The 144,179-nt window shown below is 33.9% G+C and overlaps 20 protein-coding genes across 20 annotated transcripts in view; 8 read left to right on the top strand and 12 right to left on the bottom strand.

Moving 5' to 3' along the window:
* TRIADDRAFT_54221 (uncharacterized protein) overlaps nt 1-4,113 on the bottom strand; it is a gene marked incomplete at both ends in the record, with an annotated part of 7,822 nt that extends 3,709 nt beyond the window's left edge. Inside the window, 3 exons of the mRNA XM_002110298.1 lie at nt 363-440; nt 2,592-2,630; nt 4,060-4,113. Coding sequence (XP_002110334.1) covers nt 363-440; nt 2,592-2,630; nt 4,060-4,113 — 171 coding nt within the window. The remainder of the gene's footprint in view (nt 1-362; nt 441-2,591; nt 2,631-4,059) is intronic.
* A 5,920-nt stretch (nt 4,114-10,033) lies between these two features.
* Nucleotides 10,034-13,159, bottom strand: TRIADDRAFT_54220 (uncharacterized protein; the record flags this gene model as incomplete). The annotated part of the gene is made up of 3 exons (XM_002110297.1): nt 10,034-10,128; nt 10,740-11,020; nt 12,915-13,159. The coding sequence occupies 3 exons, from the start codon at nt 13,157-13,159 to the stop codon at nt 10,034-10,036; spliced, it is 621 nt and encodes a 206-aa protein (XP_002110333.1).
* Nucleotides 13,160-22,744: 9,585 nt separating this feature from the next.
* On the bottom strand, nt 22,745-28,718 carry TRIADDRAFT_63243 (uncharacterized protein; the record flags this gene model as incomplete). Its single annotated transcript, XM_002110296.1, has 28 exons — nt 22,745-22,858; nt 22,947-23,124; nt 23,245-23,288; nt 23,373-23,483; nt 23,611-23,688; nt 23,835-23,885; nt 23,967-24,030; nt 24,163-24,344; nt 24,456-24,516; nt 24,612-24,766; nt 24,839-24,949; nt 25,058-25,165; nt 25,234-25,305; nt 25,432-25,485; nt 25,521-25,627; nt 25,749-25,821; nt 25,898-26,044; nt 26,138-26,200; nt 26,290-26,386; nt 26,864-26,991; nt 27,112-27,225; nt 27,343-27,482; nt 27,548-27,623; nt 27,720-27,750; nt 27,838-28,051; nt 28,126-28,231; nt 28,318-28,381; nt 28,486-28,718. 28 exons carry the CDS (start codon nt 28,716-28,718, stop codon nt 22,745-22,747), a joined length of 2,976 nt encoding a protein of 991 aa, XP_002110332.1.
* A 9,796-nt stretch (nt 28,719-38,514) lies between these two features.
* TRIADDRAFT_54217 (uncharacterized protein) lies at nt 38,515-39,915 on the top strand (the record flags this gene model as incomplete). Its single annotated transcript, XM_002110827.1, has 1 exon — nt 38,515-39,915. One exon carries the CDS (start codon nt 38,515-38,517, stop codon nt 39,913-39,915), a length of 1,401 nt encoding a protein of 466 aa, XP_002110863.1.
* Nucleotides 39,916-48,290: 8,375 nt separating this feature from the next.
* Nucleotides 48,291-49,409, top strand: TRIADDRAFT_23261 (uncharacterized protein; the record flags this gene model as incomplete). Its single annotated transcript, XM_002110826.1, has 1 exon — nt 48,291-49,409. One exon carries the CDS (start codon nt 48,291-48,293, stop codon nt 49,407-49,409), a length of 1,119 nt encoding a protein of 372 aa, XP_002110862.1.
* A 4,122-nt stretch (nt 49,410-53,531) lies between these two features.
* On the bottom strand, nt 53,532-54,992 carry TRIADDRAFT_54215 (uncharacterized protein; the record flags this gene model as incomplete). The annotated part of the gene is made up of 1 exon (XM_002110295.1): nt 53,532-54,992. The coding sequence occupies one exon, from the start codon at nt 54,990-54,992 to the stop codon at nt 53,532-53,534; it is 1,461 nt and encodes a 486-aa protein (XP_002110331.1).
* Nucleotides 54,993-56,416: 1,424 nt separating this feature from the next.
* Nucleotides 56,417-57,916, bottom strand: TRIADDRAFT_22450 (uncharacterized protein; the record flags this gene model as incomplete). The annotated part of the gene is made up of 1 exon (XM_002110294.1): nt 56,417-57,916. The coding sequence occupies one exon, from the start codon at nt 57,914-57,916 to the stop codon at nt 56,417-56,419; it is 1,500 nt and encodes a 499-aa protein (XP_002110330.1).
* Nucleotides 57,917-61,443: 3,527 nt separating this feature from the next.
* On the top strand, nt 61,444-65,010 carry TRIADDRAFT_37330 (uncharacterized protein). Its single transcript, XM_002110825.1, has 16 exons — nt 61,444-61,519; nt 61,690-61,813; nt 61,900-61,963; nt 62,040-62,094; nt 62,195-62,272; nt 62,375-62,478; nt 62,547-62,580; nt 62,679-62,745; nt 62,822-62,932; nt 63,007-63,290; nt 63,368-63,449; nt 63,546-63,657; nt 63,749-63,862; nt 63,949-64,126; nt 64,200-64,296; nt 64,412-65,010. Exons 1-16 carry the CDS (start codon nt 61,459-61,461, stop codon nt 64,530-64,532), a joined length of 1,686 nt encoding a protein of 561 aa, XP_002110861.1. The 5' UTR covers nt 61,444-61,458; the 3' UTR covers nt 64,533-65,010.
* A 773-nt stretch (nt 65,011-65,783) lies between these two features.
* TRIADDRAFT_37327 (uncharacterized protein) lies at nt 65,784-69,628 on the bottom strand (the record flags this gene model as incomplete). Its single annotated transcript, XM_002110293.1, has 8 exons — nt 69,530-69,628; nt 68,179-68,250; nt 67,406-67,563; nt 67,051-67,204; nt 66,695-66,806; nt 66,249-66,342; nt 65,951-65,989; nt 65,784-65,861 (listed from the first exon to the last, which is right to left on the bottom strand). The coding sequence occupies exons 1-8, from the start codon at nt 69,564-69,566 to the stop codon at nt 65,784-65,786; spliced, it is 744 nt and encodes a 247-aa protein (XP_002110329.1). The 5' UTR covers nt 69,567-69,628.
* Nucleotides 69,629-71,795: 2,167 nt separating this feature from the next.
* On the top strand, nt 71,796-75,811 carry TRIADDRAFT_54211 (uncharacterized protein; the record flags this gene model as incomplete). Its single annotated transcript, XM_002110824.1, has 14 exons — nt 71,796-71,849; nt 73,470-73,535; nt 73,812-73,913; nt 74,121-74,183; nt 74,288-74,332; nt 74,419-74,519; nt 74,574-74,681; nt 74,752-74,806; nt 74,883-74,963; nt 75,053-75,112; nt 75,183-75,300; nt 75,394-75,459; nt 75,541-75,644; nt 75,779-75,811. The coding sequence occupies 14 exons, from the start codon at nt 71,796-71,798 to the stop codon at nt 75,809-75,811; spliced, it is 1,056 nt and encodes a 351-aa protein (XP_002110860.1).
* Nucleotides 75,812-76,618: 807 nt separating this feature from the next.
* On the bottom strand, nt 76,619-77,263 carry TRIADDRAFT_16229 (uncharacterized protein; the record flags this gene model as incomplete). Its single annotated transcript, XM_002110292.1, has 1 exon — nt 76,619-77,263. A coding segment is annotated over one exon (645 nt), but the record flags the coding sequence as incomplete, so codon positions are not given.
* Nucleotides 77,264-79,717: 2,454 nt separating this feature from the next.
* Nucleotides 79,718-85,508, top strand: TRIADDRAFT_54209 (uncharacterized protein; the record flags this gene model as incomplete). The annotated part of the gene is made up of 7 exons (XM_002110823.1): nt 79,718-79,775; nt 80,123-80,377; nt 81,345-81,488; nt 81,586-84,667; nt 84,793-84,878; nt 84,964-85,133; nt 85,479-85,508. The coding sequence occupies 7 exons, from the start codon at nt 79,718-79,720 to the stop codon at nt 85,506-85,508; spliced, it is 3,825 nt and encodes a 1,274-aa protein (XP_002110859.1).
* A 3,409-nt stretch (nt 85,509-88,917) lies between these two features.
* On the bottom strand, nt 88,918-94,334 carry TRIADDRAFT_23201 (uncharacterized protein; the record flags this gene model as incomplete). Its single annotated transcript, XM_002110291.1, has 19 exons — nt 88,918-89,019; nt 89,124-89,254; nt 89,333-89,431; nt 89,515-89,710; nt 89,778-89,913; nt 90,083-90,282; nt 90,368-90,748; nt 90,831-90,952; nt 91,031-91,145; nt 91,239-91,331; nt 91,490-91,942; nt 92,060-92,299; nt 92,387-92,443; nt 92,541-92,780; nt 92,899-93,084; nt 93,219-93,437; nt 93,532-93,775; nt 93,899-93,962; nt 94,118-94,334. Coding segments are annotated over 19 exons (3,495 nt in total), but the record flags the coding sequence as incomplete, so codon positions are not given.
* Nucleotides 94,335-104,056: 9,722 nt separating this feature from the next.
* On the top strand, nt 104,057-105,490 carry TRIADDRAFT_54207 (uncharacterized protein; the record flags this gene model as incomplete). The annotated part of the gene is made up of 2 exons (XM_002110822.1): nt 104,057-104,833; nt 105,254-105,490. The coding sequence occupies 2 exons, from the start codon at nt 104,057-104,059 to the stop codon at nt 105,488-105,490; spliced, it is 1,014 nt and encodes a 337-aa protein (XP_002110858.1).
* A 2,846-nt stretch (nt 105,491-108,336) lies between these two features.
* On the bottom strand, nt 108,337-109,281 carry TRIADDRAFT_22495 (uncharacterized protein; the record flags this gene model as incomplete). Its single annotated transcript, XM_002110290.1, has 1 exon — nt 108,337-109,281. One exon carries the CDS (start codon nt 109,279-109,281, stop codon nt 108,337-108,339), a length of 945 nt encoding a protein of 314 aa, XP_002110326.1.
* A 2,107-nt stretch (nt 109,282-111,388) lies between these two features.
* On the top strand, nt 111,389-112,935 carry TRIADDRAFT_54205 (uncharacterized protein; the record flags this gene model as incomplete). The annotated part of the gene is made up of 7 exons (XM_002110821.1): nt 111,389-111,511; nt 111,596-111,661; nt 111,898-112,120; nt 112,226-112,308; nt 112,433-112,483; nt 112,551-112,637; nt 112,726-112,935. 7 exons carry the CDS (start codon nt 111,389-111,391, stop codon nt 112,933-112,935), a joined length of 843 nt encoding a protein of 280 aa, XP_002110857.1.
* Nucleotides 112,936-114,090: 1,155 nt separating this feature from the next.
* TRIADDRAFT_37324 (uncharacterized protein) lies at nt 114,091-117,386 on the bottom strand (the record flags this gene model as incomplete). The annotated part of the gene is made up of 15 exons (XM_002110289.1): nt 114,091-114,234; nt 114,332-114,416; nt 114,507-114,574; nt 114,682-114,755; nt 114,844-114,958; nt 115,027-115,143; nt 115,241-115,298; nt 115,378-115,424; nt 115,501-115,569; nt 115,737-115,826; nt 115,917-115,943; nt 116,053-116,117; nt 116,280-116,316; nt 116,493-116,562; nt 117,304-117,386. 15 exons carry the CDS (start codon nt 117,384-117,386, stop codon nt 114,091-114,093), a joined length of 1,149 nt encoding a protein of 382 aa, XP_002110325.1.
* A 5,199-nt stretch (nt 117,387-122,585) lies between these two features.
* On the top strand, nt 122,586-124,637 carry TRIADDRAFT_35611 (expressed hypothetical protein). Its single transcript, XM_002110820.1, has 4 exons — nt 122,586-122,660; nt 123,879-123,970; nt 124,272-124,376; nt 124,493-124,637. Exons 1-4 carry the CDS (start codon nt 122,658-122,660, stop codon nt 124,578-124,580), a joined length of 288 nt encoding a protein of 95 aa, XP_002110856.1. The 5' UTR covers nt 122,586-122,657; the 3' UTR covers nt 124,581-124,637.
* A 1,295-nt stretch (nt 124,638-125,932) lies between these two features.
* On the bottom strand, nt 125,933-128,803 carry TRIADDRAFT_54202 (uncharacterized protein; the record flags this gene model as incomplete). Its single annotated transcript, XM_002110288.1, has 6 exons — nt 125,933-125,992; nt 126,701-126,790; nt 127,232-127,300; nt 127,646-127,647; nt 127,741-127,815; nt 128,296-128,803. 6 exons carry the CDS (start codon nt 128,801-128,803, stop codon nt 125,933-125,935), a joined length of 804 nt encoding a protein of 267 aa, XP_002110324.1.
* A 2,026-nt stretch (nt 128,804-130,829) lies between these two features.
* On the bottom strand, nt 130,830-133,806 carry TRIADDRAFT_54201 (uncharacterized protein; the record flags this gene model as incomplete). The annotated part of the gene is made up of 5 exons (XM_002110287.1): nt 130,830-130,937; nt 131,578-131,667; nt 132,202-132,270; nt 132,616-132,785; nt 133,266-133,806. The coding sequence occupies 5 exons, from the start codon at nt 133,804-133,806 to the stop codon at nt 130,830-130,832; spliced, it is 978 nt and encodes a 325-aa protein (XP_002110323.1).
* Nucleotides 133,807-144,179: the final 10,373 nt, after the last annotated feature.

Genomic DNA, 144,179 nt, shown 5'->3' with positions numbered 1-144,179 from the left:
CAGTGTATAATATAGATTAATGATAAGTTGTGGGTCTGTCATAAAAGGCTAAAGTAAGAATAAAATTTCGACGTCACGATCTATTGCATTGCACGTAAATAAGGCGAGGAAAAATAAAATGTATACCAACAAAATAATTCAATCATCGTGAAAAGACATGACGAGTAGGTATAGAAATAATATAGTTTAGTCCATGAGTGAACGTGACTTTAACTTAGTATTCTTAAATTAGTTATTGTGGCTTTCAAGAGTGCTGAATCAGATTCTTTTTCTTTATCTTCCGTATTAATAATTCTATTTAATTATTTTCATGAAATATCCATAAATAGTAAACATGATATAAATTTTATTCGTTGTATTACCCTGTCTTCTGTATCCACCAAATGCCCTTCTAAACTGTCAACTCTAGCTAAGAGGCTTACGTTTTCTTGCAATAATGCCTATTGGGGAAGAGATCATAATTAATCCATTTATATTAATTATCCAAAAGAATTCAATTATCGATTAACGCTATTTTCCTACGTTCCATGATAATGACATTGGAATACTTTATTTTACAGTTTATGAGTATCAATGCACTTCAATAATACTCGTCTTCCCGATGTGAAAATAATAAATTTTCGGATATTATTTAAAAACAGCAGCAATCATTTATGGCCACATTATACCAATCTATCGATTGCAGCTGAAGAGATTTAGTTATGTTCTGTGTATAGATTTTAGGATGAACTTTTTAGCTAATCAAGGTCGCTCTATTTGCCTGTATTTCAGCGGCACCTTAATTTCTCTATTAGTATAATTAATGCAATTTTACTGTACACCTCGATTAATTAATATTTATTTTATAAACCAAAAGGGAATTTCCTACAACTACTGTAGCGTAAAGGTATATTCTGGATTGCTATATCCTATTCATTTTCATTGATTCTATTTTACAGTCAAGTCAGCTTTAAAAATAAAATCTTGTGTAGATTTAAGAAGCTTTAGAATTAGCGTTCGATTCGTAGATAGATGGCCAATGACTAAGAGATGGAGTGTCCAGTAGATGGAATTTTATCGATATTGAAAAGATCATAGGTAGGGTAGGTACTAAATAGACTTGAGAAAAAATTACTCAAGTCGTTTGTCAAGGCTAATAGTGGGCTACTACGGTAGGCAAGCTAGCACATGGCATTGAATTATTTAATTGCGTTAATAAATGATGATAGATAAAATTAAGGACATTATACGATTAGGAACGATTCGTCTAAGTTGATTAAAGAAGATTCTGAGATCTGTGTAAGATTTTATGAGTAGACTAAGGACAAATAGGACCTAAAACGATGATAGAAGAGGATTCTGAAATAGCTAAGATTTAGCGAGTAGATGAATGATAGGTAGAGATAGGATAGGAACGATTTTATAATAGTCGATCGATGAGAATTCTAGAGTCTAGAGAGATTTATACGAGTAGATTACCGCTATCAAGGTAAAGAGAAAGTAGAAGGAAAAATTAGGATGAAATAGCTGTCATAAATCAATCGAGAATAGTGCTAATTGTAAGCAGAGCGAAATGATTTAGGATTCGACTGATTAATTCTCTGCCATCATTGGAATATCAACTTTGGAATATAAACCAAGTATAAACTATTTGATATCTGTAATTGCTTAGCATGAGCATGATAAAATAAATGAAATACAGGGCCGTGAGAGCTATCGAATTATCCTTCCTGATTTTAGATTTTATGCGGTATAGCATGCATTTGTAGATGTAGACTGGAAAGAAAGCAACGGTGTAGCTGACATAAAATAGAGCGAAAAAACTCTCCTAGACAACAAAATGAGCCGTGTGATTGCTATGTTAATAAGTTCCGATGACTCCACTATGGCTGGAGGAAGAAGCTGAGATGGAATTAAACAGCCATTTCCAATACAATGTATCTAGTATGGAAATAGGCTGAGAAATTGCCGTAAGCAATAACTGATTAGTACGTTAACAAGTTTCTCTTATTCAACTACGGATGTAGGAAGAAAGTGGCGATTATTAAATGGATATTTCCAATGCCGACTCGACAAGAAAGTATCGATCTATACCCGACATGAAGTAGGTCGAAAATCGTCGTTAGTAGCCCAGTAATACCTATCCTAACAAGGCTATACGACTCCATTATGACTAGAGATAGAAATTGCGATGAGATTAATCAGCCATTTTTACTACCAGTCCATACTTAAGTGAAAAGTGTCGATGTATCTAACATAAACGAGGCTAAAAAATTGCCGTAGGCAATGACATATTACTACGTTAACTAGTTTCTTATTCAGTTATGGCTGTAAGAAGAGACTGGGGATTATTAATTTAAACAGACATTTCCAATGCCAGGTCAACAAGAAAGTATCAATCGATATCCGACATTCGTAAAGTAAGCCGAAAGATTGTCTTAAGCAACAAAGCAAAGGCTACGCTAACGAGATTATATTATTTCATTATGGCTGGAGAAAGAAACTGTTATGAGATTAAACAGCCATTCTTACTACTAGTACACGCTCAAAAAGAAAATATCCATGTAGCTGACATGATCTAGGCAGTATTAGGAGAATGTTGTAGTACTTACTTGGCCGATCCTTGCTGCTAATTCTAAATCTTTTTCTTTCTAAAAGGTGTAAAAGATGAAAGATGATTAATATCGATAGCTTAAGTCGATTTCAAGAAGGGGATAGTTTATTTTACTCATTCGAGAATGATAATTGGTATATAATATATCAACTATTCAAATCTTCTACAGCATAGCATCCTGCCTGCTTAATGATCGTTGTGCTTGTACAAACGATGATAGCAATTAGAGTAGTCATTAGCCATCAATAAGATCGCAAAGTCTTCAAGCTATTTGCCCATTCCCTCAGCCATGATAGACACACATTATGTATGGCTAATTTTCAAGTTTTGGGCCGCCATTGATCTTATTAAATAGCTATTGCATAATCCAACCGCTGCTAATCACAAGCTATGGATGGCACCCTGGTTAGTAGCCGTCCTCATGCAATATTATAATCAATCTCACGCTAGAAACGGCAATCAAAACCAGGATTTGCCGTCAAGTGTTTGAAATTATTTATCTATTCCATTGATGTTATACAAAGTCCAACACCAATTCGAGCCGATGTTTTATCAATTTATGAAATGGAATCAATCCAGGGTTCAAATGCCAATCATCAATGGCTTCTTGATTTATCATCGGCGGTAGTATCATGGGAGTTGGGATTAAAAAAGACTTGCAATTTGCTATCCAATAATCAACAAGTCCTATTTATCCTTATCCTACAGTATCGATCGTGATAGATATTCTCTATCGGAAGATGAAGATCACAGTTTATTTTACTTAATCCGAAAGAAATTAAACACTGAATGAATTAACTGTTGGAAAGTATCACTGCTAGCATGTTGAGAATCAATCTAGATTAGGCAAGTTATCCACTACAGTATTACGGCAATATGGGAGAAAAAAAACTAGAATTGATCAACAAATGAATCATCTTGTATTGCAAAGTAGTAGAGTAGTTCATCGAACGTGATGCTTGTAAGATATTTTGTCGTTCATCTTTGTTGATTCTACCATTAGTTTATTTTGTGCATCGGGTAGTCTACATTACTGTTCGTCAAAAGGTATGGAAAACTGAGGAAATTGACTACTGCCATCATCGATGGCATCATGATCAAGTTATCGATACTATCATCAAGGCAATAACGATAAAATGGTTTCAATAAGCCGTATAGTGGCCAACGAGGAATGTCCATAACTGATCTATTTCATCAATCATCGACTAAAAATGTGGACCCAATTTATCCGATAAGAGAGTAAGTAGTAAGAGAATAGGCTAGGCAACTACCGACTCTGGTTTTAACTCCATTTTCACTAAAACAGATAATCTTTCATTGCATTTATACGTCATCGCGTATAAATCTCTTTACATATATGATGATGAAGAAAATGTTACAGCTACTATGATAGAATTGCAACCAAAACTACTGGATTGGATCAATCTATAAGGAAAAACAACAGAAAGAAAGAGAATTCGACTTACCTCTACGATCAACATGGTAAGTGTTTCGACATCTTCAGCGTAAACTTTAGTCATTTGATTGGAATGCTGGGCAAATAAAGCTAAGGAAAAGCAAGAGAGAGAGAGAGAGAGGAAGATTATCCCAAGTCATGAAGAAAGATTGTCATGGATAGCCGAGCATAACTAACGCTATCCCAAATGATTGTAGCTTTTTAAATCAAATGTGGAGAATTATCATTCAAGGCTTGTTCCTACTATCCTTTCTATCAAAGAAATGATGGATAGACTATTGTTCTATCCATAAATAAAGTAGGGAAGAGGTTGCCATGTCTGTTTCAATTAAACTATTCTGTGGCCGTTAAAAATTCTTTTTATATGCTAATGGAAATCAATATAGGATAGACAAAGCCTAAGGCATGACAATAGCTAAGCATAAGGAGAATCAATAATGGTTATAAATATTTTACATAAGTTCTTGTGCATATAGCTTGCTGACGAGTGGGAAATGGCCCATGGATTGGTGGTAAAGTAAGCGATATTGTGGTCATTGAAGAGGGTTAGCGATGGAAGAAATTGTCTACAACAGAGAGGAGATTGGTGAGAAATTCCCGCTAGTGTTATGGCGACGATGGAAGCGTTTTTCCCCCTCTGGGTCGTGAATGGTTGTTTACAAGTGAAATGGATTCCATTTCAATAGGACTCGGAGAGTAAAGAATAGAAGTAGTAAAGCCCACTCTCCTTTACTATATTGTTTTTAAAATTAGTTCTTGATAACAAGATATGGACAAGCTAAACAGTGGCAAGCATGTCCTCTCAAGCGTTCATACTGATGGAGTCTTTGAGCGATTGGGAGAGGAAGAAATTGTAAGCGCAACTTAACCTAAACCAACCTCATCATGGAGGTTAGTGGTATTTTAGGACATTGATCCATGCCATCGACTATAATTTATCGACGTTTATCTTTCCGATTCCTGCTGTGGTTGTAATTGGATCTATAAACATGCCAATATTAGCAAGCAATGGTCGTCAATCAGGAATCCAATCGCTCGCTAGAGCTATGCAACAAACAGTGAAAAGGATTTATCTCAAGCGTTTATTATAACGGCATGTCCGAACGAATACGAGAAAGTAAGAAATTCTACGGGTTTGTTAACCGAAACTAACCCCATCATGGAGGTTAGTAATTTTAATTGGCATGGATCCATGTCATCAGCGATATTGATCCACGTTTATCTTTCTCAGTTGATTCATGCTGTGGTTGTCATTGGATCTATATAAACATGTCAATATTGCCTAGCCATGGTCGTCAATCAGCGATCCAATGGCTAAAGCCATGAAAGCAGCCTACGTCCTGTAGCAAGGTATAACCTTGGACAATTAGACCTGGCTAGCGCTTTACTCCAAAATGAATCGAGAATGTTGATAGGCTAGTAGATTATCTTTTCACGCTTTTACCATACTCTAAATTAAGTAGTGCTATGAGAATCTTGTCACCAAAGCAATCGAGTAACTCTTTTGAACGCTAGAAGCATATGGCGAATAGCCGACATTTTCATGGAAGCTCCAATCCATATACAGTACTAATTTAACTCGGCTACAGGTACATCGCTGGGACCTTGCTAATAAAGCAAACTAACAAGTGTCTTTCGCCCAAGCCCTTGCTATACTCTAAGAATGGTATTCGAATGAAAGCAATCAAGTAAACTCTCCCAGAAGCTAGAAGTGTAAACTATAACTAATATTTTCACGGAAGCTCCAACTCGCGTACTACTTCAACTTGCTTACTACATATCGCCAGAGTAATGGAGACCGTACTAATGCAAAGTAAAAGCGTCTTTCATGCAGCCAAAGCAATCAAGCAAACACTCTTAGAAGCTGGAGGCAAGCAGCTCAAACATTCGATATTTTCATGAAAGTTCCAAAGCCGTATACGATTTTACCTTGGCTTGTAGTAGATTGCCAAAGTAATGGAGACCTTGCTGGAGTAAATGAATGTTACTATTTCAAACCCTTTCTAGCTCTAGTAATCTAGGCAATGATATGCTGTTACGCGTATAAACAATCAAAATATCCTTACAAGTTCTAGAAAAGCCCTGCATCAAGCGAGCTAGTTGGAAGCAGTTTAAAAACTTTCTTAGATGAGTATGCTCCGAGCAAATAGTAAATCAAACCAAATAACGATTTACCGATAATTCGTCGATACTTTTTCCTAAGTACCTTACGCATCGTCATCTACCCCTAGATGAGTATTTCACTGAATGCTCAAGGAATTGTTTAGTTTTCTACATGCATGCTCTTAGTATGCTCTAAATCAAGTTATTAGCATGCTACTAGAATATCCTAGACTTTTTAATAAGCCCTCATTAAACGGTACGTATGCTTCCCATCCGGCTATTAGTAAGCTACTAAAAATAGCCAGGACTTTCTGATCAACACAAAGTAAGCTACTAAAATAACTGAGATTTCTGATAAACTCTAAAAATATTGTAAATCAAACTGGTTAGCGATACGCTGGTAAACTAGAAATTTTTCCTTACAGCCGTTCAATTACTACTAAATATTTATGATATACTTTAATTAATGCACAAACGGATGACTTATTGGTGTTCTCATAGACAAGATTTCCAATTTAAATAGTTAATTAAAAGACAAGCGGAAGTAAACGATAGGAGACAACATTGATGTGGATAGAAAGAATAAATCAACAGCTTGTTAAAGTACTCCACAATAGATTCCCTGTAAGCTTTATCCTTAGATTGGCTTATCGACTTTTCGTTCTAGAAATGGGAAGTACGGTAGAAATTGTCGACGATATTGTTGTATTTGCTTCTGTTATAAAACCTTTTAGATAGAGGGAACCGAGTTCCTGTTATGATATAATTGCTAGTCGAACGACTGGCGAGTTTTAGACTATAATTTCATAACTTGTAGATTTACCTCACATTGCAATGTTATTAATCGAATAAATGTTTTAGGCCGTAGTTTTACAACTTGTACATTTACTTTACATTGCCAATGCATGAGACTTTAAAGGTGCTAGTCGAATGAGAGGTTTAGGCCGCAGTTTTACAACTTATAGATTTGCTTTTAAACTGGAATATTGACACCAACCCGCAAATATTTATATACTGTCTTGATCCGAAGAACATTTCCTTTACAAGAGACTGTTTCATAACTAGATGCAAAACTATATGATAATTTAGATTGTAGTCTTTGAAACAATAGACTTATCTCTAAATCGCAAGCTCGCATCAACCTACAAATATTGATATCTGCTACATAACTCGATTTCATAAAGCTTTTCTATGACTAGTTGAAAAACGGTACNGGAAGTTTAGAACCTACTTTTATAACTAATAGATTTACTGATAAATTGCAATACCAACGCCAATATTTATATTCCACATCGACTGAAACATATTTCCAATGCATGAGGTTTTTATATGATTAGTCGAGCAGTAAGCTGTAAGGTATTTTAGGTAGCCATTTATGGATTTGCTTTAAAATTGGAATACCGACAGCCAATATTTATATTCTGTTTAGACTGAAACATATTTCCAATGCATGAGACTTTTATATGATTAGTTGAGCAGTAAACTAGAAGGTATTTTCGGTAGCCATTTACAGATTTGCTTTTAAATTGGAATACCGGCAGCTAATATTTATATTCTGTTTAGACTGGAACATATTTCGACCGCGAAAGACTTTTACCTTGCTAGTCGCATAACTATACTTTAGTTTAGATTGTAATCTTATAACATATAGACGTGTCCTTAAATTGCAATACGACATCAAGCTAAAACTGTTTATAGAATATATACATCTGCAAAAAATTTTAATTGTATATAACTTTTCTATTGCTAGTCAAACAACGAATTTAGGCCGTAATTTCATAATCTATAGGCATGCCTTTAAATTGCAATATCAACCTATACAACTTCTAAATTTACACACTGTATAGACTGGAATATATTTCGATTGCAGGAGACTATAATATTGCTAGTTGAATAACTAGCTTAGCCTATATTTGTATAACTTACACAGTTGCCTTCAAATAATGGAATAGGCGAATAACTAGTTTGGTTTCGCATTTTTACAACTTGATAGATATGCTTTCAAATTGAAATATTAATCTATCAATGTTGATGAGAATATCTATGGAACGTATTTTGATTATCAGATATTTAACTACCGCATTGGCCAAATGCCTACTTCAGGAAGCAGTTTACAACTTTTAGATTTGCATTGGAATACACATACCAACCTATCAATATTATAAATATCCGACACGTGTTTTCATTGCAGGAGATACCTATATTACACATTGCATAACTGATTTGGGTTATAGTTTCACAACGTTGACCTAGATTTAGCTTTAACATGCAGGGGTAAAAAAGATTACTAGCATTGTGTGGAACTATCTATGAATCAGTTTTTAATAAAGTAGTAATAAAGTAATCTACTAGTAATGCCTTTCTATCCAAGTCCAAGTTAAATAACTACTGTAGTCTTGATTAAAATTTTACAAGACTGCTCTAAATTTAGCCTAGTTGATCAAGTCAGCAATATCCATATGTAGCTATCAAATTGAAAAATCCTCGCTCTGATTTTTTAATACTAAATTAGTCTAATTAATTGAAAACACTCTACCGCACTATAATAGGAATCATGCCTTAAATTATTCCTTCGAATAGCTTCTGCTAAGTCTACGAATAAATGGAGTGCGATAGGAAATGGCATTTTCCCTTAAAAGTGGAACGTGAATAGAGGAGTTTATATAATAAAATGGTCGTTCGGACAATAAAATCATCTTCATAACTCAATATATCGAATGTTCAATAGTCGTATCTAATTTAATAGCTATAGCTAGAGGATCAATTTACGATAGAATCTACTGTTCCACAGTCTAGTTAGTTTTATAATCAGGATGAAGGGTGAGATTGTTTTTGAATGTATCAAATTGCTACGCTTGAATTCGATCCATCAATCTATACGTGAAATTGATTGTTATGGTGGAGTTGATATTAAAAGCAAACACAGCACGAGATTAATCTAGCACCAATAAGACTAGGTATTACATTCATTATCGAGTCATCCATTAAAGATTTAACGTTGATTTCCGATATTTTGATATAGTTAGCTCGAAAATCGAATTAATCTAGCGTAAGACAAGAGTATTTTGGGACGGGCAGTATTGCTTACAGTAAATCAATAAATTCTAGCGTACATTAGTTTCCGGATATTTTGGCATGGTAGCCCTAGAATTGTATCAATCAATCTAGTTTAGTATAAAATTGCCTGGACGCAGGTGGCAATGCCGATGGTGAATGAATAAGTCACAGATAGAGAATTTAACATTGATTTCCTAACTTTGATATGACATATCTAGAATCCAATATTGTCAGCCCCTTCAGTAAGACAGAATCATAGTATTAATGGTAGTAGAAGATGAATCTATTATAGCACAGGCAGTACTGCTCAACATAAACCAATCAAGGATGATAGAATAGCCTTTCGTATTTGTTAATGTTGCAGATTCGTTAATATTATAGCTCTAGATTCTATTATTACCTACCATAAGGTACTATGGAATAATAAAAGGTTAATGTAAGAAGGATCTATTTGAGTACCGACAAGATTCTCTCAACGTAAACCAATCAAGGATTATAAAATTCTCTTTCATTATAGCTCTAGATTCTAATATTATCTATCCTATCCTGGGGTAGACGAAATAATATAAATTGGATCTAAGATGAATCTATTTTAGTACCGGTAGTACTTCTCAACGTTAGCCAATCACGGATTGTACAATACTCCTTCTAATGTGTTAATATTCTAATAGAATCCGTTTTGGGTAAGACGGGATAATAGAAGGTTAGTATAAGACGGATCCATTTTAGCCCCGGCAACAGTACTCGTCATCAATGAAGTAATTAGAGATTTAAAACCGTTTTCTTAGTACTGCACTCGTATTTTGTTATTGTTGCTCTTGAATTCATTCAGCCCTTAGGTTAAATGCCATTGTTGCAATAATCATCTTCAAGATGAGAACAGCTAATATTCTTTGCAGTTTAGCAATGGCAGCCATTACTGTTCATAAATTAAAACGATTAAATATACATGCTTTTTAACTACCCGTTATTGCGGTACATGTTGACTGAATGGATAGGGTATGATTAAGTTTTTCTTTGCAACATGAACATGTAAAAGGAATTCTGTGCTGCTCAATGCCTCATGTAATTGAATTAATCTTCTTCCATAATATCTATATGACGATGAATTTCATCATCACCAGCAACAATGGAGAGAAAAAAGAAACTATTAAATGAAAGGAAAGAATTTAAATGAAAGAAATGATGTTGCTTAATCAATTGTCATCACAACCGTGATTAGAGTAGAATCGACTATCCTAGCCCCCCCAAAAAAATAATCAACTCTTTACCAACATGATCGTTTCAACTTAGTCGGTATACTTTAGGATGACAGTGATCATTGAAAGAGAGCTACAAGAGTCGATTTACTTAGTCGCTCAAAATGTTTCAAATTGTCATTGTATAGCGATATATTATAAGCTAGGGTATCAGGAAGAAGGTGGATAAGATAACCTCTCGACTATCTTTATATCGATATAGGCGATTACTGTCGGGGTTGATAATGATGATTATGAAAAATAATGTTAACTTAATCATAGAAACACTTACCAAAATATTGTAAAATTTCGTCAGCTTGCTCCAATGTTAAATTGACATCTTCAGCAATGGGTGTTTCTGCTAAAGCTTGAGACAATTTTAAACGACACTCTCGAGCAGTAGCTAATTTGAGATTGCTGTCGCTATATTCTTCTTCCTTACTACTGCCGTTTGTTAGAGGTCGATCGCTGCAATTAATAGCAGCTTCGCCTTGTGTCGATGCCAGTGTTAAGACAAGATGTGATAAAATAAGGGCAGCAAGGCAAAGATTTTCAATTTCTATATCAATCAATCTATCAGCCAATTAATACTGACTAAATTAGTCTAACATTGACAGCAATCATTTCAAATAGACACAATCATCAACTAAGAAGGTAAAATTAGAAATAGCAAAAGAATAAAGGTGCAAAACCTTAATGTCGACGATGGTCAAGACTAGGCAGAATGGATAATTTAGTACTTCTCTTTAAATAATACCCGTAGAGTAAAGAAATGATATAAAACACTGGCGCTTACGATTATGAATAAACAGATGCTATTTGGATCCAGGATTAAAATTAAATTAAATTACAAGATCAAAGTCTATAATAAAGAATGATTTGGAGTACATTGATACTGCTTCAAATAGGTCTAACTTTGCCCTTAAAAAAAGTAAGTGGAAATGGAAAGTATGTCAACGACTGCCTATCGGATTATGGATATCGGACAAGACGATCATCCTTTTAAAGCGATTCTTTATTCCATCGTACACTCCTATCAACATAATTTTTCTAGCAACGATCCATGGAATAAGTATCAAGTAGAAGAGAATGAACTGATTTCGATGAACAAGAAGACTATTATCTAAGAAGGAAGATGTTATCTAAATCGAGAACCGTTATTCCATAACCGTACGCTGTTATATTTATTTACATAAGGTAGACATAGATACGGGCAATGTTTTTCTCCAGTTATTTATAGCATAAGATTGGATTGAATATCGCCCATCTGTGCTATCTTGACTCACTCATAGTCTTGATATTATCCTACAACAGTCCGATGGATTGATTCTCTCTTATTAACTATCATAACTGGCTGGCAAACTTACCTCAATTAAGAGTCTATCATTTGTCGCCAATCTAAACACCGTATGGCCAGTTTTAGGGTCTAATCCATTACGCTTGCCTACTCATCATCGTCTTTCCATATGATCTTGTAACGGAATGACAATAGAAGAAATGAAATTCCAATTTTGAGTTGGAAATAGCTTAAAAACGAGGCGATACAATCAACGATGGCACTTTGAAAATGCAGATGGAAAGATCTGATCGGGAAGAATATTATTCTGACCTCTATGACTTCCTTTTACTTTGTCTTGACCTCTTGATCAACAGCAGCACTTTAACTTTCTCATAGTGTCTGCTAGAACGATATGACCGATATGATACACTATAGTATGATTTGTATGTGATAGAGTATTATATACTGGATAGTATACCGTACTGTGTCTAGTTTGGCTAGAGCTTATTCTTAACGGTCTCTCAGACAACAGAGGTAACCAGGGTGTGCAGAAATATTGTCGACAATCGATGATCGAATGTATTAAATGTCGCTATGTATGCAGTCAAATACAAGGTAGTGACTGGAGATGATTTATTTACCGCGACAACTTTTCTGCTCACACCCTTTTTTTTCTCGTTCTGATTCTATAGGATAACTGAGCGTTTCGCAAGTTTAATTCACCTAAAAATTGCTACTCAAAGACCTAAATGAGCTGTATAGAAGAGTTATTAGCTATCAATAAGAACTATCTATTATCCTAAATATACAGTATTAATGAACAACATCTAATATAAATGGTCCAATGCAAGATAGCAGCTAGAGCTAATCTATTTGAGCGACAGTTTGTCTGCTCATAGGTGTTTTCACATTCTTACTTTACTGTAGAAGGTTTCTACTTTTGCACTGCACGTCGACTAAACATGTTCAATTTCATGTAAAAATCACTGCTGGAAGACCTCAGTTAGCAGTATCGAAGAGTTAAAAGCGATCAGTAAGAACTGTCCATTATTCTAAAATGGGTAGTATTAATGTTACGGCTAAGGCCCGAAATAAGAGTACATATACACTTTAAGCAAGATTCCTCGCTACAGAGAAAGGAAACAGACTTCGTTTAGTTCTTTTTAGGTATGCAATGCAATTAAATACTTCCGTAGAGGAATAAAATGGCTAAATATGATGGATATTGTACTTAAAGCATTCGCATAGCCGTCTAAAACTTGAAATTCAAAAGATTTTACTCTTAATTCGGGCTTTAGCGGACTATTATACAATATAGCCGGATCGGATTTTAGCCGTGACATTAACATCCTATTATTGGCAGCCCAAAGCAAGGTAACAGCTAGAGCTGATTTCTTTTCCCACAACAATTTTGTTCGCCCCTGTTTTCTCATTCTTAATGTAGTATTGGATATTTCGACTAAATAAGTTCCACTTTATCTTAAAATAGCTGCTATACAGACCTCAATAAGTTGTGCAGAATAGATATCCGCCACCAACAAAGCTGTTCATTACGAGCAATTATCGAATAATGTACAGTATTAAGTAATAACCACTTTATTGGCTATCAAACCCAAGGCAACAGCTGGAACTGATTTATTTCTTACGACAATTTTCTGTCTATAATTCTTATTATACTATTTCGTACTGCTTATTTCCACAATACATGTTCAATTTCATCTAAAAGTAGCTATAGTATAGATCCAAATAAACTGTGCATGTCCATGCGACCTCACCCTTGCATTGACAAGACAGAAAGTAGTTTCTCGTATAAAAAAGTATCAGAAAATGAGTACAATGCCTATCGTTCGGTGTACAGACTAGAGATATCGAGCGATTAAGAAGCAAAATGAATCGCATCATCGAGTATGAATGCTCTTCTCCATCATCGGGCATATTTTAAAATGAATCGCATCATTGAGCTTGAATGCTCTTCTCCATCATCGCCTATATTTTAAAATGAATCGCATCATCTAGTATCAATGTTCTTCTCCATCATCGCATATATTTTAAAATGAATCGCATCATCGAGCATCAATGTTCTTCTCCGTCATCGCACATATTTTAAAATGAATCGTTGATATCGGCACTTTAGAATACAGCATAGGCTGACTTTAACAGACCCTCCAAATCTGCAGCACCAAAAGCGCAAACTACAACATAATCGATTGTATAATCTGCACAAATTACTATAGATATCTTATTTATTCAAGCTGGACTATCCTCCAATTAGCAATTCAACAATACAGATCTCCTAGATCTCACTCTGCTCCAAAATAGAGCCAAAATAAATGTTTACTGCAGCTGCAATGGCATCGATTAGAATTACTCTATGCTTGGCAATCGACCACGTACTGTTTATTATAGGCTAAACTAAGTATATCCAGTATATAGCAAAGAGCTCGAAAGCGAATCACTGTTGCAAAGTAACCACTCGATACGAACAATTATCCTACTAGGTAATCCATACAATACACTAAGCTGAAGAGTAGTGAATGCGATACTCTATTCAACATGAATAGCTACCCAACTCGATTATAACCGATTGTATTGTCCTCTATTATGACCACAGACTGTTAACTTTACCGTTATGTAAATTAACTCCTAGAGTTTCAAAAATTAATCCATCCAACACTATTCAAGACACTATAGTAGATTCTATTCATCATCAGCATGATCCAAACAATACTGTACTAGTTGCACCAGTGGATGGACAAAAATTTAAATTGTAAGATTAATAAAATCAAATTTAAAAATCACAAGAGGAGGGACACTACGTTGACAAACCCAAGCGAGACATTGGCCCCCAAGACTATGCTACTGCAACTCAATTAATCCTGACTAAACGATCTGAAAAAGGTAAGGTAACTTGATGATTTAAATGAAGATACCGGTAATCTTGGCTGACTTATAACGATGCCAAGTGACGCCATGGATTATTCTAGTGATTTGTTGTTGTTGACAGTTAAATGAGTTGACATTAGCTCTTGTCAAATCTAATTCAAACATTTTAGCAACGGTAGTGACTGCTATAATGAGCACATAGTAAGATTTTACTATACCAGAGTTAATAGGGTGTTGATGATCCTTGTTATACTGATCGAGTCAATTAAAATCCTAGAGTAAATCAATCATCATCTTGACATTCTAGTAGTTATTGAGCCATTTTTCCGTCAGAAATACGTAGGGATATCTAGAATTTAGTTTGAAATTTAACAAACATAACTTGGACAACAGTTATTTATTTACAGCCGTTGTACAGCATCCATTTCAATAATATTTATTCTATTTCATGCCTCATTTTACGAGTACCAGCATTATCTAGTATGATATCTAAAAGTAACAAGCAAGAACATTTAAAATTTTGCTTTAAATTAGATAAATACAAATTGAATATCTCTTACTTTATTCGTAGTCGTTATATAAAATATATTGTAATAATACTTCAGATGTCATTTTATTAGTGTATGGATCTTCTAGCAGTTTTCCATAAATGATAGGCTACAATATCCGAAAATATAATTGTATATGATACGTAGAGAAAGAGAAATACAAATTGTAAACTGTTGCTTTAAACTCATTGGGCAATATATATTTCAGTTACATTTATTCTATTTCATGCCTCATTTTATGAGTATCTAAATTATCTAGTACAATATCTAAATACGACAAGCCATTACATCTAAAATTTTGTTTTAAATTAGATAAATACAAGTTGAATAACTGTTACTGTATTCGTAAACGTTATACAAGGCATTAATATTTCATACGCCATTTTATTAGTGCCTGAACTGTTTAGCAATTTCTATATAAGCGAAAAACTAGCATATCAAAAAGTGAGTTTTAAATTAGATAAATACAAATTAAATAACAGCTGGTTTATTTAATGTTGTCGCACGGTATATACTTCAATAATTTTTATTCTCCATTTAATGCATCATTTTATTAGTACAGCATCTCTATTATCTAGCCGTCTTTTCTGTAAGCCATAGCCCACAATATGTGATGTGAGATCAATGCAAATTAAATGGATCATCAATTGATTTAATTATGTTATACAATATTTTATTAAATATTTTGACGATATTTATTTTCATTCCATTTATCACTTTATAAGTAGCTGAATTATCCGGCAGTTTTATAGAAATCAATACGCCATTGTACCTAAAATTTAGCTTTAAATTGGAAAAATGCAAAATTATCAACTTTCACCTTATTTAAAATTATTGCATAGTAAGTCATTTGATGCTTTAATGATATTTGCTCTATTCATGCATCATCTTATAAACATTTGAATTATCCAATATTTTTTTCTTAAACAGTATACTACGATATCTAAAATTTAGTTTCAGACCGAATAAATACAAATTTCATAATTATCACTTTATTTATACCCGCTACATAGATAATACTGAATATATCGATAATTTTATTCAATTAAATGCATATTTTCATTCGTGTTTGAAATATTGGTAATTTTTTCGTCACCGACATACTAGGGCATCTAAAATTGAGATTCAAATGATTATTCCACTAAAATGTTATTTCCTAACGGTTGCAATTTATTTTTAACTAGATCTCTATTTAAAATCATTTTCCGAAATACCATTGATTATTGAACAATGATTCAAATTCTATAAAAATACTAAACTCTACTAATTTTTTTATCATCTCTACATAGGCTAAGATACTAGTATTTGCAAAACCGTCAAAACTTTTCAACGTCCACAAAAAGTAACATCGAAAGCATCATGACCAAGACCCAAGATTCATCGCAAGAGGAAGAGCTCATGCAAGAGCTGGAAGAACGAGCAAATATTGAAGCCATCATTACTGATTATAAAATTAAAATTGAACAACATAAGACTAACTTTGAAACGTTAAAAGTCAGACATTTACAGCTTCAAGATGTTCACGATCGACTGAAATCAGAACTAGCCTTGGAGAAAGAATCAAAAGCTACAATGCAACGTCAATTTAAAGATGCAATGTCTCGAGTGCAGAACGACTTTGATAGTAAAATAAGGGAATCCGAGCAACTTAAAACACAGGTCTGTTTAGAAATGGATTAATTTCAATCATGCCATAGAAAAATTAATATCCTATTTAAGCCAAGATAAAAGACAAATAAAATTCAATATGATACCATCTTGATGGCTAAGTATCGTCGATTATTAGTTTTCAATATTAACAATTTATTCTTACAGATTATGACACCACAACGAATGGAGGTGATACGACTTCAAATGCGTGAAGAAATTGAAGGCTCTGCTCGTCGACAAATTGAAGAAATGGACAAGAAAGTCGATCATTTCAGAAACGAGTATAATCGAATTCGTTATGAACACGCCTTTCTAAAATCGGAATACGAGCATAGCCGATCTCAACATCAAACTATTCTTGATGAAATACAGAAAAAGCATCAGATTGAAATATTAGAAATTAAAAAGGATAAAGATGCTTTAATGGCCCATCGTGATGAGGAGAATGCTATGGAAGAGAAAAAGATGAGATCACTGCAGCGTGAAAATACTCAATTGCAGCAAAAAATCAAAGGTGAGAGGGAAAGCCATCTTGGCGAGATTGCGGTAGTTTAACTCAGAAAAAGTCTCTGTCTGAGTCTTGGAAGCATTTAACTTAAGCACGTACACACGATACTTGCTAAAAAGCATTATTATTACTTACCTTTCAAATTAATTAGGACTACAAACTGGATTAGAGGAATCGCAAAGCCGCACTGAAAATGTCATGACCCAATCTGATCAAAGCAATCGCTTACATTCTCGACAATTATCCGAAGCAACTGCAAAAATGAAATCAGCTGAAGCAGAAAGAGAATCAATGAAGTTAAAATGCCAACGTTTACTATCAGAATTGGAAAATAATCGTCAATTACATGAGGAATTTAATTCGAAAATTCATTTATTAGAACGTGAGAAAATTGCTCTACAAAGTCGAAATGATGAATTGGAGCATAACCAACGCGTGGCATTCAGTGATTTTAGATTAGAATCTATGAAAATTCATGGGGATTTAGAACGAGAAATTGATGCTTTAAAAGCTGAATTAGCATCGGTCAAGAGTGAAAATGAAATACTAAAGGAAACAAAGCTCCAATTGGAAAGCAATATTGTTAGCAAAGAGCAAGATATTACTTGTAGAATCCAAACGCGATTACAGGAGGAATGGAAACGATTAGCAGTGATTGAACAAGAAAAATTAGATTTAGAAGGAACATTATCGGAAGCGGAGCGCCATCGTTTAGACTTGGAAGTGGAATATAAATCAAAGGTCATTCTACATAGCATTTCGTATTTCCAGTCCGTCATTTGTACCATCTATAAGATTAATCAAGATATACTAATCATATAACTAATATTTTATAGTAGCTAAAACATCTTTTCCGTCTAAATTTATATAGATTGAGAATCTAGAAGATCAGACTCGGTCACTAACCGATCAAAGAAATATTGAGCGTAAAGAGAATGAATCTTTAAAGTCTCAGATTGAACTACAACAACAGTTTCAAGATGAGATTGAAATTGAGAGGTCTAGGTAATGCCTTTATAGAATTATTCTAAAGCATTAAAAGAGCGGATATACCGCCATCCTAGCTGATGTATACTTAATTAAAAATTTTCAACATCCTATACATCTAGAGGGTTTTAGTGCATATTTGTATTACGCGGTAGTGATGAGAAATCGTACACGTCTATATCCTTTCAAAGCTAAACGCAATTTACAGATCTTCCCACCCTTAATTATCCTCTATTTGCTTCCATTAGACATCATGACCTAAAACAGAAATATAATCACCTACAAGCTCAAATGCAAAGCATTATTAGTCGTGAGCAAGAAGTTATGGCTACTAATGACAAATTGCAATCAACGATAGAAGCACTGAATGACGAAGTTAGGATATATCATCAAAATCTTCAAGAATTACAGCACGATGCAACTAGGTAGATATTTGTATTTTTAATCTTTATTGTCTCAGGAGTAGATAAATAAGTAGATTATTAAGTCTGCTAACCAGCTATACGCATAGAGTACTTTTAAGTATAAATCTTTTACGATCTGGGTAGTAGCGAATCAGTATGAGTAAATCATTAAATTGTTAACCAGCTAGGCACATAGAGCACTTTTAGATATAAATCTTTTGCAATCCGGCAAGTAAGAAGCCAATATAAGAAAATCATAAACATCCACTATAAAATCTACCTTAATAAGCCTGCTATAGTACTGTAGGCAATTTAACCAATCTCTGCCTATGCAAATATACGAGCATTCCTTTCTTTCCATGAAACATCCAGCTCATTGATGCTATGCTATTTCATATCTTACTCAGATCGATAGAACAGCAACAGGCAACATGGTCTGAAGAACGAGAACGTTTCACGAAAAAATTTAATGAACAAAACGAAAATTTAAAACAACTCCAAAGCAGTTACAGTAAATTAAAACAAACTGAAAAGAAACGCAAAGAGAAATATTCATCCATCGTCAGGCAAATGAAGGAGAAAATTGACATATTAAAAGGTAGAAAAGAGAAATATGAGTTAGAGAAACAAGCCATCCAACATACAGCCGATGCTGAATTATCACACTTAAAGAGGCAATTGCGTGATTTAGTTCGTCGGCAGAATGAATTCAAATATCTTATGTTGAATAATCCTGATCCAAATCCTAACCAATTGAACAATCGTGATAATAATTATAATCAATTTTCCCTACATCCACCTCTAATGGATCCAGTTTCAACTAGTCTAGTAGAGAAAGAAAAACGCCATCAGGAAGAGTTATCCAATGTTTTCAATCGGTTGGACAATCTCCAACATAAACAAAGTAAGCAACTCGAGGAATTTATGGGCGATTTATCAGACCAAGGCCTAATGGAGGAAAGTTAATCTCTTGCCTTAAAGGTAAATATTCTTATTAAAATTGCTGCTGTGTATATTTTATACCTTTCCGGAACCCATTAGAAAATGATTTATCTTACTTCTTATTCTCATATTTAATTCTATAGTTATTTATGCCTTCTACGATTCGAGAATTCTACCCTTAAGAAAATCATCTTGATTTATAGCGGCTATCTATCTAGTACCGGACAAAGAAAGGAGCTTTGTTTGAATTTGGATTTAGAAAACAAATAAGAAACTCATTCCATTTAAAACATTATTAAAGCATACTTCTATCAATTTATCGACTTTGCAATCACTTTCCCATAACGGTCAATAAAAAACTGTAATTTAAACGACACCTGATGGGTGACGACCAGATCTCCTCGGACAATTTTTAAACATTAGTGTAAACCTATTTGCCATTTCTATCCATAATTAAATAGATGATAATTTTTGCTTTTATTGGCCTCTAAAGTGAAAATTAATTGTCAGATCAAGAGTAAGGTTATTACTATTAGACTGCTCTGATGTCATTCTTAATACTTCCAATGGATGGCAGAGCTTTTTTATTCACTGACTTTTTCCTAGGCCTAATTTGGGAGGAATTATTACTATGTATCAAATTATGATCCTTAGCCTTCGAGATCTGCTAGTCTTACGCGTGTATTTCTTTATTCTATTGCAGTATCAAGTCACTAAATTTATTATTATCATAATAGGCTCTGATAGCAGTCTGTAAACTTAATCATCCTCCTGTTTAATTCTTTGATGCTTCTATAAATTAATCTAATCATTGCATTTATTATTTTGCAAAATGACCTTATTCTGTATCGGTCTTTATAGCGTTAATTGCCATATAAAGATTTGGTCTGCGGCGATGGAGATTGTATTTTAAAATTAATAAGATGAAAAAGATGATTATTTCAGTAAAATTAAGTGCTTATAGCACGAAATATCTCATTCCATCTTATAATATCTGCGTCTTTATTTTGTTAATGTATAAAGCAGGTAGAATACGAATATTTGTTTCATGTCGACTTTGCTTAACTATTTGCTATGGATTTGTCTTGCTCTTGATAAAGTTATTGAATTGTAAAAGCCATGTATAAACTTCTATTTCTTACAAATTAATTATTATCTTATACTAGTAGTATGTAAATAATAGTTATGATCAACAATAAATAAAATTTCTTGATGTTATTGCATAAAAATTTTCAACTTTACCGAATTCATTTTATGAGTTACAATAAATAATTTTACTTTCCGCAAAGCTACTCGCAAAAACAGGGTAGCAAAGTTTACAAAAAAAACAAGTAAGACAGATGGATATTGCACTTCAATAAAAAATTAATAAATCTTATTGTTCTGTATAAGAAGATATTCTCGACATAGCAAGTAAATAAGGTCTTTGTTAATTTCGTAATATCTCTTCTCCATATACTGTAGTAAACTTAGTTAGTCTCATAATTTTTCTCAGCTATGGGACTGCAACGAACCTTGTTTGCTCCATTACTTTTCAGCTGAAATCAGATCATCATTCGATCTCAGCTGATGCAAACTATCATTAGACTGCCGTTATATCTTCGATAAGTTATCCATCGTAGAATGTCCTGTCGTGAACCCTAGCTCCATCAATTAGTACACAATCTTATACCCTTTAATCGGTATGTACTGTAGACAGTTTCGTTATCCATCGTCGATGGTCCGGTCATCAACCGTTGTTCTATCAATCAGTATATTTATCTTACCCGTTAATGGTTATATAGACAACTTCAGTAGGCTTTCGTATACCCCCATTCAGAGTTTGAAATTGCGAGCGATACTTGGTATAAGCTGTCTCATCAGCAATTCTTGCTACAATCTCTAGCTTCTCTGTTATTGCACAACCTCCTGCTATATCAAAGTACCATAATTGCTTCTATTTAACTTCTTAATTTCTCTTTTCATATTGCTGCTAATATTATTACTTTGGATAACCTTAACCGTTGAAGGATTCAGTCAATCGTATCTTATGAATCTACGCGTAGGCAAAGATAATCATACGCATATATATATACATACGCCTTCACAAAATTTTACTTGTGCAATTTTATTTATAAAGGCATTTAAAATTTTTAGTAGATTTAATTACAATGTTTTAAACAGAATATAAGACATGACACTTATTGTTAAGACATACAGTTTGACATTTAGCTTGATAAGGATAATATACGTAAGAAAATTACAGATGCTATTAATTATAACTTGTGATTTAGGCTTTACACGAAAACCAGTATTCGTTCCGCTATAAAATGATTAATTATATAATAATCAATGAGATTGCTACATGCAGCTTACCTTAATTTCCGCATGCAGTCTCTTAAGTACTGTCTATAAACATTGAGATTTACTAGGAATAATATCCTATTTATCAGATAGATGCTCTCTAATACGTATCCTATCATGATATATGTCTAGAATATTCAATCAGTACATGCAATAGAATATTATCTTTCGCAGGTAGTAGATTAATACTAGATGAATAGGTAAATCCGTTTCTAAATCCTTTACCAATTCTGCAATAAAGAAAATGATACCTAATGATACCAAAACAACGGCAAACTGAACAGGAAATTATTTAATACTGCTACAGATATAATGTACAGATCTAGCAGAAGTGGTAAACCATAGAATATTATAGAATCAGAATATACAACCAGAAGACCTGCTCTTAACTATTAAACAGTCATCAACTAGTCTTATTCCCATAGGTATACGATAAAATGCAGTAGGGTATAGTCTACGATAGTAACTAAATGAAGTGATGGATTTAATAATGATAAAAAACTAAAATCAACGAGCATAGATTAACGTCCATTTCATGACATTATCATCGCCATAATTACAACAACACCGTAATGTATTTTGCAGTGTCCACGTTAATGTTCTATTTCATAAGTAGAATTATAAAATATTTCTACTCTACTTGTACAGGGATATCGATTAAAATAATAGCGGCATATCCAACTTGATACTTGAATTTGCTATCAATAAACATCGCTATAGTCTGATTTGCTTTAATACATCCACTTTCTGGCTTTATCGATTGCGAGCTTTCTCGTTTGCTAAAGCAAGACGACGTATATTACTTATGCAACCAGCAGATGCTTCCTGTAAAGTACTATCTGTCGAGCCCACCAAATCAATTAGCAGCTAAGTACAAGAATAAAAGATGTCGCAAAATTAATTTAATTTCAAGGCACACCTTAAAAGGCGTGGTAATCATTTTAGGATAGTTAACCTTAACTACTCCATTTTCATGCATAGTAATGCAATTATTAGGATCTTTAGAGAGTTGAAACAATGCTTTAGCCGTTGAGCGATGGACACTTGCAGACGGCGATTTTAAATAATGGACTAAAGGTGCTACTGCACCAGCTGCACCAAATGCAACACGATTGTTGCCCCACATACAGCATCTACAGGAATGAGTGGAGGTAATGATTAAGAACAAAGTAAGAGCTATGAATATCACTTTTACGTTCTAAATTCGTGAAAGTCAATAATTACTAAAGATTTCGCTGCTACAAAATACTAACCTCGCAATTGCCTCTGCTAAATGACGACGAAGATGATCATCAGTCTATTTGTAATAAATCCGATCAAGTTTTAGTGAGTAAGCGTTGCAAAATTTTCACTACAAATTATAATGATTAGCACAACTTACTGTTGTAGCCAATTTAGCTAACATAGGGACAACACCATGATCTGTAATAACAGCGAGATTCTCCTCATCCTTAGCTATATTTGCAATCGCAGCACAAACGCTTGCAAGTACCTGTAAATCAAAGTACAGAAAACTGTAAATACAATTTGTCTTCTGCAAGCAATATTGATCTACATATATTAATTATCGTCATGAAAAATGTTTCAAATGCTGATATAGTTGGCAATAATAAACTTACTTCTTTATCTTCCGATTTCAGCAAACTGACAATCAATTCCAAGCCTCCAACGAAAGATCTTACCATTTCACCGGCATCCTATATGATGTGAAAGTGCATGTTAGTTATAAAATGTAATCTCTACAGTGTCTACTGGAAATTGACAAACTATACTAACAAATATCTTCAGTCTAAGTATATCACCATTACTATGAATTTTAACTCAAGCAAGTATCGAACTGTACCTTAGCATTCTCAATGCATGGACAAATTGCCCAAGCTGAGCTAGCCTGAACCTAATGACAACACGCAAATTAATTATCAGACAATCATGCAAAAAGTCAGATTAGCATTTTAAACCCATTGTTAAAACTTACATTTGGATTGGAAGATTTAAGCAAGGACCACAACAATCGTACACCATCTAGCCGATCAATAATACTATAAAGGAAGAGAGCAAAGTCATAAGTTATACAGGTGTACATTTGCAGAAACTTTCAAATTTGCTAATAAAGACGAATTACATAAATCAGATTTGGTAATAATATCCAAAATTATGTTTAATGCACTTACTACATGCATTCAGGATCAATTGCACAAGCTCCAACAGCTTTAGTTACATTGACCAGCAGAGCTTGGTTGGTTCCGGTTAATAAGTTAACTAACAGAGGGATTCCGCCAGCTTTACGAATAGCAACCTGGTTGGAATGCTCCGCTGCGCATTCACCTAACGCTCCAACAACATTAATTAGTACCTATTCAAGACGATAAAGAGAGTATATTACTTAGTTAAACAGAATTAGTAAAATATAACAATTAAAAATTGTTAGAATATGTACTTCATTGCACTAAACTCAATACTCTACCTCTTCTGGCTGATCGGTTAACAGACCCACCAATTTTTCAATCGCTTCTAGTTCCTGAAAGCTAAAAAATAATTCGGAAAACTTTAGTAAATACTGTGGAAAGTATACAATACGTAAATAGCTAGTATAGCTTAAAAAGCAAGATAGTAAATGTACCGTAGGACGTTTTCCGGACTCTTGGAGCATTTCCATATTGCACCAGTAGCGGCAGCTAGTAACTCTTTATTGTCACGATGTTGCAATAATCGAACTAAAGGATCTAAGCCACCATATTGCCTAACAAGATTTCTTGTTTCTTCCTCTTCTGCACACTAAAATGCCAAGCATAATTCCCTTACTATAGCTCCTCATGTATAGCTTGAACTTATAAAATATCAACTTACTTTGAAAATAGCACTAGCGCAGTGCATCTGCAATTCTTGGTTTTCACTATTGAGGTTATTAACCAAGTCTTCAATCATTCCCTCAGTACGGATTGCTAATCGATAGCTTCTCTATTTTATAAATTACAATAAAAATAATTTATTTATTTGTGGAAATTTAGCCATAACAGCATATAATAAATTAATATTAGAACTAGTTCAACATCAACGAAATGTTACCTCAGAAGCGCACTCTTGTAATGTTCCCACAACCGGGATGAGGATCTCTTCGTTTTTCGATTTAAGCAATTTAGCCAAGTATGGAATGCCTCCTGCTTTCCTAATTGCCTATTTATGCAAAGACAAAAAGGTTAATAGTGCAGTAATGTTGATTAAGTGTGCTTTATTAGCCGTACTTGTTTATTCTTGGTGCTTTTGCTACAACTCCATAAAGCTAAAGCACCGCAACGTGCTACGTTGACGTCTTTCTCTGAGTCTGCTTGTAGATTGTTATTAAAATTCTTGGAAGGAAGGCAATAATCAAGTAAATAACCCTGAATAAAATCAATCAGTGAAAAATTAATTCAATTCTTTTAATTCAAATTGACACATACTTCATGGCTAGAAATAAAGTGAATTTCTGTATAAATTGCGATCACAATGGAAAGCTTACCAATTTGATTATCCCTCCATAAAGTCTGACAGTACGTCGAGCTCGACGAAATTTAGCTACATTAGCAATCGTTTCTGCCGCTAAACATTTCAAATCTTTATTGTCATCATCCAGAATTTTAACTAGAGTTTGTAAACCTATAGCAAAAAATTTTATTTTAATACATGCAATGTAAGTAACTTAAACGTAGTCAAAATTATTACTATGCATTTTGAAGATAATCATATTAGCAACTGAATCTAAATTTTATAAGCTTACCTCCAAGATCGACAATTGCCCGACGTAACTGAGTATTCCTTGATATATCCTTTAATATTTTCAGAGATCCAATCTATCAAAGGAACACGAACAAAAGTCTCGCTTAAATATTTTGTAAATAATGTTACTGATTTGTAATATTTTCTCACCTTGCATTTGATTTCGTCCGTATCCAATAAATTAATCAGTACTTCAAGACCACCAACTTTTCGAATAGCAAGTTGACAAGCTTCTTGAGCCAAATTAAAATCGCGAATGCAACATAAAGCTAAAACTGTTGCGGTGGAATTACCGACCTAGCACAAATAAGTTTACATTTATAAACAGATTGTATTACAGTGCCCTCAGAAGACATGAACACCATCGTAGCTATCTTACGTCTTACATACCTTTAAGTATTTGACAAGCTTCTGAATTTGCCAATATTCCGAAGGTAAATCAGCATTCGTTTCCTAATTTATAAATAAAATCTATTAGCTTGTATCACCTTTGCTACGAGAAAGATCAGGACTGCTAGCAATATAAGACACGCAAATATTACTTGTCTTCGATCGGCATTATCTTCCTCTTCTTCACTTTCTGATGAGCTTTCACTAAAGTCTTCATCCGGTTTAAGAATGGATAATGTCTTCTTGATACTAATATAATGTACGAGTATACAGTAAAGTCAAAATTATATCATAGAAGTGAATGGAATGATACTATAAAAAATGATTTTAAAACGAAATTGTTCAATTCCTACTTTGAACTTGCGATTGTCGATTTCCCTGATTTCTTACTTCTTCCTCCTTGATTTTTATTGTCCTTCAGGCTAGTATAATAATATTATTAAGCCATTGGATATCTGAATATAATATAGATTATTGTACGTATCTACAGAAGTTGGACTTTACCCATGAATATCTATTTTATCCTCGCCAAAGCCAAGATTTCGCCATTTTTGAGATGGCTGCAAGTGAGGAGATTGCCTAGGCTTCTTCTTAGTATTGGTGGGCTTTCTCCGATCCATTACGCTAACACTTTTTGATGGCGATGTATGCCCGCTAGCAACGTAATAAAAAAATTCAGGACTGCAATATTTACAATGGAATGGCATTACTTAACTTGATATTTACCTTAAATGACCCGTATCGTCTCTAGTCATAGCTGCAGGAGTTGATTCTCCTTCATCTTCGTCAAAGTTGATATTTTTGGAAATATTTTTGTCTTCATCTTTGCCAGTTTTATTAAAGAAAGCAAATTCCTACACATACAGATAGAATGACTTTGTTAGAATAACAGATACAGATGTCGCACAAAAGTCGAAATGATCGATAAAGTTAAAAGTCTTGGTTATCCAGGTACTCTATTTGGATAAACAGACCTGTCGACCCATTGTCGAGACAAAATGGGCACTTTGCTCTTTCATGAACATGACTAAAGTCGGGAAAACTTCGCCAATGCGAGTATAATCAATTTCACCTTCGTTAGAAACTCCCTATATCACATGAATTGCAATCTTCAGTATGTGATTTTGTTATGTCTTGATGTTTGTCTCAGTTATCACCAAGATAGAATTAATTTTGATTTTAAAACCTTATCAATCAATACTAACCTTATTACGATAGTAGCCTGAGGTATTGGCTGTTAACACTAATTGTTCATCGATATCGAAAGGTTTGATGATGATATAAGCGATATCACCATGAACTTGCCTCCATGGTGGTGCACGGCATCCATTAGCAAATACGTAATCTGATAATAGTGAATGATGTAAGCAATGGATCCTATGTACAAGTATATTCTATAGCCTATATTACCTGACATAAACTCAATAGATCTTAGTAAACAACTTTTATCTGCACCAGAGAATGATCTCAGGAGATTTACGTCTCTCTATAACATTGACACAGTAAGTAAAAGTATTAATTGAGGTCTTGATAAGTAGTTGACCTAGTCAGAGGATAAAATCTTACACACGATATATCTTACCTCTACAGCTTCGGGACTCAATCGAATCTCCCTATCGACAATGAAGTAAAATAAGTTTGTTAAGCATTACAGTTTAGATTATAAATAACATTGTAATATGTAAAACAAGGATCTATACTTTGCCACAATATCAAAAGACAGCTGCATTAATTTCATATCGAAAGAGTTCACCACCAGTAAGAGATTAAATGCAGTATTAATTTCTTCGACATTCTCATTTCCCTCCTTTTGGGCTCTGACCAGCAACTGATGAGCCTTAACCAGAGATGTATCATCAATGCCAATCCTTGCAAATGCTGGCCCCATCATATTGCTAATAGGATCGCGATTAGCTAAGAAACGATCAATAGGGTAAATATCGAAAAATCATTACAATATTTGAAAGCGAGAATAAATTAATGTATACCTTCTAAGCATGCTTGTACTTCGGAAAGTTTTCGATTTCCAGCACATTTAAGCACATTGCTTAATTGTTCGAAAGTTGCGGCAGTAATGAGGCATTTATCATTATCCTAAAGTCAATGAGATATTGCTATACTCTATTTCCTGTGTCGTCAATGGCTTCAAGTTAATGACATTCAAAATTGTTGAAACTTACCTTAATGACTGTAAGAAGTGGTTCATCAGCTGCGTTACAAGCCTTCGACTTTGCTTCCATATCACTAACCGATACATAGTTAATGGAAAGGATATCCAATATTGTAATGATAAGTTGATAATCATATCAATTCTGTAACTATTACTCGATACGTTATTACAAACAAACCTGGCTTCAATTTCATCCAGAGAGGTAAAACTGATAGGATCTAAGCTGGAATTCCAAGTAAATGGCTTGTTAAATATTTTCTCCGCTTCAGCCGGATATTTAGAAGGAAATACTTCAGTAAATTCTGCAATTTCAGTCAGAAGTTGCTCATTTTGAGGATTAATTTCAAGTTTTCCAACTGCTCCTTCGCTGGCTGATGTCCACTGAGCACGACTTGAGAGTGTAGCTCCCATTATAGATATAAGATGGTTTAAATTTCTGAATCTATTTTCAATAGATAAAAATCTCAATTACTTATAGGCTCAAAGTTAGAAATTATGTTTCGGATAACATGACTACGGCAAATAAATCACAATTTTAGCTCTTCCCTATACTCTACATAAACTGCCTAAGGAAAATTACGTCAATGAATCATGCTACTGAATTATAATTCAATCTATAGATCACACGACGACATTTTGAATCTATCTTTATTACATGCTGTAAACTAAGACAGAACACCATTATGACCTTTATTTCTAGTTTATTAGCACTCCATCACGCATTTATAAAAATCAATTGGATTTCAGGATCGAACTCATTGGCTATGACATAAGTAGGCACCCGTATAAACTACATTTAGCAAGTCTTAAACTATTTTTTAATGATGGTGGAATTCAATCAACTTTGATGGATGAATGTATTATTCCATGTTAATGTAGTTTAACGATGAAGTAGGCTTGTGTTATAAATTCCAACTTCTTCTTTGTAAACTGTGAAAGTATTTAAATCATAATTTGATCTTAACTTACCGCAAAAGGATAATGTAAAAATTATGCGTCCACTGAATTTCTCTTGTACGTATTTCGAAATTGAGGTGGGTTTCTATGTATTTGATCGTATTGACACTATTATAAACTATGTTGCCGATAGAGTACAGTAAAGCAAAGAGTTCTGTTTCTACTCACTGTTGTCTTCTTCAATCTTAAGATCTCTGGCTTTTGTTGACGTTGCTATGGATATTATACGCAAGCGTATTATCACTTTCACCCACTGAAATCGGCAAATTAGGATCGCGTCCAGATATCCTGCTGTCCATGAGAACCTTTTCGATTTGGGATTTTCTTCCCCTGTTTTTAATCCATTTTCCTACCATTCAAAAGTCTACTCGAGCTATTCAGTGCCACTACTGTTTCTAATGGTGGATATCGTTGTCTTAAATAGTCCTTTAAACCATTAAATAATGCTCCGCTCTTAGTCTCCAACATTATAAACATAAATTACAGCCTACTGTATATGGTGGTGGGTACTGTATCATACAGAGAATACTCTTCCATCATCGACTAAAGTAACACACTTTAGTACCCATGACGTTGCAAACCATCACAGTTATCCTATATACTCTCTATTATAAGATGAAGTTATAGCTTACTGTATAAGGTCATGAGTACTGTATCATACAGAGTGGCCTAAAATCATGGACAACAGTAATGATTCAATAAATCAGGGAGGATTATATTATCTACTATTAGCAAGATACTATTCCTAACATTAGTGGTCATATGTTATTACAGTAGTCTACTGAAAAAAAATGATGAGAAAGAAAGTTTAGCAATCTCAAGATTGACTGAAAATGTTTTGGAAATTTATACAGCAATCCTTACATTCTCCACTGGTCATTTCAACTATGACTTATGTCTGACATGGTACACTATTCACGACTGTCATCCAGTATGGATAAAGAGGACACCAATATCCTACAGTACATTGTGTAATACTGTACAGTATAGTGTACAGTCACTGTACAATGTACTGTACAATCAACCATCTCAGTCGAGAGGGGGTAAGCCATGGATTCAAACAACTTTTGCTATTCTCGTATGGTCTACTATACAGTACATTAATTGCACAGCAATTAGCAATTATCTTTTGATATGCTCCAGCAGGAGCAGAATCTACATAGCCAAAAGAGAATTTGTCCGTTTCAGACCTTCTTGTTGAATAGAACTCGCCAATTTTGATCATTACCATACCAATGGTGCAATCCTCTTATATGCACGTTAGGAACAATACTAGCATGTTAGTATTATGCAGGGACTACGACCAGCTAATTTTGCGCCTTTCCCCTAGCCTGAAAATATCCGCTTCTTTAACGCCATACAGCAACTAAATACGCTAATTAATCCTTGCCACATTGAGATTCAAGTAGAATACTCTGGCAGTACAACTCTAGCATTCCATCATAGCATATTCTGCATGACGTACCAACTGTCGACAGTATCACCTACGCTGCATTGACAACGAAGGGATTTTAACCATTGCTGATAGACTAGCCACCTTCAAGAGCTACAATATCTAGATTGTGCTGTACAAAACATAGATAGCCTTCTTGAGCTGATAATATCGATTAAATGAAAGGTATTGACCGGGTGGGTGTTACATAACTAACGATGGAACTTCTAGCAGTCCATGCTTACTGCTTAGGGTGAGCAATAGAGTTTCAATTACCTTCGGTTATACAGCAATGACTGAAAAATGAAAGATATATGTAGACTGGTCCTTAATGACATTTGTAGTTTCTCTAACCGGCTAATCCTATAGGACAATCTAAATATCGCCTTTCACACAGATGTACTGCACAGTGTATTTCTTCAGCCGCATGTAAGCATGTCAACAGCGCAACTAAACAGTGGTCTAAATCAATTATTATTTACGATTTCTTATTGATTTCGATAGACTTGAGCATACTTATTTATATCCAGATGAGATTTAAAACGTTTCAAAATGTAAAAAAAATTCATCTCCCTTTTCAACCGACTCATTTATCAGTTTACAACGGTATAGAATATACCAAGTAGAGGAATGAGTATAGGAATGATGTTACAGTGATCATGCAGTGCAATATTCAATAAAATGTCGCCAAATTGCCGATTGGCTGCACCATTCCGGCAAATAATGCTAAAGTAAACAGCATATTGATCACCAGGTATTTATCACTTCCAGAATAATATCTACTCAATTAAACTAAGCTTCACAAAATAGGAAAGCAATACGGATACAGCAAGCTACTATCAAACCGATATTGAACATATTAATAAATAAATATTGCATACATAAAATATGGAAATAAATCAAGAACGGGATTGATTGACTAGTTGGTTTACTATATTACTGTATACAATCGTACCATGCCATTCAGAACATGCATTGCATCATAATATTGTTAATGATAATATTCCTGTTACGATGGATTAATTTGGTAAATTAATTTCGGAATTTTTAATTTTAATTTGGAAGTATTCACCGTTATACTATCGCATTAGTATCCTAGTATAATAATTAATTCTTCTTTATTTGGTAATTATTAGAATTGCCTAGAGTAGATTGTAAGGATTGTTGTACTAATTTATCTAATGATCTGAAATGATAAACTAGACCGTATCCTTGTTATAGCCAGTAGATTAGGTGTAGTAGTGACGATTCGGAATAAAAGGTGTTTTTCCGTAATTGAATAGCGTAGTTTCCATAGGCTTTTTGCCTCACATTAACATTTTAAAACTCCACTTTTACAATCCGTTTCAGACGTGAATGATACCTTTCATGGTATTGAGAGCTACCAAAATAAATAATCAGACCTTCATGATAACTCTAATCACAGATAAAATTGTACATCTATAACATCATTAATATGCTGTAATTGATGACAATGTGCCTACTACATAATTATACAATTAAACTAACTGTAGATAGCTTAGATAAAAGGTGTACACACTGTCCAATTATTCAGTACTCATTCATGATTGCCGTTAATCTATTATAGCAAGTTGTTATGAGATTTTAGTTACTTAAATGTAGCGGAGGGCTACGCTAGGATAGATTATTAGGTCAAACAAGAGATGATCGATTAACTTCGGAAGCAGTAAAATTTCAGTCTCTTCAAGTTTCATTTTGCAAATATTGCAGTTTAATTTGCGCTATGCTGTCAGTGTGGTCTAGCGAATAGTTTACTTGATCAGCCACGCTTAAATCTATAGTATTAATATAGCTACGCATAGAATGATAGCCGATAGCCAATCGGTAACCTGGCGTCCAGAGTACAGAGTACAAGTCTCCAGCATATTGTATACGCCCTAATAACTTTTTTATATGACCTTAATAAAATATTTAGCTATTAGACGTAGGCGTTTGTCTACTCGATTACAGGAAATTGCCATTTTACTTGACTGCTGCTGTATACTGTAGTAAACATTAAAATTACCATCCCCTTTTATTTAAAACGCTTTCAGAATTGGACGGCAACGAATTAGACGACAACCCAAAGGTGAAATAGGATATCGTGCTAGGCTATCGAAACGGTAATGTGAGTGAACGAAAGAGTAATCTACCTATATAAACCGAGAATGATGAATATAAACTTACTTTACTTTTCTAACAAAGTATCCAGTAACTTTTCAATGTTATTATAATAATCTAAATGTCATACTCTTGCATTTATACCTAGCTATTTTGCCTTAATACGGTACTTGCCATTATTAGTATTCGAAGTATATTAATTTTTTCATTCAAAAGTGACCGATCCAATTTTTTTTAATATCCACAGACTTCTTATTGCAAACTTGCTTATGACTTACATTGACTTTATACACGAAATGGATTATTTTTCTTGTACCTAGATTAGAAAGCTTACTTACTGTAGATTTTTTAAGCGAACTAATTATTAATTAATCTCGTGGTCGTACTAGTAACTTGTACAACACGCACATTTCTGGATAAAATATGGAACTTTAATGATGACTTTACTCATCGTACTAAATATTTTTTGATCATCACTCTGTCACAATTTCGAACTATTACTTTTACTTGTCAAGGTGGAATGCTAATTCATCAACTTAACTCTAGCATTTAAGCAGTATTTCAATCATCAAGATAGTACTTTTCAAAGTAGTGGCTCTCGAACTCAGCTGACCCTTATTAATTGTCTACTTTTACCCTAGAAAGTAGCATTAATTAACAGATCGATGACGAAAGGCTCTATTGCATTTTACAAACTTCACTAATGCTTTGACCATCGTTATTTTCTATCCTTTTAGTCGCTAGGGTTCAGTAATTAGATAACTCACGGCTGTTTTAAGTAGTATAATACTGTTATACAGAAGAGGGCTTATAAATGTGAATAAACGTACAGTATTGGTGCCCAAGGCATCAATCAGAACTAGCAAGAACTTTTCCAGACATAATTCTAACATCTATTATCATTCCTCAAGGCTTCTTCTAAAGAATAGCTTAATCCAATATCGGATATTATCAAAATTATCACAAAATCAATATCGTTCCTAACTATCGTCATTACTTGCATAAACACGTTAATGATACAAGTGCTATAGTCTGATATTGATAAAACTGAGGCTGTACTGATACGATATAAAAACAAATTAGAAAAAAAAAGTATTGAGTGTGAAATAATAAATAAAAATAAATAACAGAGAAATACAGCAATTAATTACCAAGTCGTGATGATAATTAATCATAGGCGATTAGCACTAGCCATCAATGATAAATAAGTCCAATCATCGTAAGTGTTTATCGTGCAACATTCTAAAGTAATTATTATTTGATCATAATTGTAGAGAATAGTTACAAATCTAGGGTTACATAGGTTTTCCGAAGATAATAGTCAGTAAACCATTCTTTCTTAAGTAGAAAGAAGTTATTCTGAGTTTAATAACATGTGGTAAATTTAAGACTACAGAAAAAATTATTTGATATCTACCTATATTTAATTACATATTTACGCACTCTATCTTATATCAAAGTGACGATTTTAAAATGGCTTTCTACATTGCAGTTACCCAACATCGTAGATTCTTAACTTTTATACAATAAAAAAATGAAAATAATGTCTGTTCTTCTTAAAATTCTAAATTATAATCACGTACAACCATGCTATTCCACGAATAACTATTACATGATTTATGGGATTACTCTTAAAATTAATTCATTTTGATGCTTTTACAATCTTAAAACAATGACGTCAAGAAAGAGGGAAATAAATATTTAAATTAACAAAAGCCACCAATAACATTTGGTAATAAATCTTTGAATACATATATTAGGTATTTTAAGCAGCATAATGATGTATTTTATTTTAGATTGACATGGAACGACTGCTATTATTTTCTATTAATTTTGCCATCTTCAAACTTGGCAGTGATATGATTACCTTTAACCCTTATTATTAACTTGAACAATCATGCTGCAATAGCTGGCAATAAAAATTACATTATATACAGTTATGGTCTTTAGAATATCGATAAAGGTTACTACCTACGAGGTACCGCCTGTATTTATCTAATATTGATCTGCAAGACATTATCTTTTGATAATCCACATGCGAATAGAATAAAATGGAATGCAACAACTTTCAGTAATGTACCCAAAGATGACAGTTAAAGGATAACAAAATTAGATAGCGGACTAATAGAATGTTGATAAGAATAATTATCTGCAAGATGCTGCAATAATTGATCAATAAGATTTTTGATATTGCTATCTTGATGGATCATAAGCATGTGAGTAGAATAAAATGGTGTGGTGTCTAGCAAAAACCAAAAGGTGACAGTATATAGAATAACAAAAATACAGTACACAGCGAACTGTTAGAATGTTAACAAGAACTATTTGCAAGATATTGCATGCATTGATCGATCGAAAAAAATTTTAATAGGGCTATCATGATATATATTAAGAACAACATGCAGCAATATCCGATTATCCATTAATTAACGTATGCAGAAAGACGATAGTGTATAGAATAGCAAAATATATAAAGGGCCTATATAGAAAATGTCGATAAGAATGCCTCTCTTCAAGTTATAGAATACATTTATTTAATGTCGATCGACAAAATTCTTAATGTTGCTATGATAATAGATAATAACAAGCGTGCGAGTAGAATAATATGCCACAATGTCCGCCAATATATAGAATGAAATACACAAAGAGCTTGTAAAGAAAAAGAGGATAAGAATGACTGTCTGCAAGGTATTACGTACATTAAATTGACAAGAGTCTTGGTATTGCTATCGTGATAGATAATAAACATGTGAGTAGAATAACATACCACAATGTCTAGTAAAATACTAGCAGACGATAGAGAATAACAGAAATACATAAAGGGTTTATATCAAAACGTCGATAAGAATGACTATCTACAAGCTATAGAATACCTTGATTTAGCGTTGATCGACAAGATTCTTAATATTGCTATAAGAATAGATAATAAGTATGTGAGCTGAGTAACATGCTGCAATGCCCACCAATATACCGAAAGCCGATAGTGCATACAGTAACAAAATACATAGGGACTATTAACAGTGTGGATAAGAATGACTGCCTATAAAGTATTGCATACATTGATTGACAAGATTCTCGACATTGTTATCGATAATAAATATGTGAGTAGAACAAGGGGCAATAGTGTTCAGCAATACAACGAAAGACGATGCTATAGAAATAACAGAAATATAAAGGAGACTTATAGAATGCCGCTAATGATCTACAAGATTTGAATATTGCTATCGCGATAGATAATATGCATACGAGTAGGAAAAGATGCTAAGCTTCCAGTAATATGCAGAAAGATAGCTGTATAAAGAATCACAGAAAATACACTATGGATTTAAAGGATGCCAATCGCGATTACGGTTTGTAGTACCCAGTATGATAAAATTCTTTAATATTGCAATCAATATGCTGAAAGATAGCGGTATAAAGAATGGTAAAAAAATACGTAAGGGACTATAGTATGTCGAGCATGACACAACTCACTTAAATAGAAGCTTCTCTAAGCATTGGTTGAAATTGATCCAGAAGATTTTGGACATCGCTATCGCGATAGACAATATACATAAGACTGTATGATAGAGTAGGATAAGATGTTTCTTGTTTCCAGCAAAATAGTAGTTTAAAGAATAGTAGAAAATACACGCAACAGATAACAAAAATACGATTGGAATTAGATGCTACTGTTTCCAAAAATGTGAGAATACTAAAAGACTATAGTATTAAGAATAATAATAGAAAATATATTAAGACTTTATTACATCGATAAAAAGATCTACAAAATTTTTTGATATTATCACGATAGATAATTAGCATGCGATAGAATAAGATGCTACTATTTCTAGCAATAAATTAAATAAAGTCAACTTGAAAATAACCAAAAAATAAGGGAGAGACGAATAGAATGTCGATCACGGTCCGCAATAAATTGTACACAATGATTTTACAATGATCTATAATATTTTAAATATTCCTATCACGATAGGCAGTAAATATACAAGTAGAAGGTACTATCGTTTCCAGTAACAGACTAAACTATGATAGTATAGAAACATTGGATTCACAGAACGGTAGTCATGATTAATGATTAAGGTCGTCAATATCTTGCAGATAGTGATCTAGCTTTGATCAACAAGATTTTTGATATTGCTGTAGTGATTGATAATACCCGCAATAAACATACGGATAGAATAAAATAAATTGCTACCATTTCCAACCTATATTAAACGATGACATTAGAAGCGAAAGGTAATTAAAAATTACTCATTCATACTTTTTCCTCCCATACTATTATGCAAACGACTCATTGAATTATTGTCATCAATCAAGTACTTATCTTTATTTTCACTCTATACAATACCGTTTCTAATTAATCGATCAACCGTTCGTATTTGCAGTGAAAATTAGTTGATTCACAGAATCAATCCAGTATTACTATTGAACATCTCTCAGTGCAATGCCATTTCTAGTCACCTGATCAACCATTGATATTTTTTAGCACAAAAATCAGCTGATTCACACTATCGATTAAGTCCTTTTATCGGCCATCTCTTTATAGGATATTACTTCTAGTCAATCAGCCAACTGTTCCTATTTTGCTATGAAAATAAGTTAATTAATACTATTTATATATCTAAGAAGTGAAGATAAAGCTATTGAATGAGTAAATCAAACGACCAATCGTTGAATATTGACATAAAGAAGAGAATTTCATCATTGTAAACGTTAAAGATTTTGCTAACGGTAAATTGAGTGTAAATTATATCGTAGTATCTAGTGAAAAGAAATGGCATCATTAGTTAGAAAATTGTTAATAAAGAAAAAATTAATAATCCACCTGTAAAGTTGTTTCACACTTTTGACTGCCAACCGCACGCATGTTTATTAACACCATTGCATGCAGATCTAAGTTAAGTATTTTCTCTATATTCACTTCACACGAGTATTTCCAGTTTTATGACTGTTAAGTAAAAGAATAATATCACTTTCGCTTGATGATGGCGGCTTAGTTCTTGATCTACTTGAAAGTAAGTTGTATTATCCTATAGATCAGCATTCTTCAAAGCTAGAATTGCACTCTATCACCGTGTTAATAGATATTGCTTTATCAGTTTATTGGATTGCTTATTACCTACAGTCCATTCTTATTTACCAAATGTATATTTTACCAAACACAACAGCAAATCGATACTAACAGCGTTAAATCTATTCAAACTATTGACCAAAAACAAATTTTGTAGCACCATATGGCAAAGCAGCACTTCTTAATATAGATAATAATAACGAATATAAAAGGGTAATTTATCCATGACAATTCTATAAAAGTAACTTCTAAATACCCTAACTATCCAAATTAAAACGATACCATTGACGAATAGAAAGCCATTAACAATATTGTATGTTATGCTCTATAGTATTCCAGATTTAGCAACTAGCGCCAATCAATCCTTGGCCTTGTATCAAGACAAATTCCTTTCATACCGTTGATTTATAGGTTTCCTAGTCAAAGTCATTGATGCTGCCTCTATGTAAGATTATTCATGTAAGGAAGGACTTCCATCAACCATATTTCAGTTTGCTTGAAGGGTAAATGAATTATTTTTCACGTGTAGAGAGAATACCTGCAAGGCTAAAACATCATACAACACAAACAAGATTAAGTTGAATACCCAAAGGATTGAATTGGAAATTGCTGGTCTCTTCGGAAAAATGTGGATCAATAATCAAAAAGATGAGCAAATAATATCATTAGCAGCTGCTTTTATCTTAACTGCTGTTGGCACTGCATATATGTCGCCGATAATTTATCAAAATCGTAGCTTACGAATTGGTATTACGAAGAAATTTTTTCGCCATATTGCTTATACCAATTTAATTATATCGATCTTATCGACATCGATCTCGTCCATCATTAATTCACATCTAGTAAATCATCAGTTATGCTCTTCATGTCCATTACTATCCGATCTTCTACTGACATTAGCCATCGTTTGTATATTTATTCGTATGACAGTCGAACAGTACGGTGATTTAATGAAAACTATTCAACGTAATCAATTGCCTTTTCTACTTCGTCGCCGTATTCTCTATCCATTCGTTATTCTGATTTGTTCAATATGTATCTCATTCTATGGTGATGATCATTTACCATCCAATATTGATGAAATCTCTCCTATTCGCGATGATCACAATGCCACATCCAGCTGTGCTACAATTTGGACCATCTTTTTAGCGCATAACAACAGCACGAAGAGTCAAGGCAAGAATAGATTACTGACATTCATGCCCAATTCTATCTCGGATGATATTTATCAACGCGTTGAGCAATTATCTAAACCATTATGGAGAACATCAATTACTTATTTTATAACAGCAATATTAATCTATATTGGCTACAGTTGGATATTAAGTACAGTATGGATTAAGGCACGCCGGCATAGTTTAGCTTCTGCTTCAGGTAAAATGAGAAAGAGAGCAAATTCTTCACAAAAATCTTCTAAATGGCAATTATTTTATTTGATTGATACTTTCGGCAATCAGTTGAATAAACTCTACATTAATGTAACCGATGAATGTAGTGCTCACTTCTATCTACCGATAATGTTAAAATCGTCATTAATTTGGATCCCTTTACGTTTATGGTATATTGTGGTATTTGCAAAGCAATCGCCATACTTTCTACCAGGCGATATGCCTGCTGTGGTATCTTGGGTTTGCTTATCCATGACCATATGCAGTCCATTTGGTTATTGCTTTAGTGGTGATCGTAAGCACTTTAAAAATCGTTTATGGGATGTGATGGGTTTGATTCGAGAAGAGAAAAAATTAAAATTTAGCGATGGAAATAAGCATCTGAAAGACCATAATTGTAACTTTGATCCACTAACCACTTCTAAGGATTCATCAAACCTTAGCAATCATGATCAACAACCACAGAAACGGCGCAGTAATTCTTTAGATTCATCGAGCTCTACTCCAATTTCTGAAATCGATGGCAAAACGAAACGAAAAAGCGTCCGTTTCAGTGCATGTATAGAAACTATCGATTATGTAAAAATGGAGAATAAAGACTCTGAAGATGATGAAGATTACGTTTTTGAATACCTTTGAGGTGCAATATCGGTTAAAATGATTTCATTTCTACGATGGTCATTTATAGCATATGCATAACAAAAAATTAGAGCTTGAATTATCCGGTTAATGGCCTAAAAGTCTGAATATGATAAGATCACAACTATAATTTCCATGTTAATTAAATTTACTTTATCAGACAATATAGGATGCTATTGAAGGAAATGAAATTAGTACAACGGCTATTATTACTGCTAGAACAATTTAAAATCTCTTGACATCTCGCCAGGGAACAACGCAATAATCAATGTAAATTCTGTTTATGACGAATAAAACTAAGTCCAATTTGGGCATTTTTAAGCTACTTGATCAAAAATATGGCAAAATTGAATTGAAATTTACTCGCGTAGCTACTAGCGTCCAATGCAACTTTTAATAAATTTTGTCTACGTTGTTATTCTTTCTCACCAAAGTCAAAAATTACTTTTAATTCCATTATCATCCCGTCTCCCTTACTACGGTAGATATACAATATCAGCCCCTGAATAAATTTTTCTTGATGGCTCTTTTTCCTGGAAAGAATTAAAATTATAAATACCGTATTAACTCGATATCTTTCTATGTTATGTCTAAATTTTGAAAGATTTCAATGGATACTGTAATGGTCTATAACAATAAAATGGCACTAGGATAATTTGGCAGGTATTTGATCTTAACGTTAATTATCATTATCTACATTCTATGCTTTATAACAACTAAAATAATGAATTAGAGGCTAAAATTGGTCTATTGAAAGTGTACGGCATTACAACCTAAAATGTACTAATTACTATCAACCAAATTCTATACTTTGCGAAAGTAAAAATGATAAATTAAAAGTAATGTCCAATGAAACGTTCAGTATTACAATTTAAAATGAATCACCATCACCAACATTCTATACTTTGCGATTTTTAAAACGGTGAATTGGAAGTAAATTATGTATAAATCATTTTCATAATATAAAATGTTGGAGGATGCATGTACTTATACTAATATCATCCGGTTCACGTTGTCTTGAGCAAGTGAAAATGAATGATATTCCTTGTCGTGAAATAGGAAACTTTTTTTTTTGATTGATTTTGTAATGGTTCTGTCAAGTAATATTGAAAATATATCGTATCAGACCTTAAAATTTACTATCATCTACACTCTATACCTTGTAAAGCTAAAGTAATGAACTGAAAACAAAGTACAACTATTGAAAATTGGTATTATATTGTAGATTTAAATGAACTATCATCATTCACCTTCTATGCTTTGTGTAAGCTAAAACGATGAGTTATAACCATGGTATGATAGTGTACGGTAGAACAACTTAGAATTAATATCATCATCTCCGGTCTATATTTTATTTGTAAGCTAAAATGATGAATTAAAACCAAAGTATGTATCTCGTATGTTACAAATGTATGATATTACAACGTAAAATTAATTGTCATCATCTACATTCCATATTTTGTGCAAACTAAAACGTAAATTGGAGCCAAAAGTATGCATGTTGAGAATGTACGGTATTGCAACTAAAAATTAATTACCATCATCTACATTCTATATTTTGTGCAAGCTAAAACGATAAATAGGAACCAAAGTACATATATATGTTGAAAATGTACGATACTATAACCTAAAGTTAATTATTATCATCTATATTCTATACTTTGTATAAGCTAAAACGAGAACTTGGAACCCAAATATATATGTTGAATATGCATGGTATTACTACTTAAAATTTAATTTTCATCATCTATATTCTATACTTTGCTCAAGCTAAAGCATGAATTGGAGTTAAGCATGTATGTGTATAATGATATTACCAATCAGAAGTCTTTGCCATCATTTAAGCTCATGTGTTACAAAAATTAAAATAATGAATTAAAGCCAAAGTATGGATGTGTATATTGAAAATATACAATATTACAACTTAAAATTCATTGTCATCATTTGCACTTGATACTTTATGCAAGCTAAAATTGAAATCTAAAGATGTATAGATCAATTTCATCTTGTAAAGTGATAGAGGAAATTTGTATTCAAGACGACGTCATCAGGTCCATATTCTCTTGGGCAATTAAAAATGAATGATATTCTTATGAAATAGTAAAGATTCTTTTCTTGATTGACTTTACAATAGTTCTGTCGCACAATACTGAAAATTGGGCATTGATATCCATGATTTAATATATCTTCATAATGCAGCATAACCTTTTGCCTGTAATTTTTCAGGTTAATGTCTTTGCTTTTTTAGATATTGCATTGGTTAATGTAGGCTCTATTACATCAGCTGAAAATTTCAAAGGAATTCGAAATGATGCCATTATCACGTTCCAATTTTGGTATAAATATAGCAACCAAGGTAATCCAATCCTTACTTTGATCATCATCCAATAATAACCTTATCCATTTTTAGTATAATCAGCATGACATTCCAAACTTGATTAAAAAAGTAATAAGAACGATGCCATCGTAATATGCTATTATTGGCCTTTAACATAGCAAGCAAGGCAATTAGCGTCTTTTTATTGGAGCAGCTTATATTGGCGATTATACGCGTAATTCAACAGCAGCAAAATTTATCATTCTTCTCTATATAAAAAAATATAGCATTCTAGCTTTGATTAGAAAGGAATTACAGAATCTGATGACTCCATCATTAATACTCTATTATTGGGATAAATATAGGAACCAATGCAATTAAATTCTTACTTTGATGATCATCCGAACGTTGTAGCTGCTATTCTTTTTTTTCCCTACAGCAGCATGGGCACTCCTGTTTCTCTTAGAAATAAAATATATAAATAGCAATGGCGTTAGACTTCTATTAATTCCATTACTGTTTGGAATAACATGCAAAATCGGATCGTAGAATCATGTAAAAACAGTAATTAATACTTTCCAGCAAACTGATTTAGCATTAAAGCTTCGATTAAGGAATTCATTCACTACGAGCGTTGTCATCTTAATGCTTCAAATTGTATTATTGGTATGCAGCAAATGCGAAATCGAAGGCAATCGAAGTCTTTGGTGATTATCCAAAAGCAGTAAGCATTATCCTTTCATTCAACATACCGTTCTAGTTCGGATTAGAAATGCATAACAGCGATGCGAGTATAGTCTCATTTTTTTATTGGATTAATACAACGATAAAGGCGATTCATGTCTTACTTGGGTGATCATCCAGTGCTAGTTTTATCCTTTCCAATATCTCTAAGATGGCATAAAAATGCGTTCCAGGTCTGATTAGGAAGTGCATCAAGAGCAAGGTCTTGGTCAAGCTGTACTCTATCGATTGTAATGCGATCAAGACCTTCCTTTGGTAATCATGCAACGTTATCCTTTTTGAACTAGAAACTAGAAAACATGGAACGTATCCCATTTCAAAATCATGCTTAAGCTACTGTATAGTGTAAGCCATATCGCCAGCCTATTGGATCATTGCTTAAAATTGTATTAATTACTAAGATGAATTAATTATAAATGAAAACCGATCTTTACTATCGATTTATCAATCTAGTTATTCCTGTTTTGAATGAGTCAGGATTGTAGGTACGGTAGTTGATGATCTCTTGAAGGCGTAGAACATTAGATATAACACAGCTTATGAATCTTTTTCTGTATATGTACGCATAAAAAGTCTTATTATTCCAATACATGAATCCTCATGCTTAATCGCAGATTTTATTAGCACGTTATCGACTATAAAATTACAATCATATCCTAGTGACGAGGCCAAGATATGTACTGTATGTCGATAGACACATAATCAACCCCTTATGATTTGAATGTAGCCAAAACTTTAGCAGTAGATGTATTCGCATAACTGCAATGAATAGTGCAACTATAAGCATTAGCAAATGATTTTACATTTATTTATAAAATAAACTACCAGTAGATACAGAAATCATACATTACTGTCCGAGTTCTATGCCAAGTTTTTACTTTTAGTGCACGATATCGTCGATTGATGGATGATTAGATAATCATCTTGACTATGGCTACTATTTAACTAGAATTTTACCTGTTATTTAGAGGTTCAGATCACTGATCATGGATAGAGACTAGGATCGACTTTAACTTAACTAACTTAACTTAATCCTCTACAATTTTGATACACTGTCTGCTGCTTTATTGGACTGGCCCATATCGCAACATTGACAAAGATGATACTGAATATGTATATTACTAAAGAAAATGTTTTAGTGACGCAAACAATAAACTTTCACTCTATAAATTGATCGAGGAGGACAAAAATGAATTTGAGAAATTATTCTTTTAGCGAAGCATCATTCAAGGACATACAGTAGAAGCATCGCCAGGACGACTCCCAAGTATACTGTAGTTATTTATTTATTTTATCGTTAGATCCGATACAGTATAGTAGTATGTACAAGAATAGCGCCTTAATTTAGCGTTTGTTCAACTATCAAGGTAATATAGCTACCTTATGAATTCGTCCAGAAAGACCGAAAGTGGATGCTAAAGCTGTAAGAAAAACCTTGCCATAAAACTGTAATAAACCCTGTGCGTATGCAAAAGCAATGCAAAATATAATTTGAAAGACTTTACCAAAGTAAGTAGTATATCTGTTAAGTTTACCATAAAATCAAACACAGTAGTATGTAGAGCTCTATAAAGATGGCGTTTTAGCATTAGTTTAACGACTAAGACCGAAAGTTGATGCTCAAGCCATGAAACCTTGCCATCAATTGCAATATATCTTGTCGCTGCAAAACCAATATAGAATATAATGAGAAAGAATTGACCGACTCAAGTAGTAAACTGTCACACACCACTAGTGACAAAGTAGTCTACACACGCCAATCCTTGCGGAGAACGCCACTTACTAACTTAAAGAGGCGAGATTAGCTATATCACCAAATAATTCAGTTCCAACAACCGAATACTATGGTATAATTATAGCGTCACAGATGATGTAGACGAGATAGTCAGAGATTTACTATCATTTATTACTGAAGGAATCTTGGCACCCAAGATTATAGTCTTCACAATTAAATATCAATTGAAAACTAGTTGACTATCTAACCGACTAACGAACTAAAAAGGAATCTTCAGGCATCAGCCTTTTATAGTCTCGTCAGAAACTCCTGGTGCACATAATATAAAAGTATCCTTTTAAAGTTATATAAACCTTCACTCTTTTGACTGTTCATGTTATATACCAGTAGACAAATCTGCTAAACTACTGTAGATCCATTGCAAACTGCAAAGAGCAGGGAGAGAATGAGTGAGTCCATTTTATTTATTAGGTCATACAATCTACTGCAAGTCTTTGAACTTGACGTGTTACATAAATGTTTAATCTATCCCGTCGTAGGATAGCAATATTAGCATACTTTAGCCATTTAGCTAACTGGACAAGGCTTGAAAATTTACGTACATCCACATCTATGCCAAGGTAGAAGTACAGTACGCGTACATCTACAGTATAGCAATATTTGCAAAGTTGGATAACGCATGTAAACTCAGACCTACATCTACTGCAGGAGGTTAATAGTACACGACATTTGCAGCAACATTAGCATACTGTTGTGTATTTTCGTATACTAACATTAACCAAGTCTAAGATTCAGATATATGACACATACTTTAGCCAAGTTGGACAACCCTTGTAAACCTACATCTACCCCTACTCGAGGAGGTTAATAGTATAAGACACCGACGTTTTAGCTAGAACGGATTTTGTAATCTGCTTTGCGCAGTAATAGCGGTGGGCCATTTGCAGAGCGGATACCTCGATTTTTAAGCAGGATAGCTTCGATTAGAAAATTTTCTTTCCTTATTAACAAGACGAAAGGTTCCGAATGGTGTATTTAGCCCTGTTTGCAATACCACTGGGTCTTAACTTGCAGGACTAAACCAGTGACTGCTACAAGGCCCGTTGAACACGCCAGGTGTTGCAAAGACTCGCAGGTAATCAGCGCAATTTTTATTCCAAAACGTTTCATGTTATAACACGATATTATTCGTCATCATTTTATTACCATGCTTTTCGACAAATGCATAATTAATTTAATTAATTACTATCTGTCAATTGACCACAGTAGAAGGCGATGGAAATTAATTGACGGTGTCATTGTTAACTATATTGCAATGTCAATGCAGACAGTAATAGTTGATAACTTTTGGTTTTGGGGAGGCTAAGGATTAGAATAAGTTAGTACTTTAGTAAAAGTGCTGCCAATGTCTGTCAGCGTTATTTTTCATTCATATAGTATACTGTAGACGTAGAACTAACATCCTGTAGCTATAGTAGAAAAAAGACATCCTACTATAGCTTCCCGGTCGAACGTGAAATATTGATTTTATGATCGTATTGAAGCCTCGATTTTGGTTGTTCTAGCTTTTCAAGTCTAGCGAAGGCTATCCTATTATCACTTTTTCCTAGTACATAAAAACTCCTACTTTAAGACATATCGATAGAATGAAAAATCGTTCGCTCAATCATATGCATTGAATCAACTTGATAGGAGTTTATAGCATTCAGATTGGTTATACTAGCTTTCCATGTCTAGCGATAGCAGTCCTATTTTAAATTTTTGCTACAGCATAAAATCTCCTGCTTACGACATACCGTATCTATGGAATGAGAGTCTAAAACTCAATGATATTGCACTAACTCAACCTGATATGAGTTCAAAGCGCTGACATTGGCATTAGTTGCTCTAGCTTTTCATGTCGAACAATGTCAGTCCTGTTTTCATCCTTTTTTATTGCATAAAAATTCCTGCTTACGACATATCTACGGCATGAAAGTCTGTAACCCAAATAATATGGCGTTAGCTCAGTCTGATGGGAGTTCAAAGGACTCACGTTGGCATTGGTGATCTTGTTTTTCATGTCTAGCAATGGCAGTCCTGTTTTGCTTTATTTTTATTGCATGAAAGCTCTTGCTTACGACTGTCTATAAAAGTCTTGAGCTGTTGCATTAGCTTAACTTGATAGGAGTTCAAAGCACTCGCATTGGTTGTTCTAGCTTTCCATGCCTAGCGATGGTATAGTCGTCCCATTTTCATTATTTTCTACTGCATAAAAACTCCTGCTTACGAGATATCTATCGAATGAAAGTTTTTGTTCCATTATTGCGCAGTGTTCAATGCAAACAGAAAAAAAGGAATATCGGCAATGATGATAGTAAAATTAGCTTGTGCCCATTTCAATATCCAGTTTTATCATTGTAGCTGTGTCAATAGCCAACTCTAATTACGTAGATTAATTAATCATTATCAAGCGGGCCAAAATAATAGAAAACGCAATATTGAATTATTTTCACTGCAGTACCTTGTCTCTATGCTATAGCCTAACTTCTGCTACTCCTTTGATTGTGTCGCCCTGTATGCAGCAATTCGTTCATTGATCAGATTTGCACTCATGTTTATGGTGAATAAAAACATTTTGAATAGAATATAAATAAATAAATGAGTTATCAATAACAATGTATATTGTTGCCTTCATCTTTTATCAAGGAGCCAAAGGATAATAATAATAAGAAGGATGATGACAGCGGTATTAATATCTAATAGAGAGAATAGGAATCAATGTTTCCTTTTTATCCAGACCATTTGTCCATTGCCACGTCAGGGATTCACAGTGCCGTCAAAAGTCATCAGTAATAATACAAGATACCCCCTGCTACCAACAAAACTCCACTTCCAACTGGCACCATCAAATGTAGTCACTGGACTGCTTCTCGGTATGTGAGAATGCAGCCGATATTATTTTATTTCATAAAATAGAGTATAGATTGACAGAAAATGATAAAATTGGATCGATTGAATCATACCATCGAAAACTGATGTGGTCATATAGGCGAATATTGAGCACAGAATCTGTTAAGTAATGATAACGCATATTTGTCTGTTTGTGGTGCAGACGTAGAACTTTGCATAATTACTTCCAGTAGATCTTCTTGCCGATCAATATCATCTTTTCAATTTATTAAACTACCAAATTCTGCATTAGGCAAATAAAAGACTTGATATGAAACTTTAACTTTATCTTCGATCTAGATGGATATCATTGATGCAGCTTAGGATATCGTACATCCATGATATGAACATATGGCTTCTTTTTATATTTACTGTAATTGTATTACTACTACAACCTTAACAGGCAAGTATACAGCTATTCGACCAAAGATCGCATCACTAAAAGGAAAAGATCTAAAAATTGACTAGTTACTCTGAGTCAAAACTTTACCAAACAATCATCACGACAGATGAACTATTAAAAGAAACAGTTTTTGGCTACATCTGCACATTGAATGGAATTATCAATTACCATAGCACCAATATCTTACATAGCCTATTCGTGTACAGAATAACATTAACGACGTTATCCATGGTATAAACTCTATCATGGCTGTTAAAAAACAAAAGAGTTTATTGATAGCTTATATATTATTAATCTTTGGAGGCATTATTGGACTTCATCATTTCTATCTTGGTCGTGATCGCCACGCTTTCCTATATTGGTCGACATTGGGTGGACTATTCGGTCTTGGATGTTTACGCGATCTTTGGCGATTACCTACTTATGTCCGTGATGCAAATGAAGATGACTTTGATAAACCATCTAAACCAAGTAACCGCAAAAAGAAAGAAGTAAAAGGATCAGCCAGTAACCGCAAACAAAATGAAGTCAAAGGACCGCCATTTGTATTTGTACGATTAGTAGCCCAAGTCAGTGTTGCTTATGTTTACGGTCTGATTACATCCATGATCGTTCCATTAGACAATCAATTTCATTATTACGTCTCATTTCTTTTTTTGGCCATTGGAGAAGCAATTGCAATTTTTACAGTAGCCAATGTTGGCCGACATAAGCTGGCAATAAAACCAGCTTTATATATTTCTATACTAGCTGTATTTTTTAATGTTATCTGTTTTGGCCATGAAAACCATTCGCAAATTATTTTCTTGACTGCATTAATTGCAAGCCCGGCTGCATCTATGTGTACCACATATAAAACTCCTAATGAGTTTAAGTGTCATCGAGGCGTATTTCGACGATGGCTAATATTAGCCTTAGCTGGTACTTTATACATAACTGCTATTTCTATATCGATCTATCATCATGGTGAAGTTACCTCAGAAGATGGTGAACGTATCAAGGTCAAGGATGCTGTAGATCATTTCTTTTCGTCACCGTTATGGCTAGAATTTAAGGAAGTGCTATACGCAATTTATCAAGAAGGAAAGCAAAATGGATGGTGGCATGTTTGGATAGAACTTAACAAAGCATTAGATCCTGAGGGTGAATCGAATGCCTTGAAGGTGTTGGGATTGAGTATGCAAGCGACCGATGCTGAAATTCGACGGCAATATAAAAAATTAATTTTAAAATGGCACCCAGATAAAAACCCAAACAATTTAAGAGAATCAGAACAGAAAAGTATCGAAATCAATAAAGCATATGAAATATTATCTAAAGTACGAAACAGAAGAAAGTTAAAAGCAAATTCTAGTGCTAGTTAATTAATTAAATCATTGCAATAATATCCTTAACCATGGCGCAAATTCGATATTTACGCTGGCATAACTACACTAATAACTGTTAGTGGTTGATTATTCTCCACTGCAAACTTGCGGTATGGGGAATAAGTTAGCTTGCATCCATATATAACCGTTAAAGAATTTTCAAGTGGCAAATTAATTTCCTATTCATATTATATAGTTTTGCTACATATATATCATTGCGTCCAGGATTACTCACCTTAAAATTGATATCATTTTACGCTAAATGAAATACAGTAAATTAATAATAAATAAATTTTCCTAAGTAGTATATTCTGCTTTTTCATTTTTTAAATATTCTGCATAAAATTATCCTATCATAACCCATATAGTAATTTTAATTTTATTCTAATCAGTTCATTAATGTGGTGTCGTTGCAGAAACTGCAACACGATACAACCTGGAATTAATTGCCATGAATATGTATCCTATTTCTCAACATTGATATCAGCATAAATTATCCTGAAATTCAACGTGCGCATATAAAAATTATTATCAATAATTGAAGTGATTGCTTTGCTGTGACGTTATGTGTAATGTACACATTTTTAAATGAAGTCTAACTAATTAATGTAGTTGATGGCTTGAGCTAATATGGAATATTATTTAAAACGCTATATTGAATGCCCCACATTTATATACCTATCACAATATATAACAATCCATGTTAAAGACATAGAGACGTATTGCAACTATTTCTTTCTTGCCTTGTCCAAACTATCAAACTCTAATGAGAGCGAAAGTTTTCAAATAGGGAAATTGATATACTAAAATAGCCGAATGACAATACCAATCTTAATACTTACACACATCATTATTGTGATGTCGACTGTAACCTGCTATAACTTGAATCGTGTTTAATTTACTGTGTGTTTATTGTAAGCAACGAAATTTTAATGGAAAATGAAGATACAAACTGTTCAATAACAATAAAATAGAACTTGCTGCAATATTGTCCATACAAGATACAGTCTAACCTGTTACGGAAGCACGTAAATACTGTATTGCACATTTGCATACAAGTCAATTCACGGTGCAATTAAGATGAATAATATACGCATTCGTTACTAAATCCAGACAATTATTGCAGTTCGATATACGTACGAGTAACATTATAAATTTTCAATGAGCTTCATTAAGATATGGCAAGAAAGTTAGTACCTGCTTATGTAAGTTTAAATTTATATCACAGTTCTACTTTTAGTTGTTATCAGCTTATTGAAATTAATAGCATTTCTATGCTATACCTTGCATTATTTTTAACAATTAAAATTACCGCTGCAGAAATATATCAATAAAATTACAGTATTAAGATTGCCTAATAAACTCATATGGGTGAACAATCTATTAAATAAGGTCTTCTCCATCCTATTCAAAATAATTAAACAGCATTCAATATTACTGGAAAGTGGTCATCTTTATTTCCATACTGCCATAAATAAACAGTAGCGTTATAAGGCTATCCTTCTCTAGAAGTTAGATAACAATACCACCAGTCCTCTAGCTATAGCCTCTACAATACTGGATTGAAAAATGATTGCATTAATTTTCCGTTATTGCTGTGTAAAAATATCTTAAATAGATCCCTCATACAAGATTGATAATTCATCTAGCATAAATCACGGTATTAATTAATTATTATCAATCTATGATTAAGGACATCACTGAAAAGAAATCAAAGTAGCTTTTGTAAAGAGATTGAAGTAAAATAACAAGTATTAACTATTGCTACGTCAAAAAGGAAACTTTTTAAGTGATCAAAGACCACTACAACGCAATTTCAAAAAGTTAACAGATTATCAATTGCACATAAAATAATCTATCATCATTTTTTAATTCCAACATATACAGAGTTAGCCGGTGATAGTGTTGCACCTGCTCTCAGTTTCAAAGGAATCTCTGTTTTATCTATCGTACTAAATTCTACAGCTTGTACTGCTCTGGCTAAAGCTAATTTTGCTTCAATTAAAGCTAATATGAGCCCTTTAATAAAATCTACCATTCATGGATTATAATTAATTTATTATATGCATCATTGATGCGTATTTACTGTTGCAAATCGCCATGTTTGAGCTGAAGTGGGCTTATTACATTACTGACGTGATCTGTGTACCTGTGCAAAACTGATACTTTGTTTTACAGTTAAATAATAACCCTTTAGTAAAGTCCACCATTTTATCAGCGATTAAATAAATTGTTTGTTTATAGCAGTAGCAAAATACGTATTATTATGTTTCTTTTTTCTAGTAGTCTCTGATGTTACAGATTGTGCTGGTGCTCTGACATCATGTACTGTGAGTAATTTGAAGTTATTAGGCACATGAGCTGCGAGTTTGTACCACAAAATCAAACCTAAAAAGAAAGGAGAAAGCACAGTGGCTCTAGATGGATACTCCTTCAACTTACTAATTCCTAATTGAATGCTGATATTACACTGCAAGTCGTTCATTCTTGTTTTCACGATAGCAACTTTTACCTGTTACTGATATTCAACATTAGTTCTAAAAAGCCTGCATAAATAACAATGCACTCTTTCTAGTAAGAAATGTAAATATTGACAATTTGACATCAAAGTGTTGATTGATTCATTATAACGGACATATAGAATAATATATGGACTACACTGTAGCACATTCCTGGCCAGAACTCCGAAGCATTGGAACCGTTTAAATATTGACAAAAAAGCATCTAAGCAACCTAATAATTATAGTATGAGTATCGATAGCAGGGACTTCGCGATTTCTTCTACCTGAATAAAAATCGAGAGAAGTCCCGTCCCAACTGTCACTTCATCTACATTTAAAGTTTTATAATGAAATGGACTACTGTAACGGTTTTATGTTAAGTCTTTATTTGAGCACCTGTCCTGCTCCTTACTTTTACATGTGCAAGCAGTGCAACAACCCCAACTGGTCTTTTATCCAGACGTATGGAGATTCTTGCTTCAAGAAGACGACTCTTAGTGAAATATGACGGTATATTTGCATATATATCTAAACATTTTAATACTTGGCTACTTTATATCAGATTATAGATCCTGCATATATCATTCAACATTTATTACTGCTCATATTAAACATAATAGAACAATTCTACTCTTTCCAGCACGCAGCAGATTGCACACATACGTTTTTAACGACGTTGCACTGAGTATTATTGCACGTATACCAGTATGGTGTATACTTTTGCTTCCAGAAAGCAACTTTGGTAAAATGATAGCTTTTCCACCCACCGTACGTACAGTATATTTATTCACATAATTTAATAATTAATTGGCTACCGTAATTAAACTAGGCAGGAATTCCCATGGTATTATTAGACGTTGCTCTAATTGTAAAATTTAAAAGTGCGATTTCACTCTTTTCAGCACAAAGTAGATTACGCTAGATGTACTAGCTTCGATAAAGGAATTGTTAGAGATATATTTTGCATAGATATCTTGAATAGTTTGATAATAATTGATGCCTGCTTTAAATCGGGTTAGAATTACTAGACATAGGATTCAACACTACTCGTGTGATAAATATAAAGGCTAATAGAGCCCTTTTGCTCTTTCTAGTACGGGGTATATCGAAGCCAAAGTGTTACGATTGGTTCTGCTAGTAATACTGATCTACTATCTATACAGTGCATATACATTGCGTGGACGAACGGGCAATGTACAATCATACATTTTTGCTTCGAGATAGCAACTCCTAGCAAAATATCAAATATTGCATATACATCGAATATTATAATAATTGGCCATCCTAGATCAAACTGAAGCCCTTATACGCAATGTTCATCATTGTTTTCATTGTTTTTATTGAAAAATCTAAAAATTAATATTCGGAAGGCTTTCGTTAAAGTTGTCATTGATTAGTTCTAAATTGGATAAAGAAATAAATATCTAAATATACAATATATAATCTACAGCAGCGTCAGCTGATCGTAATCATAACAGCCTGCACTTAATTAACTAATTAGATATATTAGTGATAGTAACTAATTAATCGGAACTACCATATGAGAATACCAGTTATAGTACAACATGTAATGCTCTAACGCATAATACTGTAGTTATACTGATAATATGTAATTAATCTATAATCTCTTCTTAATTCCGACATATACCGGGTTAGCCGGTGATAATGTTCCACCTGCTTTCAGTTTTAAAGGAATCTCTGTTTTATCTATCGCACTAAATTCTACAGCTTTTACTACCTTTGCTAAAGCTAATTTTGCTTCAATTAAAGCTAATCTCATCCCGATACAGTTTCGAGGACCCATACCGAATGGCATATAACACGATGGATTACGAGCTTGTTTTTCTTCGGGTGTAAATCGTTCTGGTCTAAATTGCTCAGGATTAGGCCAGTAGTCTGGATCGTGATGAATGCCATAAATAGGAATTCCAACAGGTACTGATTTTAGAAGTTTAACGCCGTTGATAGTAACATCTTTACTAACACCCCGATTAACTGCATGGGCCGGTGGATATATGCGTAGTGTTTCACTAAGAACCATGTCTAGATATTGTAACTCGGACACCGATTCGTAATCGATTACACCTTTGTCTTGATATGTTTTATCAATTTCTTTATATAACTTATCTTGTACTTCAGGATGATTTGCTAATAAGTATGTTGCATAAGTTAATGTATTAGCAGTGGTTTCATAACCGGCAATAAGGAAGATATATGCTTGACCGACGATCTCATCATCGCTCATTTTGCCATCTTCAGAAGCTTCGATCATTAACTGAAGAAGATCTCGATTGCAACGAGTTCCGTTCTTTAGGGATTCACGACGCTCACGTATAATTCCCTTTACAGTATTGGCTATATAAGTAGTCGATTCTTGTCGCTCTCGGAGAAAAAATCGAAGGAATGGTTGAAATGATGGCATTAAAACTAAAATGAATTGTATTGTGGGTGCGGTATCAAATATTTTATTAGCATAGTTAATTAATTTACTTGCACGAGGATCGTTTTCAAGTTGAACTCCGAATGCTGATGCTGCGATTACTTCCATAGTTAAGTTACCGTAAATAACTTTCATGTCAGCGATTTCTTCATTTTCACTAAGAGCTTCCAACTTCTCTACGCATCTGTTACACGCACTCTCGACTATATAAAAAATTTGTTTCAATTTCGATGCGCTAAATGTTGCTGTTAAGATGCTCCTGATTCGTTTCCAATCCTCACCACTAGTAAATAGAACGCTGTGTTTGAAAGGGTAAGGCAACTTCTTTATTAGTGCTTCTCGATCAGGGAATTGATGGAATTCTTTGACCATAATGATTTTGAGAATATCGACATCTCCTATCCATAACATCGGTTGTGTCCCTAAGAAAGTACCAAATACTTTTCCATACTTTTGTCGGTTATTCACCAGACTATCATGTAAGCCCTTTCTAAATTCAGATAGATTGCCCACAATTAATGTGGGTGGAGGTCCTTTAATACCCGACTTAGAGAATAACTTAAAAGGGGAAACATAGCTAGTATAGAATAGATAGACAGCACAGGTCACGGCGATAATAGCCAACGTCCAAGTAGACATGAAGGCATTGCCATCGAAGGTTTTACTGATTTGTTCCATTCACATCAACAAGGTGATTAAATTTGATTTCTTTGCTTGTATGCAGCAGGTAGAGGCAAAAAAATTCGAGTTCTAACTTGGCCAGCATCACCGTTTCTGAACCGTATACGGTACTGTACTGTGCTGTATGTTCTGTGCAATGTTTAAGAGGAAGTGTACAGTACTGTTCTGGACTATTATAGTATCCCTCGGGCAGACGGACGTTTCTTACCAAATGAGACAGTAAAAATGGCTACTTATAGTTAGTATGGATCTTCCGTGTCTGTTTTCTAAATCACTGGTACTAATTTAAATAGCATCTACGATCTTCTATAACTGTTAATTATGAATACTGTTAGGTTGGGGTTACCGTCAGTAAGGTGGCGGGTAATGAGCTAGTAGAGGTAAAAGGAAAAAATTCTACAGTCCTCATGAACGGAAGAGTCAGCGTTTCGCGAAAGGCTCACGCTGTCAGGCCTGTCAGGGATTTCTGAGACAGATACTGTACATTTAGAAATAGCCTGAGATCTGCTAAGACTAAGCTTTAACATATAACAGATATCCAAAATAATGTATACATTATGATATGGTCAGAACGAAGGTGATCGGGACAAAGTAATACGTATAGTATTCTATACAGTATAAATATTTCAGTTTTATATTATCGTACAGTATAATCAATGCATAGCGATTTATATACTATTGCGAGAAAGGAACTGTTAAAATATTTTGCATAGATATCTTGAATAATTTAATAATAATTAATACCTAATTTAAATCAGCTTAGAGTTTCTAGATGTAGGATTCAATACTACTCGTGCAATAAAGCCTAATTTTAGAGCTCTTTTACTCTTTCCAGTACGAAATAATGTATATGGAAGCTAAAGTGTTGCGATTGGTTTTACTAGCAATACTGTTCTACTGCCTATATAGTGCATACAGTCTTGCATTAACATAGCAACTTCTAGTAAAATATTAAATATTGCATAAACGTGTATATCGAATAATTAATTATAGTTAGCCATCAACCTGGAGCCCTTATACGCAATGTTTAACATTATTTTTATTGAAAAGCTCAAATATTGAAGACTATATTTCCGTATATTACCAGTGTAATATTTGGAGGGCTTTTGATAAAGTATTATCATCAATTATACTAGCTCTGAATTCGATAAAAAATAATGGTTATTAAAACATACAATACAGTCTACAACCTACAGCAGCGTCAGCTGATCGTAATCATAACAGTCTGGACTCAATTAGCTAATTAGATATATTAGTGATAGTAACTAATTAATCGGAACTACCATATATACCAGTTATAGAGAATATACCATATATACCAGTTATAGTACAACATGTAATGCTCTAACGCATAATAGTTGTACTGATAATATGTAATTAATCTATAATCTCTTCTTAATTCCGACATATACTGGGTTAGCCGGTGATAGCGTTACGCCTGCTTTCAGTTTCAAAGGAATCTCTGTTTTATCTATCGCACTAAATTCTACAGCTTTTACTACCTTTGCTAAAGCTAATTTTGCTTCAATTAAAGCTAATCTCATCCCGATACAGTTTCGAGGACCCATACCGAATGGCATATAACACGATGGATTACGAGCTTGTTTTTCTTCGGGTGTAAATCGTTCTGGTCTAAATTGCTCAGGATTAGGCCAGTAGTCTGGATCGTGATGAATACCGTAAATAGGAATTCCAACAGGTACTGATTTTAGAAGTTTAACGCCGTTAATAGTAACATCTTTGCTAACACCCCGATTAACTGCATGGGCCGGTGGATATATGCGTAGTGTTTCACTAAGAACCATGTCTAGATATTGTAACTCGGACACCGATTCGTAATCGATTACACCTTTGTCTTGATATGTTTTATCAATTTCTTTATATAACTTATCTTGTACTTCAGGATGATTTGCTAATAAGTATGTTGCATAAGTTAATGTATTAGCAGTGGTTTCATAACCGGCAATAAGGAAGATATATGCTTGACCGACGATCTCATCATCGCTCATTTTGCCATCTTCAGAAGCTTCGATCATTAACTGAAGAAGATCTCGATTGCAACGAGTTCCGTTCTTTAGGGATTCGCGACGCTCACGTATAATTCCCTTTACAGTATTGGCTATATAAGTAGTCGATTCTTGTCGCTCTCGGAAAAAAAATCGAAAGAATGGTTGAAAAGATGGTATTAAAGCTACAATGAGTTGTATTGTGGGTACGGAATTAAATATTTTGTTAGCATAGTTAATTAATTTACTTGCACGAGGATCGTTTTCAAGTTGAACTCCGAATGCTGATGCTACGATTACTTCCATAGTTAAGTTACCGTAAATAACTTTCATGTCAGCGATTTCTTCATTTTCACTAAGAGCTTCTAACTTCTCTACGCATCTGTTACACGCACTCTCGACTATATAAAAAATTTGTTTCAATTTCGATGCGCTAAATGTTGCTGTTAAGATGCTCCTGATTCGTTTCCAATCCTCACCTCTAGCAAATAGAACGCTGTGTTTGATAGGATAAGGTAAAGTCTTTGTTAATGCCACTCGATCAGGGAATTGATGGAATTCTTTGACCATAATGATTTTGAGAATATCGACATCTCCTACCCATAACGTCGGTTGTGTCCCTAAGAAAGTACCAAATACTTTTCCATACTTTCGTCGGTTATTCACCAGGCTATCATGTAAGCCCTTTCTAAATTCAGATAGATTGCCCACAATTAATGTGGGTGGAGGTCCTTTAATACCCGACTTGGAGAATAATTTCAAAGGGATGACATAGCTAGTATAGAATAGATAGACAGCACAGGTCACGGCGATAATAGCCAGTGTCCCAGTAGATACCAAGGCATTGCCATCGAAGGTTTTACTGATTTGTTCCATTTCACATCAACTAGGTGATTAAATTTGACTTTTAAGTTTCAACACTTCACATTGGTTTGAATCCAACTCGTATACAGGTGCGGTACAGTAGGTGAGTATGTTGTCAATAAATCTTATAAATATGCTGTGTCCAAGTCTATCTAAAATTTGCAGAAATTATTTGGATTGCTGTTAAGTAGTTAAGTAGTGATGTCATCCTACAGTACAATACACTGTACCGTACAGTCTGTGAGCATTTACTACTGTACTGTGCTGTACTGTACTGTACATTTATTGTAAGTGTTCCATACTGTACAGTATTCATTCAAATTAGTACAGCACTGTACTGTACGTACTACAGTACGTTCCACAAATTAGGAATTCCGTCCCATTTCCGTCACGTTCCGTTTGACCTTCTCAGCTACCTTATTAGGAGGAACATGATCCTATACTGTAGGCTATAAGCCGTTTTACTGGTGGATTGTACTTGTACTTATTTGTACTACAGTATTTCAATAAGGAACTACTAAATATGAGATATCTTAAATAATTTCAATTGCCTACAATACTTTTAAATCAGGTTAATAGATGTAGAATTCAAAACTGCTTGTGCTATAAAGCCTAATAGAGCCTTTTTTACTCTTCTAGTACAGTATACAGGGCTCTAAACAATGATATTGTATATCTCATTCGGATACAGTTTCGACGACCCATACCGAATGGCATATAACACGATGGATTGCGAGCCTGTTTTTCTTCGGGTGTAAATTGTTTTAGTCTAAATTGCTCAGGATTAGGCCAGCAGTCTGGATCGTGATGAATACTATGAATAGGAATTAACTGCATATGTAGGTGGATACATTCGTATCGCTTCACTAAGATCCATATCTAGATATTGTCATTCGGAGACCGATTCATAATCAATGACGCCTTTGTCTTGATAAGTTTTATCAATTTCTTGATATAATATAATTTTTTTTATATTTAATGGATTTAATCTAGCACTTGTGTACTGATTTCCTGTTGTCTGACTTTATGATTTTTGAATAATGCTCTACAGTCGGACAGATACACGTACTCGTTACCGACGCCTGGCGGACGTGATGCCGCTACAGTACATAGTACAGTACATCACAGTCGCCCTTAGGTTGGTTTTACAGTACAGTTTCAGTGATTTCCTGTTGTCTTACTTTATGATTTTGAATACTGTATGGAGCAATTACATACAGTACAGTATACTTTACAGTACAGCATACTGTACTGTAAAGTATTATATACAGTACAGTACACTGTATACAGTACAGTATACTGTACACTGTACAGTGTACAGTACGACTGTACAGTACTGTACTGACTGTATCACCCACAGTACAGTGTACAGTCCAGTCCGCTACAGTACGTATCCTAACCCTACAATACACTGTACTGTATAGCACAATGATTGATCAAGATGAGGACTAGAAGCGGTCCTGCGGGCTGGAGAAGCATAAAGTAGCGCCTGGATCCTTCAAATCGACAAGTCCTGGTAGCGACTGATTGCTTAGCTTGCAGCTTCTTTCTCTCTCTTATAAACCGAAAATTAATGAAATAAACGGGTGAAGATTGGCAGGACATGATCACCCCTTTACCATCATTGTAAGATTGAATAGAAATGGGACTAGTAGTCATTGAAATTATGCGTCTTCATCTTTCTTTGTCGTCCAATCCATCGGGACAGTCATGATCCAAGCAGTCTTCTACTGTAGTCATCGATGCATGATCGCATGGCTCGAGAGGCAATAGGAATGCCCGAAATCTTCTGCAGACTTGCTTGCGATATCATCGATTGATCATCCCAACTAGCTCGAGAGTATTATCGTGTTGATTGATTCAATAGGAAGTCGATAGGATCGATCGCTACACGCTATTGCAAATCAGCGTGGTATCCAGTTGAATGTAATACCATCATAATGCCATATTTGCAAAGCATAGGCTGATCCTCTTTTCTTGGCATCATACAATTTACTGTAGGAGAATGTTATTGCTGTATTGGTCGGAAATCTTTGTTATTCTACATCTACCTATTGGATTATTGATGATGATGTACCGTTGCTTGTTACGTAGAATAACCAGGGACAATGTTATGTTAGAATAGGATTGAAATAGGCTGCCAATGCATCACGTTATCTTATCAATGACAAACTAGACTAGTTTATTAGTACTGTAATGGTGTACTAAATTGTAATAATCGCTTTTATTTGCTCAATAACAGCTAGGACAAGTGTTATACGTATTCGACCATCCTTACTGTGACATCTTCAAAAATCCACTGACAACCCTGCTAAAGACGATCATTATGATGGATGTTGATCACAAAAACACCGACGATAAGACGACGAAAGAATTAAATGTCGATGAAAAGATATTATCGGGTATCTTACTCTTTCTCAAGAGAAATAAATTAATTGTAAGTTGTATTGTAGAGCCATTTATTCCATTTTACAACATTATACATATGTTGATAATCGCCAATAGTATAAAAAGTTCATTGCCGTTATATAATACAGCTATAAGCTCATACCAATCGACGTATATCAAGGTATTTCCTTGCCATTAATTCCTACTAAAGATTCTTCTTCAATCTTGAATCATTTCATTACATATTGGATTAGAATTAAATTGTGCAACTCCAGTAATCATAACATATTGTACAATAAATCGACTAGAATTTTACATTTCAGCTTGTTTATGCATTATCTTCCAACGTCTGTAACCTTAATTAACATTTATCCTACTATACTCGCTTTTATAATACTAATAATATAGCACTATGAAAAGAAGCAAATCAATATTTGAAGTACGCATTTTGCGGTGATAGACATCAACTCCAGAAAACCCTAATGCAACTGTTATTTTACATAATTAGGAAACAGAACGCGCATTCTACGAAGAATTGCGAAAGGATAATCAATCGTTAAATGCCAAAGCACTATTAGACTCAAAATCAAACGATAAAGAGACCGACTTGGCCAACTTACTAGCAACTTATAACAGGTAAAAAATTATCTTAGCTGAATACAGTTTGTTAGCATGAAAGATAGCTTCACTACAGTACTATACTAACCGATTAATTCTTCTTAAAAATATCTTTTGATTATGCATGAAAATGCTTCAGTCTACCTTCATTCAATTTAGCCAACGCAGTTTTATCAATGCTAAAGGCCTAAATATCTTTACTTATTTATTGCAGTGATGCTAATCCAGAGAATTATGCTGGATTTTATGAGAGGTCAGTGAAACAAATCTTGAACTAGAATGAAATCTGATAAATTTTTTACCGAACCTTTATTCCATGGACACTCTTCTTACTGTATCTAATGTAATGTTGGGCTACTGGTTTCTTTTATTTAGCTTGCAAGATTTTGTTTACAATTCCTTGGATCCTTATAAGGTTCCCATAAGAGTGTACCAAATCAAATTATTGCGATACCCATCTTTACATAAATTTCATAACTTCCATTGAAAGTCATATAGCATATATTTACAAGATTATTTACTTGTCATAGTATGAATTAGCTCAGGTCATGTTCCCGATGTTTGTCCACCTGTATCTGGAAATAATTTACAAAGACCGTCAAAATTTAGGTGAGAAATGATACTAATGTTGGACTAAATTGAACAACGTTCACTTTGTAACCATGTAGTATTGTGTATAACTCCGTTACTGTAGAATACTATAAATGATTTGATATACTTTTACGAATTGAAACTTAATTCTTATGCTTGTGCTGGACGAATTTCTATTCACATTTTAGCGCGCACCTTTCTAAAGAAGTTCGGACCTACTCAAGAAGATTACTATCAAGAAGATATAAACCGATTAAAGACTATTAATAGTAAAGAAGACATGCTAAAAAATGAAGTAATCAAAGATTTTAGGTAATATCTCGTCACTGAAAATATTTTTTGGGAATTACTGGATAGTTCAAAGTTAAATGTCAATATATTCACGCTATGATTTGTAGAACGTCCGATTTTGTTGTTAAAATGTCAAGAGATTCCAATCAAAAACTAAAAGACTTTTTAATGGTATTGATTGACCTTTTTCCCATTCGCTTTACGATTATCCAGGCTTATATAATTATCATTTTTTCTATACCTTTAGGAGAATAAACTTACTTTACTGTCAAATATTATCAATCAATCCTTATATATAGAAGGTAATGATTTGTTAGCATACCGTGTCATAAATATCCAAATATAACACGTAATATCTATCAATTACATTGAACATCATGCACTATTTGGCCTTACCATTAGTGGTTAGTGGATACCCTAGGCAGAAATCCCAAATTGCTCAGACGGCAGGCGCCCTGACAGGAGAAGTTCGCAATAATGGTTAGACTATGTTGCTTATAGCATTTACAACTCTGTAATATCCTTGGAGTAAACTTTTTTATAGTCAAACAAACATCTAACGTATCTTAAAATACTTTACAGCAAACAAGGCAAAGGTTCTATTTGGGATTCCGAAGGAATTAGATATTTCTACAATGTTAGATATTGAAAATGATAGCGAAGAAGATGACGATAAACGACCAAAGGTAAAATGGAACTGTTTTCGATTATTTGGACATCGATTGTAACACTTGCAAAACTTCAACATTTTCAGAAGAAAAAGCTGAAAAAAGATTCCGGCTCGGCTGGTAAATCTAATAACTTTATCCTTCAATGTATTAATGGTCTTGCTTAACGATTTCATGTATGTGAGGTAATATATTATTTAATTTTCGACTCTTACCAGCAAAGCGGAAAAAAGTTAGTAACAATCCTAATGCGCCTCCTGCTGATCGCGTTCCTTTCCCTGAAATGTAGGTCTAAATCTATATTAGTTCTTAATTATTACTACAGCTTTGCTCAAGCAGCGTATGTTTACCTTTTGATTAGGAAAGAATCTGATATCACTTCACGTGAAGGAGCGGTAAAGGAAATGCTAGACAGAACCCATTTGAAATCGCCTTCAATATGCTTTTTTACTGTCTTTAGAGCCTCGAAGGGGTAACTTTCTAGAGGATAACACCTTATAAAAGTGCTTTCCATTGGCTTGACTGTAAATTCTTTCTTAAATATAGTCTCACTTGTGCAACACTTTCCGAAGATTCTACTCGCCTCTGTCTTGCATATGAGGATTGTTCGGTTCAAATCAGAAGCATTAGTCGTAAGAAACTTAGGCCGGTAAAATCAGCTGCAGATCTAGCATCAGTCAACAAGGAAGCAGAAGATGTTATGGAAAGAATAATGGATGATAAAGCTGCTACGGACACACGCAAGTTTATCGGCCATAGTGGCCCAGTGTATGCAGTTAGCATAAATCCTGAAGGGACTTTCTTACTTTCAGCTTCTGAAGATGGAACAAGTAAATACGTTCATAAATTATTTATACAGTTTTTAGTATGGTTGTAAAAAATGTCAACGAATGTTCCTCTTTTATAGTTCGTCTTTGGAGCTTACACACATTCACATGCATCGTCTGCTTTAAAGGGCACAGTTATCCTGTTTGGGATGTAAAATTCAGGTATTATTCTTGATCGAATTTTAACATATCCAACGTTATTGTGCTTAAATTTATGTGTCGACAAGGTAGTAATGCTTCGCAATTGAATTTGTGCAGTCCACGCGGCTATTATTTCGTTTCTGGATCTCATGACCGAACGGCCCGCCTATGGACTACCGACAGTATACAGCCTTTGCGCGTATTTGTTGGACACTTATCCGATGTCGATGTAAATCAAATTAATCTATTTACTGGTTAATAATTTATCGAAAGGACTAACATTGCTTTAATATGCTCGTGATTAATTTCGGTTGTATTAGTGTGTCCAATTTCATCCAAACTGTAATTATATCGCGACTGGCTCGAGTGATCGCTCTTGTAGACTTTGGGATATCCCTACTGGGAAATGTGTAAGATTGTTTACGGGCCATAAGGTATGACAACTATGACCATTAATCTTTAATCGGTCCAAAAGTAAAGAAAGATCTGTCATTTGTAATCTATTGATCTATTAATATAGGCCACGGTCAACTGTCTCACGTTCTCAATCGATGGTCGTTACATGATTTCTGGCGGATTCGATAAATTTATATTTATTTGGGATTTGCGAAGTGGAACTGTTGTAAATCATCTGAATGGTCATTTTGGAGCTATTTATTCTGTCGTTCTTAACAGGGACGGCAATATCCTTGCATCAGGTATACATTTTATTGCAATTACGGCTCACAGAAAAGACTTTTGTCTAATATAATATAATCATTGATGACACAGGCGGAGAAGATTACTCTATTAGACTTTGGAATCTTAAGAAAATTATTAGCAAGCACGAAGAGATGGTTAATATAGAAATTAATGAAGACAAGCCAAAGTATGTAAAAGAATTTAATAATAAACTGTATCGTCGATGATAATAAGTAAGCTGCATTACCTTAATTAAACAATTTTTTCTCATGTATATATACATCATATGATTGTTTATTTAGGTCTGAACCTGAAAATTATTTGATTGATTCTTACATGACCAAGCAAACACCCGTATGTGCTGTACACTTTACTAGGCAAAATTTATTAATCGGCGTCGGTGCTTTTAAATCAGACGACTAAAAATGAACCCATGATGTTGATGTCCTTTATTACAAACCCTTTTGTTGTATGTAAATACCTCTCTACCTCTATTAAAGTCTTGAGCCTAAGTATACTCGTAGGTAATGGAAATACTAAAAACTAATGTATCTCTGCATATTCAAGTTTGCAGTTTGTATGTTGATGACAGAATTTTAACTGATCTATTCGTAAGTTACTTGTGTAGTGAGCTTGTTGCACCTTACACTACATAAGATTAAATAAGAGATTGACCATACTTCGACTGGATATGGTAACTTTTTTGTATAGTTAAAGTAAACCGTAGCGGTAATTATAGCTCAATGCATTACGCTCTGTGCAGTATGATACTGCATGATTATTGTGAAATTGAGAAACAAGTACAATAGCAATATTTACCACTTTACGATGTACTCTTCGTATTCAACCCAGTACAGTAGTGACTGACTTAGAACTGAATATCCTTGCGAGTATATTTTGGCGTTAAATAAATGTTTGTATATAAGTAATGCAGAAGTATAGAATTTAGCAAATTGATGATGTACTTATCGAAGCAAGACGGCGTTGTTTGGGTTTGAAGGCTTTATTAATTGTTACGAAAGCTAAGAATTAGTGCTATGGAAATACAATGGAAGACGTAACTATTACACATTGTTTCAACATAAAAATCAATTACATAAATATTATAACTGTTGAATTGCGATATTATTTTCAAGCTATACAGCAAAGTTGAAAGTTTTACAGTACAGTACATAACTTGGAAGTGTGGATCATATGTACGACAATGTCAAGGATCGTATAACCAACTAGTCACAAATACAATCTACTGAGGAGCGGAGAATCCAATTGCTAATACAAGCAAAGATTTAACAGGAGGACAATAACTTGTAAAATAGCCAAAGGATCGAGTTGCATGCATTGAAACATACAACTATATTGACGTTATGTGAGACAGTATGATTAATATGTGTATACGTCCCTGGATAGTTTAAATGTAAAGTACGATCGGACTTTACTAATACATACATTTTGCTGTCATAGGTAGTTTTACTCGAATCATTTAGAAATACCGGATATACGTAAACTTCAGAATAATATAAGCTTGAACAGTTTATCTGTTAGAGCCACGCTTACGTTCATGAGAATCTTTACACTTAGGGCAATACCTGTAACGAAAAATAATCACATTGAAGGTAAAAAGAAAGAAAAGCTAATTACTACAACCTAGGAATGAATACACGTAAGCGCAGAATTCTATATCAAGCAGTACCATTTTCCCTTCGGTTTACTATTTAGACCAACGCACTGAAAATGAAACCATTCAATTGGACACTGCAACAAAAGTACACAGTTTTAATATTTAGTGAAAAAAAACAAAGTATGACAAAATAACGTGTACACGGTCTATAATTAAGACTTACGTCGTCGTTATCGCAGCCAATCATTTCGCCGAAAGAAACCTATCCAAATGCAATAAACAACCCAAAGGTTATGACTTGTACAAAGTACGGACATATCAACAAATTCATATATTACAAAGATCGTAGTTCAATAGACTCCTATCTTTCATCTGTAAAATTACCATTTTGCTAAATAGGTTTTTATACTGTCAGTATTATTTCAGTTACTACCAGCCTATTACTACTTGGTTAGACTTCAACTGCTGATCACAAAAATTAATCTAACTATGGGTAATATAGGTAACATCTATCCATTTACCTGGCCACATAGACAATATGTTGGTTCATCGGGATCAATTGGCAGGTCTTCAGAAACAGGGGAACTTGGTTTCGTTCTATGAAAACAAGATAAACTTTAATTGCGAACTTTGAGATCAACCATTAAGAGCAAACTAATGATTTAGTCGTAATATCGACAGCCCAATAAAAAATATTACAGACTACTCGAAAGACTTTTCATTATGTCAATAGTAACCCAAGCTACGAAAGTTATTTAAATTTTGTTGGTATAGCATGTCCGTTAGCAGTTTGGCATGCTATGAGCAATTAATTTGTTACAGTTGCCCTTGATATTAATGTACAGTCACTATATGTAAAATTATGTGGTAGACTTATTTATTGTTCGTTTAACGCTATCACGACTAAGCACTGTATAGTCTCGGCATATTGTGAGAGGGTACCTTGAAGTTGATATTAAATGCTTACTTTCTAGTCCGTGGTTTTTTCTTGGGTGGTTTTTCGTTAGAAGTTTCACTAGAAGCATTAGCTGTATTCGCGTTGCCAGAATTTTCTTGGCTACTTCTAGTACGACGATGACCTATATCATAAAATATTATACATGTCTATGTTTAAGAACAGGATCAAAACTTCATAACATTAACGCAGCATAATTAGGAGTATAATGTCTGACGTACGTTTTCCCGGATGTTTGCTGACACTTTCATTTGGTGTAGCTATAACAAGCTGATCTGGAAGTAAAAGTCACATCATAAGCTTAAAATGAAATTGGGTATCGTAGTGAGTTCATCCGTCTTGACAATAACTATCCATACAAACAAGACTTTCAACAGTTGAAAATTTGCAATTTTTGACAATGATTTCATAACTACCGTGGAATTCCCCAGGAGAGCCATCATTAAGGGGAGAACCAGCATCTTCACTGGAAGCTTCAACATTTTCTACATCTAATTCTAATTGTCGATTACGATTTTCAACCTATAGTTGGCATAGATTATAAAGCAAAATAATCAATTAAATTTCACAATAACTTTAACATAACATTTCAATAAAACATAGAACGCATGTTGGTCGATTTAGCTCTTAATGAGAATTATAAAATCTTTAGTTATGAAGAATAAATTATTGGCTATATAATATATGTCAAATAAATTAGCGATACAGTAACGAATATCTCACCAGGTCAACCATTTGTGATATATTTTCTAATTTCTCATCTCCAAATTCTTGAGTTTCAATCAAGCAACGTTGCATCCGTAGAAAGTATTTTCGTCGTCGATTTTTGTCATTTTCAAGTAAGAAATTCTCATTCAAACGTTGTAGGTTGTTTAAAACACCTGTAAAATGATGGGTTAATTTTTTGAGTGAGTGAATCTGAATAGTGTAGTTAGGCTTCCCTACAGTTTATGTATTGAATATTTTCATACGATATTTTCAAACATACTTTATAACAGCATTAGGTAACTCGCTAAGAAATACAGGAATAGACTCGTAGGGGTACTAAGTTAACGATTAGTCCTACAAATAGTTGTAGCTATGCCTGACTATTTGCAATTTTGGCACTGTTGGATAAATTGGGTGCGTCGGGGTTCAGGTGTAAACGTAAAGTACACTTCTTGGATCATGTCAAAAAGAAGGAATTGATTGCTACGATGGATCACATAAATTAGTTACATTATTTCCAATTACAGTAGTGGAATACTTTTTGCAGCCTTTTAAGTACCAAAACATTACCAAACTAATTTAAATGACGGCCATTAATACAAGATCATTGTTTCCTATTTTACATTCAAATTAGGAATAACGTTGATATCAATGCAATGGCACTATGGAAAGCCTAAAATAATCCTGTCTGCAGTGGCAGTGAATTACTGCAGTACATATTTTCATGCCGTTTTTATCTTCTACTGTAAGGCAGCTTATACCAAAAATTGAATCTAAAAGGTACTTACTCTGAAATCGGCTATCGATATCACGAAGTCGAGATATATTACGCTGTACCTCGTCGGGAAGATTCTCGATGGCTAGAAAAAAAGACAATAGAAACAACAAAGTCAGCTGGCAAAGCAGGAAATGCATTGGTAAAGAATATTTAACACACTCATTTTCAAGTGTAATAAAATTTGTGTTAATTTTCATCAGTCTCTATCACCAATAATCATTTTAATTGGTAGAAATGAAGGCAAAGCTAGTACAGGCATACATCAGTAACACCTTTCCCTCCTTACTTGTGTAAGCGACTGATCGTCTATTGCAATCTTTTTGTTGTTGTTTTTTTACAGTTAATACAAGCAAAGCGGAAGAGAGAGAAAAAGAAGTAAAATAGACAAGATGCACCATCTATAAGGCCATAGCATAACAATTCAATTGCACTTTACTACGTATAGAGTAAAGAAACATGAATTACTGCTACTTTTACAAGGAAATGAACTCTTTGAATAGCCCCATTGTAACAAGTTCCAATATTGGACCGAGATGAGAATATTGTCGAAGAAGGTTGCCACTAGGTGGAGGACTATCATGGAATTGTCAATTTTACGACACGTAAAGAATGATGAATCCACTCCTCTTTGAGAAGAAAATGCAGGATTGATTGGATTGAATGGCCATATTGGAGCAAAATAACAAGCTTCTACTGGGCTTGCATGGGAATCTTGTCGGAGAAGAAGATTCACACTAGGTATACGACTACCATCAACAAAATCGCCATACAACAGTCTCTTCCATCTTACTAGCTCCCCCCGTAAAGTAACATAAATTCCCTCCTTTTTTACAAGTAAATGAAGGACTAATCGGATTGAATGGGCCATCTTGGAAGAAAAGAACAAGTTACTATACCCTTGGCCTAAGAAGAGAATAGTATAGAAGAAGTTGACATGAGGTAGAGGACTTTGTTGTTGACTGCTGTCCTAAACTACTATCATTTCATGGCTACGACGGTACTGACTTGAGCGTCCACTACCTTGCCTTTGGATACCTGTACAAGGAGTAGAAAAGGACAACTTGATCCAATCAAGGGTTAAGAATATCTCTACAATTAGGTGATATTGCATTGAGGGGAAAAAAAAATAGCCATCGACAAGGACTTGTAGACGAAGGAGAGTATGGAAGGTATCCATAGACACCAAGTATTTGCGCGATTACTGAGATTTGGGTATAGAAATAGACCGTAGATCCGCCGTTGACATGATATTCTATGCGACAATACAGTCTAGGGTTGGAGAGGTAGCATACAAAATGGCAATTCTTGCCATTCCAACGGGTTCTATCTGCTTCATTATTGATACCAACAAGTTGACATACCTTCTAAATAGTTGTCGACATAAATTGCAGCACACATACTACTGAACCATGATCGCCACCAGCACTTGCAACAGGAGCTGGCCAGCCAATTTCAACACCACAGCAAAATCGATAATGGAGATCCAAAGGAATATTGAGCTAAAGCGTCCGTCAGCGGATCCCGTTGAATCCCAAGAAGCCAAGGGAGCTGTGCGCATGTCCATGTCATGGTGTGCAATGGTGCATGCGCACCATCTCCCATCGATCATAGAGATCCAAAGGAATATTGGGCTGAAGCGTCCGTCAGCGGATCCCGTTGAATCCCAAGAAGCCAAGGGAGCTTTGCGCATGTCCATGTCGTGGTGCATGCGCACCATCTCCCATTGAGCATGGAGATCCAAAGGAATATTGAGCTAAAGCGTCCGTCAGCGGATCCCGTTGAATCCCAAGAAACCAAGGGAGCTGTGCGCATGTCCAGGTCATGGTGTGCAATGGTGCATGCGCACCATTTCCCATTGATCATGGAGATCCAAAGGAATATTAGGCTAAAGCGTTCGTCAGCGGATCCCGTTGAATCCCAAGAAGCCAAGGAAGCTGTGCGCATGTCCATGCCATGGTCTACGCATGCACCATCTCCCATTGATCATGGAGATCCAAAGGAATATTGAGCTTAAGCGTCCGTCAGTGGGTCCCATTGAATCCCAAGAAGCCGAGAGAGCTTTGCGCATGTCCATGCCATGGTGTGCAATGGTGCATGCACACGGTAGAGTACGGACTGTACAGTACAGTAGTCCAATCGAGGAGTCGAACGGGAAGAGGTCGACGATTTTTGCGGGTGGGTCATTTCACTCTTGTCGTCTATCTGTATGGTACGCTATACTGTACTACCTGTCCCATTTCCTGGGTTGATTTCTACAGTACTGTACACTGTAAAGAAAATGACCAGTGGCAGTGAGGCAGGTAATGGCTGCTCAAGTCCAGAGTTCAAGCAGTCTCTCGCATTTCTTTCTTTCTTTCTTTTCCCCCTAGCTAACTAGGAATAAAGCTTTCCTTATTCCCCTTTTACTTCCAGTCAATTGTATATTGACTGGAGTAGCACATACTACTCGAATGGCAAAGAAGACTACAGTACAAAATCGAGCGAGCAAGAAGCGATACATTCACATTTGGATGGCTAGCGTGGATAGTATAGTGCACCATTGCAGATCGACGATACACTTGAACGGACTTGTCAACAGTCGATCTGCGCATTTTTACTACAGTCAATGACCATTTCCGGTCTTTCTCTTTTATGAAGTGTCGTAGTCCCTACTACAGGACTCAGAGTAAATAAGAAAATAAAGATATCTACAGTAAGACATGAAGGACAGCATGAGAAGACAGAGAGAACGATAAGAAAGTAGAAACAGTGCATAGATGCACTACAGTACAATAGCTTGCAATGAAAACAAGAGTATTCAAATCCATAATCCAATCGTTTTTTCCACTCCCTTTTTTTCTACAGTCTCTGGCTAGTTCAAGACTGCTATTATACAGTACACTGAGTCGACACTGAGTAAATCTGTATAGTGTCCGAGATTTCTCTAACACTAATAGTATTAGTTTTAGAAGTTCCTGATCGAACTAGGACAGTCTATGGTCAAGAATTTCATGTGGGCCTGTCTGTCTGGTCTGTTAATCTTGACCTCCTTAGCTGATTACCGACCGTAGCAGGAGTAAAAGAGACGACCGGAAATGGTCATTTTCAAAGTGAGAAGCGGACTTACTGGTCATTTCAATCATTATACCGTATGTCTGCAAGCATACACTCAAAAATAGACCTGCCCACCCTTGTTATCCAAAATTAACTTAACCTGAATGAGCTGCCATGTTGGTTCTTGCCTTGAATGAACAAAATGTTGACTGTCCGTCTATAAATACATACTCAAACACTATCTGTCAAAGCACTTTTTTGACCTTAACACTGCACATTGTACAATGGCATACTGTAGTTCGGATTTCACGACCCTTCCCAATCCAAGGTCCGTCTATAGTCCGTCTGATACAGTCGGTCGAACCTTCACTACGCAAGTGCGCCAGTAAAATTCGATCCGTCAGTCAATGGACCATGTGGGGGATAGTCGGAGTCGATCGAAACTGTCACTCCGATCTTCATTTTAACCTTGCTACTAGAGGGAAAACGCCATTGCTACTGATCAAAATCGCATTCAGTTACGATCATCAGTGAATCCGATAGACTATCACACTTGCAATCCATACAAGCCAATATCAACCACTATCAATCATCATGGCAGAAGCTGAGCCAAGCGAGTTAGAATTGAAAATTATCAAACAAATTGAGGTAATGTCGTTGTTGCTGACAAGCTGATGCAATATTCCTTCTTGTCATTGGATTGTTGCGTCGATACCTACATCATCGAATAGTTTCTATGTTGGCTACTATACTGATAGTTGAAACTCAATATACTTGAAGAGTATAACTGGGACTGCAGTATTGATGAACTTTAACAAGTCTACGATTACCATGATAGACTGTCTGTATTGCAACCTTTCTGTAGTACAGGCGGTCATTAAATTTAGCCTGTAAGAAGGCTTGCAATAGGCCCTACCAATCTCCTCCTCTTCGTCATGCGTTGGATAGCGAGCTCCTATACTCCTTTGGTATCAAATAATGGATAACACTTTGAATGGACACTGCACAGTGTGCAGTATCCTCCACGATTGCAGAGGCCAAGCAGTACTAGCTTTCCTATCCATTTCCTGAAGTAGCACGAACAAAGTTACTTTTGATGTTGAATACTGTGGTATAGTATATCTCAATAGTTCATAGAACACTTTGCATGGACAATGTGCCGCCGTACCAGTGTCGAGGCAAAGCAGTACTAGCTTTTATTTAGCCTCAACTTATGGAAATAGTACCAAAAACATATTGACTGCAAACAGAATCCTGTAGATAGAATCTAATACGACTACATGGATAATATCAGCACTAGCTTGGAGCCTCAACTTACGGAAATACTACCGTACCAAAAACATATTGACTACAAACAGAATCCTGTAGATAGAATCTAATACGACTACATGGATAATATCAGTACTAGCTTTGGGCCTCAACTTATGGAAATAGTACCAAAAACAGATTGACTGCAAATAGAATCCTGCAGATAGAATCTAATACGATTACGTGGATAATATCTGGCCTACATAATCCATCATCGCCTTTTTGATTCTCGTATAGGTGTAATAACTGCGCTAATTGAATCCGTTACAAGCACTTGATAATGAATCAATTATCCTTTATACAGCTCGTCTCTTTAGTCACTTTAATATTCCCTCATAGCAATGAACGTACAATATCATCACATGTATACTCATATAGTGAGCTGAATTGCGATGATGTGCTTTTAGTATTATTATAAAACTCATCAGGCCCGTTAACAATCGAATATATCCATTTCATTAAACCTTCTATTATATGTAATACTAAAACAAGTGCTAATTGCTTATTGCTCTTCCTATGCAGTTCTACTTTGGTGACCATAACTTACCAAGGGATCGTTTCCTGCAGGAGAAGATCGTTGAAAATAATGGCTGTATCTTTTACATACTCATGTACATGCTGTTTTGATATTGCAATTTACAAATAATCACTTGTATGATCAATATAGTCATGATATAATTATGGATTACCATCGCTAAGCAATAATAGAGCCAAATGTATTAATTGGATGTAATTATGGAAAAATCCTCCGCTATTGATACACCTTAACAGAATGACTATGCACGTATATAGGGATACCATTGTCAGTATTAATGACTTTCAACAGGTTAAAGGTAATTTGTAAATTGAAATCTTTTGATATGCCAAAAGCTTATTAACAAGGATATACCGCGTCGAGTAAACTATCATATGAATGATATTATGACTAATGCAATATACCACTGTAACTTTAACATTTAGTCATTATCCACGGATACAGATGTCATTATGGCAGCTTTGAAGAAATCAACAAACAATGTCGTCGAGGTATAAGAAAATTGTGGTTCTAGGCAAATTATAGCTATTATATATAATTATCCATGAATGAATGACATACCAATAGGACTTGCTTATGTGAATATTATACTTACTACAGTCGGCAGTCCTCAGATTTAAATGGAACTTCTGTCGTGATACTTTCTATTCAAACTTATACCTTTCCAATACCGGATAAATTGGACATACGATTAATCTGTTGTAGTTTTAACATTTCTATGTAGCTACCGTGCGTGTAATTGATAACACATCGATCACTGTTAACAGATAAGTGAAGATGGGCAGAGTCTTCAACGTAGTGCCGCTAACCCAATTGAAATTGTAACTGAAGACAAACGGGTGGATATGAAAAGTCGTACTGTATACGTGGTCAGTATTATGATGCGTGGAATAAATTAACTTGTGACTTTTACAACCTACTTAGGTAGTAACATATACAATTATCATTTCTGTAAAGATTACATTGTATTCGTTCTCCAGTCATGTTGTACAATATGGGTACCGCAATGACCATAATCAAATATGGTAACCTTAAACTGGACTCAACATAATAATGCATTTTAATCAATTTTACAGAAAGGTTTTCCTCCAGAAACCTCATTAGAACAAATCGAAAATTTCATAACGACATTTGGACAAGTAAGTAGTAATACGACATTTACAAGTAGCACTACATACAATTAATCATTTATCCAATCTTCCTTAAAATTTATATCATTTTTACCTTTTTTACTTCATCTCAGGTAAATTATATTAGAATGCGAAGATACAAGGACAGGAACTTTAAGGTGTGACAACGCGTTAACTTTGATAACAGAATGTTACGGGAACTAATCTTACGAGTACTGACAATAATTTCCCTTTCATCGGATAGGGCTCAATCTTTGTTGAATTCTGCAAGCAAGAAGATGCTGTAAAATTTGTCAACGGTGAAAACATTACATTTCAAGAATCAGAGCTAGAAAGATTGTATCAGTAAGTTTGATTGATTTCTAAAAGTTACTGCTTTACGATTTACCTATTTTACAGCCCTGATGTTAATATCTGGATGCAATCATTTACTAGAAAGAACTACTACGAGAAAAAACGCAAAGAGAGAGCCGAAACGAAGCTGGCAAAGCGTCTTACTGCTGGAGGGTTAGTAGTAAAAGAGATACTAGCTGTTACTTATGTCAAATTTACACGATCTTGGAATATTCCCCGTTAGACAACAGAACAACTCTGACGATGAAGACGCAGAGAACGATGATCAAGAAGAAAAGGTAATTTCATAATGTCTTCTCATCATTGTGCAGGATGTACGCGCGAAATGATTAAAAGCTGCATTTTGCATAATAGGAAGAAGTGCCTGATTACGAAAAGGGCTGTATTATGTATTTCAAGGACGTCGGAGAACAAACATCTCGTGAAGATCTGAAGGTATGTCGTACAATGTAGCCAATGACTTGAAAGGATTTATACGCTCATTGATTGCAAATTATAATTATCTATGCATATTTTTTGCGTAGGAAATCTTTGGAGAATTTGAAAGTATTAGTTTTGTAGATTTTTCCCGAAATGATACTGAGGTAACTATGTGCGCTGATATCAATCGTTTGTTAGCATTTAATTCACCAAATGCTTTATGTAACACTTTAGGGCTACATAAGGTTCACGGAAGGTGATGGCGCCACACGTGCGATTGAAAAAGTTAAAGAAAAAAATGATGGGAAAATAGTCATTCGTGACGTTGAGTCAACCGTAAAAGTTTTAGCTGGTTAGTTAACTACATATATTTGACATTAAATATACAATAGTTCAAGCAGTTACATTTGGACAATCCTACTCACTCAGTCAATTTTTAATATAGATGATGAGGAAAAGCAATACTGGATCAAATACAATGCCGATAGAGTAAAAATGAAGGAAAAACGACGTAAGTTGTAATCATTTTCAAGACTGACGTGTCCACGAAAAGTTTATTTGCTTACAAAACCTCAATATAATTCACTGCCAGGTAAGCGAAAGGTTAATACTAGAAAGGACGGAAATAAGAAGAGGTTCGGTAAAGGCCGTGGTAAGCGTGGCCGAACAAATGATGATAATGACGATGATACTGAGGTAATAAACCCTGCATGTAAAATTTTTAAAATGTAATACAAAATACGACTTGCATATCCCAGCTGAAATATAGCAATCTATCTGAAATTACTATCTCGCTAAAAATTACCTCTTTTATTAATTTATATGTAAAGGAACCCGCTGCAAAGCAAGAAAAAACTGAATAAATCATTTTACCAACTAACACAGCTGTTTTAATCCCTTTATTTGTCCTATTGTACGTTGTAAAAACCTTAGATTAATGTATACTATTTTAAAATATTCCTTGGACGTCGAAAATAAATTGTAATCATATTGATAAAGTTAATCATTTTTCTCTTAGCTGTAGCAGATTAGGTGGTATTTAGTTTCATATTGCTACAGTTTTGCAAGACTGACTTACTGTATCGAATTGTTACTTAATTAGTTGACAACAGAAACTTGATTCTAATCAATAATTAAAACAATTTCTAAGAGTCTACAAATTATATTGCGACCAGAAAAATCTTCCGTAATCGAATCGTACACATTACACTCTTTAATATAATCATACAACATTTAAAGTTGTAATAAAACTTTTCAAGTTTATAAACTCTTCAAGCAAAAACGATCATAGAAAAAGATTAATAAACGCTGCCAAACTCATATACGAATGTATTACTTAGAAACGCATATAGCAATCATTGCTTCCATATTTCGTCGAGACTTCATAAATATCTTGCCTTGTATTCCATCAAACGAAGAAGAGATACCTGATGTTCTAGGCTTACCCAAACGCTATAAACTACGCCAATTCTCACCGTATACAAAATCAATTTTAACCGCAAGGAATCAAGGCTGCGATTGTTAACCTGAGACAGAATTATTCTCAGCCTATTCCAATACCTACGCGTATTTAAGAGGACCACCTTTGTTGATATAGCAATCTAGGTTGATTATTACATGATTTGGCATTTGCTATTTGGTTTAGATATAACTGTGTTGCAGGTTTGAGATCTCCAAACCGTTGATACCGCTTCGTTATATAGACTGCCAGTAATCACCGATTGCGGTATAGCTTCATTTTGCGCAACTTGAGGCGACTGCAAAAAGAGTGGTGGCATTTGCTTAGCCCTTTTACCTAATCTTTGGAATGGACAGACTTCAAAATGAAATATTAAATTCCATTTAACCGTAACTAGAGGGAATAACTGGCTCGATTGTTGATTGCGAGCAGCTAACCATACAATAAATGATTGGTTATGATAAATGCCGCTAAGATAGGGTTCTGAAAGGACCTCATCAATAGCATTATCATCCATTGCTGCTTCTTTGCAGTAATGGGGCAGATCCCAAGGGACGTCGATGATGAACTGATCAGAGAATTTAATTTCAAGGAGCGTACTACTCGATGTTGGACCACAAACTAGTTTTTTATTGCCATTTTTAGTAAACCAAGGTTGCTCGCCTTTATTACTGCAAATATTGATGGCATTCACTTGACCACTGCGAAGCATTGGCACTTCACGACTAGAAACACCAGATTGGCCGTAAGTATTATCAGCTAGAAATGCTGTCATCGCTTGCACCCAACCAATTGTCCATTCATCTTCTTCTGCTAAAGATGGAACCTCAACCTGACATTTTGCATAAATAGATGGAATATAAATATGTAATCCGGCAACATTTTCTGTCCACCTAATTTTGGGTTTATCGATGCCAATCTCAACGCTTGGAACACTAAGATTGCAGTCGACAATGTTAACGTTAGACAGTGTTGTCATCACGTTTTCATCCTCGATTTAACATAAACCTTTTAATATTGATATCTAACTAAAAGTACGCGATAAGACTATAAGATCAGGTCTCTTACTATTCTAATTATTAACTAAATACTTTATTTAGCTAAGAAAGATATCCAGAAAATCGATTAATAGTTAAATCATTGATTGATAAAATATAAAATTAAGATCTCTTTAGACTGTGAGAAAATAGGAAAAAATGTTGAATAACTGTAATTTATGCTAGGGGGAAAGATTAGGTGAACGTATGAGCAATTAGATCGATATTAGCAACGATAAAATGAAAAGCATTCAAGTTTACTGAAGATAATTGCTACGAAATTTCAATAACTTGATCAATTATATGTAGGAGCAAGTAAAAACCAAATACAACATCTACTTTCCCACAGCATTTCAGTGATCTTGACGATAGTATCCAAGAGCTAATAACGTATAAAGATTGCTAAATTAAAAAAATTTTATAACGAAATTAAGTCAGTAACACTCTTGCTACACTTACATGGGCTATCATGAACCTACAGCTGCGCAGGTTTTAGCATATCAAAACCATAGAGGTCAAGGTAGCAAAAGGCACATATGGGGATATTATCCTGCTGACAATTATCATCTATGGCAGACCGTATGGTATTCCTTTGATGCGAGTGATTGGTATGAAAATCTCTTACTAATCCATGTGCTAATGACTGCCAAAGATCAATGCTTTTGCGTTTGGTTAAAAAGCAAAATTGGATTTAAACTGGGAAATAAAAACGCACGGTGTATGAGGAAATAGGGATTAATCGATGCAGGATTGATTGATCTAATAGTACTGTATTAACATACCGTAGATCATTAGTAAATTCATTTTTCAATGACTAAATAGCTGAGAATGCATATAATTAGCTATCAAGAAAACAAGACTACTCTAAATATGGAGATTTAGTCAATTTTAAAACTTGACCCATCTTGACCAATAATGGCACTCAAAGTTCAGCAATCTCTACTTGCCCTGTTAATAGTCACAGCGGCATATTTATCCAATGCGAAGGTTACCATGAATATTACTATGAATCATAATGTTCCTTTGGCCAACAGAGTTACATATCATCAATATTAGCAAGCAAAGTATCATAGTTTTACTCCTAATTGATAACAGTATTTAATCTTTCTTACCTGATCGATTTTAATTCCCGGTATAATTTATTACAAATCTATCAACAAAAGCCATTATCTAGCTTTGCATTTGCACTTATTAAATCAATATTAGCCATTCCTCTGCTATTCTAGACGCAACAAACTCTTTATTGAATTTAAGTGATGTGATTAACAGTTTGCAATAATTAGGATAGCCTTGATTAATCCTGAAGCAACTTTGAATCTGCTCTCAAATCAACCAAACTTAAGCTTTATTCTGCTACACTAAGACTCTACAAACTCCATGTTGAATTTAGTTGTTTGATAACAGCTGGCAATGAGTAGTATAGCCTTGATTAATCCTGAAGTCATTTTGCATCAGCTCTCAAATTAATTTAAATTTAATCCTTATTCTGTTATATTAAAGCTCTACAAGCTCTTAGCTAAATTTTATTTAGACAGTAAAAGTTATCAATAATAACCAAAGCCTTGGTCAATCCTGAAATGGTTCTAAGTGCCCTATGCGGAAAGTAATCCTTTCACATGATAATTGTCAGCAAACGACTATTCTGCAGCGGTTTATGCTGTATCATATACTTAAAAAAATGCTTGATAACTGCCAACAGTGTTGTATTTATTCGGATATATACTGATAAATAGACTGTATAAATGATTTTAAATGCTACTTTACAAGCTAGATTTAAGACTTTATGACGCGATCGATTCAGGAATTACGAAAATGAATTATCATTAATTCGCCAGATATATGCTACAATGAAACATGTGCTCCATGGTATTGGGTCTCTATACGATTGACGTATTAGCTCTTCTTAACACAGCCATATCTTCCCGATAAAATTATTATTGCTAGAACTTATTCAGTAGCAATATAAGGAATATAACGACCAACACCTCGCGCTGTGGAGATGGAATTGCAAGAGTGTGAGAGAGAAATTGACATCTTGTAATCTACAGAGCCAATGGAAAGGTGTTAAAACATAGCTCTAAATTAATTTGTCAGTAATAGCTATAGCTGTAGTTATAAATGGCGATTTTTAGATTGGATTGTAATAAATTATCACCTAAAGTGTGATACCCACCGTCATCTTTTCCATTCGATCCTTCTAAAATCCTAAAGTATAAATACCTCTCTATCGATATTTTTCTCACCAGTTCTAAGACGGAAGCTTTTCGACAGAAATGGGAGGTAAAATTTCTCGACTATTTTTTGCAATCCTATTCTTAGGAGTTGAAGCAGGTAAATAATGATGCTATATACCTAACTAGTACTCCAATACTTTATAACTATTCTTTTCCTGTTTGTATAAGAACTGAACTATAAGCTTGTACAGATTCATAATTACACATAAATGAGTGCAGGGAACTCAGCCAACAAATGCACGTGCTTTGTCATGTTAACATCGTAAAATATGAGGAGCTGTAATAGCTGAGGAATCATTTGTATTCTAAAATATCCAATTTAATGTGGTCTCGCTAAATACTCACCTTACAATCCTGAATGCAAACTTAATTAAAGTAGAAAAGATTTCAGGAAATACATACCGTGTGACTCGATATTTGATCGATTTTATAATTTGATTACAGAATTATTAAACGGATGCCATCGATACTCTATATATGATTTCTCTCATGAAAATGAACGTAACTCGTCGGCTAAGCTAGGAATTGGATATGGCCGAAACCAATATCATACTAATCACGGTTGGTTTCGATTTCGAATTCGAACTGATGTTGGCACTTATGATGGTAAGATTAAGAGCTCTTGTTCAAATCGAATTGGTGCTCCGATTTGTGGGATGGATCAATGGCGATGGATAGAGGATAAAATACCTTATAACGGTAAGTACAAGATATTGAGCAGGAAGCCGGGGCACTACACGTAGCTGTAAAGTATGATCAAACTTTTAATTTTAATGTAGCCGTACTAAAACAAAGTTTAATATTGGCTCTGAGTGTAGAGGATAGATACTTGTAAGGAGGGACATTAAAGCATCATTCTGTATACTATTTTCAACAAATACTGTACATTGCGAACGGTCTTCTAGGGTTATGTTGATCAATTAATCTAATGAAGTCTGTATACTCTGCAAATCGTGATCTACAAGTTATGAAGCTTTTAGAATTGGCAGGTCAAAATTAGACCTACTACGATAATTGTAAAAAAAAACTGCCCTCTAGCTCATAAGAAGTCTCTTTTCTTCTTAGTATTCCCTGACATGGGTATCTAGACTTTATTTAGGTCAATCAGTCAATCTTCTGACATCTTCCGTGAGATATTTACTTCTGCGGTAATTCCAAATAAGTGCATCGAAATTGTTATTACAGTATACTTGACATTACTGCTACTATTACATTCAAGGCGTTACTTGTAAGAAATTTTTAATGTACAATTTCCAGTTCTTCTTCTAACCTCAGCTTAGGTCGAGCAACATCAAGCTCTATATAGTTTACATGAAATTCTCGCGTTCCAAATTCTAATATTTCACCGATAGTTAGTATTGTTCATTACTACAGCAATATAAAAATACTTCAAATATCCGGTACTTATTCCTATAACCTCAATTTTAGTCTGCAATAATATTAGATTCTTATATGAGGATGGACGATTAGCAGGAAATTATTATATATTGCTTCAACTGAAAACATAATAGCTTTCATATAAAAGTAAATGTAATTTCTACCACGTGAGGAATTTTACTGTCATTCCTTGAAATTATCTTCACATATCGGTCGTATAAAAATAGAACTGGATCTAGCACCATCTTTATATTACTGAAATTACACCATATTCTGCAAATTTATACAGGAAGTACAAACAGTTACTTATATAAGCAGGACCTATGCATACATGATCAAACCAAGATTATAATTCAGCAATGTCGCCCTGGTTATTACGTTTACTACCTACAGGTGACCGATCTACCGCTTTATTGCATTGTACCTACGTCAGGTAAAGGACAAGATGCTTAGCGAGCAATAAACAATAAGATTATTTTCGGAGCTATATTAGCCTCGTTAAATTAATTTTTTAATTGATGTCATGATAGGCAGTATAATTGATCAAGACGATGCCAAAATCAATCATGAAGTGAAATGGCGCGCCGAGAAAGGCCCCTATTTTATTACGTCTTCGATGACTATTGGTACTAAAGGAATTCTAACTATCGAAGAAGGAACTAGGATAGTTAGTGCCGAAGGAATTAGTATTACTGTCCATGGTCGTTTGATAATACAAGGTTCTCAACTTCAACGAGTAGCTATTGGAACTAATGGCAAGCAATGGCAAGGAATAATAATACATAATACCATACCACTAATAACTCAGCTAAGCTACTTAGATTTATATCATGCTGGTGGAAGTAAAACTCCCGAAAATGCTGCAGCAATTACAGCTAGAGGAAGCAAATTGATTATTAACAATGTGGCAATCACAGATAGTTTTGGTAATGGTATTGCTCTTCATGGAGCAAATATGACTATCCACTCATCTAAAATAATTAATAGCCGCAACCATGGGCTATATCTTCGTTCCAATAGTAATATTGCAGTAGTAGATTGTCGCATCGCAAATAATGGTGGCTACGGAATGAAGAGCCTCGATATAAAGGCTAACATTCATCTTGAACGAAATATATTTAATAGCAACACTATGGGAGCTATAGAAGTTATCGCAGATCAAGGAACAATTAGTAATAATGTTATTATAAATCATAACATCTCTTTCCCTCATCATCTTCTCTCAGCTAGTTTTAGCCGTACAAGTTCATTTACTGATAATAACATTTCTCATAATATCGTTAATGGAAAGAAATCTTGGATGCTTTACCTTGGCAGTCATATTCAATATTTTCAACGCAATACTATAGTTTACAACACTGCAGACATTATTACCGCCATCTTTGTCCAGCAAAATGTAATCAATGCAACTAATAATATATTTAATAATTTTTATGGAAGCTTTGAACTAATCACATTTAATCATCATTATAATCCAGTTGGAAGCATTGATCATATTGATAAAGGTTATATCGATGCAAGATATTGCTACTGGGGTAGCCGTGATATACTTGAAATCGCTAAGCGAATTCATGATTTCAACGATGATAATCAATTGCCTCCCATCTTATTTCGCCAATTTCGATTGAACAACGCTACAGATAGTGCAACAGCAACAACTTCATCTTCTACAGTTATATATCACTTTGATGCAATTGTCAATCATGAACGATGGTTAAAGAATAAGTATCATGTTATTCCGTCAGGAATTAACCTTGCAGTCTGGTATCCTGGCCAGTTAACCATAGCACCAGGTTGCCAAGTAAGATTTAATCATCAATCTAAAATGATAGTTTACGGTTCCATTCAAGCACAAGGCGATAATAACACAAGGATTGTTTTCATGCCCAATATTAATCAAGGCTATAAAAACAAATTAAATGACAATCATGATCATTTCCATTGGCAGCTTGTATTACAGAATGGATTCTTTCGCTATGTTTCTTTTCTTCGAGGGAGTAATAACATGATCGATATCGTTAAAAATTATGTCGAATTTACATACTGTCAATTGCATGGTGCTCAAGGCAATGCCTTATTGCTTCGAAAAGCAAAATTAAATATTTCGCATAGCTTAATCGAAAAGAATCATGGCTATGGCATTCAAATACAGAATCCAATTGGAACAAGTTATATTGACGATTGCTTATTACGATGGAATCAAGGAGGAATTCATATATCGGGCAGAAATGAATTCCAATACAGTCAAGTATGGATACGTAATAATATTCTAGGCAATCAGATAGGAAATCAAGCTACATTAGCCTTCAATATTAGCCAAAATCGGATGTTAACGCTGCAGAAAGAAGCAATACAGCCCCAACGACCAGATATTTTCGTAATTAATAATACGTTATCCCATAATTATATATTCAATCATCCCGTTATTGATATTTTTCTAGCTAAAGGAATAAGGGTTGCATTCAATTTTAATTATATCATACACAATATCGCACAAGGAGCTCCAATCATGTCTGTTAACTGTCAAGGAGTTGGCAAATGGAATGGAAGTCAATTTAATAACAATCAATTCATGGGAAATATGGCAATAAGCGTTACTAAGGATCAAAACGTTGCCAACAAGTCTTGCCTTGGCGTAACTATTTGTAATCAAGAAGGCCAAAGTTCCTACCGTAACAACATATTATTAAACTATCATAATCGCTACGAATTTGCTGATGAATCAAGCCTTCCTTATCATGATTTTATTGATGCTCGCTTTTCTTATTGGGGTAGTCACAATATTATTGGAATTAGCGAACGAATTAATGATTTTCAACAGCGTCGTTGTGGTTATGTTGTCGATTTTTATCCATATGCTATGGATAAACAGTTAATGCCAATCACGCCAGAATTTCATATTCATGATAGAGATATTGATCAAGATGAAACTTGGAATTCAACTAGACCTCATTTAATCTATCGATCTATTCGACTTCATGCTAAGGCTGTTCTTCATATTTTAGATGGGGCAACAATTTATTTCTATCCAACAACTGCAATGAGAATCGACGGTAAAATCATCGCTAACGGTACAAGGCGTCATCGAATTCGCTTTACTTCTTTCTTAGGCCGTCGTGCACATCCTGGGGATTGGCAGCAATTATCCATCCATAGCAAATTTCAAAGTTTATTCTCGTATTGCGATTTTGGTTATGGAGGTTTATCATCAGCTATGGTGAAAGTAACTGATTTGAGCGCTGCTTTCTATCAATGCACCTTTGCTTATAGTTTGCATCCATTGCTGCAAAGTCATCGATCTATTTGTCAAATGTGCTCTTTGATTACAGTTGATCCAAATAAATTCCAAATCGAATCCAATGACATACATGTAGCTGTTGGCAGTGATGTTCCACTCCATATACATTTCATCGGGACTGATGCCGCTTGGATAGAATATTGTAAGATACGAATTGATGGGCTATCATCGAAGATGTATTTATCTTATGGTCAGCAAATAAACGGCAGTTGGTTTTTATCATGCCAACAGATTCGTGGCAATGATTTAAGGCTTTATGCTAATGATCAAGTAGATCAACGGCTAGGGTCGACAGTAATAACATTATTTGTATCGTAAGTAATCTCTTTCAATGTTTATTAATAATTATAATGAGAGCATTTTAGCTGCTAATCACAACATTAATACGATTAGTTTGGATAACTAATTTACATATCAACTCGGTTGTCGTAACGGCTAGGCATAATGAGAGGATGATAGCTCGATCTTGGTTTTCCTTGACCCTCATAACTGACCGAAATTTCACTACAACCGCAATTACAAACGGTAAGTCTACTTGGTAAGATACTCGTATAAATAGCAAATCTATTTCCTACTTATCGACTACTATATTTATCCTTCACTATTTTAGAATACCGAAATGGGACCAGAACCGATCATCCTGCTACAACGGTTGTAGTTATAATTACAGTCTGTTCTATAATCCTAGCGATGGGACTAATTATCACCATCGCAACCTGGATGTACTTTCGGTACGGAAGACGATTTCCATGGCAGCGAATGGATAAAGAACATGAAGAGGTACATTTTAATTTATGACCGTAATATTATTAATTACCTTTAAAGCTATAAAATTGGCAAAAATGCATTAATCATTAGTAATGGGACTAAAGTTTGATCCTTTTATTCGCTTAGCCAGAACATATATACTTGTAGAAGTAGATGAATAGCTGATGAAATACTCCAAATGAAGTAATTGTTATGGTAATGCAACATATTGATGGCAAGACTAGAATTTATCATCATGATTACATCTGTGACCTGAATCGTAGTAATATTAGATCTACAGTAATTGTAATCAACTCTTGTTTTCATTTATTAAGTCAATAAAATAACCTCAAACGAAATTATTTATTTGCATGTTAGTCGTTGACTGACGGAAAAGGAATGGCATAGTGTTTATTCTACAGTTGTAATTTCTAAATTCTCTGCTTATAGGTACTATAAAGAACTAGTAACCAAAATATGAAATTATGAATTAAATTAAATTAAATAATTATCTACTGCATAACATCTATAAGGGTTAACTGTAAATTAAATTAATAATGAGCATGACATTACCAGATTGGTTTGCACTTAACTAGACAATCGATTACAAAGTGTAAACTACAAAGCATCGTGATTGCATACTTCAGGAATAAATTACTTATTTATATATGTTGCCTGATCCAACCGAATAAGCATGCAAGCTTGGTTGGATCAGACAACATATATGCATGCTAATGTAGTAAGATTATCAATTATCGATATCATTACTAACAGTAAATTCGATAATTGCTTTAACTGCGCTATTACAGTATCAAATCTCATCAAGTTTAATTTAAAAAAAAATAAGATCCTTTCGGTATTGAATTCAGTTTATTTGGCAGTCAAGGTACCAGCATCACAAATACAGTAGTTAGTACAATTATTAAACTGCACGAAAATAGTTGAAAATATAATTAGAGTTGGCAAACTTCACAGATAGTTATTTACAATAGGAACTGGTCAAGCCACTATAGCGCTTATATAATCGTAGAATTGTCTTCATAACCTGTACACGTAACGAAGTATCTTACTTTGCAAAACACTGTTTTAAATTAATCTAAAGCTTCGTTTAGCAACAAATTGTCGCTGTGGCATGAAGAGAAATAAACAATGTTTGCCTAAATATAACTAATCCTCATTATCCTCACTTCCCGTCCAACTATTATCTGAATCAATAGCGGCTATATCATCTTCACTCCCTTCATCTTCAAACTTGTAGCTAGCTTTCGTTGCTGTTCTACGAGGTCTAGCTGCAGTAACTATTTCTACTTCATCTTCATCGCTAGATATAATGACTTTCCGTGATTTTGGGGCCTTCGTATTAACTTTCTTTTTCGGGCCTTTAGTTTCATTGAAATTAACAGCTGCTGTCGCAGTTAGTTTCTTGCTGGTAGCCGCTGCCTACAATTATGTATAAATATTCAAATTTTAACAATGTGTTACCTGCACCAATAAAACTTATTTCAATTTGATGATGGCATCAAGTAATCAAGACGAGTACTATTCTAAGATAGCATACTACAATAAACGAAAGAATTAAAGATTCTAACGGCACAAAATAAAAATCGTGGCATAGCAAATTAACAGTTATAAACATCTTCATATATACCTAACTTCCATTCAACAACACTAGCCAAATGCTATTAAACATAAGTATAAGGAAAATAAGATTAGCTTGTAGTGCTTACTTTTTGATTATTACTGATTTGTTTCCGAGGTGATAGTGACACGAATTTCTTAGTGTTATTTGCTGCCGAGCTGGAGCTATCTTTGCTCGAGTTTGTTTCACGTACAGGTGGTAGCATGAAATCATCATCATTGCTATCACTATCGATTACTTGCACTTTCTTTTTCGATGCCTGAGCTTTCTTACCGACAGAAATTCCTTTAGGTTTAGTTACACGTGGCTTTCGTTGGCCACCAGGATTGGTTTTCTTTACAGCCTTTGTAGCTTTTTTAGTAGCTGTAACTTTAGCTTTCTTAGCTGGCTTATCATCATCAGATTTGTCAATATCATCTAAACTTCTCCTATTAGGTAACTTTGAAGCTGTATTCATATCTGAGATAGGAGCAGATTCAGTAAGTGGTTGTTCTGACCTATTAGCAGCCTCAACGTGCTCAACCGGAGGTGCTTGTTTGCGTGCAGTCAATTTGTTTTTAGCCGGAGCACTGATATTTGCACTTTTTCCACGTTTATTACCTATGGCAAAACTAATGTCCTCATCATCTGATATTGTGAATGCGTCATCGTCATCGAGTTTATTACTTTCACCGTAATCATCTTCTTCCTCATCCGATGAGAAACGATAGGCCTTTTTGGTAGCAACGCGCTGAGTACGACGAGCAGGCCCACTGACAATATTACCAATGTCGCCAATATCGCTGTCATCACTGCCGTTGTCGCTGATACTGCCCAAGCTAAAATTATCATCTTCTATAAGATTATTTTTCGGCTTAGGAGCTTTCGCTTTCTTTAATTTCATTCTATCGGCCAACGACATCATATACTGATCTTCCTCGCCAATGTTGTCGAAGTCGTCAATTACATCTTTTATATCAGATGGGGACACTTTTGTTGCCTTTTGCTTCTTTATCACGGGCTGATCTTTACGTGCTTGTTCTTGTTTGCCTTTCTTTGTTACGCGGCCTTTAGTCTTCTTTCCCATTTTTGGCGTAATACCTTTGCAAAGTAATTCCTCCTCTCGCTCCTTTTGCTCAATTTTCTGATGCAGGAAAGAAATTTAAACGTCAGAATTTAATTTTCAAAAAATTGTTCCTGGAATATTAGGAAAGAAGGAAAGTAACTAAAATACGAGTAGTAATACTGTAGAATTAATAATATAAAGCATCAGGCTGTGCAATGACTCAAGTCTACAGGTAAGGTTTGGCAGTTAGTAGTGAGTAGCATGTAATTTCTTATTCTTTAATTACATTATTTATATACCACACCCTGTGCACTAAAATAAATGTTTTGAGATATTGAAATGTGACTACAGTTAGCAATGTACTGTGAGCACACGTGCACCGTACAGTACCGGACTAGTAAGTACATTACTGTATCGCAGAAGGTCTGGTACTGGAAATCTGTCATGTGATATTTTCAATCAACGAATAATGTGAGATCATCAAATGATATCAATTTGGCATGATGTTTTTCAATTAGTTAACTATAAGGAAACGTGGGGTTTGTGGGTCTAGTTTATATTTTAATGCACGTATACCGAATTGGCAATTTTGTGATGTGGTATTGTTTCGCCTTAAAAACGCTGCAGTTTTTCAAATGTAATTTATATCTTATTCAGACATCAAGCCCCGCTAACTACGGCTCACTGAGTTTATCACACGTTCGCTTGTTAGTAGCTGTATTCATGAAATTATTAGAGAAACAAATATAAAAGTACAAGCTTACTACAGGGTAATTGCAATTTTCTACCTTCGTCGCACAAGTCTAGCATAGCAGTTTACACTCAGCATAGACGTCAGTCGGCTATGTTATACCATGATTATATAGTACAATTAGAATTCCATCGAACAAATTTCGAGTTACAGAAGGCGGACATGGTACGAGTAAAGTAAAATTAGTATTTAATCCCCAAATTTAACTGCAGTTACTATGCCTAAATTTACTTTACGGATAATTTTTACTGCCTAAAGTTAAGGCTTATAAAAGTGCCTATTTAATGTTTTATTTCATATTGGTATATTTGATATCTACTATACTTTTGGGAAGATTCATCACTATGTGGCAGAAGAACTATTCATATAATAAGAGAAATCATCAATTAATGTAACTCACTTCCAGCTCTTCGAGGAAAACTTCAATATCTTCAAGCCATAGCATTTTAGGAGTTTTCTCCTTTAATGTTTGATACTCAGCAATCTAAGCACATTTTAATGATATCAAATTCAGTTTACAATTGTGCAATTAAAACATTACAGATATTATAATATTTAAAGAATATTACGGGCGTATTTGCAAGTTACCTTTTTGTTCTTGTTGGCAATGAGTTCATCTTTTCTTTCTTTAGTTAAACTCCACATGTTCATATTTAATATATAATTAAAATCTGGGCCTTCGTCCGTTTCTTGCTCAGATGCATCGCTTTCTTCACTTTCTAATATAATTATCAAGTAGTAAAACTAAGATCCTTGCTGATTTAGCAATAAACAAGTTGAGATTAAAAAATCATTACCAACGACGGATTTCTGCTTATTTTGCCAGCTTTTAACAGGATCAGAATCAAAATTTGCTGATTTCAGCATTGCGATCAGGTCGCGTTTACTCTTATTTTCTAGAGTAAAATAATGTCGCGGTTAATTAATGATAAATAAGTCATTGAACTCACTAAATTGTACCACCTATTCACAGTTTTACCTATAGCAAGTTTTCCATCAATCTTTTCCAAAATAAATCGTGCTTGATTGCTTAATTTTCTAGATTCAGCTTCCAAAAGTCCTTCTAACCATTCTTTACGTTTCACATAAAATTCCAACTTTGTTTCATAAAATTCCTTCAAAATTTCTTGAGCATTTCCGTATCTTCGTAGACAACCATGAGCATCAAACAGGACCTATACAAAGAGGATTACGTCGATTTATAACTCTCTAAAGCATGAGTCTAGAAAGCTACATTCTTACCATACTATTCGTGCTGAAACTGCCTTCTAGCTTAAATTTCTTTAATAGCCCAATTTTTTCAGCAGCTTCCATATTAGCTTCAGTTAGAGTGACAATAAATCTAACAGTGGTATCCGTGTGATATTCTTTGTAGTTGCTAAGAAAAGACTTTCTAAGTTAGAGATACTACTTATAATTCTCACAATCATGTTGCTTTACTTCTGATCTATTTGCTTAAGAGCAAGTCAACTTATACCATATATTCAAATGCTGCTGTAGCACTAACAGTATGGCAATTGAATGCTACCAAAACTAACTGCTCGTACCTTATAAAACTTGGCGTTTTCTCACCACCATGCAACATAGGTTCCAAAACGCCTTCTTTGTAAGCTTGTGTCCACGTACGAATTGGAAGTTCGACAATTTCAAGGGTGGTTTCATTTATTTTCTTAATAACACCATCAATCTGGTATTTATTCTCTTCAACTTGTTTGATTTCACCTTTAAAATTTTTATACCATGGATGCTAAACAGGCATAAATTAGATTAAAATAATTTACCGACGAGCTATAGCTAGATGTATAAACTATATATAATTGCAAAATACATACCATCTCTATCGGCTCCTCTCCAGCTAGTAAGCGCTTCAAATTATCAACGATTTCTCTCGGATTATAATTCGGTATACGTGTGCTGTAACCTGTTCCAATACCTTCTGCTCCATTTACCAATACCACAGGGATTAAAGGAGCATACCAATCAGGTTCAATCCGCAGATTATCTTCAAACTGATATTCTAATAACGGTTCATCCTTTTGATCGAACATATACCTAGCCACGGGACTCAACATAGTGAATATGTATCTAGCGCTAGCGCTATCTTTACCACCATGAAGTCTCGTTCCAAATTGACCAATAGGTTGTAATAAATTGATGTTATTACTTCCCACAAAATTTTGAGCCAAATTAATTATAGTTCCCATCAAACTTGCCTAATTGTACAGTAGGTAAGCAAAACTCCTAATTAGATATAGAACATTGTAATACCCACTAAATGAACAAGCATATAATCACCTCGCCATGATGATAAGCTGACATTTCTGCTACTGAACCGGCTAACTGAGCTACTTTGATATCTTTCTTATCATTGCGTTTAAAGCAAGTAAATAATACTTTCCGCTGACCTGGCTTCAAGCCTATATCATCAAAATATATTAAAAATTAATCATATTTATATATCCTCGCCCTATCAATGTAATAGCTGTGATACTTACCATCCATCAAAGAAGGGATTGAACGTATGTTATCAGCATTGGAGAAATGAATCAGTTCTTTGTTAACAAAATCACTATAGCTGATATCGGATACTTCTTTACCATATAGATAAGGCTAGAATGTGCATAATTTGGAAAGAATTGGAATAATTTTTAGATCGTTTAAGAAATATGCAAATTATATAATTTCTAATTATTACTTCCTAACCTCAGGCTTATTATTCAACTTTCGATTCTTTTTGTCTTCCATACTTTTGTTGAGCCATTCTTTCCTTTCACTAATCATCTTCTTACTAAATGCCTAGACAATAGTAATTTAATTTCATTTAATTAGCAATCTGACATAGTAAGATGTCATCTTCAATTACACCGAGAGAATAGACTGCTCGTAATAATTAAAATTATTGCAATAAATATTTCATAAATCCTGAGATAATTACGAATGTAGAATTATCTTACAAGTTGTATAGCAGTATCGTCGTCGTTGCCATCATATCTGAATGCAACGCGATGTCTAGACATATCTGCGAAATATTCTTTGGCTTCCTTTGGTGTACTGGTTCCGAGACCTTTGTAATACTTTACTTTCCATGATTTATAGCTAGCAGTATTTTGTTTCCATTCTTCAAATTCAGGTATACTATAAAAGGCTATTTCGTTTTTACCCTTAGTTACTTTCACAATAGGGGTTATAAATTCCTTCAAAAAGGGTTGTTGTAAAAGTGAAGGCCAATTATGATGTATAAAATTGATTAAGAGTCCTTTTATATGAGAACCATCTTGATCTTGATCAGCCATTATCATCAAATTGCCATAACGCAATGATTTCAAGCTGACGTCATCATTGTACTTCTTGTTATAATGAAGACCCAAAATTTTGATAATGTTGTTAATTTCAGCATTTTCCATAACCTATATGAGGTAACATGATTAGAAAGGAACTTATATCAAAACAGTGTAACATCTATTTTTAGGAAATGTAAAGCAATCCAACGACTTGCCCGATTATAAAACAAATATGACACTCACCTGCTTAGAAGACGCTTCACGAGTGTTTAATAATTTCCCACGTAAAGGAAACACACCATATTTATCACGACCAACTACGGATAATCCTGAAACAGCTAGTGCTTTTGCTGAATCACCTTCCGTTAAAATTAAGGTGCAATCACTGGAATTTCTAGTTCCTGCATCGTTAGCATCATCGAGTTTGGGAATGCCTTTAAGCTTAGAGTGTTTGGATGCCGAACACTTCTTTGATAGTTGTGCCTATAACCAAGAAATGAAATGTTAAGAATTATTTCGTAAGCACGCTAACATAATCATGATTTAGATATTTTAAATACTAAATTTTACCTGAGTTTTAAACCTAACCCAATTCAATATTCTTTCGACAACACCGCATCCCAAAGCCTAGCGAATAAATAGTATCGTCCTTAAGCAAAAGTTACGTTGTGTATGCATATATATACACTAGATTTGGCCATAAACTATACCAAATTAAGCTTACTCCTTTAATAAATTTTTCGCTCAAATTACAGGACGATCCGAAAGATTTAGCACGAAGTGTCATATTTTCTTTTGTTTGAGAGTCAAACGATGGATTTTCGATCAAGCAATTGATAAAGACCCACATATGATTTTTAATTTGATAAGGCTTTACATCGATTCCACCTTTGTTCTTCTTTTTAACTGCGCCCATCAACTTTTCAACTAACTGATCCACGACATGATTGACATGAGTACCACCCTATTGTGATAAGCAAGAATCACGTTGACTGATCTAGATAATTTAGCGTCAACTTTCTTATAATTCCTTTATACTTCTATACACGAGATAATATCAGCATTAATATTATTAATTTTACCTTCGTAGTAGCTATGCTATTGACGAAGCTTGCTTGCTGAAAGCCTCTATCACTAGCTGTCAAGCAAACTTCCCACCGACCATTAACAATTTCGTGAGTGATTTTACGTTTTTCCTTGTCTTCTTCTCCATCATCCTTTTCTTCATTTGCCAGAAACAGTTCCACATAATCCTTAAACGTTTTTATCTTTAAGATGGCAAATGTTATATTTTAGTTCCCAACATGAGTTTTATTACTTCATCAAAATGTAGTAGAAATCATCTATTTATGTATAACGGCAATCATTAGCAGGAGAACAAATACATAACTGCAATACTTACAGGTATTCGATCACCATTCAAATAAACTTTAACACCTCTAGCTGCTGCAGCTATATCGTAAGCTCGGCGAGTCATTAGCGAAACAATATCGGAAGTCAGATGTGTTAAACCAAATTTTTGTAAATCTGGTTTAAAAGTAATACACGTAAATTCTTGCTTGGATTTTTCAATTGCGGTAATCTTAGGTTCTCGTGCCTTAGACATATTGTTATTCCAAGTCTAAATATAACGATGTGAATGCTGTATTAGCCAAGTAGATAAATACATATAAGAATCGATTCATAACTTGAATCGAAACTAATAAATTCATTACCTGTGAGAATTGTTTACCAGAGTCAGCAGAATAAGTTTCCACTTTAAATTCTGTGCTGAATATATTGCAAAGTTTAGCACCGTATCCATTTCTGCCGCCGGTAACTTTGCGCTCATCATCGTTATAATTACTCGATGTTAATAAGTGACCAAATATTAAGGTCGGTACATAGACATTTTCTTCACGGTGTATTTCTACTGGAATACCGCGCCCATTATTCCAAATTTTAAGCAAGTTGTTTTCGCTGTGAAGCAAAAATTTATGTTTACATAAGTTAGTACAGGAAATCGATAGAAATTTTATAGATACAATTCACGTATTCCTTGTGAAATATTAATGACAACTATTCCGAATGTAAAATCCTTACGGGTCAATTGTAATTTTGATGGTATCCATCCTTGGATCTCGTTGCTTATTATCCGCGGCATTAACTAGTATACAAAATGAAAGAAATAATAATTTAGACGTTGCATTTAGGACAAAAGAGCAAGCTTGAAAAGTATTTTAATAATCATTGATTCATTGTAATAATATTGTACGTATTCTATCAAAGGTATGATACAGTTTGCATTAGTGAGTAGCACACCTAAAATTTCATCAAAGATTTTATACAAGCCAGGAGGATAAGTAATGCTCTTATTCATCATCTTGCCATCCTCGATAACCCACATAGTTTGCGTGATATGCTCAACTGATCCGATATAGGTATCGGGTCTAAGGAGTATGTGTTCCAATTGCGATTTCTTTTGATAGATCCTTTCGACAGATAATCGCTTGTTTTTCTTGCTAGGAGTCTTCTTCTTAACGCCATCTACCACAGAGTTTTCCTATTAATTGAAATACATGCCATATATCGCATGTTAGCAGTGCGAAATCTAATTGATAAGTACTAGATAGATTGTTTGATAAAACTTCAGAAGTAGACAATGAGACAAGAGAATTGCTATTCCAGACTTTAGATCGAAATATAGTAGTAAAGCAGTATCTGTTTTAATTGGGAATAATAAATTATATCGAGTCTAGAATATAAGCATAATTATCAACTTTATATTGTAATGTCTAATCTTGTTGGATGACATGATTTTTACTGTTAATAACATAAAAAAAACGTAAAACTAGGACTAGGATCCCATCTAGTTAGATCAGCAAGATACTATGAATACCAAGTTGTACAGTCATGTAGCGTATGTCATAATTGTGTATAACTATGATAATATGTCAATATACCAAGAGGTTACATCCAAGATATAAAATATCTTCGTCAGCAAGCTGACTTTTGTATTTCTTCATTTTTCGTATTCAGTTATCGGCCCAAAGTTTTAATTTGAATATTTCCTTCTATTTTATACTAGTGATATAACGTAATATAGGTGCGTATATCGTACATATATACCATCTATTATACAATATAGTAGGAAATATTATTTTGATGCAAACTAGATTATTAATAATAATACTCAGCAAGGTGTACTTTGCTAGTAATTAGCAATAACAAATTAAAGAGCTGATACAATAGTTAACCAAGCAGAAGATAGCATAGTATCTAAAGATGTCAAATTAGTCGACGCAAGGTCTAATAACTGCGGACGTCATTTTCGACTTGCTATTAGCAATAAAAAATCGGTAAGGACTATGCAACAGGATGATATTTTCCTAGAAAGACCTGGAACACTATGCTACACACACTGTTCCTGCACAATAATTAATTCAGATTGAGGTCTTGCGGACAAAAAGACGACTACTGTACATTACGTGTCACATACTCAAGCAACTGCGTCTTCAGATCTCCAGATTAGTGTCGGAAATCATAGCTAAAGTGGTGGTTCAATCGTATAGTTTCTAGGATTTGTTCGCGTATTTAACTGAACAGAGTACTTAATTTTAGTACCGTACTATAACCGTGAAAAAATTAGTGCGATAAGCGCATACTCCATCATTGGCGGTTTTTTTCAAAAATCAATTAAAATGACAATACTACATCCATCAATGATATGCAATATCACTGCGCTAAATAGTTATAATAGAGTAAACTTCATGAGTATGTGTGGCCATGAACGATTAGCATTTACCAAGGACTACTTGATAATGAAAGAAGAGAATTTGCTACTATGTAAAAAAAGTAAAATCCAAAAATCAATCTAAAATGTCTACAGCATTTATATATATATCAGCATTGACCACTGACTCACTAATTTCACTGAAAAATTGGACAATACTGTATTAATGTACTGTACAGTGACTCTATGTGTAGTCCAGTACTGTGCAATAATAAAATGACAATACTACATCCATCAATGATATGCAATATCACTGCGCGAAAAAGTTATAATGGAGTAAACTTCATGAGCATGTGTGGCCATGAACGATTAGCATTTACCAGGGACTACTTGATAATAAAAGAAGAGAATTTGCTACTATGTAAAAAAATTAAAATCCAAAAATCAATCTAAAATGTCTACAGCATATATATATGACGTGACATATATATCAGCATTGACCACTGACGCACTAATTTCACTGGAAAATTGGACAATACTGTACTGTATAGTGAGTGATTCTATGTGTACAGTACGGTGCAATAGTGTTAAGACTTTGGAGTCTCTATTAAGTTTAGCTTCACTATTCACCGAACACTATACGGTACTATGGAGTTACTGTATTTATAAATGATCGCCACCGGTATAAAAATATCGGTGCCTAATTAAAAGTGTGCAGGATACGAATACTTTGATGCACTTTCAGGAAGTGAAATATTATAGTAGTACAGTAAACGGTGGAATTTTAATTTTCCGCACGAAATAGCTGCTCGAGAACCTAGTCAAAGGTCTGTCTGTAATAACTACATATGTGTATGATTGATTAATTTTACTTAATTTTAAATATTAGCTGTTAATTATGCACTCAAAAATATGCGAAGGTCTATGTAGGACTGTAAAGGAATATGCACAGTGTACTTTGAATTTACAATGACAACCGTAACGTCAGCAAGGCTAATTCTGTGATTAGAAGAGTCCAAAATCTGACGCTTTTACTGAATCATTTAAACTACAGTATAAATAAATAGTAATATCTATTACTCTTTATTTTATGTATAAAATTATATACCGTACAAATGAATACGTTAAATATTGTAAGCGTGCAATTCACCTACACACAGAATCAAGAACTCATAATAAAATAATAATAGTCAACAGAACAGTATTTGAGATTTGGGTTTCAAATTTCTTCTATGAACGTTCAATAATGAATTATTATTATCATCTTTTGAGGATCAACATCTACTTACCAAAGTTCTTTCTACCAAAGCCATAATGACTAATTAGTGCAAGATATTCACCAATGAAAATAACAAAGTAAATCGTAGTAGTAGTAGTTACAGGTTAGCTTCCTCAATTTCAGGAATCTTAGTGTTACCTGGACAATCGTCAATAAAGAAAGTAAATGCAAGGAATAAATCTCGACTGAAGCAAGCAATTGAATGACTGCATTTGCTTGAGTCTGCTTATTTATACTTGCGCAGTGTAGTACGTTCGTGTAGGCTGTCGCCGGAAGTATGTCACACTATTTATGTTTTCAAATTTTGAATTTGGTTGACGGTTACAAGTTCGAACGGTCGATGAATTCAAACAGGTTTTAACTTGACGCTACACCTTTGATGACTTCGATAAGCCGTGATAACGTACTGTACGTACAATACGCGTATTGTGCATGGTACAGTACAGTATATTACCATACTGAAGGTGTGACAAACAGTTCTACGACCTGGATAACAGCATACTGTACATGACACAGTATTATTTGGTACAGTGTACAGTACAGTACGTGAAATGCTGTACTGTACTGTACAGTACAGTAGTTCAGTTAGTGAAGGACTCGAAAACGACCATTTCTACTGGTCCATGCTGCAGTGCCAGGAAGCTCTGCTATAGAATTACTGCAGGGACTAGTCAACTAAAAATTCTTCCCTCAAAGCCGTAACTAAAACATTTTTTAATTACTGAAGTTTCCAATGGCATATTAGTAAATACGAAAATATGCTGTGGCATATAAGTAATTTTCTCTAATTTTAAAGGGAAAATTTTTGACTCGCAAACGACCATTTCTACTGGTTCATGCTGCAGTGCCAGGAAGCTCTGCTATAGAACTACTGAAGGGACTAGTCAACTAAAAATTCTCCCCTCAAAGCCGTAACTAAAACATTTTTTAATTTTAAAGGGAAAATTTTTGACTCGCAAACGACCATTTCTACTGGTCCATACTGCAGTGCGAGGAAACTCTGCTATAGAACTACTGCAGGGACTAGTCAACTAAAAATTCTCCCCTCAAAGACGTAACTAAAAAATTTTGAAAGGGAAAATTTTTAGTTGAGTAGTCCCTGACTACTCAAATTGTACGGTACAGTGAAGCTCAAGGACTGCTGGAAAGATTCTTCTGCAGTAGTAGTCCATAACTCTGCCAGCCATAATGTCAGCAGTTAAGGCTTTCTTTGTACCATCTTGTTGCTCTCCGTCTAAACCAGTATTCAACACTGGTCTAAGCCCATGCATGGAAAAGTCCTTTTTAAAATTCATGAATTAACTGAATCGATATGCCATGAATATGCTGTACACTCAGTGCACAGAATGCATATTTAATGACCCAAACACCTGATTCCTTGTACCGTACAGTACTGTAGTGCTATGATACGGAAACTCTAAAAAGGTTACAAAGTGTACAGTATATTCACACATATCTTGAATTAAATGCTCTGGTTAGTACTCTCGAGAAAAAAAAAATATATCCAGATGGCAAATTAGAAACATATGACTGCTGCTAAATTTGAAATGGATATAATGGGCGATATTATGTAAAACTAGAATGGATAATGCAGAGGAAATCATTGTTGTGAGAGACCTTACAGTGTGAAGGAAATACTGATTGGTTTAATTTTATTCTTTTTTAGAATAGATGAAAGTCTTGTGGATGCTTGCGCGGAAGGCTTAGCAAATATCGCCGATAAACTCATTTTAGCAAAATAAATTCGAAGGATAGAATTTAAAAGTCTCATTAGTGTGCAGTATCGCACTAGAATACTTAAACAAAAAGCTACGTGCTCCAATTTCATCAAACTAATAGCAACTTTACAATTCATACTGCGTGACATAGATACTTGTATCCTATGCATATTGTATTTTCGGGACAACCAGAACAATATTGACGACCACTTTCGTATACTGAAGTAAAATTACAGCATGGAAGTTACGTACATAGATTGCATTTTCAATTAAATTTAAGGTAACGGTGCATAGATTTATCCTAATATTCAAAAGACACCCTACTGTACCGCTTATAGTTGCAACTTTTATATCAAACCAATCCGGCATAGACAGTTGCGCTTAATTATGGACATTTAGACAGCCAACTATAATTAATTAATTGATTACTTACTTTATATTGGGCACCATGCATAAGCATAAATTGAGGGTACACACATTCTATTGCGCAATTTAAATAAATTATATAATCATTGGTGTAGTGATAAAAGCTCGCTTTGTGCTTTACTCGCCATTCTATCAAAAATACCCCCAATTTCAAGATATAATTATGAATACTGACTGAATCTGTAAATGATTTACAAAATTGTTCCATATGTGCATGAATTATTCACCTGCTAAAATTTTCATTCTATTTAAACCGAATAACTAGAACTAGTTGCAGTTTCTATAGCTATGATGAATGATAGGATGTCCAGTAAGATTACGCTTTTGCACAGTATTGCAATTTTCCTTTTGTCTTTACTTTCCTAATCGTTAGGATTACTAAAGCCATTCAAATAACATTATCACTTGGCCAATAGCTCTAGCATAATGTATACGCCTACAAATATAAAATACTGCAATCAGCATCCGATATATGATGCAAGAGAACCGCTGATATTTTAAAATGTATAATCCACGCACTACAATAAATATCTTACATAACCAATGCATACAATGTTAAAGGATCATGCAACATTCATTTCGTAACATAAATGAATTTGCAATATCTTAGGAACATTAGAACAGGAAGAGTACTTCGTATTGTTATTTTCCAAAAATAAAGTACTTTTACTATTCTGTCAGGTTATATATATGAATCTCGGCAATTCGTTCTGTTCATTATAAAATTATTATATATAATCGGAATACTGTAAAACTGCCGCATAGAAATTCTATAGTAATCTGTAATTTTTAGTGTTAAATGATATCGTGTGCCGTAAAAACTCCTCATTGATTTATGAACTTAAGCCGGGTAACTGCTTGCAGAGCGGGTATTCCCTAGTACTAATATTAAATTATCAATATCAGTAATGTAATAAGTTCAAATTTAAATTTAAATGTAGTTCATAAAAAGTTTAGATTGTAGTCCATATCGAAATATGGTGCAGTTATCATCTACTTTTATTTTTTTTATTTTCGACATGACGTGGCCAAGATTTTCGTCATATAGTATATATGTGTACTATTTTGCAAGGTCTATCCGCGTTGATAAAGTATCTATGTGAGAGAACCAAAGCTGGTTGCCTACTCAGATTTCCTGACCGCACTAGATGATATATACGCGTATAATTATTCATATACATTTCAAATTTTAGCAATTAAAGTAAAAACTTCAATTGCTATACTGTACTTGACAATAATCAGATAGAAGATGTGCACAGTAATTGCAAGTAACATGTTTCAATGGTGATCGATTGGTTTACATGTACTCATATTTCAGATTGATGTCTATATATTTAGATGAACAATTTCAGAATTCTCTTTACTGATAAAGGTATCAGATTTAGGATCATACCTACTTTGCAAACGCTTTTTTTATTATTAGCCTAATGGTATCCATATGTAACGATTAGTGCAAAAGAAATAGAATTTCGATATATGTATTGATCGTAAAAGATGTGTAGACGGTCCTATCAAATTCAAATATTATCACGATTCACAAAAATTCTAATTGTAAGGGATATAGGTTACAAGTTCTCGTACTTGACGCTTACGTAGCAAGCTAATACTGTCATCATCAATATCAATACATTATATACTAATTTTAAATAGCATTGAGGGTATACGAAAATCACGGTTTTTTCTTATCTTTCAGATTAGATTAAAATCTTCCTGAATAATAGCTGCTGTATATTAACTACGTAGTTAATTAATAACGGTAAATAAGTATGAATAAATCATAGCATCTGCCCGGATCTGTTAGATATGCAATGGAAATTGTACACCACATACGGCATACATATACGTAACACAATTTATTATATTATTCATCCCGTGTAGTGAGATATTTTGAGATTGATTAATACAGTAAACAAAATAACCAAAGCTAAAATTCAATTTGATATCAAGATAAAATGAATAACGTATTCCGCTATACATTACTAAGTTCAAATCTTATCATTTGTAGATAGTAATTCCATCTTCGTTAGAGGGAAATAATGAGCTATTATATACAACTCTAAATAATGCTATACTTTTGTACTAGGTACTGCATACAATAATTACAGCAATTTTTTTCACGTCTAAATATCTTCATCCATATTAAAAAACAAATCTAATTTTACGCGTAAGTACTACTTTAAATGGAGTCTAAAATTTATCTATTCATTTATAGCTTTAATTACCTTAAGTTCTTATTTCGCGTCCTTATGGATAACAACAACCATTACATTAAGATAATTAATCCTGTTATTGAGCGTCTCAAAAGATCAGGTTATTATCATCAAATTAGCAATGGACAGCTTATTCGCACGCTGTGTAATACAATTTTATCTCTTAAATATGCCACTGGCTAGATATTTTATAATTGCATTAGCAAAGAAGGCAGTTGTAACCTATGAAGCAGCATTTTGTGCCATTTGATGATATTTGTAAGGGCATATTAGAAGTGAAGCGATTTAAAAGAAGAAAGAAAGACAAGTGTAAAGTAAAAGAAAATTAAATGATTACGATGCATTGTTCTAGTCATTTCGGATATTCTCTATATTGATCTATAAATAATCCAGAGTTGTCACCAATAGTAATATTCGGTAGCTGTTAGAAAAAAAGTTATTAATGTTTAGTTCTGCTCCATAGTTTAGACTTACGAAACCTACATTAGTATTATTAACCTATTGACAAGAAAACTTTATGATCGATTCAACAAGCATGGTAGTATACAATCTGGTCAAATCAGGTGTAAACTATACTCGATCAATTACTGGTGTATATAATTCAGGTGTTGTTTATAAATAATATTTCATATTTTTTATTATGCTATTAATATTAAACTATGCGAAGAAATCACGTACCAAATGGTTGACTTATTACGGTTACATTTTAATTTACGCAGGACCATCAAATCTATGCACCAATGACCTCTAAATTGTGTTAAGAGTAAAATCATGTTAGCAAAATTTTAAAATTTTTTTACGGAAGCATCTACACCCATTTTTAACCTTGATAGGTCATTGGGTCGAAAAAGAAATAGACTATTTTTCGAATTACAAATTATCATATAACATCATTAACATGTTTCTTGCATGTTAATCAGAGTTTGTATTCAGCCTCCATACTTAATTAAACTTCCGAATAAAACAAAGGCAGTATAGCTTATTTTTCAACTCTAAAGTAGAAATAATTGGTACTTTATCAAATTTACCCTATAAAAGACAATGCGTAATTATTGCGCAAAAATCCCTATGTTATTTATTTTATGATATTATTCCGATAAAGATTTAAAAGAGCTATTGTTACTGTAAGATCAATATTTGAATTAAAACTACTGATTTACATTGGAAATAGACAGACATCCGAATTAGTTTAGTAGACAGCTGCTATAATAAATATTCCGCAATTAATTAATTGATGCACTGCAATAACGAAAAGGCACCGTAGCTAAAAGGCCATTATTTATTTATGAAATAATTACACGATCAATTTATAGTTTATTATAACTATGTAAGAAACATTAATTAATTCTTTTAATTTGAAAAATTTTATAAATCATCTATAGCTATGTTATAAATCACTAGATACTCATGATGTTATAAGATTAAAACCAAATAATTGCCAATCAAGGACATCGGTAACTTAAGGTAACATTATTATTTCTTCTATGCCAAAGTATTAAAGTAAACACTTTAATCATTTTTGGTTACAGCCCGTGATTCAATAAGCGGGTAGTTTTATTATCTAAAGAGCTATATTTAATAATATACGTCTATCATACTTCAAGTGATATCGTACAAAGTGCACCTACCTTATATCAGTATACTAAAGTCTAATTGTCTATGCTTTATTGTAATTAGAAAGAATTCTTTTTAATCTCGCGTCTCATAATTTATGCAAGCAACTTTATTAATATATTCGACATAGTAGTAAAGAGTAAATATTTTATTAGTTAGTGTAATTTTAAGAAAATATTGCACATATAGAATAAAGTAAACCGGAATTGAGTTCTTTACAGTTGAGAAAATATCAAATCGATTTTAAAACGTTGGTTTAGCCTTGAGTAGTTAGTACTTAATTTACTATTTATTGTCTAAAACTTATAAAATACTTCAAGTAGATCTAAAATGCCGAAGTCACATCGTATTTAGATAAGAAGAAAAGAACTATTTTATTGTAACTAATTTTTTACTCTACTTGCACACCAGAACACACCGTGCAAAGGTGGAAATTCTATTTCTTCTTTCTATGGATATTAACTATGAAATAATATTAATTATAATCATAACTATAATAACAATGATAATCATAATGGGTTACTGTCATATTACTTGAAGGATGTTCTATAAGTAAAAAAATTTTAAACTTGACCTAAAAAGGTTTATCTATCACATTAAGTTAATACAATATGCAATATTATATATATTCATAGCCATAGAAATCACACAGCAAATGCAATGTATTAAATTAGTTTAGTCGAATAGTCATTATTATGTTTTATTGTCTTTATCATAACAACTTATTTACTAAAATGTCTATGATATGCTAATTTTTCTAAAAAATATATTCAAAGTTGGCGATAATAGTATTCGAGGAAGCTGTGGATAATTAACTACCATTGTCTGTAGCCGTTGATACCGTAGCGATGTTAACTGTTATTTCAGCCGTCATCAGGTCAATTAATCTATTTCTTGGATGCTTCTAATTAATATTATAGCTATTGTTAGCGGCGATTTTCTCAATTCAATTTAGTAACAGCATGAGGTAATTATGAAATACTGAAAAGGAAGCTGTCGAACATATCATATCGCTTATCGACGTTAACTACGCAGATATATTTCAACTCTTTATCTATTTAAAATTATAATTTTAATTTTCACTTTTTATTATTCAATGCAATTGATGACGACCAGTCACTAAGTAAGGTATAAAAATCTATTAATTAGAAGTATGGCCACTTTGGCCAAGGAAAAAACACGCAATATTATCATTTTTTCAAGGTAATCCAGAATTAATTTTATTCCAACAGCATATCTTGACATATATGTGGTAATATTTTCATGATATCGACAGCCAAAATGCAGAACAATTTGACATCGATAGACACTCGGTGCTATAATACCGCTGTTACACATCAAATCTTAATTGAAAATGGCATCATCTGGACATTTATTCAGCAAGCTATTTTCTGGAGTAATTTACTAGGCTGCGTTTTAACTTGGATATCATTTCGTTATCAGAAACGTATACCTCTTCTACTATTATTTACATCCTGCTTTGCAGATACCATGGTTGCAATATGTACATATTCGCTAAGTGTTGCATCTTATTGGCTAAAACGTTGGGTTTTTGGCGAATTTGGTTGCTACTATTACGCATTATCGCGTTACTTCTTTCAAAATTTCTCCTTTCATGTTATCGTAACTTCGAGCATAGAGCGATTAATATCATTTGTCTGGCCATTTCTTTATGATAAACATTTCGCTCTAGGTTTCGTAAATAAAGTACTATTTGCAATAACTCTTTATACTGGTATAGTTTCTTTATTGCCAGTATTTGGCCCACATTCCATTAAACTTCGTTATCCATGTACCTATTGCAATTTCGAATGGGGCAGTCCTGACAATCAAGCTTTCGCTTGGGTTACTATTGTTAATAATCTTTTTGGTATTATTTTATCAATATCTTGTAACTGTATTGTTATCATGGCGCTATACAAAATGACCATGAAAAGACGTGAGAGTCGGCAAATGGCTAAGCGTAAAGGTAAACGCCAAATGAGTGACGAAAAAGAAATGACGTGCATTCTACTTTTAACTTCTCTGGCATTTTGTGTATCTTGGTTGCCCCATACGGTTAGTCTATATTTTACTTAATATAACGGTAAATTTAGTTTATTAATCATAATCTTCCCAATACAATAAAATCATGATTATTTACTTCTATGCGCTCTAAAAAAGTAAAATATTATATTTTACTTTCATAGTCTTTCCTTTGATGAAATTTATGCACTGAGCTCCATTTATACTAGCTTGCAGTATTCTGCCCTATAGAATTAAGTTCATTAAAATTGATCGCATTTTGTTAAGTTGCATTATGACTCCAATCTTAGTTAAGTCCTTTTTGGCTAGTTCACTGCTTTTAAATAGTCAAATCAATTATTTTCCTATCAGTTAATTTGCATATTCCGTGCTATTCTACGTGTAATTTTATCTAAAGTATGATCGTTTTATCATGGACCTTTCCTGTTGACGCGCTTTTTCTTTTTACGACAGATATTTATCTCTCTTCGATTGTTCGACAGCCAAAATATGCTATTGGGCCAAGGTATCCATATACTAGAATTATGGACTAGTCGTATTGTCTACGCAAATTCGATCCTTAGTCCTTATATTTATATCTTTGGAAGGCGGCGAATTCGATTAAAGTTATGTAAATGGGCAACTCACGAAAAAGTGGCAAAGTTAAATTTCCCACAATCAGTATCGGCAACTCGAATCGATTTATCTTAATTTACAATTATACTTTAAAAGCTTGATGCCTATCGACGCCAAATAAATAGAGCTATGTAGAATATCTTACATATCTGAATTCTTTACCATACAGATTTCTATAAGAAATAGCTTTAACGAGATAATGTAATATAAATTTCCCTGGCAGGTTTTTACCGAGGATATAATACTTCAGACAGTCATGAAATATAAAATTTAAATGAAGATTATCGTCTATACGCTAAATAGCTGTTGAGATTAGACTTTAAGAATAACGTATCACAACTATTGTACTAAACTTTATCTTATTTCAGTCAATATCCAATCGTGTTCTAATAGTGATACTGGATTAATATCATTGGTGTAAGTTCCTTGGGAAGGATATACCATTGCATAATATCTTAACAGAAAAATTAGGATATTAATTGTTTAACAGTAAATTATCATGATGGCAGCTATTCGGATGGTACTATAGTATTTGTAAGCGCTTGTATGGTAGTGTAGGTATGAGCAGTCATAATATGAGTAAAAGTCAATCGTATAGAGTATAGATTTCATTTTGTTGTATATCTATACTGGATTACTTTCATTTCATTGTCATGGCCAAAATGTGGCCTCAATATTTCGTATTAAAATATATCATAATGTTCGTATGATGATTGAAATAAGATGTGAAATTATTTATCCCAGTCTATCCATGAATATGAAATTTAAGACTAAATGCTAATGACAGTGCAGTTGGTCACTTAAATTAAGAAATCAAGAATTAAAATGCATCACGGTACACGTGTGGTCATATATTATTATGTTATGTATAAGCTAATTCTTTATCTTATTTAAGCCAGGTCAAAGTTATACGTTATGCATTGACCATAAATTTTACTGTAACATAATCATTTCTAGTTTAACTATTAATATTATACTGAAACTTCATCTATGATAGCGAAGATATTATATAATAATTTATAGCGCCAGTCACTGTTGGCTGCGAATAGGGTTATTAAACTATTATAACAATAGTCAATCGGAGAATTAACAATGTATCAAACTAGTAATTAAAAAAATTTTCAATCTCTATAGTAAGCTGAACGAACTCAATATTGTTTCCCAATATTCTAAACTTAACCTTGTAATTATGCGTTAAGACAGTATTCATCCTCAGATTTATTACAATATTTAATCCATATTGAAGATTTAAAGCTGCAGCTATCATTTTAACTACGTAGTCTTCGCAGCCAGTTATAATTTGCTTGTATAAATACTGCATTCAACTATTACTAATAGCGCACAGCAAGTCAAATGTTGATGAATTGTACGAGTATGTATTAAAAGCATCGTCGTAATATAGTTGCTGTATTTAAAGATGATAATGTCATACTCGTATTATTATCACTATTATAAAAGAATTGATTACGCGACTCCACTAATATAATTAATTTTTGACTTTCGATTCCTATTGAAATTATTTGCAATTTGTATTTACCGTATTATGTAAATTTTTTATGCAGTAGAGCTGTACAGGAATATCACAATTAACCAAATAAAATTACGCGTATACTGTAGTCATCTACTTTGTGATTTGAGTTATTGTAATGTGTTATTAAATGTTGATCAATATCTCCGAACCCGATAATCGTAAGCAGGTAATGTACGTAATTTCAATTGATATAATTCTATCAAAATAACTATAAATTCAAAAATAAATTAATCTTTTGCAAGTCAACGCTGTGGTATATTTGTAGATTTTTAAAATTGCTCGGTAACGATGTGAGAAGGAGAAATGATCATATAGTTAACACTTTTGGCGTTACTTAGAATGGGTTATTGAAAGTAATAATTATCTTTACTAAGTTAAAAGCTATTCGATTACTATATCAAAGTCGTCTTGTTATAACATCAAACGCTTTGCATTTATCACATCTTACAGTTCTTGAATTTCAAATGTTAGTGAGAATGAATTGGCTGAATAGTTGACATCGACGACTCTATACTGTATCCATACTGCGGTATTTATGATAATATCATAAGTGCATGTTACGCCATTGTAATTGTATATAAATTGTGAATGATAATTATCATTCAGATAGTGCAGAGATAGTCTGATTGCAGTTAGATAGCCCTTGGTAGTTGAGACGAACCTAATCTTATGTAATAAAGTGAAGTTTACAAGAAACTGCTGTTCTTGTTGTATTTTTGAGAAGACGCTTTATCACATCCATAAAGGAGATATACATTACTGTACTTATAACTCCAATAAATGCGCTTTACATTTAAAGTACTCGATGCATGAACAGTATCTTTGTAGTGGTAGCATACATGGTACAGGTACCTGCCACAAAATCAATCAACTAACACATTCAAAACTTTTTAAAATTATTGTAACAATCAATGCGAGTTCTTTTTTATTCTTCTAATTGTAAGTATGTCGATTTTAAAAGCGTATAACAGATTATATTAAAATAGTCAAAATTTTATGTGCCAATGCTAGTAAGAAAATTGAAAAATCGTTGACCAAAACGTACGTATTATACACGTATCAATTATAGTGTAAATTGCTCTAAATAATTAATCACGTTCAAATTTCGTCCATTCGTCGTCATTAACATCATTTCAGCGAGATTCCACCAGCAGATTGAATAATTTTACCCATTTTTTAGAGTATAATTTTTACAAAAACAATCCACATAGGAGTCGAAATTTGAACGACAAGAGAGCTGATATTTCTTATACTGAATATGAAGAATAATAATTTGCGTTGCGTACGGACAATCAATCATGTCAGGTTTGCGATTGACGATATCATCTGCATTTTAGACTTAGACATGACAAAACTGGAAGGCATTAGGTTGTGAGAGCAAAGATTGTCATTATGACGTAGTTACATTACGGCTATTATAAAGATCGTAAATAAGACGTGCACAGACTGCATCCTCGATTGCTAATCCAAGAGATTCAAATACTGTTGTTTGATTGGTATCAATGGTTACTTTACCAGATGCAATCTCTCCAATTTCGGCATCGACCGAAGCATTTGCGAGAATAATATCGCCAGCCTCATTCTTAGCCGATTCTCGGCTATCAGCAACAACGACAGCATTACGCATTAATTCACCATCTATTTCACGTCGCTGAGGTGTACAAGCACCGACAGCATTAATATGAGCTCCTTGCTTAATCCACTTCTCAAAAACAATTGGATCGACAGTATTGGTAGTAGTACATATGACATCAGCATCTTGAACAGCATCTTGTACACAATCATAGATTACTGCATGTGTATTGGTGTCCTTAGCTAACCTTTCAGCATTGCTTTTACTTCGAGAACATATTCTAATTTCTGAAAATTGAAATATCGCCTTCATCACCAGCAGGTGACTGCGAGCTTGAGCCCCTGAACCTATAATACATAAGATGTTGTAATTGTCATTGACTAGATATTTGGTAGCGACAGCCGAAGCAGCAGCAGTTCTCATTTCAGTCACATAATCAGCGTCAATGATCGCTTGTGGAACTCCAGTGTTGCAGTCAAATAGTAATATTACAGCATGAATTGTAGGTAAAGCAAGTTTGTAGTTATTAGGGAATAGACAGGCTAACTTGGTTGCCAACGCATTATCTTGTTGTGAATAGCATGGCATATTAAAGAAATGAGCAGATTGAGATGGGATATTGACAACAGTGCGAATAGGTTGGGCTATGGTTTCCGCCTTGATGGAAAAATTAATTAATGCTCTCTCGATGATGTCTACAAGCTGTCGAATATCAAGGAGGGATTGGACAGTTTTCTCGTCGATAAATAATAAATTGGACATGATGCCAAGCACCAATCTACTGATGGTAAATCGTGTGATAGGTGAGATATTGGCTGCAGTAATTCTATCATGCACAGCTTGCGACAGAAAATTTCTGCAGGTTCATCAAGAAGTCCCAGCTAGTCCGGTGCTCTACTGTACATCAATACAGTAATACTATAGAGTAACGCAAGAGCAACAGTATTACTATAGTGTAGTAGGTGGTACAGTTGGGTCTGAAGCTTCATCAACAAGTCCCTGCTAGTCCGGTGCTCCACATCTCTACAGTACAGTAATACTATAGAGTAACGCAAGAGCAACAGTATTACTATAGTGTAGTAGGTGGTACAGTTGGGTCTGAAGCTTCATCAACTAGTCCCTGCCAGACAGTGCTAGTACAGTACTGTACAGTACACTGTACGCTGCTCTACAGTACATCAGTACAGTAATACTACTGTATACTGTACTGTAGAGTACAGTACTGTAAAAAATTAGGAACAGGACTACAGTACGAAAGGGGGCCGCAATAGCAACAGGATTACTATAGAGGGTCGCAATAGCAACTGGATTACTATAGAGGGCCGCAATAGCAAGTGGATTACTATAGAGGGCCGCAATAGCAACAGGATTACTATAGATGCCCGCAATAGCAAGTGGATTACTATAGAGGGCCGCAATAGCAACAGGATTACTATAGAGGCCCGAAATAGCAAGTGGATTACTATAGAGGGCCGCAATAGTAACAGGATTACTATAGAGGGCCGCAATAGCAACAGGATTACTATAGAGGGCCGCAATAGCAAGTGGATTACTATAGACGGCCGCAATAGCAACAGGATTACTATAGAGGGCCGCAATAGCAAGTGGATTGAACTGGATTGACGTCCATTTGTTTTGTTTTGAACAAGGCCCCATACAAGTGTTTACGATCCGGTCTAATGCCGCTTGGATTGGATACTACAAGATAGTCGAATTTTGCCAAACTTCTTTTTATGCTTATTGCTCCGATTGTTAGAATCTTTTCCTTGCTGTCTCTCTCTTTCTTCTATTCGCTGGTATTTCATTTGGTTTCAATTTGCTTGAGACTGATTAACACCAATCTTAGTATCAGTTGGAACGCTATTAGTCACACTAAATCCTATACAGTATTGGCTATTCATATTGACTTGGCTGTTGGGATAGGAACTCGGCTGCCAGCGTGGCACTACAACATCGAAAATATCAATACAGTAGTAGAAGAAATTAATACTCTAATAAACTGTTTCTTGACTATGGGTACAACGACTTCAAGTCTTCAAATTATTCAAAATTACCTTCTGTAAGTAAACGCAAAAAATCTCATCCATTAAGACAAATCTCCGTGTTGATCTCTCAAGACTGTGACAAAGATTGGATTGGGGGCGATTTGCAGCACAACACGATAAAATATTGATTGGGCTGATTGGCAAAGCATACGTAGGTCCTTACTACGGATGAAAGCAAGAATTCCTTTTTAACCTTGTAAGTAACATCATTACAAATAATCATGTTACATTTTGTGTCTTAATTCAAAACTGAATTGACTGGATACGAGTACAGTCTATTGCAGACTCAATTAAACTACTAGTACTAATCGATATACTTACAGTACAGTATACTGTAGGCAAATGTTATGTTAAATTATCCATCAGCGATCACTTGCTATATTATACTGTACTCTGCACGATGTAAGGTGCTATATGCACCACTTTACTGTTGATATGGCGAAAAGAAGAGGTAGATTGAACGAATGACAGTAGTGGTTTAAAATGCTTTCTCTAATTAAAGTTACAGTCACCTTGATACATATAACCAAGCCTCAATTCTGTCTTGTTGATTGCTAGCTTTACTGACCGCAATCCTATTGCGAATTATGAATGGTCTCTACTTATATTTCTTGCTATCAAAAATTCTCATACTACATAATATTTTCCTTTCCAGAAATTTTCCCAACTATAATTAATTATCTACAGTGTTACACCAACAGAGAAAAGGTAATACAGATATGCTATTGCACACCATTCAATTCAATTCAACTACGAGTATAATTCTGAAATGGAGATGATATACTTAGCGATAACGACGTATTGTTTAACGGCGATTTTTCAGTATGGCTATGGCAGAGGACAAATATTCACTGCGTGTTATAGAAAGATCACTAAACGCTTTTACCGAAGTCGCCATTCCAACGAATCTAGATCGATTGGCTAAGCAGAAGGAAAACATAATCAAGGTAGTAATACGTGTAATTATAACATATTCTGTTATGTACCATCATTAGAATTGTTATTAAGTTAATCATTTTGATATCCCTTAGTTTAGAGATATTGGCGATTGGGGCAGGCTTCGTCGAGAACAACTACATGTTGTCAACACCTTGAATGTAAGTTTTCTCGTATATCGACTGCTACTTTCATTCATTGAGGTATTTCTTTTATATTTCTAAAACGAAATGAAAGTAGCATAATTACTACTCTTTGGCATAGTAGTATTAGCGTATTGCTCGGTCTCTTTTACCAAGAGTGCTGCATGTCACTAATGAATAGTTAGTATCACTCTTCTAGCGCTAGAAATTTACTCTAGCTTTCATTCAACACGTCATTATCTGATTGCATTTAGCAACTCAAGGCAACTCTAAAAGAGTTAGATAAAACTAGATGTCAAGTTAAAGATGAAGACTTGGCCAAGTTTGACCAACGTGTAAAAGTGGTTAAGGAAAAAGCATTTGATTCTATTGCTTCATTTGAAATTATCCAAAGTGATATCAAACGAGAAATAGATGAGGTATCAGAAGATAAAACCGCTAGTAAAAGAGCTATTCACAGAAATACCGGAGCCGATGGTAAGCAATTTATTTATAGAATTTCAAATTACATTTATTACTTCGTATAGTTTGTCATTCTCCAATGAATCTTTCAAGCAAATTGATCAATCTAATTCTTATTAGACGATAATGGTGAACAAATTCAATTAAGCATTATAGAAGAAGACAGGAAGGAAATTAAAGCATCGTGGGAGAAGTTAGAAAAGGTGACTCGGACTTTCATTGTTCAAAATAGCCTTTCTGACCTAGTACTTGAACAGCCGTATCTATCTTTAATACTGTGGCTTTATTGGAGACTTATTTTAAATTATTTTCATAAATTTACATTAGAATTTATTAGAAGTCAAGGAGCTATCCGAAACTTATGTCACGATGTTAAGAGTAAGCCTATCTTTTCCTACATATTGCGAGCTTAGAGACCTTACTGGATAACTCTATATTTATTTAGGAACAAGGCGAAACGATCGAATCGATATCTGATAATATAGATTGTACTCAAAGTAACCTTCAGCGGGGCAATTTGAGTCTAGCTCAGGTAATCACGCGATCATGGTATCGTCCAGCTTACCTCATTCTTAACCTTGGAGCGATTAATTTCAACTGAACGATTCCTTTATTTTCAGGCCGGAAAGTATAAGTATGCGTTAATTCCAGTAACGGGTGCTGTAGTAGGTGCTGCTGTTGGAGGACCAGCTGTGGCAGTCTATAGCGGGATTAAACTTTTGGGTTTAGCTGCGGGTGTTGCTGCAGGACTTGCTGGGTATGCCGGTGGATCACTTATAAAGAATCGTAATCAACGAGCAATTGATAAAACCGTTAAAAAAAAGGAGTAGAAGCATAGCAAGTATGCGAACCTTTGAAAACCGTCTGAAAGGAGTGGCATACTCGATAGAGATCATGAATTGTCTCCACAAAGTTTATATAAGTATTTTTGGAACAAAAACCTTGCGGCTTACTGCTCATTGGCATGAATATACTGTTAACCTCTACCTATTCAGATGAAAAGTTATTCTATAATTTGGCTATATTTTCAACGAAATATTATTACTAATCTACAGTATTAATCTAAGAAGTAATTGACTTTTAACATGAGGACAACTGTCGTTATAATATTTATTTTACGAAAAGTAATGCACGATCTACATGTATGATGATCGTTTCACTTTCAATTAAAAATATCTGATTCGTGTCAGTCGTGTATAATAATTTACTCCACAAAATAATACTATCACTGTTGCTTCTAAACTTATGCTATTAAAGGAAAATCGAGTACTTTAAATACATTTATAAATAATAGATCAGATATTACTGTAAGCTTTCACCGATATAGAGCTAGTCTTTGGCAAATGCGCACTTAAACATCAATATGTACATAAAAGGGCCCATCCTACATTATGCTACGATTCTTTTACCTAAGCGTTTCATTGATAAACGTGTATGATGAATATTGGTAATTTATTGATGAACTCGGTAGTCGTAAATGCCTGCAAATATCTTCAACCATCTGCTATATTATTTTATAATTTTATTTAAGATAGGGTTCATAAGTTGTGCTTGAATAACACGGCTTATGTTTGTCTATTCATTGCAATAGTACAATAAAATATATGTGAAGATTAAGATAAAATAATAAAGGTTGAAGACCTGCCTTAACACGTTGTCAATCAAGTTAGGATTTAATGTGATGCTACTGTAAAAATATTCTAGCATTAGCTCTTTAAAAGGTAAGCTAATGCAAACGATAAGCCACAATAGCAAACAATCATGTACATTAGATATGGAAAATTCTCATCTACGTAACATTGAACGTTCGTTACAATATTGCATAAAGCTTGAAAATGTAGCTAGAACAATGTACTCAATCATCTAGCTTAATACGGTTAGTAACTGATTTTGTTACGTGGTGTACAATAAACTGTAAGAGTTCCATTGTCTTAATCTTCATAGAACCTAAATATGCACCCATCCTGCTATAACGTCATAAACAACTACAGTTCATCCCTCTGTCCAAGTAAGCTGTATCTTTGATCACTAGGACTTAATTTTGCAAACTGACTCTTCGGAGGTGTTGATACTTCCTTTGTGCTGTCTTTATTCGAAGATTCAGACGCTGCATCAGAAGGATTTGGTTTCTATAAGGCAGAAGCATACGATTGTCCCCAATTTAATATTAGTATTGAGAAGAAAGGAAATAATTGCAATATTTAAGTTTTGCAATCAAACATATACCGTAGGGTCAGGTCCATGATGGAATTCCCTATGGAGTTTTCCAGAGTGTAAATCTGCAATAAATTCTTTCAGGCTTGATGGCTCACTACAAAACAAATGATCAAGTAATATTTGCGCTACTTATAGCCTTATCCGACTCCAAATAGAATGTACTGTATGTGCAAAAATACGCTACCTTAATTTGTTGATATCTTTGTATAAGTACATATGGCGGAAATCATCGATAGCTATAAGAGGCAAGTCCTATTACAAGAAAAGTAATTCATATTATAGGGACAGCAAGAACAGCAAACTGTCAATAGAGTATAACAATTCCGGTTACAAAATTCTTATTCTTCGTGGATACGAACCGCTGTAGACTTTCCTAGATGTACTAAAGGATGGCTAAATTGGTAGCCATTTGCCGTAAGGAAATTCATATTGTCTGCAAATTCGAGGAAAACTGTATAACCTCTTTTCTAACAATTGACTGAAAAAAATCGCATATAAAGTATGTGGAAGGGATGACGAACCTTTTTCAGAGTATAGTTCTGATCCAACAATTTTTCTAAATGTTTCTACAATTTTGTTATCACCATTAGGATCATAAAATAAAAGAAGAAATGGCAATCCTTCTTCTGTCAATTCCTAAATTAAAATATAAGCAGACTAGTTAATGATCCTACGTATTTATGGTTGGTAATATAGCTACGAACCTCAGCGTTTTGAAATGTAATTTCTCGAACAAGGGGTACACATTTATCTTGAGTCCATTGAAAGAAATAATTATTACCAGGCGAAAATCCGTTGCTGTAGTATATATCATCAGTGGACTTATTAAATACGGTAAAAAATGGATGTTAATACCTTTAAGGAGTAAACTACGATAAGAAATAAATAATGTCAATTTGCGATGGCGATTAATCTCACCTGAGAATCCCTGAATCCAGCCGTATCACCACCATGTCTGAAACTAACTGAAGCTTCCCTAAATGAGAATGAAAAGCAAGTTTGTACCGAAAAGCGTAATTATTATAACATTACAAAATGACGCAACTTAAATTTACCCAAATGCCACATGAAATTGACAGTCACTCCTAAAGAAGTTAGCTACCTGAATAACCAAAGATTTGAGATTACATTAAATCAGAATACTGCTTTACTAAGAGTTTTGAAATATCAATTCGTACCCTCCTAAATATGTCGTAGGTTTTCGATTCCTTAGATTCCAGATATCCAATAATATGACGCCTGTCAGTCTAAGGTGAAAAAAAGCATAAACATTAACGAAACTCTTTGGCACTCTTTTTTGTTGCAATGATGAACCTAGCATTTCTTACTAGTAAGTACACCGTCTATTTCGACTAAGGCAATAGTCAGTAATATACTAGACTACATGAACATGATGTCATAAATAATGTCATACATCTAATTTCATCTTTTCAACGTCAGGGACCACTTCGATATCATCTTTCATTTGTACTCGAACGAATTCTTTAAAAGCCTCAGCAGTTCTCTGTATAAATATGTCCAGTTTAATAAATAAGTACTCAATTATTCGCTTTTAACATTATGCCCAATAAGGCTAATGTTATTCTGAACTTACTTGCCCTCGATATTCTTTTTTCAATACCTAAAGAATTATAATGCAAATATTAAGTGCATAATAAGTAAACATTTCTTTATAAAATTACAGTCTTCAATCACTCAAGAAGACACAGCAATTCAGAATTTTTACTAACCCTTCCATCTCTATATAATTTTAGTGTTGGATACTTGTTAACGTGATATTTATTGGCCACATTGGCTAATACAAACAAGTTAACAAGAAATATATTAAATATATAGATGTATGCCTTAAGTTTTCATTGATTTAGATTTAGAATACAGTAGATGCTAAATTTAAGCAGTAGGATAATTTTAAGAAAAAATGATGTAAGAAAGAATTACGTGCATCGATCTGTCTCACCTTGAGTTATACAATTAACTTTGGCAAGCATGACCGTCTGTATAAGATAAAATTTGAGTATTTATATTATGCAACAATCACGTCGGTAATAGGCACTTAGAAAAATGAACATCTTCGAAATTTCTATGTGACCTTTCGTATCATTACCTAATACGAATCCTATGGTAACTTAACTTTGACATAAACTTTAGCTTAACTTTTAAAAAGTCTTACCGGAAATTCTCGTTGGATTTCATCGGAAGCTTGATCAAAGATTGGTTTTAGTGACTGACTGAAGTGGCACCTGCAAATAAAAATTAACAGAAACCTCTAAAATCAAATATCTCCTAGTTTGTGAACTGATGTTGACGGATTTATACTATAGCAATCCATACAATAGACTAATTAAAAGTTAAATTACAATTGCTTTAAAGACGATTGTAAGCTGAGACTGCTATGAATTCATAATAAAAATACGCCTATGGTATTTATTTTATAAACCTTTTCGTAGCTATCATAAATTTCTAACGATATCCCTAATACTACAATCTTATAAAACTATCCCTTATTCAGGTCTACAAGTCGAGCTGAACTAGCAATCTACACCTGCCAGTATTTGCAATATCATATTATAAGAAAATTAGGCTTTTGTATTCTTTTCTGATTTTAAACTTATATTTGCAACAAGGAAGTAATACATATTAAATACTGGCAGTATATAATGGTTAATTAATTTATATTAATATCCTGTGCTATTTTAGTAGCAAGACATATAGTACAAAAGGCTTACAGTATAATGCCAAAATCTTTCTCATGGCTTAATTCAGATATGATTTGAATTTATAATCACTGTATGCACTCATTGTGTATGAATGTTATGTCAATATGCAACTACTAACATATAGATAATAGGAAAGGAATAACATGCCAATTTAAAAACTAAACATAGTTACAGTAATATCAGTACTATAATAAGACCAAGTAGACCTAAGGATTTAACGCAGCATTCAATATTTCATTGGATGAACTACAGCTATATACGTACCAGTCCGCATAAAAATTTACTATAGCAAATTCTGCCTTGCCTGTTGGAGAGAAAGTTGCATAAACGTTACTGATACACTCCATATACCAATATCGATATACCGATAGATGCCGTAAGGTAAAACTAAAATTTAGTGTCTAAAACGGCCAATGTATAAGAAAGTAGTCATAGCATCTAAATAGTAGCCTTTCTAATACGAAATCGACGCTAGAAGAACCGCAGGATATACATTATAGATCTTTGAATCAGGATGAAAATCAATACTAACTACACAGTAGGAAAACAGGCAAAATTTAACCTAATTACGCACATATCAGTCCAATAGTAATTAGCGCTACACTGGCGAAAAAAATGCCAGCATACGTACACGGTACGTATAATACTGAAATTACATAGCAGATATAATACCTAGTTCAGCATCGAAATTTTGCTCAGTTAAATCAATGGCGCCCGCATCAGATTCTTCGAATAGACATACACACTAAAATAATAATCAACAAAAAATGTATTTTAATAAATGAATTGTTGTACGAAAAGCAATTGTTTATTGTATTGTACAGAAAGTGTTGCAACATTTCCGCAGTTATATAAGTCAAGAAATAGTAAGACTGAATTGAAGATTAAAGTTACAGTATGCTAATACTATAACTGTGCCAATAATTTATACCCAGGTGATTGGAACATAAAGAGTATTGCCATGATTGTCATCACCTAATAATCTGTAACGAAGGCACGGACACTATCTACAGGTACAAAAATTTCAAATTTCGGGTTTGCGGGGCATTTAATCATTTTGATGTACGCTACATGAAACTGTAACTGTATAATACCGATTATCTTCTGTAAGACGAAAAGATAATATCAATAAAACTTAGGATCTGCTATGATATTGTAACGAATTTGTAATAAAGCCTGCTAGAGATTAGCGATCGTTATAGTCTACAGTCTAGTACAATTTGTAGTCAATTTTTAAAAGTTACAACTAACACTGCATACATGTGCATGCATTGTTAAGATTTTATTTCATATTTATTGAACGTAATTAATTAGGTGAAAAGCGATGATCGGTAGCTAGGAAATATACATGTATTTTAATGATAGAAATACTCTAATCACTACATCAATCACGAAATCGAGGGCCGTTTGATGATTCATTAAAAGCGTTAGCGTCAATCAGGAGTAGGTATAAAAATCATCCGCTTAGTATTATTCATGCATTACTTTCACCGCACCAGAAAATATATAATCTGGTTTAATTGTATTTACTAAGCTTAAATACAGTAGTACGTTGTTAGTGACTGTGAAAGTATAAAATTATTGGGTATAACTGATAATGCTTAACACAAAAGATACCCTATCTCAACATAGCTGTTATGAGCAAGCGAATAACAAAACTACTCCACTTTAACACTTCATACTGCTATCCTTCAACAATTAATCAGGTGCAAGATCATCCTGTAAGAAGTAACACAATTTTTAATTTTACATATCAGCTTTATTTCTAACTGATTTTAAAGCGCTGAACTAGGCAGTGAAAGTGTTTGTCAGCGAACGTAATAGTACTGTTCTCCAAGTCGATAAAAATACGCATACGCCTGTGCCACGCCAATATCGATCTCGCAGAGTAAACTTTAAATTAGTGGCGTTGGATTAATCTCCAGTAGGACAACTGGTAATTTCAGCGATAGTACAGTGGAAACACAGGAATAAACTCGTATAATAGAAATAATTACGCCAACATCGAATAGATCACTTTTTTATAGGTATTCCATTACCTATAGTACTTATTATTCTGTTACTTCATAACAATATTATTGCAATGCTGATCAAGCTTTCTCTCAGATTTACATCTCGGTTGTCCAAGTCGCTCATCATTTCTAATTTCTAATTGTAATACACAGTATGTCTAGACAGAACAATTCTAGAAAGCTAGTCTTTAATTAAATGCTCACTTTTATCCGAGTATAAATTAATGGATATCCATTTTGCAATCTAGACATGATGAGAGGTCTACTGAATGAAAATATTTATATTATTGTGTCTTAGTTGTGGATTGCACGAGCATGTAAGACGATACTCTTTATTTTCTTATATAGCAGTCCTCTAAGCATTCAATACTTCAACCGAGTCAATTTTGAGCGAGTATCAGCTAATCAATGGGATACTCTCTGTTAATCCATGTGTTGCATAACATTATTGAAATCTATATACGCTATATGTAATTATAATTGATGTGTCGTTGTGTAGTCATAGTATAACTAATTGGACATGTATATCTAAATATACGCGTCCATTTAGATATAATGAATACGTGGTGCTATTGTCGTATTAAGATGCAGCACTGTAGGCTAGCATAACATGATGGAGGTTACTATGTATTTAGAGATAGTCTATACTGTACTGTGGAAGATGTGTATTGGTGATATAGCAATGAGTTGGATAGTACTTTGATGCTTAACTCGTTGAATCAAGTTGCGCTTATAAATAGTAGCAGTATAAATAAGCGCCAATTTACGTCAGTCTGTTGGATTTATTTATACAATTACTGTCATCAAGCCTGGAAACATAGCGGATGAAAGTTGGTCGTGTTTGAATGCAGGTCTGCTTGATCGACTATCTCTACTTGAAGCTGTAGCATTTTCTATACCGTATTGAGATATTATTGTTGTCCACAGCTCTATCGCTGGGAATATAGTCAGTGCAAAGTTACTGTATGCCTTCTTGTGGGTACAAAGCTTGATAGCCGAGCGAATTCAACGAACAACGCAGTTTTAATATGATATCAATCAAGGATTGATTTGAAATCGTATCGGCTTTAACCTTGAAAGGAATATTGCAATAGTACAGAGTAAAGCGACTCAACCGTTTGTGCACTATCCTGTTTCGTTTCAATTTGGCTCAATTGAAAACAATGATCGAGATCAAACAAGAAATGACTGTGGAAAATTTCCTATCACAAATAGTCTTCATTTTACTTTCATGATTCAACATTAAGTCTTCTTCAAGGCATTTTATGTATCTCTACATCGATTAAAGGACAGTGAAATAAGTATCATCTATCTTGACTGAGTGAAGTGAAAATACGTCAGTGAAATTTTCAAAGACACAGTGTTTCAGTCTTGCAGGTAGACCTGAGAAAGGTCGGGTTTGAACTGATTGATAAGCTATTTTAGAAATTATCCAGTATAAAAAGAATGTATAATCCTACCATCAATGCCAAAAGTAAGGAAAGGTATCGCATTTTCCCTGGGCTAATTTCAAACCATACGAATCTGGTAGACAGACAGCTTGAAGAAGGAGTCGATGGACAAATAGCAAGCAGATCGATCGATTCAACGTTCTCTTGATGGTCCTTTACGAATTCTAATTAAGGAATACTTGCACTAGTTCGGTCCGGTACGGTACGATAGCTGAAGCTTCTCCACCAGTGCTCTAAACAGTACAATGCGATACCTGCAGCGATCATCAACTCCAGTCAATGACCAATGTGTCCAGTACAGTACAGTACAGTACAGTGGGTAGAATTTCTTTTCAGATACAGTACAGTACGTGTACTGTAAATCACCGCATACTGTATTTTGATGGTTTATTTTTTGCAGTATTTATTATACTGTACAGCAGTGCACCATGGACTACTAGATACTGCTGTACAGTACAGTGTACAGTATACCGGTATACAGTACTGTAGTATCTACTGTACAGTACTGTACAGTATTTTGATGGTTTATTTTGTGGACTATGTACTGTACAGTATACTGTGTACTGTACAGTATACTGTGTACTGTACAGTGTACAGTACTGTACTGTACTGTACTATGGACTACTAGATACAGTACTACAGTACTGTACAGTACAGTGTACAGTATACCGGTATACTATAGTATCTACTGTAGTAGTCCATTGATGGCAGTGTGTACACTCACTGAGTACTGTATAAAAAGTGGAAGACATGGACTATTGAAAGAGTGTATACTGTATAGTAGTGATCAAAAAACAACAAATTGCATCTCATTGGCCCAAATTAAGTATCCGTATCCCACAGTGTACAGTATAGCACTAATTGTAGCGGCTATTTTCTCATCGTGTACGGTGGAAAAGTGCGTACTACAGTACAGCAGTGTAATGACACTGTTGTTTTGGCCAATGAAATGTGATTTCTTGTTTTGGGGTAACTACTGTGTACAGTATCCAGTACCCCTACCAAAAGGTCTTCTTTTCGACTTTTAGTACAGTACCGTACTGTACAGTAGTTCATGGTCTACTGTACAGTATGTAGTCTACTGTACACTGTACAGTACTGTACTGTATGAGTCTACAGTGGTACAGTACTGTACACGTCGACATAATACTGTAGCTGCTACTGTACAGTACTGTACACTGTAACTTGAACAGCCGTCGTTACGGTCAAAGCTTTACAGAACAGAATCTGTACTGTACACTGTACTGTACAGTGCAAATTCTACAGTACAGTACAGTACAGTACAGTACAGTAGCACAATGAACACTACAGTGTACAGTACACGAAAGTACTGTACACTGGGTACAGTACTGATTGATGACAATGCACAAATGCTGTCATACTGTATAGAGACGTCAGCAGCGAATCAAATGCTTACACGTAAAACATGGCCTACTCTAGCATGGAGGATGCTTCCTTTCTAATGTCAACATCGCTTTTTTACTAGAGTAGGTGATTACAGATTGCATTGCATTTTAGACTCGATATCTTCAAGAATTACAAGTGGTATCGCTTGAAATGTTTCAGTCCATAACCTGAGAGATCGAGTAGAAAATAAAATTGAAATGCAATCGGTCTGCTATGTTCGACTGCATGGGAATAATTAGTCTAGTAATACACCTGATCAACAAACCACCGCAACTACTGGAAGAAAAGGTCCCTCTCCTTTTCTTTTAGTAGTTCCTGAACACAACATACTGTACAGTACTGTACTGTAGAGGATGATTACGCTTAGGCTTCCATTTTGAAATTGTTCAACTTGCATAGTTTACTAAGGCAAACCAACCTGTCCGATGGAAAGCAGTCATCTTCAGCCTAACTCTGCACGTCTTGTACTGTATAGTACTGTACAGTGTAGAGTACGGTACACACTACTGTAGCGTGTACTGTACAGATACTGTTGCACTGCGCGTGCACCATGGGGCAATTTCCTCCAACCACGCGTGCGCAATACTGTCCCATGCAAATCAACGAAAACAAGCCTACAGAAGAGCGTTCTCTGCGCGTGCCAGCGTAACGTAGACTACTGAAGTCAAAGTACTCTCACTGATCGATAGGATCCCAATTGAAGACAGCAAAACTTTTTTCTCTCTTGTAAAATATCCAAATTAAAACTATGGTAAGATTTCCTTCATTAGACGTATGAAAACGAATAGAATCTCTTGATGCAATAGATGGATGATTGCATTGAATTTCTCCATTCGAATGTACTATTGAAAAGTGACCCTAACCCCAAGTTAGCGTACTGAATGGGGATAACCACTTTTCAAACAATCGTCATTCAACATTTGAAATTGTACCAAAGCAATGCAAAATCGTTTTACTATCAACCATCAACAGACTCTTGTTACCCATGTAGGATTCAAATTGCTTTGAATCTTACATCATTCATTTCCAATCGATGCCATTTCACTATGGAAATATCAGCTTAACATGTCTTCAATTTGCTTACACCGTACTACAGGAGGACTTGCAATAGAAGCTTTCAAAGTTTTGTTTGACTTTCATCATTCTGATCGCTTTAAAAATTGACGCTTGCCGACCATCAACAGACTCTTGCTACCCATGTAGGATTCAAATTGCTTTGAATCTTACATCATCCATTTCCAATCGATGCCACTTCACTATGGAAAATCAGCTTAACATGTCTTCAATTTGCTTACACCGCACTACAGGATGACTTGCAATAGAAGCTTTCAAAGTTTTGCTTGGCTTTGATCATTCGGATCGCTTTAAAAATTTTCGCGTGCCAACCATCACCCATAATAATCTATTATTTTATATCTACAAATGGTAATCGGTGTAATTTTCAGTTTCCCATGACTGCTATTCGTTTGTTAGTAATGTTAAAGTTCCTGGTTAGAATTTTCCTAAAATTTATCTGCAGTCAACCGGTCGTGAAATGGTATATACGCTTACATACTGTTTATAGTACCCTATATACTGTACTGTACGCGCATACCATTATATATGTTTATACACTGTATTATATACCATTCTCCCCTTCCACAATTCGATCAACGTCAACGACACTCATATTCATGATTGGGCTTATACTATACCTAAATGAATTAGCATTTTTACTTCCAATGCCATGGCAGACCCCTGACTATAAAGCGACAGCGTAAACTTTCCATCAATGCGGTAGTATACAATTGTTACCTTTGAGATTGAAGACTAATCAGTACAGTCACGGAGTCTACATTTCGCACAGTATGCAAAACGCTTAAACCTGACACTACAATTATTTTCTACTGGTATAGATATAACATAGACGTTATTGACTATGATAACTGCAATCTTCACACTTTATAACAAACTCTTCAATCTATTTCAGCCTACTTCGCCTTCTTCTACTTCCGTTGGGTCTGGGAGAGCTGCTGCTGGTGGAAAGTCACCGGTCAAGGGTGCAAGTGGAGTACGCCAAAGGTATTCTGAGTTACAAGATTTTATACGCCTTTTGATAGTATCAATTTGCCACTATTATTTCATACACATGCTGCTAGATAAGCGTACATGACAATATGCGAGTTTAAATCAGATCTAGATTTATTGAAGTTGTGATTTTGAAGCCCTACACGGTTTCGTTGACTTATCAAAAATTGTATGTGCAGTAGTATAGTAGTAGTAGCTGTTATGATGTGAAACGACTGTTAACAGCCTCGATCTTTTGTAGATGTATATACATGTATATAATGACGTAAATATTTACGTTTGTATTTTCAAAAAGAAAACCTACCGGTGGTGGTGCCGGCGGTGCTGCTCCAAGAGTTGGTTCTGCAGGTGCAGCGACATCGTGGAGATTTTTCACGGAAGATTCTCCAGGATTTAAAGTGTAAGTCTGAATAGATATTGCTAAGTGATCCTTTGATCATACTATCGGTAGCGTAGTTTCTTATTCTACTCGTGCAACAACTAAATAATTTGTGTCACTCTTTTTTATATCAACAGAGAGCCTGTGCCAGTTTTAGTCATGAGTATCATATACATTGTTGCTATTTTCTTACTCCATTTATGGGGAAAGTATTCTCGTGGATAAATTGTATGCCAGCAAGAACTGTTATTAATTTTAACCTAATGACGTGATTAATAAATTCTTACTTAAAAAACGATTGGTTTTCTTGGAATAAAAATTATGTATAATTTAGCTTTACGTCACATAATACTGTATTTAATTCTGCTAAAATATGAACGTCGTCTTATAGTAATATATTACGCTTTCATGAATTTTCATCCTATTATTCGTAACATAGTAAAACTATTTTCATGATAGTAGCGCTAAAACTCCAATCATGACCTAACCCTTTACTTCAAGGTAGTATTTAGTCGCTGGATGCGCAGGATTAAACGATAGAACAGGCACAGTCGATCACTGCACTCTTACAGAGTAGAAAAGAAAGCTCATGTCATCTTTTCACCATACATTCGCTAGATAATTTAATCTACTGTACCCTGTTAGAAATCGATACTATACGATGATGCTAAATTTTCGATTTATTATATTAAGTCGGTATTGGTGTTGCATAAATTGTAATACTATGTAACATTAGATTATAGTAAATACAAGTACTGCTTTTTAATCGTGATATGCAGTAGCAACTAATATCTTAACAGAAATCTGATAGATGTTAGCAAGATATCCTATATTTATCTACAATATATTTAGTATTACGCTAATACCGTACATCATAATGTCTAATATCAAATCGCGAAAAGTAGTCACACTATTAATCTCCAGAAGTGACTTTAATATTCTCAAAGAAGTTACTATAGTGAAGGATAAATTAGATTTCATTCTATAAGAAGATCTAAAGCAATGTACAAGTGTTCAGGGGTATGTAGTAGTGAAAATATCAGCTAACAGAGTCTAATTTATATTTAGCCGTATAGAACATAAAGATTAATTCCGATGCGCTATAGAAATATCATATTATTTAAAGTTTAGATATCAAGATAACCTGTAAAAGTAAACTGTAAAGACGAGCTAGTTGTTGCATTACAATTTCCATGATAGTACCTGAAACTATTTAAGGCTCAGTAAAACAACTACAAACAATAGAATATTGCTTGATATTCAAATTTGGGACAAAAAATTATGTTCTAAATTTTAATTATTTAAAGCGACTTTTAAAATATACGTCGTGTAAACAGAGTATAGCTTAAAGATATACGTATAGTATAGTTTATATAAAATACGCTATTACGATAAAATTAAGATAGGTTTAGTGATAATCCTTAAGTAATTAATTAATATAATAACCATCTAAATAGTTTATTAATGAGTTGATATAAACTTGTTTTCGTCTTAAGTAGTAACAGTATTTTTTCCTCGTAACTGTAACTTCAGAAATTGTAAACCCTTTGTAAGTGCTCACGAGAATCTTAATTCGTTTAAGCCTTTCCATGTAGCTGCGCTAAAAGAAAGAAGTAGGTAACAAAAATACCTAGCAACTTTAGAAAAAATAAAATATAAAATAAAGATTACTATCGCGTTATCAAAGACATCTGTAAAGATATAGACTACAGTTACAGAAGACCTAGTAGTTTAACAACTAATTAATTACATATATCATTCATTTTACGTTATTCTAATAAGTGATAATCGACAGTATAATCATGCGAATCTAGAAAGATAGATAGCCCAGCCGATTTAACATATCGTATACTGTATACTTGATATGTTGGTAATATTGTCTGTCATTCACGCGCTATTATATTTTTATATGTACAATAGTACATATACGCGTATACTGAGCTTTAATGCAACAATCTTAAAACTGCTTTATTAGATAATAGTATAACTGAATGTAAGTAATGAGTCTTCTTTAATGTTTAGATTAAGGTCGAAGTGTAGTATAATTAATTAATTAATATCAATATTAGCTGTAATCTGTGCTGTATATTAATAGCTATATAAGATAGCTGCCACAGTAAAGATAACTAAATCCAACATATTTATCAATAAAGAAACTATAACGGGTTAATGGGTAAGTACGGCAAGTAACCTCGTGAGTTCTTTACATACTATAGATTTAAGCTGCGATATCTCGCCGATTATAAAAATATAAATAGTAACGAGAAAGAATTGTAAATAGAGATCTGAAAAATGTATCTAGTTAGTTGTAATAATACATCTAAAGAATTATCTGTAATACCTACCGTTAAAATCAAAGATCTTGTTATCACAAACATTCCAACAACGCTGATACCAATGGGTTCTCCCAGAAGGCGAGACTCAAATAGGAGCAACTGCAGAAAATTGAATTTTAGTAGATTAGCTTGAAAGAAATATTACTTATTTGATTTTATACATTTACAAACGGTCGTTAATAAATCGCTACCAACTATAGTACATATAGAAAATATATTAAGTTATTGATATACTATACTGTAAGTAATATAGATGAGATATAATCAATAATTTTCACCACTAGATATTGCAGAGTGTAGAATGTTACTATTCTATCTCTGTTTACTTCAGCTGTATTAGCGTAGTTAACTATACATAGCCAATTTATTATAATTAATAGAAAATAAAAGTAATTTTACTGATAAGCTACATACGATAATGTTATGAGTGACTGCGAAATAGTACAATACGACATAAAGTAATATGTTTACAGTATATACTTTAACTTGATTTTATGTTATTACTTATGTAGAAATTTCGATAACTATATAAAAGCTTACCTCTGCTAATCCGTCGTTACCAATATTTCGAGTTTGTAGAGAGTATAACACTGATATTGGAGAATGTGCCTAAGAATATTTATTACGATAAAATACCATTAAATCAAATCTAGCGTAACGGAATACTAAGCGATAAATCTTAGTTACTTCGAAAGGGAAGTCGAAATCGTCTAAATTTAGATAACAATTTTACGAGTCTATTTACATCATTATTCAAGTTTTTGTATTTCTATGTTTAATACATTTAACAATATTATAAGTATTGATTATATAGATACAAATCGATAACATGATAATTTAGTGTATTGTAAGCGTACTCGTTCTTGACGAACTTCGAATTCGTATATATTGAAATAATAATAGAGAATAAACTTCATCGTATTACTTGTTTAGTGTAATATTGTTATACTGTACCTCTGCATTAAGAATAGAAGCAACCCATGAAATTATTATAGTCATACCAGTAGTAGCAATGAACCATATTATTAGTATAATGTTCATTAACAAACCATTTACGCTCCAGTTAAAAATTAGGCGATATAAATTAAAGCAAGCTATTGCAAGGTTTGTAACGTATAAGTAACCTATAAATAATGAGAAAGTATCTGAAAGTAATTCTGTTATAACACAGTACGCTTGATGTTGTTCTCGATAAATCGCTAGAGTCCGGATAATATCGCTGTTATTCCGTAGAATCGCCTTTTTAAAGCGTTTAGTTAAGGTATGGAATTTATGGGCCATTATCAAGCAGCATAAACAAAATAGAACCATTGGATAGATCCATGCTATTGTACAATAGACGTGAATTGCAAATATGTACACGTAGGGAAAGACAGTAGAATTTTGCCATGGACTATTTATCACATCCATTACAACTCTCAATTCTGTAATTGGACCAAATTGAGAGAATATAGGAAACACGATATTAATAGAGGCAAAGATCGTCGCCGGAATCAGAAAATAGATACATCGTTTTCTAGTATAACGCCCGATACAAGCTAAAAAGTCTTGACATTCGTTACTTTGTATCTTACTAATGTGCTTAAAGAGTATCGGCAACTTACGATGGCACATATAATAATAAAGAGATACATTGCCTGCTACTTGGAAAAGCCATAGAACGTATAATATAACAAATGGCATCCAAGATGTATTTTGATATGTAAAAATATTAGCCCAGAATCGTCCTGTATTGATCCATAGCACAAGGCAAACCGCCAAGCCATAAATTCGTAAAGGCGTGAAAAAAGTCTTTCTTGATCGCTTCTTTTTTAGTTGACAGTCGGCTAACATTGAAGTTCGATGTTCACGATTCGAATAATAGATGCCAAATACTTTTAATATGCATAAAATTGGTTTAATAGCGATGATAATTGGATCGTTAGAATTTGTAATAGGTCTGATGCCGTCGTCAATGCCAAATCTATTATTGCTATTTTCCGTGTCTACGTTATTTTCAAGGGATGATCTTGTAGAAATATGACGAGCTATAGTCCCACTTTTATCCGAATTTTTTCGATCTTCATTTATGTTAAGTGGAACTATATCATTACTAAATTTATTCGATTTCATTTTGTTGTCGCTTTCTGCAACTATATAGAAGTGTGAGTTAAAGTGATTTACGAAGGGTCGTAATGACTGATTATTGTTTCATCAATTTATATAGGCTCGAAATCTTATCTATAAAATTAGATAATAAGCAATTTTAACTTCTAAACAATAGTTTTTATCTCCTGAAAATCGACACTTAACAATGGTTTAGATTAAATTGTTCGTTTTAATGAGTATACTTATAGCTGTTTTACCTGTAATAAAGGGATAGACTGTCCAAATGCACTGATTTCAAATTTAATACTGTTACATGCTATATATTGGAAACAATACAACATTAGTAAATTTAATGTTGCCGCAAATACCGTATGCCATACAGGTCTGTATTTCACTGCTAAAGAATTATAAATTGACAAGCGCTCAATTATACAGTAGTTCATTATGATAAATTATTCTACTATTCATGACATAATACAGTACTCGTATGAACAAAAGTTTTTAATACTTGTAGGATAATAATAACATGGTTATTGTGCACCAGTATATACCGTAGTGTTTTGCTATGATTCAGTGATTAGGTGTCTTGTTAATTATCACGTTCTCATAAGTTCCTGTAGTCTAGGTGACTGAATCATAAAATGCAAGTATTGAAAGCGTAGTCTATTGTTCTATATGTGCAGCAATTTAAATAATTAATGACACCCATTTTTATATCAACAGAGAGTCTGTGCCAGTTTTGGTCATGAGTATCATATACATTGTTGCTATTTTCTGATTCCATTTATGGAGAAGTATTGTCGTAGATAAATTGTATGCCAGCAAGAACTGTTATCAATTTTAACCTAATGACGTGATTAATTAATAAATTCTCAGTTAAAAAACGATTAAATTTCTTGGAATAGAAATTATATAGCTTTACGCGAAAGCATTACATGATACTGTAATTAATTCTGCGAAATATGAACGTCGTCTTACAGTAGTATGTTTCGTATTTTATGCTTTCATAAATTTTTGTCCTCTCATTCGTAACATAGTAAATTTATTTTCATGATGGTAGCGCAGAAACTGCAATCATAGCCTAACCCTTTACTTCAGTTTCGTGCTTAGTCTTAGATATGCGAGGCTAAACGAAAGAACAGGCACAGTCGATCACTGTACTCTTACAGAGTAGAAAAGAAAGTTCATGTCATCTTTTCATTATACATTGGACGGATAATTTAATCTACTACACGATGATACCAAACTTTCGATTTATTGTATTACGGTACATCGGTATTAGTATTGCATAAATTGTAATGCTGTGTAATGTTAGTTATGATAGTAAAGACAATTGCTGCTTTTAATTGCAATATGCAGTAGTAACTAATATCCTAACAGAAATCTGATAGACATTAGCAAGATATCTTGTATTTCTCTACAGTATATATGGTGTTACTCTAGATACCGTACGTCATAATGTCTTTAATATAAAATCATAAAAAGTAATCACAGTTTTTTGTCTCCAGAAATGACTTTAATATTCTCGAAGAAGTTAGTATAGTGTAGGATAATCCAGATCTACAGCAATGTACAAGTGTTTAGGGTTACGTGGTGATAAAAATGTCAGCTAACAGAACCTAATCTGTACTTAGAAGCATAGAACATAAAGATTAGTTCTGATATTCTATAGAAATATCATATTATTTAAAGTTTAGATACCAAGATAATCTGTAAAAGCAAACTGCAAAGACGAGCTAGTTGTTGCATGACAACTTCCATGATAGTACTTGAAACTTTTTAAGGCTCGGTAAAACAACTACAAACAGTATTTTAGTGCTTGATATCCAAATCTTGGACAAAAAATTATGTCTCTAAATTTTAATTATTTAAAGCGATTTTTAAAATATACGTCGTGTAAACAGAGTATGACTTAAAGATATATGTACAGTTTATATAACATACGCTATCACGACAATAAAATAGATTTATTAAAAATCCTATAGTAGTCAATTCGTGTAATAGTCATCTAAATAGTTTATTAATGAGTTGATGTAAACTTGTTTTCGTCTTAAGTAGTAACAGTATTTTTCCTCGTAACTGTAACTTCAGAAATTGTAAACCCTTTGTAAGTGCTCACGAGAATCTTAATTCGTTTAAGCCTTTCCATGTAGCTGCGCTAAAAGAAAGAAGTAGGTAACAAAAATACCTAGCAACTTTAGAAAAAATAAAATATAAAGATTACTATCGCGTTATCAAAGATATCCGTAAAGATACATATTACAGTTACAGAAGACCTAGTAGTCTAACAGCTAATTAATTACATATATCATTCATTTTAACCTAATCTGATAAACGATAATTGACAGTATAATCATGCGAATCTAGAAAGAGACTCAGGCTTACCGACTTAATACTCCTATATTATATACGTACTATGTAATTATATACTTATACGTAATGTATACTAAGTTTTGATGCCACAATCTTAAAATCACTTTATTGGGTAATGGCGTAACTGAATGTATGTAATGGATCTTTTCTAATATTTTAAGTTAAGGTCGAAATAGAATTAATATTAATATTAGCTGCAGTCCATATCGCCTATTAGTACCTACATAAGATAGCTACCGCAGTAAAGACAACTAAATTCAATCCCATATATTTCTCACTAAAGAAACTATACTGTAGACATAAACTGCGATATCTCGCCCATTATATAAATATAAACAGTAATGAGAAAGAATTGTAAATAGAGATCTGAAAATGTACCTAGTTGGTTGTAATAATACATCTAAAGAAATGTAGGTAACACTTACTGTCAAAATCAAAGATCTTGTTATCACAAACATTCCAACAATACTGATACCAATGGGTTCTGCTAGAAGGCGAGACTGAAATAGGAGCAACTATAGAAAATTGAATTTTATTAGAATTTTACTAGATCAGCTTTAAAGAAATATTACTTATTTAATCTTATACAGTTATAAACGATCGTTAATAAATTGCTACCATCTACATATAGACAATATCTTGAGTTATTGATTGTAGTGTATTTAGATTTCACTGTAGTCTGTAACATATTCTTAATTAAATATAGACATCTTGTATTATACCGAATATAGATAGCTTTACAGTCTATTTCAATTATACTCAAATATAGTTTGTTATGTTAATTTATTTATAGCGCCTACAGTCTTCACTGTTTCCTACAATCATTTGCTATTACTTTGTCTGCATATTCAATACTGGTAATGCATTAGCTAATTTATTATAATTAATAGAAAATAAAAGTAATTTTACTGATAAGCTACATACGATAATGTTATGAGTGACTGCGAAATAGTACAATACGACATAAAGTAATATGTTTACAGTATATACTTTAACTTGATTTTATGTTATTACTTATGTAGAAATTGCGATAACTATATAAAGCTTACCTCTGCTAATCCGTCGTTACCAATATTTCGAGTTTGTAGAGAGTATAACACTGATATTGGAGAATGTGCCTAAGAATATTTATTACAATAAAATACCATTAAAGCAAATCTAGCGTAACGGAATACTAAGCGATAAATCTTAGTTACTTCGAAAGGGAAGTCGAAATTGTCTAAATTTAGATAACAATTTTACGAGTCTATTTACATCATTATTCAAGTTTTTGTATTTTTATGTTTAATATATTTAACAATATTATAAGTATTGATTATATAGATACAAATCGATAACATGATAATTTAGTGTATTGTAAGCGTACTCGTTCTTGACGAACTTCGAATTCGCATATATTGAAATAATAATAGAGAATAAACTTCATCGTATTACTTGTTTAGTGTAATATTGTTATACTGTACCTCTGCATTAAGAATAGAAGCAACCCATGAAGTTATTATAGTCATACCAGTAGTAGCAATGAACCATATTATTAATGTAATGTTCATTAACAAACCATTTACACTCCAGTTAAAAATTAGGCGATATAAATTAAAGCAAGCTTTTGCAAGGTTTGTAACGTATAAGTAACCTATAAATAATGAGAAAGTATCTGAAAGTAATTCTGTTATAACACAGTACGCTTGATGTTGTTCTCGATAAATCGCTAGAGTCCGGATAATATCGCTGTTATTCCGTAGAATCGCCTTTTTAAAGCGTTTAGTTAAGGTATGGAATTTATGGGCCATTATCAAGCAGCATAAACAAAATAGAACCATTGGATAGATCCATGCTATTGTACAATAGACGTGAATTGCAAATATGTACACGTAGGGAAAGACAGTAGAATTTTGCCATGGACTATTTATCACATCCATTACAACTCTCAATTCTGTAATTGGACCAAATTGAGAGAATATAGGAAACACGATATTTATAGAGGCAAAGATCGTCGCCGGAATCAGAAAATAGATACATCGTTTTCTAGTATAACGCCCGATACAAGCTAAAAAGTCTTGACATTCGTTACTTTGTATCTTACTAATGTGCTTAAAGAGTATCGGCAACTTACGATGGCACATATAATAATAAAGAGATACATTGCCTGCTACTTGGAAAAGCCATAGAACGTATAATATAACAAATGGCATCCAAGATGTATTTTGATATATAAAAACATTAGCCCCGAATCGTCCTGCATTAATCCACAGTAAAAAACAAACCGCTAGGGAATAAAGTCGCAAAGGAGTGAAGATAGTTCTTCTTGTTCGTTTCTTTTTTAGTTGACAGTCGGCTAACATTGCACTTCGGCAGTCGTCATAATGCGTATCGATAACATTACTGTTATCTGGAACCGAATAGTACACGCCAAATACTTTTAATATGCATAAAATTGGTTTAATAGCGATGATAATTGGATTGTTAGAATTTGAAACTGATCTGATGCCGTCATCAACGCCAAATCTATTATTACTATTTTCTGTGTCTACGTTATTTTCAAGGGATGACCTTGTAGAAGTATGATAAGTCACAGTACCATTTTCATTCGAACTTTCTCGATCTTCGTCTATACTGGCTAAAACTATATCGTTACTAGATCTTTTCGATTCCATTTTGTTATCGCTTTCTGCTACTATAGCTGCCGAGATGGAAATATGAGCTGAAGTGATTTGCGAAGGAGTGTAATGGCTGATTATTTTTTTATCAATTTAATGAATTTATATAGACTCACAATCTTATCTATTAAATTAGACGTGTACAATGTTAACTTGTAAACAATAGTTTCCATTATCTAAAAGTCGACACTTAACAATGGTTTGGATTAAATTATCGGTTTTAATGAGTATAGTTATAGTTGTTGTACCTGTCACGAAGTGATGGACTGTCCACATGCACTAATTTTAAATTTATTACTTTTGCACGCTATATATTTACTTCACTGCTAAAGTATTCTAAATTGACAAGCGCTCAAATGCTCAATTACGCAGTACCAGTAGTTCATTACGACCAACTGTTCCTCTACGGGAGTGTATGGATAAAATAGAGCATATTGTCATATAAATTATCCTGTACTGTGTGATTCTATATCATTATTCATGATATAATAGTAATAAAATACAACATGAACAATAATTTTACAATACTTGCAGAATAATAATAATATACGAAATTAGTATGCGCCATTATCTACCGCAGTATTTTGCTATGATTTAGTAATTAGGCATTTTATTAATTATTACATTCTTATAAGTTCCGACAGTCTATAGACTATGTGACTAAATCATAAAATGTAAAGTATTAGGAGCATTTCTTATTCATCCAAAATAGGGAAAGTAGTCTCGTAGATATAATTGTATACCAGCAAGAATTGTTATTAGTTTAAACCTAACAGCATGATTAACAAAGTCTCAGCTAAAAAAACGATTGGATTTCTTGGATTAGTAACTATTAACAACGTAGCTTTACGTAAAAAGATCATATAAATTATGACATAATACTCTATTTAATAGCTGATATTATTATCGCTCACGGTCATGGAAGATGCTTTAATAAAAGTTAAATATTCTTATGAAACCGATGAATGTTATTTTTGGTACTTGAGCTTAATATCGTGGTATCTGAAAATTTGTTCCGCATATTGTACGCGAGCGAGTTTTAACGTATGATCCGTTGATCAGGATTAAAATATTTCTCTATTTGTATTCTAAAATCGATACGTGCATTAATAATTCCAAAACGATAGATGTATCTATGCTATATAATACAATATGAACTTTTTGAAAAAATTAAATATAAATGCGTTTTATAAGTTTTTAGAGTCTGCCCCTGAGATTATTACATCATCAATCTTTCACAAAAAGGACAAGATCAACTAAAACAGAGAAAGTCACCACGTTCTTAATAGTCAAAAACTTTACAATTAATGTCGAGAGGTAGTTAACATAATTGGTAAATTTATAAAGCAATAGTAGATAAAATGTGCTTCTTTATTCTCAATCATTCGCAATTTATTATCTTATGGATATGCCCTAGTTGGCAGTTACAGTATTACAAAATTACAGATTTCAGCTAGCTTCCATCTTCTTTTACCACCATTACACATACTTTTTAGCGGTTAAAAATACAATTGGCAATTTATCGTGTTAAAATTAGAGACTGGATAGATTTCAGTTAATATCCATTTGTCTTTGCTCTCAATTGCTTGCATGCTATTATGGACTTTAAATAATCGATATCAAGTTATAATTATACGCTTAATTGTTGCAAGATTATAACCGCAGGTGATAAAATAGTTTCTAAGTTAGTTTTCATCATTCAGCCATTTAGACCGCCAATACTGAGGAGAACGCGATAATTAAAGTATCACTTAATCACGATATCATTGTAAAAACACGACAATATAGTATAAACTAGCATGCAGTGATTATGTTATTATCATTCTGCAAACATCGTGATGTTACATTGACTCGCAAATTTATTATTATCAAAAGGACAATTTCAACTTTCTTTCAAGGTAACTGAGTTTTGTCGCTTAATATTCTATTATGCTAGATTCGTTAAACGGGATCATATTCTAATAAATGGATTTAGGTGCATTCTTCTGTAATAGTATTATATGCTCTATACAAACTTGAAACCTTGATAACGACAGATTAGCAGGGGTAGGCTATTGTATGGAATGTTGAAATTTCTATATAGCAAATACAGAAATGTAAAATCGGCCTAAAAGTATAGAAGTATCTTTCCGTGTTATTTTGTAGTCACTTATAATACTGTCCTACGTAGTTTGTCTGTAAAATTGCTTTAATCGTTCAATAATTAATTGGCTAATACATTACGAAGTATGTTAGCGTTTGATATTTTCATAGTGTATTTAAAGACGCTAGTATTAACTACATACTTGTATGTATAGTAGTAGTTTTACGACGAAAGATCATAATATTAATTAATTACACTACCTAAATACGCGAACTGATTCGAAATAAAATAGCGGCATTCTGTACTCTCCAATATCCAGTAATCAAAATGAAGTATTAAGTCTCGTCTGTTTTATTTTCACTACATCAATAACTCAAGATCGTATCTATCTGTACTTGGTAGTTGTTTATTAACGACTGTTTGCAAATGAATAAAATCAACAAGAAACTTTTCTTTTTAGTTAGTCTAATAAAATTCAATTTCCTATAATTATCGCTATTGCAATCTTACCTTCTAAGAGGGCCCATTGGTATCAATGTTATAGGACTACTTGTGATCACAAAGCCTTTGAATTTTAGCCTTAAATAGTAATTCTTGAACTGTACTATTACAATTATCTATGTTCATTTTTAGGTTTCATTTACTATCCTTTCTCATTACTGGTTATATCTTCATAATCTACAAGATATGTAGTTTAAATCTGCATTAAGCAAACGATTTACTATGCAGTTATTGTTGTGCAGCATAGATTGCTGCTAATATTAATTAATTATACGTATCCCGATTGTAACTTACAATAGAATAAGATTTTTAGATATATTCAATAGTATTAGTACCAAATAAAATGAGTTTAGAATTGTGCTACCAAAACCTTGAGTATATATGAATATCTGCATGATAACGCAAATACAATATGACAAATATCATCAATATATTGTATACAAGTGTTCAGTATATAATATTCTAAGTCAGCTAGCCTGCCTATATTTCTGGATCCACGCGACTGTCGCATTATAGGTTATCATAAAAAACAGAAATGAATGATGATAAATTAGCTATTAAACTGTTAGCTTTGCTGCAAATATAATCTTTATCTTCACAGATATCCTTGATGAAGTGATAGCAATCTTTATTTCATGTTTTATTCTTTTCTCGAGCTACCTACTTCCTCCTCTTAGCGATTTTAAATAGAAAGACTTGCGACGTATTCAAATTCTCGTAAATTCTTACAAATGGTTACGATCTCTAAAGTTACAGTTGAAGAATAAAAAATGTCTGATTACTGAAAACGGAAACAAGATTTTATCAATTCTTTAGTGTTATAAAGTAAAGTTACCATTTAGAAGACTATTATATTAATTAATTAATTAATTACCGGTAATTATTTGGGTTCGTCAGTTGTGACTAAATTTATTTTCTGTTGTAATAACGCATTTTAGATAAACTACGTGTAAAGTTTTAGCTATTCCCTATTGCATAACATGCGTGCTTGAACGTTGTCTAAATGACTAGAAATTTAGGATGTAATTTTCTGCCTAAGATCTGAATAGCTAGAAACAGAATCTTTGCTTTACTTTTCTAATTATTTTACCGAGCTTTTAGAGTTTCTGCTACTTTCATTTAAGTTATAATGCAGTAGTATATATTAAAATAAAATGTACTTTAAAATTCTTCTAAATAAAACTTCGCATCAATGATATTATCTTTAAAATGTAGTTTTCCATTGAATACAGAAATAATTTCATACTATTAGCTGGTTGTTGCAATTCCTTTATGTCTGAACTTCAAGCAGTACATATACGATAGGGACTCTGTACTTAAGAAAATGGGGTCTCTAATGTACGATGTCTAAATAGCATATTGGAATTAATCTGCATATATTACATGGATATAAACTAATCTGTTCTCTTGGTTGATATTTTCACTACCACATTTTCGTAACTATTCATCACATAGCGCTGAATATTTTTACAATGTATTAGATCTTCCTATAGATTAAGGATCTGAACTATTCTTCATTATAGCAACTGCTTGGAGAACATTAAAATCATTTCTAGATGCAAAAGTGCTAAATACTCTTTATGATTTTGTATTAAAGACATATTGCGTACTACAGTAATACTAACTATACTGTAGATGGATAGAGGATATCTTAATAAAGTTTGTCGGGTTTCTATTTGGATATTAGTGGCTACCATAAATTTACGATTAAAAAAAGTACATGTATTTACTATATCTAATATTCCGTATTAATACAGTCTATGCAACGACTCAATACCACTCTTGTGTGATCTCTTCTATCATGTGCCAATGACGACCTAACAAAAAATCGAAAATTCAGAATCACTAGATCTAGTTCCAACTGAGTGAATTACAGTAAACTATCCAGCAAATGTACAGTATAGTAAATAGATGATATCGATTTTCTTTTATACACTGTGAGTAAAATAATCAATCGACTTTACTAAGTCTGTCCATTAAGCTTATTTATCCAGCAATTTAAGATTATATGCTTGAAATAGGCGGTGCTAAATTGAGTGTAAAAGTTGAGGTTATGGTCACAATTACTGAACTACTGTTGTGAAATAAATTTACTACATTTACAAATAAAAGGACAAAAAATTTGAAAAAGCATAAAATACGATATATGCTAGTGTAAGGCGAAATAATTCTTTTAGAATTAATACGAAGGTGGAAAATGGAACTAGTATGTCATTGGACGTTGATGAACTCATCAGTAGGATCAACCAAGTGGCATAGATCACGAGAAAAATGGCTACAAGTTATAGTATTAGCTTGAGTTTTACGAAACTGTCAAGGGCCTCGATACACCATTATCATCCGTTATTATATCTTGAGCCTTTCCTTCTGTGGAGGAAAGTAACTATAGACTTATGATCACTAGAAAAAAACAAGTTTTGGTTTGTGGTTTAAATAAATAAATAATAATCGAATACACAGCAAGGGTATCCCTAACAGATAGAAAGTTACAGTACAGTACTACTTTGTTTATGTTGTTTTGCTAGAATTGTGGAGGTAATTTAATTTTCTTCTACCTCCATGGCTAAAATAATAACTATGGAAGACTTTTGAACCAGTCCAGTAAAAAGCATTGAAGTATTGAAAGCAGGGCTTTCTCTTCATGATTGATAATACGCTTATTTCGTTCACAGTACTGATGGTACTGTGAACGAAGTGCAATCCGATCTTCCTTGGAAAGTACACTAGTACATTCAAAGTCTTGTCTTATAAGCAAGACATGTATTCGCTTGTTCTATTTTAGAAGGCGCTGGCATGGACTACTAAAGGGATGTAGGGGAATGTCCCCGCTAGTAATATAATGAATGACTTTATGAATTCATGTACGTCTCTGTAGAACTATGTAGAACTATACAATATACAGTTATACACCATACTATTTATTTAGTAGTATATGTTGATCAAAGTAAAAAGAAAGAAACCTGGCATGTACACTGTATAATTATTCTATAGTACAATATTGCCACTATTACTATTACTGTCTTTTTATGCCACTGACTGCCGAATAAACTCTCCGTTATAAATATTTCATCCTCAACCTGTTTTCACAATCCTTGTGAATCAGGACGATCAAGGTAAGGAAGAATTGTAGACTGCTAACTTACCTCACTCAGTATGGGAGCAAGGTGTCGCCAGTCAAGTCATACTGAAGACTGTACAGTAAGATTTGACACGGTAGCTTCATACTGTATAGTATTGAACCATCACAGATTGATAGTTGGTTAGTATCCTATCATGACCACTACTCCAACCTACTCAAAAGAAGGAAAGAGAGGAAGGCGAAACGATCGTTCAATGTACTAATGATCATTGAGAGGCTGATTATTTTAATGGTCATTTTAGCTGTATTGCATGTCTGCAGCAGTACACTATACACCGGGAACGAGGAAAAGGATAAAGCCCCCCCTCCATATTATTTTGTACCGAAAGTGGTAAGCTGTCCCTCTCTTTCTTTTCAGTAGTCTCTGATCCAGTACAGTGTACACTGTACAGACAGTACTGTACAGTATGACCCTGTTGCGACGTCCAAAAAGTGACACCGACAACCATAGTGTGGATAGTCTACTACAGCACATTACACTGTACTACACAGTGTAATGTACTGTAGACCCGTTTCAAAGTGATTGTACTTGACTGTACACAGAAGAACAATGAATGACAGATTGATATGAATGCAAGAAAAAAACAAATCATCACGTGATCGATGGCGAACTACTTTTTAGCTACGCGGGAGGTCGTCAATCAAAGCAGTTGTTGTTGTTTACCGTCGAATGTTCAACACGCCATGTGACATTGCTTTCTGGCAATCAAATCAAATAAAACAAATTAATACTCAATTACCTTTTCATGTTCGATCCTTGTAAACAAGTGTGGGGTTCCATACTTTATACCGTAAAATCATCCATTTCCTTATAGTCATTAATATGGCCTACAGCCCAATTTACGGACCGCAAACAGAGGCATAAGGCTTTCCAGCTAGCAGTTTACTACAGTCAGCAAGGGATGACGTGTTAGTTTGCAAGGGTGTGATGGTAGCGAAGTGAGCGCAGATTAATTGCTACATAAGGTACTCTGTAGCCTGTAGTGACATATCAATACTTGTACTTGCGTGTGTATATCTATATATATGCTGTAGATCGCATTCATAGAGACACCAGTTACCTCCAAGTCTTTGCTTTCGACTTGCGGCTTCTTCAAATTGAACATTTTTTTTCTCATGACATTGGATAAGAAAGAAATTAGGAAAACACTGCTGTGCAATGTACACAGTACAGTACTGTACACAACAGTCTCGAGTGTACAGTATGTGTAATTGTGTATCCATGACTTACCATTGTGTATCCCTACAGCGGTAAATGATGGATCACAACATTCCCAACAAACTATTTTTGTAGTAAAGTCCTAATCTATACAGTAGTGGATCATGATTGCAGTTGAATGATTCAACTTGAAAATTAATCACGGGCCAGTCAAAAATAACTCGTGATTTACTGATCGCAGTTTACCGTACGTACGTTTCAAGGTTTCTCTAGTTTACCAGTTGCCGAGGCGGACACACACTCAGTATGGCATTGTGTACATTAAAGTGATTGTACACAAGCTGGATGTTGATGCTCGGTTTCATGGCCCACGGTAGCATACATGATATCAATACTGTACTCAAAAATGACCAACTCACTGTACATGCGGCAATCACGAATTCATCAGTAATCTAGATAAACTCAATATCTAGCTTTACTCATACTTTACTATGGTCCATTTCTAATAAGGACAAGATACTTCGATTAGCGACCACAGTCATAGACTTGAATGTTTTCTTTCCCTTACAAAATTTCAACATTACGGTCCGGCACGTACAGTACAAAGTGTCGGAGAAACTTGTACGTATTTAAACCAAAGCAAAATCAAAAAGTATGTACAGAACTTGAACAAATTGCATGTCAAGCCATAGAGCAGAAATCCAATAACACGAATCCATCGTTATAATTTGCGTACGATATCGAATTTCAAAGCCATTCTTGATTAAAGTACTGTATTCCGATTGCGATAGTACTAAGGGAAAAATGAAGGTTTTGTACAGTACTGTAGGCGTTGTACTGTACACGCTCGATTTGTAATCGATTATCAAACAAGTTTAGCGGTCAACAAGATGCACTATTGCTTGTCAACTATTTTTTGATGGTAATCAATAACTTTTGCGTTGAACCGATGAAAGAACCTGTTGAGGGAGTGTAGAATAACTTTAAAGACGGCCCACTGTCCAAAAAAATGATCATAAACTGCCTTCAAACTGCAGTACTGTACAGTGTACAGTACAGCAGGTTTCTCCTCCAAGCTTTTGATTGTACTGTACAGTATATTGCTTGCTTATCTCGGTGAAATACTGTACTGTACAGTACAGTACTGTACATCGGCAACAATAAGAAATCCGTAGGTAGTCAGCGTCCGTCAATAGGGCTCCGTCTTGTTGGCTATCATATTATCATGTTATACAGTATTCAAGGAAATGGAGGAAAAGTCTCCGCAATGCAATCCTTGTTGGCATAACAGTACCCAGTAGAGTAAGTTAACTGGAGTACAGTAGTCCAGTCGTTGCGCCACGGTACAGAATATGGACAGTCAAGTAGGCTGTTTGTTTATATTTGACTTGACAGTCTACAGTACTCTCCACTGTGGTGCTGCCTACTGTACAGTACGGAGATCAATCAATTTACAGTACACTCCTTTCTTCAGCTACTGTAGATTGCCGTCCCATCACATCGCTAGCGGTACCATACTGTACCCATACTGACCAGTTTGGACCATCATCCAATGATAATAACAGAGTAGACAAGGCGTTCAAGTCATCTTCACCAGTCATCGCCATAATCGCTCAACGCATCCAATCGCCGGCGCAATATTCAGCAATCTCGTGCAACTAATCGATCTGCAAAATGTTGTACACTAATTAATTCTAATTATTCTTCTCGTCTCATGGAGTGATCGATTTTTTCAAAGGATTGCCGATTTCAGCATTACAAGACAAATTTGCCGTATTGTACATTATCGACTGCACCGCCTGTCAAGGGCAAGGCGACAACAACTTTCCAGCCATTCCTCTATTCATTGATTGGATCCAACGCTTGTACAACAAGGCTAAAACAACTTGCAACATTGGGGTAATGCCTTGGTCATTATTCTATTGCTTGACTTTTTTTTGGGGGGGGGGGATATTTTTTTTATTTTTTTTTTTTTCCCCTCTTTTCTCTCTTTGATACATTCAGAGATTCAAGTCTTGTAAGCATGTTTCTTTTCCATCCGACGATAGTTTTTCCAATCTATAGAGAGACGTAGAAAGTTCAATCAGTGACTCTTTTTGTAACACCATACTGTATGGAAGTGAAGAAGAATAACATACTGTCTAAAACACCTTGCCCATACAACGCTTCAGACTGTACGACGCGTTGTGTAGACTTGACTTGTCACTAGCGATGGTCCCATTTTCACCAACTATCCTATCCAAAATGGCTTTTTATGACTACAACACATTCCCTAGCTATCCACGATCTTGAATTGGAAAAAAAGACTTTTCAATAGGCGTCTAGACAACGTTTTCAAGATCCTAAAGGTTATTTTTAAGTCAGGATAGCAATCGTGTCGTTCAACGGTGTATATTGTGGAACCATCCATTTTTTTTGGGGGGGGGGATACATAAGCTTGCTACTGTATGTGGCACAACGCACCCAAGAAAAAAATGGCCATTGAAAATTCATATAAAGATGTAGCAAATACATTGAAGAATACATAAAATAGAGGTATAGAATCGCAGACGACTAGTAGTATTACAAGGGGAAAATGCCACACTAAATGGCACTTTTTGCTCTTCCATCCATCCTGACTCCTAATCTCTGTGCTATCATCGTCATCATCTTCATACTACAGTAGAATAAAAACGCAATCCATCCATCGACATATCATACTGGCAGGCACGCAGATAGTAATTAAAATGTCGATAGAAAAGACGACAACCAACAGCTACCCATGGTCCTACGAAGCTGGTAGTCTATTTCAATACAGTACTACCAATGGCGATGGGATGAAAAGTCAATTTATATCTACCTAAGTGTGTTGCAAGCCTGATTATAGCGGATAATCACTCCATACAATAGAAAAAATTGGTTTATTCAATTCTATTCTATACTGACGCTTGTAAATTATTCCATCCTATAGACGAATACTCGTCATGCATTGTACATCGTTGTTATTTTTCAAATAGTCCATTGCAGAAAAGAAAAAGTAAGTTACTTGTCCAATTTTCATGTCTACCACAAGATACCAGTCAACGTAGTGATCGCTACTGCACGACTGTTTCCAGCACACAAACCGTGTAGTATTGACAATTCTGTTTTTCTCTTTACTGTATTATTACATCAGCAAATGCAATATTGTATTCCTTGATCGACAACAACAGAATCTACAAAATATCAAATTCCAATCACGTAATGGCTTCATTCAAAATTAGAATTTAGTTCAATACCATAACGATCTAGTTGATACTAGCAATGGATAATATTAAAGTAAACGGCATTCATCATGTTTGACCAATTTTTTCAATCTCTGGAACTTCGAGAGCGCAGTCGATTGTGTGATTGATTGTATAGTTTTTTTTTCAAAAAGAAAATACAATACGATCGTTAGAGGACATCATCATACTCTGCTTTACTGCGTTAATGATATTATGACGTTGAAGTGAAATTGATTGAAAGGG

The sequence above is a fragment of the Trichoplax adhaerens genome, genomic scaffold (genome assembly GCF_000150275.1).
Source record: "Trichoplax adhaerens TRIADscaffold_3 genomic scaffold, whole genome shotgun sequence".
Classification (NCBI taxonomy): domain Eukaryota; kingdom Metazoa; phylum Placozoa; class Uniplacotomia; order Trichoplacea; family Trichoplacidae; genus Trichoplax; species Trichoplax adhaerens.
Note: the sequence above shows the minus strand (reverse complement) of the source record. Positions and strands in the feature narration are given on the sequence as shown.

Bases quoted from the DNA above. Each gene is read 5' to 3' on its own strand.
- TRIADDRAFT_37330 (XM_002110825.1), top strand. From the start codon at position 61,459: ATGTTCCCGATGTTTGTCCACCTGTATCTGGAAATAATTTACAAAGAC. The intron at 62,933-63,006 runs GTAACTTTCTAG...TCTTAAATATAG, and splicing joins GTCTTTAGAGCCTCGAAGGG to TCTCACTTGTGCAACACTTT. The intron at 63,450-63,545 runs GTATTATTCTTG...GAATTTGTGCAG, and splicing joins GTTTGGGATGTAAAATTCAG to TCCACGCGGCTATTATTTCG.
- TRIADDRAFT_35611 (XM_002110820.1), top strand. The intron at 123,971-124,271 runs GTATTCTGAGTT...ATTTTCAAAAAG, and splicing joins GCAAGTGGAGTACGCCAAAG to AAAACCTACCGGTGGTGGTG. The intron at 124,377-124,492 runs GTAAGTCTGAAT...TTATATCAACAG, and splicing joins GATTCTCCAGGATTTAAAGT to AGAGCCTGTGCCAGTTTTAG.